Raw genomic sequence first — 119,039 nt, 5'->3', positions numbered from 1 at the left:
CACTGACATCTTAATCTCAGTTTACAAAGAGTGTCACAAATGTTTTCTACATGTTTCTTGCATTTATTTTCTGTTACATGTGGAATATTTTCTTCTGGTAATGGTGCTGACAGTAAAATACACATATCTGTCCATATGTCAAAAAGTGCAGTGTGCCCATATATTTATCTAGAGCCTGAATTTGAAATATTACCTAACCTATACTTTACACGACAGGTTTCTCTGAAACATTTTCTTGATCATCATAGGTTAGTGAAAAAATGTTGTGAGCAGTAAAGTACACAAGATTTTGTTTACCATGTCCTATCTCTTTAATCATCTTGACTTCTCAGATTTGTTGCTGGAAACCTCCAAAGCATCCTGATTCCCAGGCTGCATTATACTGCATCAGTCAAGGATAACGATTTAATATCACAGCCTGCATTTCGACAGCATTCAATCCTTAATGTTTGGTTTATATTTTTTTCCTGCAATTGCTGTTTTTGAACAATCCAGTTTCTATTTGTAATGTCTGCGTTATAACCTATATTCTAACTGAGGAGCCTCACTGTGATCAAGATCTCTTCTGCAAATTAAACCTGAGCACAGAGGAAGAAGAAATGAGATAAGGTACACAATAAAAAACAGAAGATTCCACTCACATACAAACATCAACAAACATAGTACAGAGTTGTCTCACTAGGCCAAAATTAAATGTCTCACATGAATCAGTGGAAAAGAATATTTGTTTTTCCATTTAACTTTAAAGCATATTTAAATCATTCTCTAGAAACATTTTGAAGTGGTGTGTGTGGCTGTGGGCTGCAGGCTATATAAGTGTGCACACAGCACGAGCCTGTAGTAAACTAATAGATATCATACATATTCAGTAAAAGGACTTCTTTGTTTCAAACACGTAAAAAGGGATAGTTTTGCCTCTAACTCTAGCCTGGCGTTTCAAGCATAGTAAGCTCTCTGCTCTGCTCTGTAATCTCGCGAGAACGGCCCCTCACGGTGGTGCCTGGGCGATGCGATGCTGTTGCTGTGGGTTTGATTGACAGGAAACATGTCGGTGTGGTGGGAGAGAACCGGGATGCAGCTGCTGCCTAGGGAGACAGGGAGTACCTGCATCCAGTCCGCACATCAGCACCTTTAAAACCAGCAGGCTTTTCCCCGATGCGTCTACTTATGGTGCGCTGAACAGCTTCTTCTTGTTCTTTTCTTTTTTTTTCTCCAAACATACATTTGAAAGAAGTGGAACCCAATGGATGCAGACCGCGTAGTCCCGCTTGGTATCTTCATACTGTGTTTGATTTAGCCCACAACCAGAGACACCTTGATGAAACAGCAGGAACTACGAGGACTGTTGTTGCAATGGAGTCGATTCTCTCACGGCTCAAAGCCCGTCTCTAAACCTTCAACATCTCGTTTCATGGCGTTTTGCAGGTTGCTCCGTTCCGTGGGTTTCACCACGCTCTTTTCCTGAATAATCATCAATATTTTTCCCCCTTGTTTTTGAATTAATTCATTCCTTTTTTTGTTAAGTGCAACGGAAAAATAACGTCCACTGTTCACAAAACTATGAACGAGGAGATGACAAAAAGCGAGGAGCAGCATCTTAGTTTGCAGAAAGCCTTGCAGCAGTGCGAGTTGGTGCAAAATATGATAGACATAAGCATTTCTAGTTTGGAGGGTTTACGGACCAAATGTGCCACATCCAACGACTTGACACAAAAAGAGATACGAACGCTTGAGGTAAGCACCCTTTGAGCGGAATCATCGGATTTCTGCTCTGCATCTACATCCAAATCAATACGGGGGGGTGGGGGGCTGCCGCCGTTTGTTATTTATTTCAAGGCCACTATGCATAATTTTTATGTGTCTTTTTCTACGGCAGACTGCTTTTCTGCTGCCACTGCATAAATATATAATGATTTCAGCTAAAGCCCACTGCTATCTGTTTTGTGCAGTGCAATAAATCAAGAGGCCACGGGGCTGCAGTGGGCTGTTATAGACTTGCGCATTCTGCAGGTGGCGGGGAGAGAAGGTGGCTCTTCTCCACCAGAATAATATCTGAGGCAGCCGAGGCCTATAGGCAGCCCGTGTTTACAATCCATTAGCAATATGCCAGCCTGCGCATCTGTTCTCGCAGCCAGGCCCTGCCGTTATGCAAGGCTGGCAGATTACTGAAATTGTTACAAAATATCGTTATCCGTTAATTGGCCCGTGGGGTATTCCGTAAATTGCGTTACGTAATGGTCATGTTGTGTGTTGAGATATCAGGCTGCCCTTTTTGAGACTACTTAGACCAGTCGAACAAACCCCTGTTACAGGACATAAAGATGCAATAAAGTGCGATAAGCTCACTGAAAACTCACTATAGCCTATTGAGCACTGCAGACACAGCACGGCATTTAGGGCCTGTAAGAATGTTATTGTGATGTCTCATGAGATTGAAACAAATACCATTAAGTGATAAGGTCTCCATAAACTCACCACTGAGTCTTTGTGTGCGCCATCAACAGACTTTAAGTCCTAGTGGGAAAATAATTAAGATACTATGTTAACAAAATACCAAGAAATCACTTGTGAGTGGCACATGCTTAATCTCATCCCCACAGGAATATGAAACTGTGCATAACACGTAAACATATTGCAAAGTATTGATGTCTGAGCTGTTAAACGGAGTTTGCAAGTGCTGGACAGGGGACAGGAATGTAATCCAAGTGAAGAGATAACTAAATATATAAAGTGCAAATGCTCTGCCAGCAATGAGCAGGCTACACTGTGAAGATAAATGTTCACTATGTTCCCTGCATGCTTTGCAAAGCGTTTTGGATTACTAGTTATAAGCATTATGGGGGTATTATTTTTATTTCAGCAGTAAAATTAGCCTGGCAAATTTTTGTGAATGGATTTATCAGAATGGTTTTATTGATTGTGTCACAGTTTGACCTATTTCTCCAAACTTAAGAAGGGTAGGGATATCCTTTTAATTTGCCTAAACCAAAAGTTAGGATATACCCAAGCTATGTGTTCAGTTCTTTTCAGAAAATTTTGGCATACATTATTAGCATGTTTGTAGCAACTGTGCTGCATGGCTAATACCTGTATAAAACGGACACGTTGGTTGAAGGAAAAATAATCTTCTCTCAGTAGCTGGGTTAAAGGATTGTATTTGGAGTGCGAGGAGCACCGCTTTCTCTGTCATTTTAAAATTATGCTTAACTTCAGTCTTCCACAGGTTGTTAGACAGGTTGTTACATTACAAAGACAGAGATTTCTCATATTGACACTGAATTTGAGAGACAGAGTTTTCAAAGTGCAGCTTGCTGTAAAGCATGCACAAACTTACATTCCCACCTTAAAGGGATCTTGCACATTTTTAAACATTACTGGAGCTACACACTGTTTTCATGCTGTTGCTTTGTTAGTGTAGCTTGTATCACTTGTTCTACTCACCAGGAATGCAACAAGCAACAGGGGTAGTGTAAGCCATTTCTGCATAGCATTGTAATCCAAAGTAAATTTAGGCTAAAAAAAAAGACAAGAAGGTGGTTACAATGCAGGTTCAAAACATTCATGACTTATTATTCTGTTTGAACTTTGAAGCAAACATTGGTCTGTGGAAACATTTCTTCACAATTTGATTGATTGATTGATTGATTGATTTTTTACTGAACACCTAATACCCTTTACTAGCTTCAATGGAATAAGCCAATCAGAGTTAGCATTTTGAATTTTCAGCAAAAGCTTTGAATAAAAGGAAGTCGCTATCAGTTTTTTATCATTCAAAACAAGGATGAACAGTGGAACATAGGAAATCATGGTTGCTGACTTTAGAAAGTTTTTAAACCTGAGTCATATTTAAATTGCTCAGCAGAGTTATAGGGAAATTATTATTAATTAAAGTAACATTGATAGCCTTTTCAGTCCATTAAAGCTCTGTCTGCATACATCAACTTCAGAGAAAGAATTTCTACTTCTTTAGCTCATTACACTCAACTATCAGTGGTTGTTGTCACTGCCTTGTTTGCTACAGCCAGAATGTCACACATACATCTTTGGTTAATATACAGTATGATTATGGATCAAGTTTTCCTGTTGTCCAGCAATAAAAAGTTAGTCTCGTAGATGGTTCATCAATTACTGATGGGGGTAACACATTACAAAATAATGCTTTTCTGCAATCACATGATAGTCATTACTGTTCCTAAATTCACCAATCTTGATATAGTTAACAAACAATTGTGTCACTGACTTTAATCAGGATAAGTGGATAAGTGGATAATAAAAAGTAACCAAAAGTATTTTTTCATAAGTTCTTGTACAACAGCCTTGTTGTAGGAGATAGAAGAAAAATGTAAATGTGACTTGTGGCAAATGTGTTGTACAAAGGGCAAGATGTGCCAATAAATTAGAGATCATGTGTATGTCCTCATTATTAGGACAAAAAATTGGGTTGTTATTTGGCTATGTTTTCAAAAGCTTAACATTATACTGAGACCTGTAGTACATAACTGATTTTTAAGTAAGAGCTCTGATGCCAGTTTCAATCTAGTCTTAGTTTAGGGTTGTTTTCTCTTTTTCCATTTTAAGTCATAGAACTCGATAGTGGTGATGTCTGGAAGCTCTAAATGAATCGGTTAAAGTAAGTAGTATAGTACAAATTCAGCAGTTTGACAGCCACGAGTTGTAAGTCTGTGTAGATATTTTGGTTTAGTGTTGTTGTTGTTTTTTAACAGAAATTGAATGAATTAGAAAGAAAGACTTTATCATCAGTAAGAAATTATTGCAAATAAAGGGAAACACACTTTTTGTTGTGTTATTTCAGAAAGTTAGTGAAGTGAAGTTAGTGAAGTGAGAACTGTGTGAGCTTCCTGAGATATTCTGAGAATAAATCTATTTCAGTCATATGAAACTAAGTTTGGTCTGTACATAGGCAAGAATCTTCAACAATGTTTTGATTTTCCATCACATCGTTAGAAACATAAAGCTTTAACCCTGTATACCATCACTTGTTGAGACTCATTTATTGTAGTGCAAACTATGTGAGGATGCCATTTCTCAAATACACTGATCATATATTCTTGCTTCATATTCTCAAAAATGTTGTTTTTTTATACCTTGGGACATGGTCATTATGTATAATATTAATTTATATATATATATATATATATATATATATATATATATATATATATATATATATATATATATATATATATATATATATATATATATTATTAATATAATATACATAACCCAACATATGACAATACTGACTAATAATATCAGCCAAGTAATTTTTCAGCAAGGCTCTATTTTCTACTTTTTAAAATGAAGGGTCTATAGAGATGCACGCTTGTTAGCATGCCACACAATTACATTTTGCATTTCCACTAGTAGAAATTAGGTCACTAGTGTTATCCATCAATGTTCAAATGTACCAGATGAAAAAAACATTTTAACTTGTTTGTCTGAACACGAAATGTAGCATCAGCTGTTTATTTTTTTTCCTTCAGTGGTGGAACCATGGTGTTTTTATAGAGTCAGATGATTAAATAATAAGAAGAACAGTTCAAGCACTGTAGCTTAGAAGGATAAAGACGTCATTATGCTTGAAGCAAACTGTGTCACACCAAGTGTTGACCAGGCGCAAAAGAATGAGTATTTATACCTGTTCCAAATGACCACAGAAGACTCTTTTTACCGTGTCAAACTGTATTCCCACTTAATGCTGCCAAACAAAAGGAAAAGGAGGACAGTCTGTCAGAGATGTTATTATCTTTTGAGGTGATAATTCAAACTTGTATGTCCACAGTTGCAAAAAGATGCTTGTATACATTTTTTTCCACCTGCATCTACCACATAGACTTCTGCAGTTTAAGCTCACTGTTACAGCCCGCATGTTGTGTGGGTATGTCCTGTTTGTCCCACACATTCAACTGCCACCCATTTCTCTTGAGGTGCCAGTGCACAGCTGTCTCTACTCAGGAATTAGCCTCACGACAGTATAAAAGCAGGTGTAGCACTACTCAGTCTCAGTCTAGGCCAGTTTCAGTGTTGTGGTGCGGACAGGCTAGAACTGCTAGTGAATAGCTGTGTTTCTTGGATGGCAGAGGATTGTGTGCTTTAACAGTATTTGTCAGTTTAGTGGTGTGCTTGACCTACTGGTAAGTAGCTAGCGTCATCTTTCAATAGCTTTCTTTCTTTTCTTTAAAAAAAAAAAAAAACCCCAAAAACAAAAAACTCATTAATACAACAAGAATGGCTCTATGCATATAATTTATTTTTTTATGTATATATATTTTTTCCTTAGACATAGAATGGTTGAAAATGTACTACAGTTTGCCAGTGGGCTAAATTCAGCATTACAAGTTCAGCAATTTTGCATTAAAAATAAATAAATAAAATAAAGTCTGAAATTGCACCACTCTTTCTTATGCAGTTGAATATGCTTAAATTATAGTGCTTGGCATTTATAATGCTGGAAAGTACTGGACTCTAGTTAAGGAGATTAGATAAAGCTGGTGTGGAAGTTACACTCTGCTGTAACTTCATCAAGTGTTCTAGTTCATCTGGATTAACGGTATAGCAGTTGTGAAGAGATCAGTGCAGCTCATGTCTCTAATGGGAATGGCATGATATAGGCTCATCTGATTAAAGAGCACTTCATTTTAGCAGCTATGGTGGTTTAGTTGTTTTAGCCAAAATTATATTGCTTTCGAAAAATTCTGTTTTACCACAGCTGATCATTATAGTTTAGAGGCCTCTGCTGTGCAGCTATCTGGTGCTATCATATATCAGCTAGTGTTTAAAAAAAGAAAACAAAACAAAAAACCCCGCCAGCTTTATGAAGCTTAAAGAATGTTAGTTTATGCTAATGCGAGCAGCTTGCTTCACTTCAGAAACTAATTCAGTAAAGCTGATGGTGGCTATTGTAAACCTTATGACCTTTCCAATCTGAGCCTTAGCGATGCACTGATGTCCAGGTACTGTGAAAATATAAGCAGCACTAACAGAAGATTTAAACTTGTTTAGCAATATGTGCAGAAAGCAGACAGAAGGGGGGGGGAGAGAAGTGTTAAAATCTAAGATAATTTTCCGTTTGTGGCGTGCTATTGTTAGTCCGCTAGACCAAGCAGCTTATGCTTGTGCACCTGCTGTACAGTATGTTGTCCATTCTTGTTTTTAGTTTAGTTTGCCAAATGTGCTCAGACTGCAGCTTTATGATAGTTATGTGTCTTTGTAATATTTTAAATAATAAGCCAGAAACATTAAAGAGATGTAACAAGGTGTATTGAGGGTCCTGCTTGAATGCACAAACTAAACAAAACTCTTCGTTTTGAACAATAAATCTTACACTGTAGAGTTAAATAGTTTTATAGTTTTTATTTTCTCTTACTGTTTTGTTACCTAGCTGTAACCACCAGCACCCCTCACCAAAATCAAACTGAGTATTTCTAGTGGTGATAATGCATTTGACAGCATTTGTGACAGCACAAGGTTATGAAATAGTTTAATTAGTGCTTTGGCCCTTAAACTCACTATTCCCACTATAGTGAGGGCAGCCAAAAGTTGTCACCAACACCACCTTGGGATTTTCACCCAAGGAAATGAGTAAAAACACCAGTGAGGTACACGGGTTCAATCCACTAAAGACGAGACGGGAGACGTGGTTCCACAATTCAAAACTTTCCATTTATTTTTTCTTTAAAAAGGAAAAAATAAATTTTTAAAATTCTACACATTCAACCATGCAGGGAATCGGGGTTAGGCGTGTTCAGGAATGAGGCTCACCTGCAGAGGAGAATAGTCAACATGACGGGGAGACAGACTCAAAAAATAGAAATGAACATAAGTGGATCACCTCAGGCACTTGTGAACATGCAGTCGATCGTGAAGGGAACCCGGCACCAACCACACACAACACAGCAACAAGCCCCTCCATCACCTTTAGCTCTCAGCCTGGACACAAAGGGAATGAAATCAGCAGAGTTATTAAAAATAAAAACAGAATGCCTTAACCTCTTCCACGACATGCATTTTTTATTTCTCTTTGATATTTGGGCAAATTGGGGCCCGATGAATGTAAAAACAAAGAATTACCTGATTTTATTTTATTTTATTTTTTACCTTATTTTTGTTTTTTAAGAGCAACATATGAGGATATTTGTTTAAAATTTTGATAGAACAGTAGCAGTATAACGTCTTCGTAAGTGGATATCAGGCCCATGTAGAACAAAATTGAGTATTTTTGTCTAAATAACCCAAAATGTGATGTCCAGATATGTGGACGCCAGGTCCTAGAAGGTTAAAGTAACTTTAAATAAGCAAAATGTTTTAACAACAAAACAAAAAATACACAAGTTAAATAATGCAGGATCAAATAAACATAATCCAAAGCTAACCCCACTTCAGACATGTACACACACACATTAAAATTATTAGGGCCCCAATTAAGGAGTTGCAAAGCGGTGCGCAAAGCAACGCTGAATCCAGCTGACCCAAACGATGCCAATGAACAAAACAGAGAAACAAAATAGCAGGGCATCCCGCAGAGCGGCACCAGCTTTAATATCTGAAAAATGACAAATTGCTTTTAATAAATCGGCAATTTAAATTCAAAGCCAAATGCAGAGGAAAGGGCAGCTTATATACCAGACCTGCTGAACTACTCCACCTTGACAGGAGAGGAGCACTTCCTGACCCAGTGGCAACAGATGGCACAACATCCCAGTAACTTCTACCGTGCAAGCAGTACTTTGAAATGTTGGTAGTTTTTGGACCAAAAAACTACCAACACTATATTATGCTTGCCTGGGGAGGAGTGGTAAACTTCACACCACAAGCAGGAGATGCCACAAGCAAGAGGCTTTTAAGTCCACAGCTTCTGTGGAACAGGCAGAATGTACATGCTGCATCAGTGGACCTGTACACATGCAGCCGATCAGGCAGCGGGTGGACAAAGACGCCAGGTAATGTGACCATCGGTGGACTATAAACAAGCAGGTGACAGAGCCTCCTTATATACAGCGGCACTGCCAGCAATAAATCAGCAGATTCAAAACGGGCATAATTAATCATCGAGAGCAGACTTAAATCATCCTGCTACACATGCGAGAAAGGGTAATTTCAATGCTCTGACTTGATTTTCCTGACATTGCCTAGAGTTTGTGTACATTACCTAAAAGAAGTCACGTTACATTATACTTCCAGTCCATCTGATATACTTGTTTCTAGTCTCAGATTGGACAAAATTAGGGATAAATATATCAGAGAGACAGCCCAACTTGAATGTTTTGGAGACAAAGTTAGAGGCAAGGCTGAGATGATTTTGACATGTGCAGAGGAGAGACAGCTGATATGTTGGACAAAGGATCTTGAAGATGACACTCCCAGGCAGGAGGAAAAGAGGAAGACCACAGAGAAGATTTGTGTATTATGTGAAGTCGAACACGCACAGGTTGGCGTGACAGAGGAGGATGCTAGAGATAGGAGAAGATGGAAGCAAATGATCGGGTGTGGTGGCCCTAAAGGGAGCAGTCAAAAGAAGAAGCTGGTTCAAGTCAAACCTTAATTTTAGATTAATAACGGCATATATCAGTGTTGAGTATTAATCGTATAATATCTGTTTAAAGAGATTATTTAAAAAGCAAAGTTCGGGTAAAGCTGATGGGATGTTATTAGATTAGCATGTGTTTACAACCAAAATATTGATCACAGCAGAGTATAGCCTGTACTGCATCCCAAGGGGAACAATAATTAATAAATAAATAAATAAATAATACATCTATTATTCACAGAAATTTCTCAGCCTAGGCTAAAGTGGAAATGAGTGACAGCTCGACAAACTCGCATTCAAGATTCCAACACATGGGATAATGTTTTCAATGATATGCACTTTGATCTCAGTTTTATTGATTCTGTCTGTCCTATGTGATTCTCTGGCACACCTAGGCCTGTTTGCCCCCCTTCTTTTTAAAAAAAAAATTGTGCTGGTTCATTGGTTACTTAACGCTGCTGTATGTTGTTCAAAAACAAGCTTACCAACTTATTGATATATTTTCTGACATACAGTAAACTATTAACTGATTTAGCCAGGGTACATGTGTGTTTCTCTGTAAGTGTGGACTGTTCAGTTTCTTTATCAGCCAGTGTTAGCAGCCGTGGGCAGCTGCTGTAGGGTTTTCTGCATTCAGAGGTGACTTGCTGGTCCCTCCTCCACTGGTTTCTACTTTGGTATGCACTGATGTAGGACAGAACTCTCTAATTTCTAGCAGTCATTTTGTAGGTGTACTTTTGGAATGGGGCCATCTACATGCATCATCCTTAAGTCTTCAAGCATCACGTCACCCACTGTTTCAGCTCGAAACTGCGTAGTAACAAAGATGCTTGTATGTCCCGCTTTCAGTGGTGTTAGGCTTGTGTCTCACAGCAGAGTCTGGAATGAGGGAAAATATCTCATTCCAGAGATGTTTGCATCTAAATGATTATCCTTTTCTTTATTTTGCACTTTCCTTTAACCTTCAAGCGACCAAGTAGGGTGATTTATATCCCAGAGTCTTATGTTTCTATATGTGACACTGTCATATTTTTTTTAAATCATAAAAATGTTGAATATAATGAATGTATCGATCTACTTCTTCTGCAACTTTTAGCATCTTGGGTAATGGAAAAATCACGTGTGGATCAAACAGTCACCAGCCACTTTAGTTACATCTTGCTAGTACAAGGTTGGACTCTTTTGCCCTCAGATCTGCACTAACTCTTCAGGCACAGATACAACAAGGTGGAAGAAATATTCCTCAGACATTTGGTCCATATTGACATGATAGTTTAACATCTTACTAACATCTTTCTCCTGATACGAGTGGTACCCAGTGTGGTCTTCTGCTGTTGTACCTCATCTGCTTCAATGTTCTTGTGGATTCACAGATGCTCTTCTGCCTCATTTGGGTGTTTATTAGAGTTTCTATTGCTTTGCTGTCAACGTGAAGCAGTCTGACCATTCTCCTCTGGCCTCTGTCACTTTAAGAATTTTCACCTAAAGAACTGACACACACATGATATTTCCTCTTCTTCAGATCTGTCTCTGTAAGCCCTAGAGATGATTGTGTGGGAATATCTCAGTAGAACAGCATTTTCTGAAATACTCATACCAGCCCATCTGGCATCAACATTATGGCACATTCAAGATCATTTAAATCAGCTTTCTTGCCCATTCTGATGGTCGGTTTGAATTTCAAGTATTCATGGCCATGTCTGCTTGGCTACATGCATTGTTGTCATGTAATTGGCTGAATAAATATCTGTGTTATTGATCAACTCAATGGGTGTACTTAATAAGGTGGCTGGTGAGTGCATATCACACTGGAAATCTATTTTTCAGAGGTATTACTTTTATTGTAATTTGTTTGAAATTTTCAGATATTTCATTAATCTGCAAAGGTTGAATATTTTAAATATTACACATCTAAAAAATAAGATGTTTGTTTAGGTTTTGTTTTAAACAGAAACAAGGAAGTAGCAAACGATGGACATATACCCGATATCATGACTTCACTGTAACTTCCTGATATGTAGTATTTTGGAGTCACTAGCACAGCTACATCTTAGTGATAAGATGATCCCAGTATATTATACATAACTTTAGTTTTAAGTATCTAAATGAATGTTGTTTTGTTCATTTTTTTTAATGTAAAATTGATTGAAAACCAGAAATAATATTGGAGCATTTGAACATCTGTCATATATGAAGAAAATGCATGTATTTGACAAATGCAAATGGTTTATCAAATATGTATTCCAATTTTTTTTTTTATAAGAATTATGCAACGCTTCCTTCAACTGCGCTTTTATACTGTTACATTTGAAAAAATGTATTTATATTTTTGCTGGTTTTTTTTTTTAAAAAAAGAGAGGAAAAAAGAAAAGAGAAAGCAAAAAATAAATAAATGAGTAAACCACAAAACTGTAGAGCCAGCTTTTTAAATAGTTGCCTGTATATCTTAGAGATTTGTGTGCACAGCTAAAATAAAAGTGTAGTGATCTAACTGTGATAAATCACACAACTTTCAAAATGACAGACGGAACTCACTATGGATGCAAATTTCTTGCTGTCGCTAAATAAAAATGCTTGCGTCTGACCCATGAGTGAACTTGTGTTAAATAATATTTTCAGTGTAGAGTTCCCTGCAGAGATAGGGCACTCTGTATACATGTAAATTGCTTTAATTTGGAAAAGCACTCAACTTAGCAGTGTAGTTAATAATAAGTAAGTAAATAAGGATGTTTTAAAGTGAATACTGTCACCAATGTATTGAATAAATGTTATGCTTACTTGCAAATACATAGGCTCTTCTAAAATATAAAACTGCTTCTTGATTGAGCATTTGTAAACCATTTTTAGAAAAATAGAATAGTTCAGTCAAAATTTAGCTTTTTAGCATTATTTACTGTAAGTTGGATTAATGAGACCACAGACAAGTAGCTGCATTTATTACCCCTTTTTTTTTTTTTTTTTCTTCTCCCCCCCAAGTTTGCTTGGAGCCTGCTTGGAGCCTATATACGTGGTTAGCATGTTATAGTGTTTTATGTGTGTGAATGTTTGCACAGAGCCTTTTGGCTCACTGTTTGATGACAAAATGTAGGTCACTCGGACCCAAGTGGATTGTGGTATACTGGCAGACATGGCAAATATAACACTGGCACTGCTGTTCTTTACATTGCGACAACTTCTTTGTTGGCTGTTTGGTGTTGACCACTGGTTTTGAGTGGAGTAATATGAAATCAGGAGCAAGGTGTGAATAGAGCTACCCGTTTGTCATCAGGTGCATTTGATATGTTAGGTGAACAGGGCCCGCTCCTGTAAAATTGGCTAAAAACTACACAGCTAAAAATGTAACAATTAAAAATCAACCAGTATAATATTTACTTATTTATTTATAGCTATTTTAGAATTGTGTAGATATTAAAATAAATTTATGGTGTGAGAGTGAGCTACAAAATTCACTTGGAATCAAACTGTAAATAAATTTGATAAACATCCATCCATCCATTCTCTTCCGCTTATCCTTTTCGGGGTTGCGGGGGGCTGGAGCCCATCCCAGATACCATAAGGCAAGAGGTGGGGCACACCCCGGACAGGTCGCCAGCCTGACACAGAGAGGCAGACAACCACTCACATTCACACCTATGGGCAATGTAGATTCTCCAATTAACCTAACCCCACCAATTACATATCTTTGGTCTGTGGGAGGAAGCGGGAGTACCCGGAGAAATCCCACACAAGCACAGGGAGAAAATGCAGACTTCTATTTTGATAAACAGACAATTTAAATTATACCATTAAAAAAAAAAAAAGAACTGTAGTATTATTATTATTGTTATTAGTATTATTATTTATTTATTTATTTTTGCTGTATGTTGTCTTGCAAAAATATACAATATCACATGCAAAGTTATCACAATTTATTGCAGAGCCATCGCCAATTGCTGATTTATTATTTTTGCAAATGAGATCCTCCTTCACTAACAAGCCACGTGTCTGTGAAGAATGACTTCTAACAAAGGAAAAGCTTGCATGCATCTGCCCACTTGTATGTGTGTCTTTGTATCAGCACCATTTTTCAGTTTAGAGGAGGTTTCTGATATAATCACAGCTTTCAACCAATAATCACTCAGCAGCGAGTTGAAGAGGGGTTAAATGAAGAAACGGTGTTTCATTTGCTTTGCCTGAGCTGATTAACCAGGCTGTCCTGGAATTTCTTCCTAACTGACTGATAGGATATTACCATGACTATGGTACTGGCATGACCTTATGTGACTGCTTTGATTTCTGGGATTTTTCAACAACAGGCTAAAAATATACTTGAAATCTTTTTTTCCTGCACATTTAAACATATTAGGATTCTTTAATAGGATTTAAAAACACATGATTTGTGTTTTTAAAATGTAAAGTTTGCTTTTGTTTTATAAAGCACTATACCGGGCAGGATTTTTGCAAAACTGACACAAACTGTTGACCTGTTCAGGATATACCTTGCCTTTAACCCCTTTACAGCTGAGTTACTCTTTCAGTGGTTTCGCAGTTATATTAAAACAATTTCCATTGTTTTATTTGTGCTTCAGTTTTAAAGGAATTTTATAGAAAACAAAGGAAAGAGAAACCGAGAGGTGAAACTTACTTTTTCAGCACAGAGAATTACTTTTGTATGTAGATATGTTAAAAATGTGAAAGGAGTTTGGTCAGGAGAAGCATCGTCTCACTGTTTTTGTCTTTCTTTCTCCTAGGGGAAGTTGGTAAAGTACTTCAGCCGCCAGCTGTCCTGTAAGTGCAAAGTGGCCTTAGAGGAACGCAGTGCCGAGCTGGAGGACTTTCCTCGCCTCGGCCACTGGTTCCGCATTGTCAACTTGAGGAAAGAGGTCACACAGGTAAGCCATGATACCGCGTAGTAACCATTTTTTACACTCAAAATACATCTCATGATCATTGCTTCAAAGTCAAAATTTCAGATGATATTTTTCTGATTTGTGTATTTGACAAACTGTTCCAAGAACACATTGCCTTTTTCTGCTTTCTCTCTCTTTTTTTAAAGATGTTTTGTACAGATTTGAATAAAGTTTTTATACTTACCATTTAAACATTTCACTGTCACTATCAGATTGTAGCTTTTAGCAGTTGAGGTTTCCATACTGGTGACTGAGAGCGAAATCTGACAGCTCATATCACCCTCTGGCTAAAAGCTTACTAAAGAAACTAGAGTTTCAAAGTTTTTGTGTACTAGTGGAGTCTCTATGCATCTCATACTGGGGCTTTGTGTATCACCTCAGTTCATCCACTGGCAGAAAGGAGCTATTTTAGCCCCTTTCTTTATTGCTTTAAGCAAGAGGTTTTAGCAGTATGTGTGGTGTCGGAGATGTCCATATAAACATATGCACTGTGATTGACATCGTGGAGAGTCATGAGTGGAAACAACTGATGTTGAGCTGATATAGATCAGTTGTTTCATGAGGATTTGGTTTACAGGGATTACTTGTAAGTTTGATGACCTCATTATTGAAAATTCTGATCATCCTTAATGTTGTTACACTGTATAATAAAGAAAATTATCTATCACTGTAACTTATTCCATTAAATGTATATCTAAATATGATCGTCTAGGTTTTTGAGCTAGATGTGTATTTGTGGTGGTCTTTAAGCTGCATGCATGTTGCATGTGTATATTTGATAGGAAATGAGTCCAGGTGAGGTGACCCTGGAGGGCTTGCTGGAGATGAGCGAGGAGCAGGTGTGTGAGCTGCTGCAAAAGTTTGGTGCCAGTGAAGAGGAGTGTGCCCGTCTCAACGCTTCCCTCTCCTGCCTCAGAAAGGCCCACCAGCTCGGTGAGAGTCCACTCAAAACACTCACAGATGAGCTCATACGCTCACACACATGGAAAATACTAATCTTTATATAACGTTATCACTGTTTGTGTTCACTAGAAATTAGGATATTTGTGTCTAACCAATGAAATACACTATGAAATATTTTCTGTGCACACTAAGAAAGTTCACTTACAGTACGTTCAGACTGTATGGGTGCATACTGAATATATGGTATTTTTAAAATTTTTATTTTTTTTATAGCTTTTATAACTACACCCAGATTAAATATTCTTTTTATATACTCTCCGAGCATATATTTCTGTTTTCCAGACAAAAGGAGTTGTCTGGAGAACTTGATTTATGATTTGCTTGAATTGGATGATACATCTTGGGGAGCAAATGTTCACCTTTAGTTATGTTGAATTGCTTGTTGATTGGTTTGTTAGGAACTCGTGCATTATAGAGGGCGTTAGGCACATAGAGAGGGGGTGACATACATAATAATACTTGTCCACATTCACAATAGACTGTTGATTTTACAGTAAATTCATGACTTTTCTCAGACACATAACAGATCAATAAAAACTACTTTTAATGTGCTCTCACTACACAAATTACGACATATCACTTACAGTACTGAATTGCTGACTTCTAAAATTATTGATATTGATCTATAAACCTATACTGGTGTTATTAGGTCAATCTGTTCCACCCTGGAGGTCCCACTGTTTTTAAGGTTAAGGTTATCAAGGATAGGGGCAATGCCTGAAGTGACAAACCAGAGCTTTTGTCCACAATTATTAGAGCAATGTTATTATAATCAGCATTTGCTGACTAAATGGCTCACGGCTGCAATTTACGCTTTTATTTGCAGTGTAGATTAGGACTTATTTTTTTCAAATCTCACTTTGGACTGATAATGATGAGGACATTTATCCAAAGAATGCAAATGTTGTTCACGCTGACCATAAAATTCTGATGCTTTTACTGACATTTAGGATTTATGGGGTTAAATATTAAGAGATTTTAATGAATTAATTAAATGATTGTCTTATCTTTATCTCATGTAATTTGCAATATGGTAGTTTGTAATCATTTATTCACTGAATAAAAAAAAATCTGTTACAGTTTGTTTTTTTTTGATTTGTTTTTATATTTTTTCCCATTTATATATTTGTTTTCCAAAACAGATTTTCACATTAATTTTTTTTAAATCTTTCATTCCATATTCTCAGTTGTCATCAAACGCTAGTTTTTGTCTTTTAAGTATTATAATTTGAAGGTTAACTGTCAAGCAGCAAAACCTAAGAAGGTCAGAACAGGTATTATAATACAAACATTATTAAGACAGTAAAAATATTCACCAAAGCTTTCTCAGATTGGTTGTGTTGACAAATTTCACTTGAATAACAATGGAAAGGTTTACTGTATGTTTTATTATTTTTGCCAACACCCAGTATTATTTCATTTTTAAGTATAGTTTTTATTAGTATTTCCATTGGATACAATACATTTTCACATATTGTTTTAATTTAGTTTATTTGTATTGAACTTAATATCCTGGGTAATGAGGTGTTTCATAGGGTGATGATGAAAAGCTGTTTTTGTGAATGGGAAACATATTACTTCTTAAAAGTAAACTCACTTATGAAGTGACATTCAAGCCTCAATATATTTGCTGTTGTTTCTATAGGTGGTGCTGTTTTCTTTTGTTCACTACCAACAGCTCTGCCTTTCCTCTCAGCCTCTTCTTAATTTATTCATAGCACAATGAACTAAAACACTACATATACAATACAACACCATCCCTGCTTCTATGCTACATCCAGTGTGTGAATGTGTGTGTGAATGTGTGTGTGACTGGATGTGTAAAGCGCTTTGGGTCCTTAGTCCTTAGGGACTAGTGAAGTGCTATACAAATACAGGCCATTTACCATTTTACCATTTACAACTGTTTTCAGAAAGACATGATAGATAATATGATAAGACATTCTGACTCAAAATATTTAGAATAACACTTTTTCTGAAATGTATAAACAATATGGTATTCCTGTAAATTATCAATACAGAGAGCAGTGTGTTCTTGTCATTTAGTCATGTGCAAAATTAATTTGGTAAAATGCTTATGTCTTTATTTTCTGTTCTCAGCGGGGCCAGACTGTCAAAAATGAAACAGGAAGTCAGATGTGTATCATTGCTTTGTGGTATTAACATATCATACACTGTCGGTAAATATGCAAGATTACTGCACTGATGCATTTGTTCAAAATAGCTGTTTTTAAGAACTGGTTCCCATCTAATGGTTCATCCACTTGTTCTAATTTGTTATTAGAAATGGAAGTACATATTTCTTAGCAGAGCATATTGTGAAGCCACTAGCCTCCAGCTGAGCAATAGAAAAAGGAAATCTCAAAGTCAAACCCTTGTATTAAATGTCATTTTGTGCATTACATTATTACTGGGGCCTCACATACCTTTAACGATAAATCTATGCAATTATGGTTAAAATTCTAAAGATATTTTTAAAAGAATATTTTTTCATCTCCGATTTTGGAGAGACATTTTGTAAAAATTGTAGTTGTCTCAGTAAAATAAACTGAGATTCTATTTTCCCCCCTTTTTTACTTATTTATTTATTTTAAAATCAAATATGGCTGTTGGTAACAGAATTACATGCATAGGTATGTGCTGTGATGCAACAAGTGTGTTTGGTTTGTTACACGGTTGGCCCCCAGATGGCATAAACGGACCACATTTTGTTTTCAGCCATAACTATGTCTTTTGCAATGATTCAGCTGAACCAGAAGGGGGCAGTAGAGTATCACTAAATTTAGGGTGATCGTTTTAGTAACAACCTTTAGTACACCCGTTAACATAGCATATCTGGTTCTCTTCGACTCCCACTCACACGCACGGCACACAGAGCCACACACACCCACACATACACCCACGTACCAGTAAGAACATACGCGCGCGCACACACACACACACACACACACACACACACACACACACACACACACACACACACACACACACTCTGTTTTGTAACAGATGTCCTTTCAGACAGAAGACTCTGCTGAATAATTAAGCAAATTAACTTGATGAGTAGTTTTACTTCAGTGTGCCCTAAGCAAAACTGTACTTCATTAAAAGAGCGTTTTATTAGAGGAGGTGTAACATTCAGTTGCTGTTGACATTCAGACTTTTACTGCACAGTCTGAAAATCAGGCTCTTTGTTAGGCTGCTGGTGCTCGGCTGTCCTCTCGAAATATTCATGCGCTCTGCTTGTTTTTCAGTCAGTCTGCTGCTCTTGCCCACCTTCCTGTGTGCTTCTCAAACTTCTCTTTTTCCCTCATCAGTTCGACTGGGTACCGGGAAAGATAATATCCAGAAAGGCAAACAGGCCAACCCCGTCTCATAGCAAGCAGTAATGGCTATGCTGTACCACGCTGCAAAACACATGAATTTTCCATAAAGGCTGATAAATTGTAACTTGTGTTTTCTGGCCTGTTGTTTTCTATTAGCTGGTTGCAGTGTCACATGATTCCCGAGTGTTACATTTAAAGTCCCATTACTAGATGTTGCTTCATTTTTAGGTGTCTAAATGAGTTTTTATTAGCTATGTCAGGTTTTTTTTTTGCCTTTTTCTTTTTGGTATGTTTATGCCAACTTTGATTTAAACTCTTTCTTCATTTAGGTTTAGGCACCAAAACTAGAGTTTGTGCTGTAGACCATTACATATTTTACTTGAAGACTGTCAACTCCAGTTTCAGAGCAGTGGAACCGCCTGATGGCAGAATCCATCAGGGGGTTCCACTCAGCGATGCCTCAGTCCTTCACGGTTCACACCGACAAGGCTTTAAACGTCACTGGAGACCAACTCACCTTTGTCATAACTGTCTATGACAGTTCCTTCAATCTGATTTTGAATAAATGCAAAAGTTGAGGAAGCTGGGCTGCATTCGTAGCCAGGATACATGTGGAACATTGATGATAACACAATTTAATGACGATTTCCACATAAAATGTTATAACTGGGGAACAGTGTAACCTAACAATAGTTGTGTAAAAGTACATATAAAGGCTACAAAGTACACATACTTTTGAAAGAGAGTGCATAGATCCACTGTGTAAAAAGCCATTCCTGACCTTTGTTTAGTGTCATCCATTACAAGAAGACTATTGCCAGCCGGGAGATGTTTGTCTGGCTGTAAATATCTTCTGTCCTAAAAAATAAACAATTATATTGATTATTTTTAAAAAAAAGAGGGGGCGGGGGACACACACACACAAACAAAGCTCAGCAATGTTTTTACACATTTACAACTTGAAATCTTTCTTTGAGAAATCTTTGAATGAAAACCTGCTTTTGATAAAAATCAAACGAAGCCATAACAGAAAACATCCTTAATTGAAGGTCGGCTGTCTTCTTTGTCTGGTCACACATGAAGTATTCAGTACAGCTGCTGCTCCTCTCTCTACTGAGGGTGTTGCTTTGTACCAGTAGTCCCCTTAATGTCTTAAATGGTTTGTACAAAGTTTGACTAAAACACCCTGGTGTCACTGGGATAATTATAGTGTTTCCCACTGATTTATCAGTATCTCTTCTGGCCTTTCTTTTTGTGTTTTGGAACTCTTTCACAGGAAAATTGTCTCCAACTTTTTTTTATTTGTTTTACCCAAACAAACCTAAAACTGGGAGTTCCACTAAATGATAACAAAAAACACCTCAAAGTTGATTCTGTTCATCTGGATGTAGCTTTTTTTTTTTTTCTTTTTTTTTTTGTAGGGGAAATGTTTCATCACTCATCCAAGCAACTTCTTCAGTTTGAGCTGACTGCAGGTTTTCCCAACCAACATTTTTTTCCCCACTGAAAACGCTACATCCAGATGAACAGAATCAACTTTTTTGGAGAATCCCTGGATGATTGCGCATGCATGAAGACAATTTTGGAAAAAAAAAAAAAAAACAGCTTAAAAAAATGAAACCAGGAATGTCATTGATTTAACTTTATCCGACTAATATTATTTCAACAGAGAAAATAAAATTGGTGCATAACTTTAAAATATGGTATGATAGGTTAGGACCCAAGCAAATCTTTGAGCACTGATAGATTTCCCCACCAGATGTCACATGACCAAAGTCTATTATGATGATTTAGATGATCTTTGTTTATATCGTCAACATCTTTTCCTTTGTCTTCCATATTTTATCCTTATTCTTTTCTTTGCCTCTTTCTTTTTTTTTTTTTTTTTTTTGTCCATTGCTTCCACCTCCCTCCACTTTCCCCACTGCCTCTCCCTGGCTCTCCAAAGACAAGCTCTGGCCACACAGAGCCACTAATGGACTCTCTAACAGGGGGGCAAGCTAAAGATGTGTGAATGCGCAGCAGCAACTCCACCACCACTACCACACAAAGTGGTGAGAGGCACTTTGGGCTGAGAGAAATACCTGGTTTTACACAAGCGTTCTTCATATTCTTGCTGAGAATACAAGCTGGGAGAGGGAGATGTGTCATAGCTTCAGAACACTGCCACATTTGCGCATCTGTATGTGTGTCTGTATTTTAATGGTATTGTGCAAGTACCTGTTTGTCAGAACATCTGTATAAATAGAGCACATGCAAAAGCTTAATGAGCCCCATGAGAACATTTAGCACACGAGGCAAAAAGTGGAGGATGCTCTTATGTGTTTTTTGATAGTTATATATTTCTTCTAAAAATCTGTAGGCTGTTGCAAAAATCCATATAAATATATATATTTATTCAACTGCCATGAATGAAAGCAGAAAAAAAAGAAAAAAGAAATATGTTGCTCCAGTTTGTGAGTCATCAGGAATTATGTTAAAATTGGCAGGCACGGACATTAATATACTTTACAGTCTTGCCAGCTTATATATCACATAACCAGACAAGTAGAAAACATACCAAGTGAATGTACGTTCCTCTGCAATGTAGTGTTGAAGGAAGGAAACTAATGCAAGTTAATAGAATATTTCACTACTGGCTCTTGGGATTGCAGTCCACGAGCTGCAATGAGGATGAGTCATACAATTTGAAGGCAGCCGGTCAGTCGTTTGTGCTGCAATATACACACATTATCCAGCCCACCCCTCCAGACAAGTCCACACACACACAAACTCTCGTACACATGAAGAATTTCTTTAAAAATTCGTGTCCTTGTGTTGATTAGCTATACTGCTGATCTTTGCTCAGCACGACAGGTTTCCTCTGTGCTTTTTCTCTGTAATCTTTGACATCTGAAAGGAATGTCCTCATGCCCTGTCTTCAGACAGCTTTACATGCATAAAAACACCTAATTGGCTTCAAATGCCATCAGCAAGAAAAAGAGATGAGTAAAAGCAGTGGATAGGGAGGCACAGAAGATGCGAGATAAGGAATCGGAGGTGGACAGGAAAGTGAAGAGGGTATGTATGGGGATGGGGGTGCGCACGCAATATCAGGAGAGAAAATTAGGGCGAGACATAGGTGATGACAACGGGAGGTGAAGAAGAAGTGTCTTCATGTTGCGAAGAAAAAAAGCAGACGCATCGGGAAAGGAAAGCGACCAGAAGATGCAACCCCCCCCCCAACACCTGTCTTCCTGGACACCCATAGGTGGTCCCTATTGGCTGTTAACTAATTAGCAGACTCTAACTTTGAGTCCCACTGATTACACTGCAAGAACATAAACAAACCCCCAATTCAAAAGAGTCGAGATTAAAAAGGGAGACTGCATATATTGAACACAGCCATTGCCCTTTTCACCAAATCCTGTTTACAGTGGCGGTGAGATAGACCAGCTACTGTCCCAGTGGCATTTCACTGCCATTTAGCCTAAAGAAGCAACACATTTAGAGGTAATTAGTCCAATTATGAGGCTGTTATCTGCATTTCTCAAAGCCTCGCCACGTGTTAAGCTCGCACCATTAATGGTGTTGGGGCGTGCTATTTGCATTAATCACTGCAGTTTCTCGACAGTTGATGTGGAGATGCAGGGTTATTCAGGTGAGAGCAGAGAATGGAAGATTGATGATGATGTGGCTCCAGAATTACATCTGAAGTTATGCATAAACATGGCCAACATCTGCTAATAAAAGGGGTGAAACACAGAAAGGGCTCATTAAACTAAAGGCCTGACCATAAAGAAAATTTTGCTTTTTGTTTGTTTGTTTTTCTTTAAACTCGAGAAGGTTATGGAATCTTATGGAAGAGCTTTTTGTCTTTTTATGCATTTACATACACCTTTTAGGAATTTGTTATCTACAAATAGCAATTCTGAGGCAAGACATAACGAGAAAGGGAGGAAGCAAAACTGAATACACTGAACACGAGACAAGGGACTATCAAAATAAAACTGGAAACATGAGACACAAACTGACTGAATACAAGGAATAGAGGGAGCGAGAGACATGACTGGAACACGGATGAATAAACATTCAGACAGAACTTATCCTACATGATAGACATGACAGACCAAATACAAAGAACACAGGAAGGAGACGGAGAGACATCAAAAGTGGAAATGCAAAAGGACCTAAACGATCTAATCAGAGCTTGTAAGCACAAGAAAACTAAACATAGGTCACTCAGAGTATAACTAAACTCAGAATTCACAACTTCAACCAGATTCAAACTGTCCAAATACTGAACCACTGGGTTACAGATCCAGCATCATGACAGGTACTGGGTCTGATGAGCACTGGTCGATTGGCAGTGTTCAATTAACAAAATCTGAGCTTGATTTAAAGACTTTAATCTGTAGCTTTTCATTGGAATTTTAAATATAAGATATAAAGAGTCAGAGACTGATAAAACAAAATAAACCTGACAGACGTATCAAAGCAAGGGCCAAATCAACAGTATAAGACAGTCTTAAAAAATGATAAACTGGCAACTCTACAACAGTGAAAGGCCTGAAAGACCATTGAAGACAGCTAAAGTGCATAATGACAGAATTATTCACAACGTCTAACCAAGTAAAGCACACGCTTGAAGAGGCTGGCTTGTCACCATCACAATCTACAATCAAGAGATGTCTTCATGAATGTAATTACAAATAGTTTGCTACAAGGTGCAAAGAACAAGAAGACCACCCAAGAAAAAGGTCAGATTTTATCAGAAAGCATTGAAAAAGACATGCACAGTTTTGAAAAAATAATTTGAAGGACCAAGATTGACTTGTACCAGAATGAGGGGAAGAGAGCAGCGTCTCAAGAAATGAAACAGAGCATTTAGGGGTGTCCATGGATTGCTAGGGATTTTCATCCATGTATCAAAAACAATTCTTGATTTTAAATTTGTCCAGTAAGCTCGTCCAGTTAATTTTGAGCTCATGAAAATGGGGCCATGTGTACTAGAAATTGCTATAATTCTTAAAATAAAAAAACCCTTTTTATTCTATGGTAAAACATTTTTTTGCTCACACTGAATAATCTTATCTTCATGTCATCTACTGCCACTAACAACCCGCACTTATAAGTCTATACTCTCCTTAGTATTATTACAGTGTGAAAATGTGCACCATGTAAAAACAAAAGAACCAGGAAGAGAATTATTAATTAGCTTTAGAGTTTCCAATCAAATCACATTTAAAGCTTACCCTGTTTTTTTTTTTTTTTTGCCTCAAATGAAAGAGAATATCTTATCTCATTATGACATTCAGAGCTAATGAAAGCAGAAATCAACCAGGACTGTCTCATATTATATGATGGCTTAAGAATTGGACACTGATTTATTGCTCAGATCATCATCATCAATTCATTTTCATCAATTGGGAATCAAAAGTGTCTCAAAGTATATTTTGATCATTTTACAGTTTCACACAGTTAATATAATTTTGTTTAGTAATAAAATGATAAAACACCCATAAAATAATGCAGTTTTAAGGGCACTGGAAGAAAGCCTCAGCAGAAAAACCATTGAATAGCAAAGCATTGATGTCAGCAGGTTATTGTCTTGTTGATATGCCTTTTGCCCCATGAAGTTAGGGTTATTTTAATTATTAATTACACATTATATAAAGAGCATTTTTAATATCAAAACTCTCCATGAAATGCAACTTCAAAAATGTACTGTCTAACGAGCACAAGACACACAAATTAACTTAAATCACAGATCTCAAAGGGGTTACGCTCAGTATGTGTTCTTCTTCTAATTTAGCAGCGAGCTGTTTTTGATTTGCCTCAGGCTTTTGCTTAGGTGAGATGATCTGAAACAAGAAATTCATCAGTCAGCTCCTGTTACTATTTTGCTAAAGCTGTTGCTAAGATACTAGTGTGCTTCATGGACTGACTCAGGACTTGAAGCAACAGTTTTATTAGTGTGATTCAAGTTCATTGCTTCTCATGCAGAGAAATTTCACTCGGGTATCAGCTTAATAAACACTGTCAAAAGTATTTTTTAAGTGAGGCAGGCTTATACAAGAGTATAACTGCCAAAAGGAATATTATAATTTAAATCATTGATGTTGGCGTATCCAAAAGCTACCTATTTGGTAATTGGACAGTCCGAAGGTATTAAACACCCTTCAATCAGCCCCAGTCTGCTATCTAATGTCTCTCACCCATAAGCTATAAAACCTATCGGTGGTCTTTGATTATTCATGTTGGGTCAAGCAGAATTTTTACACTTCTGAGTGGCTTGTCATGGTTTTATTTCTGCTAATAAAGAAGGGATGATTGAGGATGAGCACTCCTTTACAGCCTGTCTTTCTAAAGGATTTTGCAGCTATGAATTGTGGCTTTAGATATATGTAAGCATGATCTTCAGGCAGCCTCACTGAGGGCAGAAAGGCAGCTACAGCATGATAAGTATTCTGATCATAGTTTTGGATTTGCCATTGTTCTCGGAAACATATTCTGTGCAGGAGATGCATAACCACGTGCCAGGCAGTGCTGACAACCAATTGGTTTCTATGACAACCAAGACAATACCAGATTCCCTGATTATAATTGTCAGCCAGAGAGCAGGAGCTAATCAGGGACACTGTTTTTTTATATAATATAAAATTATTATCTATCTATCTATCTATCTATCTATCTATCTATCTATCTATCTATCTATCTATAATTTTTTTTTCTTTCATATTACTGGTTGTTTAGCCTTTACCATAGGGTAATCTCCAGTTTAATTGGTTAAAATAACTATGAATGAACCAGACCAGTAACAATCCAGGTTATTTTTTCTGTGCAGAATTTTAGTTCTTTTGATTTAAAGCACTATGCTGAGTGTCTAAATAGCAGTAGTAGTAAAACATGCAATGGCTAAAAAATATTGACCAATAAAAAGGAAAAGAGAGATCTTTAGAACTGATTCAGTCTATGCAAGGATTGTCAGAACTCTGAAACTGTGAAAAAGAAAACTATATATGTGTACACTACTATTGTGTTTATAGTATACAGACTGAGAGCGATCTGCACAAGAATTCCATTTGCCTTGACTGAGGGTTTTATGCACAAATGGCAAATAAAGAACCTAACTGAACTTTTGGTCCAAAAGTTTTCATACAAGAGGCATGGCAGCAATCATCCACTCTAACTTATTAATCAACCAAAGACCCAGACAGAGTTTTATTTCGCCACAGCAGATGTTTCTTAAAGTGTGTAACTACGTTTATGGATATAATTTCTTTCAAACATATAATTCTCAAACACACACCTTAAAGCAGATAACTCATAATCTGGAGAGGAAATGGTGTCTCACTATTTTAGAAGATCTTCATTAAGCCTGGTAAAATAGTTTGTTGCTCTATAAAAAAAGCCATGTGTAAAGTCAGAACATCTCACTATTCATCATTGATTGAAGAAAAAAGAACAACTCCAGGTTTCTCTTTAGCCAGGCTGACCAAAGGTCAGAGCACAGTTGAGCCAACCATTCCTTTAACGTTAACTAGTAATGACCTCATGAATTTTTTCACAAATAAGGTTTTAACCATAAAAAAAACTACTCGTAATCATTAAACCATCTAACTAATCATTAGCAGGGGATTTTTTTGGGGGGGAAAGTTTCAATCAGGGTTCATAGCTCATTACAATAGGGAAACGGCATTAACGGCATAGGGATTAAAGGCACAGTGATGCTGTGGTTTGAATTATATCTATCTAAAACACTCTTCACACACAAAGGTTAACTATAGAGCTCCATAGGGTTCTGTACTGGGACCTATTCTTTTTACATCATACATGCTTTCCTTTGATACCGTCATTAAGAGCCATAGCATACATTTTCACTGCTATGCAGATGACACCCAACTTTATCTATCTATGAAGCCAGATAACACACCCCAATTTATTAAACTGCAGGAATGTCTTAAAGGCATGAAGACCTGGATGACCTCTAATTTTTCTGCTTATAAATTCAGATAGAACTGAGGTTATTGTACTCACCCCTAAAAATCTTATCTAACCAGATATTAACTCTGGATTGCTGCTGGTTTACTTGCCGTTTCTTGGGTACCGGTATTTAAGAGTTGAATAGGAGGAAGAGCCTTTATCTTCCAGATCCCTTTCCTGTGGAACCAGTTCTCTGTAGGGTCTTTGGTGATGTGTTAGCAACTATTAAAAATTCTCAGATGCAGAACAAATGAAAATATTTAAAGAAAAAAAAATGACACCCTTGAAACTTGCCATATATTAGGACTCTTGTGTCTTCAGTTGTCTCTTCCCATAACTCATCATTTCTTCCAGCATCTTCTTCATAACATTATAGAAAAGCTGCTCACTACCCCCATCGCCCCCACCCTCCTCTAACTTTTGCAATTCTTCTGGGACTTTTTATTGCTGATATTTTCGTGGTTCATTTGATGTTGCCATTGTGAAAGTCTGTGCATTTGCATTGCTTATAGTTCCTTAGAGACAATGTCAGATGGAAGGAAAAAAATAATGGCACACAAAAAAGAAGAAAGTATGGGGTTGTTGACAGAAAATTTGCATTAATGGTGGCTTGACGGTCAAAAACAATTTTTTTTTTTAAACTGTGAGGTCAAGTTTGTGCACACTTAGTCATGCATGAGATGCTGCATCTGCTTCGATGTACCCAGGATCAATTGTACTTCATGTTTTGTTTTTCTAAATAGCCTTTTGGTTGTGCATTTGGTTGTGTAGATAGACGGATAGAATACTGCACACTATTTCAGTCGTTTCTCTTCCAGATCAATAAACACATTCCTTTTTTGTTTCTTTCTGAAGAACAACTTGAGGAGGATAAATTGCACAATAATGGAGGTAAAGTATTGTCATCTGAACTCAAAAACACTCATTTTGGCTGCTCACTTTCAAGTTTTTTTTCTCTGTTGATCCTTCTCTGTCATTCAGCTGAAAGTTTAGTTTTAGTAAAAGTCAGCTTGTGTTTTGACTCATGCAGCTTTGCCCTGTTCTGTTTTTGAGCACTTTTCCATTTCTCATTCTCTTCCTCCATCAAGCGATGTTTACTCTGCTCCACGCCAGCATATTTGAACACCACTGCTGCTCGTGTGCTCACATCAGATAATGGAAAAAATGTATTTTTCATTGCTCAGATTAATGCAGTTAACTTGTTGTAAATATATTCTTTGCCCTAGGACTTCATCAAATGCTTCAATTAAGACAAAAAAATGCTTATAGATATTTTAGTATTACACGCACACGAAGAACGTGCTTAGGTAGTGAGCTTAAAATGCACCATTTTATTGCAAAAGGCTCAAATTACAAAAAAATAACTTCTTCCTTTAATCTAAGTTGTGTCTTGATATACAGACAGTTTTAGTTTTGGGTTCATTTAAAAAATGTAAGTATTTTTTGTTTTGCCGAGCAATGTTGCATTTTAGTTTTTCATGGGTAGTCTTTTAGAAAGCTGTGAGAAACAGGAACAGAATTTATTATTCCATGTAAAATATAATGCACACAGTACTATGCAAAAGTCATGAGTCACCCCCCAAATTTTGTTTTTTCCAAAGAGTTTTTAGTGATTTTTAAGAATGGTCTTAAGCAATAGTTATCCAGGGTTTTTTTTTTGAAGATCTTTAAATTGGCTGTTTTTTTCACTCATTTTCAGTGAAGTTCTTGTACTTAAGTACACAAAAGTACATACAGTCATGTAAGGAAATAGGAAAAAATCCAGCAAAGCACAAGACCTGACAGAGTCATCAGTTCAGTGGCAACAGAGTCAGAATTTGAACACGTTAACTCAAATTGTTAGAGGTACAGAGCGAGTCAAGAAAGAGGTACAAGAGTGAGTGTCTACAGCCGTCTATAAACGTGTTGGAGACTCTGTCATGGTTTGGGGCTGCGTTTCAGCCAGTGGTTTATGTAATGTTTTTTGGAATTATGAATCCGGAAAGTACGGAAAGATTTTGAGCCAACATGCAGTACCTTCTGAACATGGCCTTAGAGCTGTTATATATCAGCTTTATTTTTCATCATAACAGTGATCCCAAACATACTGCCGAAGCAGTAAAAGCATACCTGGATAGAAATACACACAATGGAACATTATCAGACATGGATTGGCCTCTCCAGAGCCCAGAGCTCAACATTACTGAAGAAGTGTGAGAGCAAAAAGCAGTCACCATCCACAGAAGAGCTTTGAATGTCCTTCAAGAAGCCTGGAGAACTATTCCTGAAGACGAACTGCTTAAGAGAGTTCAGGCTGGGTTGAAGAATGAACATGAAGCTTGTTTTATTTGTACAAACTCTGTTTTTGCCTTATATCTTATGTTTTGATGTTTGTTGTTGGATGAGTCAATGAATCACTGCACCTATTCCACTTTTTCCCAGCAAAAAATAAAGAATTGAGGGACGGCTCAAGACTTTCGTACAGTACTGTAGGTGGATATTGAATTGTAGGCGGATATCTCCAAACCTGGACAAACTAAACCAAAACTATTTGCACGAGTTGAAACCACAACGTGCAACTAAAATATGTTATTTTTTTATTTTTGTAAAATTGTGAAAAATGTATTTTAGCAACATGTCACAACCAGATGTTTGTCTCTGTCTTTGTGGACTTTCAACAGGGAGCCAGACCAAACAGGACTGGTCCATTCAGTGGCCCACATCAGAATCTGGCAAAGAAAACACTCCGGTGTGCCAGCCAGAGGCCAGTCAGTGGATTCGGTTCCAGCTCTCTCAAAGCCCCAAAGTCCAGTCCAAGTACAACCAGCACATGTGCCACAGCCCACAGGCCCTGGCCCCCCCTTTGTATGCCGATCGACTCACTGTCGACAGCCCCTCTTCAGGGCTCTTCCCTCCCTTGGACTCTGGTCATCGCTCCCTGCCCCCATCACCCCGCCAGAGGCATTTTGGTCACACCCCTCCTCGGACTCATTTGGTGGTCAACACCATGACCCCACCTGGCACTCCTCCCATGCGACGAAGGAATAAGGTGAAGGCCCCAGGAACACCACCTCCGCCAAGCCGCAAACTTATCCATCTTTTGCCAGGCTTCACCGCTCTGCACCGCAGCAAATCCCATGAGTTCCAGCTGGGGAACCGCTTGGATGAAACACAGACACCAAAGTAAGTTTTGTGCTTCTCTGGATTTTTAATGGCAAATAGTGGCAGCCATTTTGGAATACTGTGTGTGTTTTTAAGTGAATACAGAGGTTATTTTACTTCTAGGCTTCAGAAGTTGGTATTTAAGTTTATCATTCCCAAACCATGGGAGAAAACAAATTTCATTTTATTAATGTATTCCAAAGTGTTTTTTTGGAATGTTTGCAAATGAGCCTCTATATGGAAGTTTTGGGCATCAGAACCAAGGATTAAATATCATTTGAAGAATTCTGTGACTAAGCAATAAACAATTAAGGGCTGATTTATGTCAAGTTAATCCACTGAATGAAAGTATTATTAAATATATAATTTTTGCCTGTGACTTTACTTTAGACACTATAGTTTACCCTAATAAAAATAAGAAAGTAGCAGAAACAACATAAAGACAATAACAAAATGTAACCATCTGTGATTAAAACACAAATAGGCAATTCCTTTATGAGCTATTATTACCACATTTATGGAATGAATTACTGTATTTTTTGGACCATAAGGCGCACTGGATTAGAAGATGCACTGTTTTCATACATAAGGCGCACCGCATTATAAGGCACATTAAGCGAAACAAAACAGTCAGATAAGTCAAATTTTACTCAACTCATTCTTCTTGCTCCCTCCACTTCCGTTGATTCATTAATTGTTGAATTCTCTCGCAGCTGCTGCAGTATATTATGACTAACCTCATGTTGTGGATGGATTATCTCACTTGTTCTCTTGACTAAAGTTTGGTCCGTTTACAGCATCCTGCCATGCGATTGCATTTGTTCCTGACCATCGGGAACCCTCACGTTAACTTTTATTGAGTGGAAAAAAGTTAACGTTCATCCTCCAGCTTCACTGTTTATGTTATGCTAACATAGCTGTGTGCTAGCGATCATGTAGCACATCATTATATACCAGCTAGTCCAACTTCAGTAACCCTACAAAAGTCACTGCTGTTTAGTTTTCTGTCTTCATTTATGTTGGACGTGATAGCAGAGCTGTACGTTTTAATTTTTTCAGAAATCTCTCAGTCAGATCATGTTTAGGTGGAAACTAGCGAACTAACTTTCTGCTAACTTCTAACTCCGTTAAATTTAATAAATTCTGTTTTCATGGATGCCTGGATGTTAAACTTAATTGTTACACCTGGTAAAGCAGCAACACTGATCATTTTATTAAAGATGAAAGAATTTAGACAGTTTTTAACTCTCAGTGATGCCGCAGTGCTCGTTTAACTTTGGGACCTGAAGCAGACTGAGTTTTGGACCCAGATTACTCTGCGAGGCTCTTGACTATGGAGCCGTAATGCTCCGACAATCCATCAAGCGGTGCAGCTTCGTAGCTTCCCAAAGTCATACTAAAACATTTTCTGACAGAATTTTAAGCGCCGTGTACCACATAAAATCGGTTCGAGGTCTGTAAGCACAGAATTAATACATAAGGCTCACTGGATTATAAGGTGCACTGTCGATTTTTTTTTTGGAGGAAATTAAAGGATTTTAAGTGCGCCTTATAGTGCAGAAAATACGGTAATTGAAACTTTTACGCAACAGTTTTCAGCACAGCATGAAAAGAAGGGACTTTACACCTAGTATACACTTGCAGCTGGTGCACACTGCATTTTGGTGTTGTTTTGGTTTGTCATGCACTTCTTGATATTTGTTACCTTCATGAAGCAATATGAGTCTATGATTGCGTTGTGTTTTATGGCCATTTCAAATATATATCAGTATAAGGACTCCGAGATACTGATCGCAAAGAAGATGCAAAGAGCCACTTTGTGATTGCTTTGCTTTGTATTGACTTCTTCTACTGCTATTTTTTGTTTCCGAGTGGCAACACCTATCATTCAGGGGAAGAGTCTAGTGTGCCCTGTGCGGCAGTTTAAATGCATATGAGGCTGTGGTGAAGTCACAGTTGGCGCATCCAAACCTATATACTAAGCTTACTAGTCAAAAACATATGGATTGCAGCTGTCTATCTTGAAAGCCTGACCAAGATCCCACATGTGTCATTATATGGCACCTGAAGTGTTTTCAGTATTTTTTGTATGTTTGTCAGACTTAAATGTTTCAGATAATCAAACAAATGTAAATATTATCCAAAGATACCATGAGTAAACACAAAATGCAGTTTCTAAATGAAGATGTTTATTTAGTAAGGGGGAAAAAAAATCCAAAATCCAAAAATCCTTTGTTTGCAAGAACTGACAATGAGTCTTTTACAGCACTGTGGAGGAATTTTGGCCCACTCATATTTGCAGAATTGCTGTAAATTATTGTATCTCTCATTTCTTCCTGAATTTCCTTTGACCCCACCATAATGTCTGGTTTTTGAGTTTCTTTTAGTCTACTTCACTTGGTCCTATTTCAGTGATTTCTTGATTGTCAGATATAGTTCACAGATACAAATGATATGGGTTTCAAAACTATATTATGCTGTTTTACAGACAGTCAAAATGCAAACAGCAGTTTTGAAGCTGTATGATGCCATAGGAGATAAAAGAATTGATAATGTTGCATATTCACAAATCTACTTAAACTGATAAAGGCAGTGTTACATCTAAGCCATTTAAAAGTATTTATTTTCACAAATGTGAAAACTTGTGATAGGGTTTTAGGGATTTAATCAGTACCAGGAGAGGAATGTTAATATTATATTTTGTTTGCAAGGCAGATGACGATGAATCAAATGCAGAATTAGGTAAGGCTTTGTTTTAATTTAGGTTTGAAGCTTCATGGCTCCTATTTCACCAAATTGTTTCAGTGTAAAAATGATCTCAGTGATAATAGTAGGGTAGCGGTGGTCAGTTAATTTCAGTTGAAGCCCTGCCTGAAGCAAACATTCAGAGATGCAGTCCTGTCCTCCCTCTGCTCTGTACAAAGTCTCAAAATGTAATTCCATCTGATCCAAGAAAGGAATGGCTTAGAAGGGAGGTTAGGACCATACCTTTCCTTTAGCAGTTTTACTGGAACTTAATCTTCCACCAGACCCCAATCAGATTAATTCCTGGGAGGACATCATTGCCTATAAAGGACCAACGGCCTGTCGGTAGAGATAAGGGGCCTTCGGGCTGAGTTCCTGACTGGCCTTCCCTATGTCTGGTGCTATGCTGATCAGATTTGGTCACAAACAGGGTCCACCACTGCTTGGTAATCAGGAACCAGAGTCTGCCTCAGGAGAGCTGCACTCATTTTGATAATACCATTAGATGACAGTGCCCCATCACTGCTACACTTGGTAAGTTAATATTTCAGAGCTGTCCTCTGCTTTTATGATGGCCATCTGGGTTATATGTGGTGTGGGCCTGGATCTAGACAGGGCTGCATCCACAATATCAGTGGGCATGGCTGTGTGTATGTGTGTATCTGCTTGGTGACGACTGGATCATAGCTCCAGTGAATAGGCTCAAACGGCATTAGAGAATTGATTACCGGTCCCAAAGCAGTGATAAACTGCAGACTGTGAATTGAGCTACTCTAATCAATGGAAAATGTATGCCTGGAAATGTTGCAACTCACTGAGACAGGGCAGATTTGCTGGCTTCTCTGATAGCTTAGTACCTCTCCTAATACATCATAATTGGATGCAGAATGGTGCTGGCAAGCATCAGGTTGGTTTTTCGTCTCTGGCACTTGTTTCTTTTATGTCTGTATGTGCAAGGAAGTAGTAGGTATCAGTTTGTTTTTCTCTTCCTTGATGCAAAGGAGACTGAAGACTGAATCATACAGTTTGATTGTTTCTTAAATGCTGCATCACGATTCATCATATGGTTTTTCACTTAAAGATTTGGAAAGATGAGAATCTTACAAATATTCCACCAGAGGGAAAAACCTTGATAAATATACGTAAAATATCACGCAAGGTTTTTTTTTGTTTGAAGCTAAATAAAAAGCTTTAAAATCTTTTTAAAAAATCTTTTTGCTATGCTCTTTCCATACTTCCCACATTGCCCCCTGTTACTAGGATTTTAATAAGTGCATAGTGCTCCTTGGGTTCTCATTTTCTTGTGCTTAATTGCCTGGCAATGTGGCCAGGACGCAATAGGCAGGGATTACCCTGTGACCCCAAGAGACATTATTCTCCCTTCATCTTAATGAGATATGGGCTAATTTCTCATTATTACTGCACAAAGACAGTGCAGCTGAATGTGCAAGACTGTCCCCCCTCCCCCCCACCATACTTTGTTGAAAGAAAACTCGAGTTTGGTTTTGACAGATATGATATGATAGATAAGGGGGATTTCAATGAGTGAAAATGTGAAGAGTTCCTCTTGCTATCTTTTTTATCTTGGATGCAATCAACTATAACCATTAACTCAGAGATAAAGATTTTAAAAAGGAGATAAAACATGGATATGAATGGAAAGTAATCATATTCGGCTTTCAGCATTTTTCCTCTCATGTTCATCTTGTGTTGTCGTCATCACAGTGTGAAAGCAAAGTTGTATTAATATCTGAGTGCTTTCAATTTCAAGATATGTTTAGTGTTATTCTTTTTTGGCACATATATCATCTAAAATCATTTAGAAATGTTTTTGCATTGTACACCTTCTCTAAAGTTGGCTTTCGAAGCATCTTGATATCCTTTCTAATGTATATTAGCCTCCATTTCCATGTTTTTAATTTTTTCACACGATAGGTTTGAGATACTGACATTTTTGCAATCATGGTTTGAAAATTGATTCCGAATGCTTTTTTTCATTGAAAAGCTCAGCAAATACTGTGGTCTGCTGGTGTGGACGCTCGTCTTCTGCTTGATAGCTTTGTCCTTCTTGGTTTAATGTGTTTGTCTGTGTGATAATGTGTTTTCCTTTCAGCTTGCAGTGAACCACAGGATGGTTTCTATCCCTCCATAGAAATAATGAGCAAATTGCCTCCTTACCGATGTGTATCTATGAATTCAAGAAACTCTCACCCTGGAATGAAACCGCTGCAAATTTTGCAAGTCATAATGCATAAGAGAGGGAAACTTTCTCCTTTTGGGGAAATTGGAGTCTTCTTTCTCACCACCTGTCAAGTGCTAGTCCAAATATATTCAGTCATTGTGTAGAAGTGATTTTGTCCTGTGTCTCTTGATGCAGATGGCTTGCTAGCTGCTCACTGCCTTTGCTTGTAGGCGTTTTCAACTGGTAATAAGGTCATTTTTGGCAGCTTAAAAAACAGAAAGCTCTAAGGATGCTAATGAGGTGTCGATTCAAAGCAGAATTATTAGAAAACCAACTCATTAACATTACAGAGAATCGTTTTGCTAAGAGGTATGGCTCAACAGTGACATAAACATTACCTTCCAAGAAGAATTAAGGATGGAAAATAAGTGTTTTGCATTTTAACAGATTCAACACTTTTGCATTCCGCAGATAGTTTTTCAGCTAATAGGCCGTTAGATCAAAAAATGTGTGCCGTTCATGGACAAACAACAATGTTGTGTCTTTAAACACGGCTGCAGGTGTTGTCTCCAAGAAGAGACCTTTGTTTTGCAAAAGGAAGCCACAAAATGAAAAAGCGTGTATCAAAAACAGGCAGATGTGTTAATATGTAAATGATATCAAGCTAAATAGAAACACGTCTTAATTAAGGTAATAATTTCATTATGCAAATAAAAGAACAGGGAGGCACTGCTCACAGACATTTAATAATTGTTCTGTGAATACAAAGAACTTCCTCCAACTACTAAAGCTTTTTTGAGAAAAAAAGCTTTTATATTATTTATTTAAAAAAACAAACAAACAAACAAGCACAAAAAAACCTCAATTAAATGCTGCATTGAAAATGTTTAAAATACATCACTAAATTCAGTTGAAACCAGTCTTTTGGCATCATGCAGTAACACTAAGATGACATTGTAGTTGCATTTAAATGAGTCTTTCCGATAAGTTGCACTTCATAAAAGCAATCAAATGGAACTCCCACACACTGTCTCGCTTACTGCTAGAGTATTAATTAAATTAGGTTTCGGTCTGTCTGACCTTCAGTCAGGTGCCCAAAGATTTTGTATCAGATCTGCAGTGAAGCAAAAACCCATGTTTCAAACTAATTTTGTCACAGTCTACGGCAGGGAGGTAACTGAGCGATCAAACTCTTTTCCAGGCACAGGTTAGAGAAAAGGACACAGATGAGGATTACTTCTTTATATTTTCACCTGTATTGCTGCTTCATTTGAATTAAAAATCAATTACTGTGGTGATTAAATACTAAAAAGTGACTTGCTCATGTTTTTCCTCTTCGAGGTTTTTTAGTAAATGACAGATTATGAGACCTAAGAGTTGAATTGAAACCAGGTTTGAATATTTTAGGACTATGTATGTTTGATTTTTTTTCAGTATTTATCATAAAATTGGGGGTGCTGAGTGGTACCAGCAGCCCAAATAGACTGTATGTTACTCCCATTTGAGAAACACTGCTTTAATGGAAAATGAAGACATAATGAAAATCTTGTATTGTTTCTTCACATCTTTGGAGACAGATGTTGAACAGATACATTTTCTTCTTTTGTATCTATGGCTACGGCTCTGTTTTATCAGTGTAATGTACAAATAGATCTTCAGGCATGAATTTAACAAGTAGAATAATCATAACAGTTAATGCATGATAAGCATGATACTTAAAAAGAAGTGACCTTTCTATTACCGTGAAAAAGTTCAGATCTACATTGACATCCTATTTAGCCCTAACACATTTTTTGCATTTGTTTCACTTTTTGCAAACAGATATCTTAGTGAGCAAACCAAAACAGTTGTTCAAGCCGAAAACAATCGCCTGAAGCAAGAAGAGTTCAAGTAGATATATTAGTTTTACAGTAAACTCTCCTGTTTACAGCTTTTTTTTTCTCTTCTATATTAATTTGTGATGACTACAAAGTAGCAAAACGTATTCCCTCTCCAATAATTAATGAGTTTATTCTTAGCATAAAAAAATATGCTGAGTCCAGGGATGGTGCCAAGTTTAGGGGAATTAGGGAAGTAATTAGTTTGAAATTTGTCGGAGTCATTCAGTGTACACTATGTACAATAGTGTACAATAAATATGCATATAGAGTAGAAGAAGACAGTGTTAATATTAATTTTTATTTGTTATACTGCTTTTTATCACCACGAGCAGATGTTTCCTTGCAAGTTTCTTGCTTTAGACATGACATAAATAAATAAATGATCAAAATACAAAATGAATTAACCTCCCAGCTAAATACATTACCAGTTTAAAAACTTTGGGACTTGTGTAAAATGTAAATAAAAACTGAACAATGCAGTGATTTGCATATCTCATAAACCCATGTTCTATGTTCAAAAAAATAGTTTGGAAGATGTAAGGTCCTAATTTAAAGGAGCACACTTGGTTAAAAGATCAGAATGATAGGGAGATGCTAACCCATTTAGTCACTTAAAAAATGTTAAAATCTATTCAAAAACACACTGGGAGCCAGTGTAAAAGGGCCAAAGTATTGTATTGTTTGCCTGTGGCTGTCAGGAGTCGAGTTGCCACATTTTGAACAAACTGTGGACAAGAGGCTATTCCAATAAGCAAAGGTGGATGAAGTGAAGTAAGCAGAGGAGAGAAACTTCTTATCCTTCACAATTTATATTAAACAGCATTTCTTTGTTTATCAAATGTGAAACTGCTGTGAAAAAGCAGCCTCACACCCTTGCAAGGATGTTTGGGAATTTTCCAGAGGGCCAAGATCTTTAAACAAGGAGTGAAGTTCAGAAGGTCTGAATAGAGTACCTCTTCTGTTTTTCATTGATTCACATTTAAAAAATGTAACAGCATCCACAATTTTACGTCAGTGAGACAGTCCAGCAAGACATTTTGAAATCGATGGAAGTAACTCATCTGTAAAAAGTTGGGTCACGGCCATATTTACGACTGTGTAGCATCCCCTGTTCTTTCAGATTATGTGAACATCTGGGATATGAAGAGACCAGTGGACTTTTGCGAAAGGAATATTATCCCATTCTTTACTGATAGAGAATTTTCACTGCTCAGTCCTGGGTCTTCTTTGCTGTATTTTTTGTTTTGTGATGTGCAAACAGTTTTAATTTGGTAAAAGGTTTGGACTGCAAGCAGACCATTTTAGCATGTGGACCCTTCGACTATTAAGCCATGCTGTTGTAATAGATGTAGTATGTGGTTTAGCATTGTCTTGCTGAAACATGCAAGACCAGTGTTGGTCAAGTTACTTGAAAAAAGTAATCAGTAACTAATTACTGATTACTTCCCCCAAAAAGTAATCCCGTTACTTTACTGATTACTTATTTTCAAAAGTAATTAATTACTTAGTTACTTAGTTACTTTTTAAAAACACGATTTACAACCTGAATAGGTGATAAAGCGATAGATCTTTCAGCCCAATTCTACTTTTTCTACATAATCCATCATATAAAATGTAATCAAATGGAAAAGTCCCTTTTTAAAACTTGTTTTATTAGTTTTAATCTTTTAACTTTATGCATCAAGCAAAAATTTAATTACATGCAACATTCTCTGACTGGAAGAAATTTGTTTAATATTTAAACCTATTTTCTGCACATTCCAGCACATAAAATAAAATATTTTTTTGTGTTAACACTCACTCTTTCAAATAGATGCAAGTAAAACACAGCAGAAAATAAATAAAGTCAAAGACTCAGCGGTCCTTTTGCTCTATTTTCACCTGTAAAGCAGGTGGGCGGAGGTTTACCTTGGTGCAGGTGTGCCGCAGCGGTCAGTGGAAGAATCCGCGAGTTTCTCTGTGACTTTCCCATTACGTCATAGCGCACTCGTTTGCACGGAAGTTTAGGGGTTTTTTTCGCTGTAAAAAGAAGTTTTCTTTCCACGCACAACGGACACTAATTTTTATGTCACTTTTTATGGAATCAAACTCAAAGTAAGGTCAGTACTTCCACGCTTTAAACGCTGCACGCTCATACTCTCTCCCGCACTCGATATATTATCCATTGTTGCTCTGTACACAGCTGTTTTCTCAAACGTCGCACTTGCTTACGTCAGTGTCATGAGACATTCTCGCAAAAAATCATGGTTTTAGTAACGCAGTAACGCAGCGTTCCTACGGGAAAGTAACGGTAATCCAATTACCGTTTTTGCAATAGTAATCCCTTACTTTACTCGTTACTTGAAAAAAGTAATCGGATTACAGTAACGCGTTACAAGTACCGCGTTACTGCCCATCTCTGTGCAAGACATACAGTATATGTTATGCAAGGCCTTCCCCTTGCTATTTGGATTAAAGGATATGTTGCTGTAAAACCTGTATATAACTTTCAGCAGTGGTGATTTTTGGAAGAGCTCCTGAGCCTATCCAGTGATTTCCATGACAGAACCGTGGCCATTTTTAATGCAGTGCAGCCTGAGGGCCCCAATGTGCTTGAGACGTATCGCTCTCTTCAAATTCAATATGTGCTAATATTTTTAATGAAATGGTAAAATGTCTCAGTTTAAACATTTAATGTATTCTGTGTTCCTTTGTGTTTAAAATATGAGTTTATGAGGTTTGTAAATCATTTCATTCTATTTTTATTGACATTGTTCTTCATGCTTTAACTTTTTTTTTTTTTTTTTTTTAGCTTTGGGGTTGTAGAAACCATAATATGCTGCCTGTCTGTCAAATAATGTGTACTTGATGTCAACACATGCAGCTTGGAAACCCATTTTTCAAGACAGAATTTTCCACAGAGAGGGTTAAAGAGCACCGCTGTATCAATACAGTGGCAATATTACTGTTTGTTTTGCTGTGATAACTGAAATGACTCCTAGTGTTGCTGGTAAATTGCCATCAAACCACTGTTAACCTTACGTGACATGATTGAATATGTGCAGCATCAAAATCAATTTTAAATTACATATCAAAAAGAGTGGCTCACCGGAGGTTTCTGAATTTTCTTTTTCAATCGGCCTCGTCGTGCACATATATCCTTGAGAGACAGACATAGATAATTAAATTTTTCGTGTTAGCATACTTAACATCTTGTCAGCTAGGTAATCATTTTTTAATGACTCCATCATTTGCCCCTTCATATACAAATCTGACTTTGAAATGTGAGAGCTGGTTTCTACTGACCTGACTGAAAACACAGACTTCCACAAACTGTAGGTGATGCTTACACACACATCTCAAGTGTTCTAATCATTATTTAATGTCTTTTACCTGGATATTCCTGTTGTCACTGTTAAATTGAGACACGTAAATCGTTACCACTATCAAATAATAATGATTTAAAGATAATATAGATTATATTTTATAGTATCTTTGCATTTATTACAAAGAGATACTGGATAAAAGGGGGAATGTGGGAAAAGACCCTTTTTTGCCTTCTGAACTGCTCAGTTCTTTGTGACAGAGATTCAACAAGTCACAGTAAACAGTTCTCAGAGATTTTCATCCATACCGGCATGTTAACATCACAGAGTTGATCGATATGTTTTTGGCTGTACATCCATGATGCCAGTCTCCTGTTACCGGTACCGGTCCGTGAATCATTTGGTACTGGGTCACGAGAGTTGAGGCTCCGGTGTGAAATTTATGGTTTTCAGGGTTTTTATAGTTATTTTGTTATCGTGTTTTATCGTTAACTCGGTTTCCCTGGGTCTTTTCCCGTGTGTTATGAATAAATCTTCTTTTTTTTGGTAGTTTTACTTTGTTGCATTAGTCCGCGACACCTTAAAGGCTGGTCCGTGAAAATATTGTCGGACATAAACGGGTCTGTGGCGCAAAAGTGGTTGGGGACCGCTGCTTTACTGGACTGACATCTAGTGACTGTAGAGGCCATTTGACTACAGTAAACTCTAAATTGTCACTATTCAAGAAATGACTCAGAGATGATTTAAGCTTTGTGATGTGGTACATTGGTTGGGTCCACTGTGGTCATAAAATGATGGAACTGGTCTATAACATTATTCCTGAAGACTCTGGCATTTAACCAGTGTTCTGTTGGCATTAAGGGTCCCAAAGTGTGCCAAGAAAACATCTCCCACAACAATACTCCACCATCAGCAGCTTGAGCAAGGCAGGATAGATACACACACAAATATTGATCCTACCATATGAATTTTGCTGCAGAAATTGAGACTCATCAATTTTTTCCCATGTGTATTGTTCAGTTTTGATTATTATGAATTGTAGCCTAGTTTCCTGCTGTCAGCTGAGCTCATGTGATATTCTACTGCTGTAGCCCATCTGCTTCCATGTGTCGTGCATTCACAGATCCTCTTCTGCAAACCTTGGTTTTACATTAAGTGGCTAGTTGATTTGCTGTCGCCTACCTATCAGCTTGAAGCAGTTTGGCCATTTCTCCCTAGTGTCTGGCATCAACAGACACATTTTTGCCCAGAGTACTGCTGCTCACTGGATGCTTTCTCTTTTTTAGACCATTCTCTGTAAACCCTAGAGATGGTTCAAGGATATCTGTCAAGGAGGAATTCTTTATACAGCCAGATCACACACATCAAGCAAAATGCAATAAAAAAGTGGTAAATATAGACAAAAAACAACACTAATAATGAGAACATAATGAGTTATTCAAGTAACATTGGAAGTTGGGACAAATGAGTTTTTGAGTCAGTTTTTGGCATACAAGTATCTGCAACAAGGTGGAAGGAAAAGGTTTTTTATTTTATTTTATAAGGGTGCCTAGGAAAGTAAATGGCCTGTATTTGTATAGCGCTTTTACTATTCCCCCCTAGGGACCCCAAAGCGCTTTACACACCCAGTCATCCACCCATTCACTCTCACATTCACACACTGGTGGAGGCAAGCTACAGTTGTAGCCACAGCTGCCCTGGGGCAGACTGACAGAAGCGAGGCTGCCATATCGCGCCATCGGCCCTTCTGGCCAACACCAGTAGGCGGTAGGCGAAGTGTCTTGCCCAAGGACACAACGACCGAGACTGTCCGAGCCAGGGCTCGAACCGGCCACGATGGCCCCCAGAAAGGCCAGAAACAATGGGCCTTCTTCAAGGTGTCAGCCTTGTACAGATGAGGAAGGTTCACATGTGCGATTTTACAATACATTGTAACTATATCTTGAAGTCTGTTTTTGTTCTTTAGGTTCAGCGACCAGTATGACAGTTGTGTGGACAAATCCCACAACCTCAGCGGCTTCTACTCAGCTACTGAGTAGCTACTCAGAGCAGCTACTCAGAGCAGCACGTCAAGCATGCCACGTTCAAAGTAACTGAAATAAACCTCTTACCCATTCTGATACTTGATTTGAAGTTCAGGAGGTCGTTGTACCTAACAAAGTTTGGTGTCGAGTGTATGGCCATGAGCTGTTATTAGAGCCCGACCTAAATTTCTGCTAAAATGTTATGTGAAGATCATTACAGTTTTGCTTGAGCTTTTTTAAAAGTCTTTTTCAGCTATTGAGTAAGTCGACTAAAGTATTTTGCTTCTACTGTATGAAATTTTCAACAGCCTTGATGCCAATGTTTGACCACTTTAATAGTGTTGTTTCAATCATTAAGGCCAGAGCAGGAATTATTTTGGGTCGAAGAGCAAATGACTTATTCTTATTTATCTCCCTTACTGTTTGTGAAATACATATAAAAAGTTTCTGAGATTCTGTAAGAGTTCTTGGGTTCCTGCTCTGACAGGGTTTCTTTTTTTTTTTTTTGAAAAGATAGTGTCTTGGGAGCATTGAGAGAGACTTGAGAGATTACAAAACACTTTAAAAAGTAGTTTCTTACTTTTTGCCAAATTATGTTGGGGTTTTTTTGTATAGGGTTCTAATTATCCATGTCTGCAAATCCTTTGGTAAACAATGAAAGTACCAGTTGAGAGGAAAATACACTTTCTTACAAAACACCTCCTGAAAGACATTAGAAACCACAAATTGTTTATATCTCACCACGTAAATGTACGTGCTCCTGGAATAGTTTTTGAGAGTTCTTTGAGGCTCGTTAATAGTTTTACTTAGAAAACATAAGTGTGCCGGATATCCAGGACCACTTAAACTTTAATTTCTATGCAGGAGTGCAACAGCAATTTCATTTTGCTTATGTAGCACCCTGTCTATCTCTCTTCCTCTCCTCACAGTTATTTTACAGCATCCCCCCCTCTCCGTCTCTCCCCCCCCCCCTCTCCATGCCCTTTCAAAGCAGAGAGGCTCTTTGGGCTGGAGTGTCAATTAATGAACCTCGTTGTCTATGTTAATGAGTAGTAACATTCGTGCGTGGAAAAGGCCAAGTGAGTTGTTCGTCTGTCACAGTCCCACTTGGCGCGTCATACTAAGATCACTCTGGAAAGTGGGTGTGTTTGTTTTTTCCAATGTCTCTTGTCTTGCCTTCGCACTGCCAGTAGAAATGGTAATATCCTATAGTTAATGCCACCTTATGAGACTTCCATAGCTTTTTGAATGTTAAGCACTTTCTTATTGAATTGGATGTTTGCTAATAAATCACATGGTGCCGGGGGTTGGCATGATTCACCCTCTGCTTCTCTCAGGGTAATTCTACCATGCAACACTCAGGGGAAGCAAATTTGCATCCTTTCCATGACTAATTTAGCTGTTTGCTTTCACTGAACTGGTGTACACACCATATATTTCGCTCCCCTTTCCTTTCCCCTTTCGTTCTCTGTTTCCTTTTCTTTCTCTCTTCACCCCTTTCATTATGGTTCCCTTTTGAACCGCTGTCAATGTGTTATTTTTCAGCCATCCATAACATGTACCAATCCTGTCACAAAATAATGTTTTATTGGGTTGAGTTCTATCTGCAGTTCAAAGGAAACTGCAGTATAGTTGTGATGATCAAGTGTTGAACATTAAAAGCTTTTTTCATTCATGAACTCCTGAAAATGTTATGAGAATTAGGAGGGGATGTGTCCAAAGTTGTCCTTTCTCACTTGTTGCACACTACCTTGGGTAACGTCAGAGATGAGATCTAGAAAGACTCTGCCTAGTGCACATGAAGATGCCACCTAGGTAAGGCATGCAGGAGAAAAGACATGTACTGCTCACTCACTCACTCACGTAACTGTTATATTCTACCCTGGCTTCTATACTGGGGATTTCACAGACTCTATTCTGGTAAACTGGTAGGACTTTTTAATGTCCAGAACAGCTAAGTTGGACATTTAAGCTCTTATTTGCGGCACCACCAGCTCTGTGAACAAATAACCCCTGCAGAGGGCTCAAATATAATCTTTCTTTCAAACTGATATTCAGGTCAGGCTCAGGTTATACAACTGAGTGAACCTCAATTGTATTACCTGAGCCAAAACATTATGATCTCCTCTGGTGTGGTTGCAATTTAATGGATTTAAAGTCAGAATGATATTCATAGAATGGAACTTCATTGACAGAAAACCTACACTCTTTATTAATTCATTTATTATTTATGAAGTCAGGCCAACATCATGTGCTATTGGAGTTTGAGATTATTTTATAATGTTGAAGTTAAGTGGCTTACATTATGGAAAGGTGCTGTGGAAAACCAGGGGTTGAAATGGCATTAAAACTTATAAATTGATGTGTTTTCTTGTACCCACATTAAAAGGAAATGACAAATTAATTAATTACATTTAAAAGAGGTCAAATATTCTTACAAATTATATTATTACATTTAAAATACTTTTACAGAAATTGTCATGCTCCAAGATCTCCGATCCTGTATTTTGAATTTTGTTTTTGGTCATGTTTTGTTCTTTTGGATTTAAGTGTCTATGTTCTGTAGTTGCTTGAGTTTAGTATTTCCTAGAGCCATGTAGTTTTATTATTGATATATATAGTTCTTGGTTTATTGTTCGATTATGATATGTTGTTTTGTTGCCATTGTTTCTTTTCCATGTCCTGTCATCATTGTCTCCATATTTGTTTGCCTTCTGTCTCTGTTTCCGTGGTTGTCCGGTTTCCCTGTCTTGTCAAATTCAGTCATCTCTAGTTCTGGTCCCTGTGTTTATTCCTTTTGGCCCCACAACATTAAGCACCATTAATATTGAGAACATAATGAGTTATTCAAATATCGCTGGATATCTTCTGTTTTTTATCCTTTTCTGTTCCCTTTATATTTGTATGGTCTCCATGTTTGTTTACCTTTTTGTCTAAGTCAGTTTTGCATGTCTTAGTGTGGGCCTCAGTGAATGTGTTACTTCCCGTTTTATTTTGATAGTCTGTTTCATGCGTGTGATGTTCAGTTTTGCTTCCCCTGTTTCATCCGTCAAATTCTATTCCTCAGAATGTGTGTTTTGTGTGTTGTGCTGTGTTCCCCAGGTGTGTCCATTCTGCCGTATCTCCTCTTGTGTATATCTCCCTCTGTTCTATCTCTGTGTGCTCCCACATGGTGCTTGTAGCCTCCATCAGGCTGTTCTGTTAGTCCGTTCTAACCCAGCTTAGTTATTTTACTTGCTTTTTGTTTGCTTCACCTTTTTTTGGTAATAGTGCTTTGACTTTTATATCTAAATTCTTTTAATGACAGTAGCAACATTATTCATCCCACTTGCAGGCATCATAATCTGTAGGACCACTATGGTTGCTGAATTGTTTTGATGGAGGAAAGTTTTAAAAATATTCCCCTCTCTGATGCTTTTTTTCTCCCCACAAATCGCACCCTGCCTTTGTCATTTACCATTAAAACAGCTGGAACGTGCCAGTGCATGAACTTTGATGTTAATATAGTGATTTTTTTTTTTGTCTTTTTTATAGCATCCGTCCCCAAATTTACGTTTTGCTCAGCTGAATTCTCTGAAATACAATGACAACAAATCTAGAATCTCAAATCTGCTTTCATGCTGAGAGTTCATATATTCATAGTTATCACCTTCTTCTAATTCAGGAGAATAATGCAAACTAAAACTACATAATAATTCACAATCTTTAATTAGGAGTATAACATGGCATAAGGTAATATTATAATCCCACAAAACCAATGTCAATTAAATGGCAACAATCCACGAGTTCAGTCATTAAAAAACGAAATCAACTAAGTTTCCAGAGCTGGTATACCTGGAAGTTGGATTAACAAAGCCAAAATATATTGCTGTGTTAATCTCTTGCTTGCTACCCAGCAAAGTGACACTTCCATTCGCAATCTTTGCCTGCTAAGCTGTGACTGGTCAGCTGATTCTCCGAATGACAGAGCCGTCATTGGGCACAACATCAGAGCTGCTACACGAACCGTAAATGTGGGTGATGGTTCAGAGGTCTGGAACCAGGCTAATCTGGTAATACAGATTGAGGCAGAAGTGCCACTTTTTATGGTTACCTGTAGTTTAATACACCTTGTGCACTGATCTGAAATGGAGGTTATACCACTGACTAGAACTGTGCTTGAACTGTCCAATATGGGATTAGACAACCAATCAGGAACAAAAGTGTATGGTATGTAGCTATGATGTAATTATATGGTCTGTTAGGAATTTTGGATTTGTCTGTTTACATGTTAAACCACAACACTCTTACTGCAGCAGCAACTCCAGTGGTACAAAAAGCGCAGCACTTTACAATTAAGGCAGAAACCTTACTGCTTTGGTAATTGAAGTGAAATTACCCCCTGTTACTGCTTTGTTTCATGGGTCGATCTGTTACAATGAAGACAATTTTATTGCTTTTACTTTACGAATACATTTTGGAGTGTTCCCTGAAACTTAAGCTCGGATCGAATCAATGCAGCTGCTCTCCACGCGATCCAATAAGAAATCCAGAATACAGCAATAACCAATAACCTCTGACCCCGGAGGATTATTGGCTCTGCATTTTCTCCGGCGAGTGACGTTCACTGTGGTGTCAAGTGTACTCCACAAGGCTATATATGTCACTGCTGTGAAATAAAATATGTATGTGTGTGGAATAAGGGTGAAGATGCTTTTCTCTGTGGACAAAACCTCATCCATGTTAATCAGGTCTTTGGCCCCTTGGCCATTAATGATAATTCAGGTGAGAGGGGATGTCACCACCAAGCTGTTAAAAGCTAGACGCCCCCACCCATCCCTTCCATCCATTCGCACGTCTATTGGCAATAATGAGTGCTCACGCCAGCCTCGCCCAGCGGCCAGAAATTGGAGTCATGATTATGAATTTATATGAGTGTTTAGGAGTGGAGGTGAGCCAAAATGCCACCGTTGCTTGTGGAAAATGGATTTGTTTAGGCTGATAGTTTTTCTGTGGCGATTTGTGAACGTGTGGGAGCTTGTTGGGGCGGATAACAGGATTGAAGTAGGCGATTAGAAGTTATCCTTAAAAGTAATTCTTTTCTAAGAAGAGGAAAAAAATCACATGTGAGAAATTACCTCATTGTACAAAGGAAAGATTTATTGCAGTTGCGCTGTGCTCAAGGCATTTAGTTAATTTTGTGGGAATCTTGTTTCGCTTTTCCTTTCATTACATGAAGTTTCCTGACATGATCATTAAAGTCTCATTTCAATCTGTTATATGGGAAGATCTAATACTAAGTTTGTTGTGCGGAAATTATGTCAAACATCACTCTGACAGAGACAAAGCAACTAGTGCAGGGTGAATTGACAGCTGCTTTCTGATTTATTAAATAGCAGAGTATGACTGCTTTAGTGCCCAACAACCATAAAGGAAGTTATTACCATCATTTATCATTCTAACCATCAAGTGAAGGCTTTCATATCAGTTTTGCTCTCTGATGTTAAAGACGAAACAGATAATATCTGCTGCAGGTCCCACATTGCCCTTGACCCCCTCTTACTTTTTAGTGTTGCTGCCCTTTACAGCTCTCTGTTTTTCAGAAATACCGCTTAACCTGCACAGCTGTTGTCCAGCTGTCGTGCATCTTGCACTGTTTCTTTCATACCTGTATTACAAAGTTTAGAGTTTGATCTATGGTTTCATTTTGTCTGAATTAAGAAAATAAATTCAGATTAAATTTAAAGCTGAAATAAATATACACAGCATGCTTACACACACACACACACAGCCCTGTTGGCGAGCAGGTAATGAGGAGGAGAATAGAACACTGTGCTGACTTCTCACAGAAAAGTTGTTGCCTTTTTGTAGGTGTCATGCAGTAGTTTTCACTATATTAAAAAAACAAAACATTTGCACTTTATTAAAGTTATTTAAAGTTCAGACCCAAGTTAGATGAAATAAAGCAGTTGACTGTAAGTTTTCTGAATGTGTGAGCAATGAAAAATATGTCAAGACAGTTCTCCCAAGATGAAAAATGAGGTGAAACTGTTATAGTAATCATTAACAGAATTAAACTCTGAAGTTCTGCGAGGAAATTATGTCTATATTTCTTCCATTACGTCTCAGGAAGCACAATGCAATGAGAGATACGCTGATCCAGCGACTGTCAGAATGGTGTAACTACAATAACCTCACCCTAAACACCAAGAAAACCAAGGAAGTGGTCATTGACTTCCGCAAAACAAGAACTGATCTCCCTCCCCTATCCATAAAAGGTGACTATGTGGAGAGGGTGTCCTCCTTTAAGTTCCTCGGCACCCACATATCCGAGGACCTATCCTGGTCCACTAACACATCAGCCCTAGTAAAGAAAGCCCAGCAGCGCCTCCATTTCTTGAGGGCTTTGAGATGTAACAGGCTGCAGACTGAACTCCTAGCTCCTTCTACCGTGCCACTATCGAGAGTGTGCTGGTGCACGCCATCCCTGTGTGGAACGCTGGTTGCACAACAGCTGACAAGAAGAGACTACCGAGGGTCATCAGAACTGCAGAGAAGGTGATCGGCTGTCCACTCCCCTCCCTGGACTTAATTGCCAGCTCAAGATGTCTCTCCAGAGCCAGGGCAATTATAAAGGACCACCTCCATCCTAACCACCACCTCTTCAACACCCTGCCCTCTGGAAAAAGGCTGAGATCCATCAGGTGCAAAACCAACAGACTAAAGAACAGCTTCTTCCCGTGGGCTGTCAGAACTCTTAATGCAAACTAAGAGTGTGTAAAGACTTCCCCAACACATCCACCCTGACACTGCTGTTTGATTGATTGATTGATTGATTGATTGATTGATTGATTGATTGATTGATTGGTAATTTATTTCAACATGTGAACAATATACAAGTACATTTAGAAAAGAAAATAAGAAAGAAAAAAAATACTGTACAAATTACATACAAAAAAAATTATTAATTTACATGTTGAAAGGGAGTGGGAAGAAGTAAACACTTATTTAATCCCACCCCTTTGCCATAAATTATCAGTTAATATTTAGTCAGCTTCCTTACTGATATAATTTGTAATAAAAACAGCGAACAGATTTCTGATATACTATATACTATAATATCACATCATGAGTTGTTTTTTGTTTTTTTTTTGTTTTTTTTTTTAAATAGAGACATTCACTTAATTTCAATATTTTCCTTTTCTTTATAGTTCGAGAAGATCATATTTTTATAACTCTTTTTGAACAGTTTTATGTTTGGACATTGCTTTAATTCCATATTCAGACTGTTCCATAGTTTCACTCCATGAACAGAAACACAAAAGCTTTTTCTTGTGGTACGTACCTTCATTGTTTTGAAGTTACAAAAACCCCTTAAATTATAACTTCCTTCTTTCAAAAAAAACATACTCTGAATATTACGTGGCAGTTCTTTATTTTTTGCTTTGAATAGAATTTGTGCTGTTGATCATCTATGTGCAATATCTCAGTCTTTCCATGTTCTGTGCAATATTTTTGGCTCGTGCAATTATTTTGGTCCCAGTCTGTTTCAATGTTTCCTACACATACACCATGTATATAGTTCCACTCACATATGTATACATATACACTGTTTTTTTAATTTTATTCTATTTATTTAATTATTTATTTATTTTCCGCCTTCGTTGTACATTGGTTTCTCTTCTTCTTACTTTAGCACCTTTGTGGTTCAGCTACCCAATTTCGCTGTGCAAGAAACTGCACAATGACAATAAAAAGCTCTAAGTCTAAGTCTCTAAGATACTGCCTGGCTGCTCTGCCACCACTGACATGTAAATGAGTATACCTTAAAAGGCTTCATAAACTGCTAACAACAAAGTGATCTAATTGCATTGCATTAATGAAAAATGTTATTAATCATAAAATTATTTACTGATGTTATTTTTCAATCAGTCATTCTGTGCATTTGGATTCTAAATTTTTTTCAGATCAACTTTTTATGTGCCAATTCACAGAAAAGGTCCTTACTATATTTTAAACAGAAACACAAAATTTGCTTACTTTGAGCAAGTACTACATGGACAATAGGAAAAAACCCTCCCTTTTAAGAAAAGACAAAGTGAGAACAGATTGGCATATAAGTGAGGGAGAAAGGGAGAAGATTGAAAGAGAGGTGATCAGTGCATCACAAGTCCATAGCATTAAAATGATATTTCAGAGCCAGACCTAGCTATAAAAAGAAATGCATATTTTAAGCTAAAGTTTAAAGGTGTCTATGCCGAAGGCTCTGCCTCCTATTGTACTTCTAACATATGATGAAAGGCACTATGAGGTCTTTAAGATATGATAGGGCATGATTGTTTAAGGCTTTACATTTGAAGGACTAGGAATTTAATAGGGAGACAATGAAGACAAAAATAAGAACTCTTCCTAGTCTTTATTACCATCACCTTAGGGTTTTTAAAACTAGACTAGGTGAAAGAAGGCAGGCTTTCACCTGCATGAGGAGAATGTGTGATTTTAATGATATTAGTGTACACTAAAATTACTCAAAGATTCTTGTAGGTCTAGTCAATTTGTTTCTGAGGTTTTCATAGCCAAATCCAACTTAAGGGTTTTAAGGCTTTAAGTTCAAACAACTCATTTGTTTCTGGCTGCATAGATAATTATAGCTGATTGTCATCTGCATAATGGCTAATAGACATGTATGCAGTTCTTTGTAAATATATTACCTCAGGGAAATATGACATACTACAACAGTGCCATGAACAATTCTAATTACATAAGATTGCAGTTTCTCTGAGTTGTGAAAATGCAGGATACACAGAAAGTATTGTAATTTCTGTTGTGTGCAAATCAAAGACGTGCTTGCAAATCAGACAGGAAATATTCCAGCAATATAAAACTGTGATTACTTTTTGAGGACAGCTTGTACACCTGTTTACATCCTACAGCTCCACAGAATAAAGTTGCATTTAATTCCTATTTATCCCAAACAATTTGGTGGCAAATGAGACACACTTAGAGAGAATTTGGATGTACAAAAGACAGGAGGACAGTTTTTGAATCCAGTCCATTAGTGGAAAACATCCAAAAGTTGAGTGCCAGGAATATTTAATCAGAATTGAATCTTGAAACTTTCAGTACATGAGAATTACTATTTGGTTTTTGTCATTCTGAGCTGTTCTATCTGTTCAATATAGGCTCTTTTGTAGAACCACAAAATGTCTCTTGAAGCAGCAAATTAATTCCAGGTGTCAGACAAGCGATGGTTGAAAAAGTAATGCTAAATTGAAGATTTAAATAATTTGTACATCACGTACTATTGCCACGTAGCTGTTTTGAGAAAAACAAACAAACTTCACAACTAGAAAACTGAAAGTCTCTCAGTTTCATCTTATTGAAAAACTTTGTCCACTGTGATCACCTATGTTCTTTGTCTCCTTTTCTCCTTCCTGTATTTTTATACTTGGTCTTCTGTTTCATTAGTTAGTGCATCCTACAAAGAGGAAAAAATTATTGTTACAGTAAGATCGAGAGGCTTTTTTCTGTGGTTATAGAGACAGAATGACACTGCTAAGACTTGGCCTTGAATCGCAAGAAAAATGGATGTTATAGAGTACTAGTGATGTTAAAAGAAAGAGATAGAAACCACTTGAAGATTCCAGAAATTAAATGGAAATGGGAAACATCAAAGATGCCAGGTTTATGGGAAATATCCTGCCCCTAGCTTAGAAAAAGGAACAGCGAGCCACTTTGAAACAGCTATATGGACAACAGTCTGGAGGCAAACTTAGAGAGGCAAGGCTGATATAGTCTGGACATGTGTAGAGGAAGGATAGTTCATATATTCATCAATGGATGCTGAATATGAAGCTACCATGCTGGAGGAAATGAGGTGGACCACAGAGAAGATTTATGGATGTAGTGAAGGAGGGTTGGTGTGACTGAGGAAGATGCATGAATAAGGTGAGATGGAGACAAATGATCCACTGTGGTGATCCCTAAAAGAACCAGCAGAAAGAAGAAAGAGGCATCATACCATGACCAGCTGTTATGCTTACAGAGATGTTAGATTATTAATGCAGACAAACTTTCGTTTTACTGGTATGGCAGCAGATAAGCTTGTATAAGGAAAAAATAATACTTTCGTGATGCTACCACATGCAGAAATAACACATTTTAACCAGAAAATATCTGCTCTGTCATTGTGTACCAAAATGCATTCCTGATGAGCTGCTGAGAAGACAATCTCACGGTCCACCTTCCTGTCAGCTTTTCTCTCTTGTCATCTGGCACCTGGCTCCTGAATTCTCTCTTCCTCCTGCTCATTTTCTGTCCTTCACACGGGCTTGCTCTTTTTACGACCCCTTGTTTCTTTCCGCCTTTTTCGCCTTGGGTGTCTTGCTGTCTCTTCAGCTTCATGTTCACGTTCCAACCCAGACCACACGCATGACCTTTCTGTCCTGAGAGCACTGTGCTTTCCCTGGCCTTTGACAGTGAAATGACACCCCCTCCCATATCTTAGCAGGAGATGCTGGCAGTTAATGTGGACATAACAAGAGGGGGATTTCAAACACTTGTGCGCTATCATCATCCAACCATTTCAACAGATATCATCAGGTAACTAGAACATAATTTGTGGTCATGCACAACTACACGCATCCGTGCACACACACAAACACACTCGTAGCTTCTTTTTGTCCTTGAAAGACATGTCTTAACATTTGTTAAGTTTAATAATAATGTCTGAAATGAGACCACATGAGTGTCTAGTGGTGTCTTCAATAGTGGTAGCACAGTTGTTGATCATCTTTGAGAGAAGGTTTTGCCACCTCACATTTGAAGCTGAGATTGTTCTTAAGGAGAGTTTTCTTTAAATTACTGTAAACACTTAATTACATAAACACATTAGTGTCTTACGTCCAGCTTCTGCTTTAATAACCAACCAATATTGTGAATTTGGAAAACAATTATCATTTAGTGTTGTTCTTTTCTAATTGTATATTAAGAACATGTCCACTTGTTCTCACTAGCATTGATTTTGGGTTATTAAAATTGAACACGGTTGTCTTGGAACTGTTGTCGTAAAACTTTTTGGGTATGCACACAGGGTACGTTCAATAACAGTGCAAGAGTTTGGATAATAATGTAGTAATGCAGTTCACTTTTGTTTTCTCTTCCACATAAGTTCAGCTAACCCGGGGATATTATTTACCACCCATCTGATCATTTCACCGCTTGATTTTTTTTTTCATTATCTCAGTTATTTTTAGTTGTTTGTTACATTCGCACAGCTTAAACTTTGTGAACTCTTGTTGATGTGAAATCCTACCTCCTCCCTTTCGAAAAAGCAAAACAAAGTCTGTGAATATCACGAAGGCTGTTTTGTTTCCCCTATACTCACTCTAAAATCAAATAAATCCCTAATATACAAAATAAGTAACACGCATACTTTAAAGTGTAACTGAAATTTGTGCATCATTATATGTCTTTTGGTGTTGAGATCATTTAAATCCTTTGTGTACGTGGTGTTTAATCACACGAATTTAAGACTTTACTGTTTTCAAAATGCATTATTATAATAGAATGTTTCCTGCGTCACACTTTGTTGTATAATAACTGTAAATCTTTGTTCCGATAAGTTTGGACATTGGCTTTGCAACATTTCTTTTAAAAAAATATCATGCCAGACTGCCTGCTTTTATTCAACACAAGCCTGACGCTGCAGACGTCTGAAAACAAGACAGCCTTCTTAGGATGACTCTAAGGGCTCACAGTAATTCTCTGTTGCAATCATTATTCTAGCCACCTTTATTTCATTTTCCACCAACTTTATTAAAGCAGCAAAGAGCAGTGGTTGCCACAGATATTATTCCACAGCTCCATTTGCATAAAAAGCAACAGGGTGTCGTATGAGTCTCGGCAGAGCTCCCTTGCATATTTCTGATGAATAAAGTGTAGGTATGCAGATGGAACCCTGCAAGTAAATTACCCCTCTAGATGGACACAAGTGTTAATTAGATAGAGCTCAAATGAATTGCAGGATCACAGCATCACTTAGATATATAATTTGTATAGTGAACAACTGCTAGCTAGTTAGGCAGATAGCTCTGCAATATTCTGCATTTTTAAAGCCCTCTTGATATGTCAGAATATAAAGGAAACGTGCCATTTGATGGATCACTGCTCTCCTGCTCTCACCTCTGTCCTTAATCAAATGGAACTTTTGCTTGAAGGTGTCACTGTAATTAGCATCTCTGCAAGTGTGGGGAATGGGACTGTGGAGGGTGTGGGTGGATGAATGCGTGTGCATGAATGTCAGATTTTTTTTCCCCATAGCTTTCATATTATGAAGAGCAAATCACATTTTTAAAACGTGTAAGCAATCAGGGAAATTTAAAGTGAATTTCATAAAAACAAAAAGTTAAAGTATGGCCAAAGTACATGTTGGATATGTTGTACTGATGAGTTTACTTTCTTTTTTACTCTGTGTACTACTACTACTACCAAATGTTACTTGATTACTTTAACTCCCTTTATAGATATGATGACAAAGTCCATTCCTTGCATAGTATAAGCAAAAAAACCCCAAAAAACCCAATTGCGTACAATTTCAGTATCATAATTTGTGATGTCTTTATTAATGTGTTAGGGAAGCTTACGATTGCGCTTTCACTCACTTCAAAAAACATGCAAATGACCTTTTAATGATCCCAGGGATGGATAATAACAGGATGTAACTGAAAAAAAAGTGTGTGAATAAGAAATTAGCAGGTAATAAACATGACACAAACGATAACTTATTCACTACAATATTTTAGGCGAATTGACTGAATGGTACTTGGGGAAAAAAAAAGCTTTGGTGTTCCTGTTTTGTCAGTACGGAGCATCTAGGAGCATTAAGAGACTCAGAAATGCTACCTGAAATGTGACACAAACACGCAGTGATTTCCATCTGTGAGTTATGCGTCACTATGTACAATTGTCGCGAAGATCAAAAGACATCTCAACTATTCACACTGTGGCTGATTTCTCTTGACAGTTGACAAGTAACCCACCTCCTCCTTCTTCTCTGTTTTGTGTATTCTTTCTTTAAGTTTCTCCTTTCTTGAACTTTTCATATGTGAGGCGTCTGAATAGATGCATTAACCACCGTAGAGTTAAATTCCTCCCCCTCCTTCTCGCCCGCCTGCCTTCACTGACAAACGTTTTCAAAATGAAAATTGGGAATCCTCTCCCTACTCTTCACATTCATTTTCACTTTTCCCTCACTGAACATCTACATCTTCGGGGAGAGGATAAAGGCATGCATGCAGGGAGATGAATGGTTTAATTTAGATTCAAATTGCATAAAGTGGGCTAATCGGAATAGCTGACAAAAGCTCTGTGACGAAGAAGTGATAACCTGCAGGCTGCTTCCTTATTGCAGGAGATGGGAGTGAAGTGCCGGGCTGGTTTACAGGTCTAATTGCATGACTCAGTGTAGGGAGTGGGAGACTGACATGGGAGGAAATATTCCTGTGGGATTTAACACTTTCCATGATAAGTCAGAACTCAGCATTCATTTTACTACTTTTACAAGTCAGTTTTTCACAGATAGCCTCTCCTCATGTCTCCTTTTCTCACCTGTCTCCTTGTGGTCTGTGTTTGTTTGGACACTTAAAATTTATTGTCTCCTATGTGCAAGTGCAACTCTTTTGTTTTGTTTTTGTTGGTTACGTTTGCTCATCAGTCTGCAACTTCAGTCTCGGTGTCACTTAAAATCCTAAATTTCAGTCTCACATCAAATTTTTAGAATTATGAATCCAATGTTGCAAAAGTAAAATTCCAGAGGATAAGTCTGGTTACAGTGTGGTTATTTATGTTTCTGCAGGGATTTATATGGATGGAGATTAGTTGTTTATTTTTACATGAGTGTTTCATTTACTTCAGCTCAAGTTCTGCAGTTCTAAAACAGGATTAACATTACTCGAGGATATAAAGAGTCACATATTTCCCTTGTTCTTTGGATGAATGAATGGATGGATACTGGAGTAAAAACAGTTACAAAAAGCAGGGACATTTATTATATAAAACATCAACCAACAGAAGCTGAAATTGCCCTGGAGTAATATACGTTTTTAAACTAACACTTCATCCTATGAGATGCATAACAGCAGACTGCAGTTTCCCTTGATTTTTTTTTAATAAATTGGCCATTAAAGATAATGCATTTTTGTATATTCTGCAACCCATACAAGGTGGATGATGAATAACATGACAGTTTATTTAAAATAGCCTAGTAAATTAAAAAAAAGACAGTTCTCGTTGCATGGAGAATACAATGAAGGGTGCTGAAACTGTCCTCAGTGATACATTGAAGAGAACTGTGGTACATAGCATCAAGGGGCTTAAGAGTATTGGCAGCAAATTAAAGTAAATTACATCTACATAGAGAAGGACTGGTGCAGTCTTTAACCCCCTGCCGATGCAGTTCTTAAGCCCTGACACGCAAACATAAATCTCATATTCATGCCATTTGGTGTTATTTACTCTTCCTTTGGATATCTTTATCTCCAAACTTCATTGTGACCGATAAATCGGCTTAAAAATCTTAGGGAAAAAAAAGTCTTTGTTGAACCTGCCTGGCACTTGTCACATTGTTAAAGTAATCCAGGGTTTGTTGTTTGTACAGCAGTGGGTACTTTGCAGTCAGGAACTGCTAATAGCTAATATGGCATTCTTTTAATGGTGCTTATTAAAAATATGAAAAAACTCTCACTAGTTAGACTCAGTACTTAAAAGAATAGTAGCACCAAAGATGTCTCTGCTTCTGCTGGCTTTAATTATAATAACAGTGGTTTCCCAAACACACCTACATGCCAGTGTTGGCATTTTCTGAATCATTGTTGTCTTTTTCTAATTTTCTGCTATTTTTTTTGATCCACCTACAAATACAAGAATGTCTACTAGACAATATTTAAATGACAGATTGGGTGGGGGGGACAGGAAAAAGAGTAATTGAAACTGGAGCAGTAATTATTACTCCAAAATTAGCAATGAGGGGACATTGTGCACTCCTTTTGGAGGGGGCACAGTGGGGTACCAGGGAGTGGGGGTGTTACTCTGCCTTCTTATGTTAGCAGGTACCTGGCATTAACATATGGCTTGCTTTACTGTACACCAATGAGGTTGTTCATATGAAAATGAAAAGTTCTCGTTCTTTCATAATATGAGATGAACTATGACGAAATTTGACTAATTCAGTAACAAACATTTGAATTTCAGTTCACTTAAATTAAGTTCAGTTTCATTTATATAGCATGGAATCACAACAGTTGTCTTAAGGCAGCTGTTATATTAAGGTAAAGACCCTACAATAATGACACATGTAGTACAATGACTTTTTTAATATAATATGACTAAACAAATAAAGTAGACCAAGAAATTCTAAAGCTGCTGTATAGTAATCCCAAAAATTGAAAGTCCATTACAGTGCTGTGCAAAATTCTTCATTTTGCTTTATATTTACTGTTTCTATGATGTGATGATGGAAATAAAACATTCGTCTGAAGATGACTTGTTACCTGTTTTACTAATACTCTTTCAGAAATCAAAGAAATGTGATGATTGGTCAATAATTGGCTAAGACAGTTGGGTCAAGTGATGGTTTCTAAGTAATGGTTTAATTACCACCACCTCAAAGACATATGGTTCGATCATACCTAAGATCAAAGAATTATTAATAGTAGGACTTCTTTGAGCAGTCTTTTAAGAATGAGGTCTAACAGACACGTTGATGGTTTGGAAGTATCAAAATATCAAAGCTAACTCAGAAAGATCAGAAGCTTAAAGGGCCTGATTTACCTCTCGGTTCTTTTGTCAGGGTTTTTGTTTATAGACTTGCTCTAGTCTTTTGGTCTTTGTCTGAATGCTTCCCTTGTGACTGTCTGCCATTTGGAATTGGATTTTCTTTGTTGTTTTGCTTCATGCACTTTGTACTTTTAGAAAGACTTTTCTACCATCATTAAAATGTGTATTTCTAGTTTATCTTCGGGTCAAATTTCTGCTATTTCTGTGACAAATATACAATATAAAATTGGTTTTCTGTTAAGTTGTCTGTTCTGTTATGACACATGAATGATTCATAGGTCAGCATTAACAAACAAGCAAACTAAATAAACTCCAAACACGTTTCTCTAAAAATGGTTAGGTAAACAGACTTGTCTAAGAGTTTGGGTGGAAAAAGTAGGCAGTGCAAAGAAAAACTATGAAATACTTTCACAAAGCTTGGACAACTATTGCTCAATACCATTTGGAGAAAGTACAAGAATTCCTGGCTCACTGAACTAAAATGTAAAGACATTTGCACAGTACAGTATATTCTTGCAAAATGGGCAAAATCTTTTCCATAGCCTGAGTAAATTTAGCCTCACATCAAAAATAGTAGAGAAATTAAAATGAGAAAAAATGGCCGATAACGTCTATCACAGCGAATGTTTGCATTTCTAATTTACAGGGAAGTAATTAACAGTCTGTGGATTATTTTCTCTAATGAAGGACGACTTTTATTTCCAATTATCCCCACAAAGTCACCTCGTGTTCTCCTGAGCTGCAATAATAACATAAGTTAGTGTATTTAGGATCCTGTAGGAATAATGGTTCATTTTATCAGCCTGACTGAGTACATTAGATAACAGGCTAATGTGATCGTTTGAAGTTCTAGAGCAGGTTAACCGTGAACCATGCTTTAATATGAGCAATGGCTCCAGACTTTCCAGTGGCTCCACTTTAGAACCCAGATATACCAGTAGCTAGAACAGTCTGTTCTACAAGTCACTTGAGATATTTATAGTTAAATTACACACTTTTCTTGTAATTAGCCCAAACTGTGTAGCTTGTCTCTTAGTTTACTCAGTTCACAGCTGTCTGTCTTTCATATTTCAGGGAATTGTGTACTTACAAGGAATACCTTATTGAAATACACAAAAGTTTTGTTAGAAAAAAATCATAATGACAGCTGACAAAGACAAATTGCTCTACAAGCTTAATTATTCAGACCTCAGCTCTGAAATGACAAGCCTCCACAGTGGAAGCAGGCTGGCAAACAGAAGTGATCATGGGAAAATTTTGGTGATTTTCACTTTGACTTGATACTCAATACTAGTCAATTAAAAAAGGATGTCTTTCAAGCACCTTACAGGTTTCTGTCTGTAACCTATATTTATTGGTTCTTCCCACCCCTTCTGCTATAGCCAAAATGGTAACCTTTATTGCATTGCATGAAGATACTTCACATCAGTTTGAACACACTTACATACTTACGTGGCAAGTGTCCATATGGAGCTGTGCAATTTTAAAAAGCAGTACCACAGTGTTTTCCAACATCCACAAATGGTTGAGTCGGAGCCAAACTTTGGAATAAAATCGCAGTAGAAAAAGTTGTTTTTCTTTTTCTTATTAGTGTCTTGTTTAATCTTTTGTGCCTCGATCCTACTTGCTCTTCTGACCCCGACAGCAGTGTGTTTTCTTCTAGCATGACAGCGATGGCTGTGCTATCATGCTATGAACATGACTCCCAGCTTTCCTGACTTTATCATTAATACTTGATCCCTTAATGATGCTGATCTGGTATTTCGGTACACCATACTTGCTGTGGCTCAAGATGTCGTCACACTCTTTGTTTGTTTATGTGATTGTGCAGAAAATACATATATTTGGTACTTTGCACTGAGTTCTGCTAAGTTAGCAGACTTGTGATGGGGAGAAAAAATATTCTCCACATTCTGGAGTACAATGAACATACAGTGAAGTTCTAAGTGTTTGTTGTTCGGTGTTATAAGTACATTATTGATATTACTCTAATGCATAATACACAATATGCAACGTAAACTAATATATATGCCTTATTTGTACTTGTCCACCTGCATTCTTGTTACGTTCAGGTGTAGGGTGTACATTATATATAGGTGTGAGAATAATAATGATGGTGACTGACAGGTACATTTTCATTTCACTTACTTAACATGCAACATTTCTTGCCACTAAACTGTATTATGTTCTCCATATGTGAATTATTCTGGTGTAGAATTCTGTTTTCTCTTGTATATGATGGTGACTGCAGTGTTTGTACCTTGGTTGTGACTACAGGAATAGCTATACCCCAAAAACTGTGCAGCCTTCCTGTCCAGCTTTGAAGTTGTGCGTTTTTGCAAAAACAAATAGTCCAGACTGTTTAATTATAGTAAATATCATTTGAACATGTTGGTTTCTTGATTAGTTTTGCTGCACTCACCTCTAATGTCTCAATTTTATATTTTTCTCTTGTCTGTTGTCCACCAGAGCCAAGAAGAAGACCAAGCCCTTGAACCTTAAGATCCACAGCAGTGTGGGCAGCTGTGAGAACCTGCCCACACAGCGCTCACCCCTCCACACTGAACGATCTCTGCGATCCTTCTTCTTCCCCTCTTTCATCCCTTCTACACCACCTGTTCATGCCGAAACACCCTCTGCAAGTAAGTGAACATCTTTTTTTTAAATATCGCACACTGATTTTTTAAAATGAAATTACATTTTTCTTAATACTTAAAACGTATCCCTTTCATAATCTACTCTACTGCTACTCTGATTATTTAGTTCTCTGGCAATGTTTCATTCCTGGGATGTTGCTCTGCGTTTAGTTGGGTCAAGTCTCAGTTGGTTCATCAGTTTTTTGTCACTATGCCTTGCCACCTGCAGAAACCACTTGCTTTAACTGCTCTTACTTAACTGCTGAAAGTAATTATTTTTGTTAAAAAATGCTTAAGTACAGCTCTGCTGGTAAATGCAACAAATAGACAATCAGGTTGTGACAATAATGACCGGAGGTTGTGTGTTGCTGCACACTGGCAGCCTTATTGGCTGATACATTAAGACATTCTGCGGAAGCCATTAGATTGAGGAGGAGATGGGGATGGGGGAAATGCAGGGAAACAAAGTAATGGAAGTCTTGTCAATGAAACGGGTGATGAATGGATAACACTCAGTGTTCGGAATCCATGCAAAACTTCACTAACTGGTATAAGGGACAAAGCTGTGCATACTTGTTGTTTGAAGCATGACATGGAATAATCACACATTTAGAAAAAGAAAAAAAGGAGGTGAAAGGTGAAATTGATATATGTCAATTTAATGGCATAGTCTCAAATGCTAATGTGTTTAGTATGACAAAACAGGTACAGATGTCCGAGGTTTGGACCAAAACTATCAGTTATTTAATAACATAAAAAGGACCAAGCTTGTAAAAATCTCTGGTTTAAGGAGGTTCATACTTGATTTCTGATAGAAAATTATTAATAAAATATTAATAAGTATATTTTACAATCATATAAGTAAAAACAGTGATGTATGAATTATTATTTCTAATTCAGATTTGTTTTTCCATTAGCTTAATAAGAGATGGAAAACCTGGTGCCTCCATTGTGAGTTATTTACAGATATTTTAAGCCAGAGATGCTGGCTTATACCCACAGATAATATATAAAAGATGCAGTGTTTCTTTCTAAGTAAGTAAGTAATTATCTCACCATGTTGAAGAGTAGGTTTGTCCTGATGATGATTCTAGTCAACTCATCATGCTACCTGAGCAACAGATCTGCTCTCACAGCACATCCTTTTAGTCAGCTGGAGAACATTAAAGTGAGCATGTTGTAAACGACTGTGAATACCCACAATAAAAGTGTCTTTTTTCACACTGTGCAAATCAAAACTTGCAATGTGAGCTTTAAGCTGGACCAGATAAGAAGTGGTGGCTTCTGTGAGGTGAGCACGGTTCGTAAAAACACAACACAAATCGATCAGAGAATGGATTTACTGTTTTATTCTCATTGAAAATACTTCTATATGTCCCCTCCCGTATGTGTCGTGGGAGTGCGAACTGAAAAACCACCAAACTGCATCGTCCAAGTTAACACGGTCTGCTCTAGGCTATAGCACAAATAAACTTCTTACGTAGATAAAGAGTTTTGGAGTTGGAGGAAGTACACGTTGCCTTTTTTTATCCTGTTGTACTAAAAAGCATTATTAGACACGGTGGGTATCACAGCTTGGTTTGGAAACCTGCCTTTATACCCGCAATCCAAAATAAGCGCTCTACTGTGGACAAGTTTGAAGGAGTCGTACAGCTTCATACACCCTTAAGGCTCTTTGGGAGGAGTCATTGAGCTTGCTCGCTCTGAAATATCACCTGTGATTTCTCACTTTAATGTGAGCTATTTCCTTGAGGCGTGCTTTGCAGTTTTCCAAAGTACAGCTGACTGTTAGAAAGACTGTTTGTGCCGGTGTCAATTACACTAAATGCTGAAGGGCAACATCCAAGTTCTGTTTTTATGTGGAACTTTATTTATTTATTTACAACTCGAGCACTAACTGCAAAAGAAAAAAAAAAGGGAGTACGTCTGTGTTAAATTAACTGTAAGCTTTTACAAAATCTACTTAATCTATTTTATCATATTGATAACCAGGTGGAAAAATGTACTTGTTTGATAAAATAACAAACACAATTTTACACAATAGCTGACACAATGACCGGCATGGCAAAATTGTGCTTAACGAAAAAAGACAGCGTGAATCATCAGATCACTATTTTCTCATTGTGTTTCATTGTAAATAACGGAGCAGAGAAAAAACAATATTTACAAAGTTGCCCAGAGGAATAGTAGTTCAGCAATCTGCTTGTGTGTGTGAACGCTTGTGTGAGCATTTGGGCAAGTATGCGACTGCCAGGTCAGCCAGGCTAAACATCCATCCCATGTCTATGTTTGGGTTTATGGTATCACAGCCATCTCATACGTCAGGGCCCTCCAGCCAGCAGTGTTATTACTTATCTTGCAAGTCGTTTGAATCAAAACATGCGGAGGAGCTACGAGACTGGCTGAGGTAACCAGGACCAAACGCTGTCTGCCAGGGATGAGTCAGTGCCCAGTTGAAGCTGAGACGTCAGCAGTTTGGCTTTCCACCTTGAGAAACTGGTTATGATTACAAATATAATTCCATTACAGTGGTGTATTTCAGCTCAGGCACTCCTTGGCACATTGTTAGGTTCTGGAGACAAGCTTCAGATAGCTTCTCATTTAATCTGCAGCTACTGGTTATTGTGTGTGTTGATCTTTATTCAATTTAAAATAATAAGTCTATTATTCTATCATATTATATCTATTAATCATCTGTCGCTTGCATTTTGACATTTCTACCATTCCTACTGGATGATTCCAATTGATGCATCACATCTAAGGGAGGATATTTGTAAGCTGAGTTTTTAATGGAGCTATTTGAGTTAAAAAGCCCCAGTAAAAATAATACCATCATGCTATGCACTTCAAATGCACCGCACATGGTAAATCCACACTTGGCTGGGAAATTAAACGACTGTCCTAAATGTGATAAAATTGATTTATCTTACATGTACACGTTGGTGTATCACATGCAGAACTGTGCAAAAATCTTCAGTCAGACCTAATTTCTTTATATTTTGCTTCCTAGGTGCTGGACTTTCCTTCTCATTTTTAGGAAGCCTTGAGCAATAGTTCTTCTGAAGGACTTTTTCTTCAGACATTGGCAGCTTTTTCATTTATTTTTGGTGTGGTCCTTGTACGTGTGCATTTTTAGAGAAACGTGTTTGAGCTTAATTTTAGGATTTGTTTTTGTTTCCTAGCAGCCTGTCACAAAAGCACATAATAAACACATACTATGCTCCAGTTTCTTCAATTGAATCAAGAAAAAATGCCAAAGATAACACAGTGTGACAGGAATAAAATAGTATTTTTGCACAAAAAAGTTGATTCCCAAAGAACTATTAGGAAAAAAACGTGGCATCTCAGTATAGCATGCGGTATGTCCTTAACAGTGTTGGTCAAGTTACTTGAAAAAAGTAATCAGTAACTAATTACTGATTACTTCCCCCAAAAAGTAATCCTGTTACTTTACTGATTACTTATTTTCAAAAGTAATTAATTACTTAGTTACTTAGTTACTTTTTAACAACACGATTTACAACCTGAATAGGTGATAAAGCGATAGATCTTTCAGCCCAATTCTACTTTTTCTACATAATCCATCATACAAAATGTAATCAAATGGAAAAGTATCTTTTTTTTAACTTGTTTTATCAGTTTTAATGTTTTAACTTTATGCATCAAGCAAAAATTAAATTATATGCAACATTCTCTGACTGGAAGAAATTTGTTTAATATTTAAACCTATTTTCTGCACATTCCAGCACATAAAATAAAATATTTTGTGTGTTTACACTCACTCTTTCAAATAGATGCAAGTAAAACACAGCAGAAAATAAATAAAGTCAAAGACTAGCGGTCCTTTTGCTCTATTTTCACCTGTAAAGCAGGAGTGGTGCAGGCGGAGGTTTACCCTGGTGCAGGTGTGCCACAGCGGTCAGTGGAAGAATCCGCGAGTTTCTCTGTGAGTTTCCCATTACGTCGTTGCGCACTCGGTGCTTGCTTGGAAGTTTAGGGGTTTTTCTTCGCTGTAAAAAGAAGTTTTCTTCCCACGCACAGCGGACACTAATGTTTTTGTCACTTTTTATGGAATCAAACTTAAAGTAAGGTCAGTACTTCCGCGCTTTAGACGCTGCACGCTCATACTCTCTCCCGCACTCAATATATGCGGGAGAGAGAGAACGTCGCACTTGCTTACGTCATTGTCATGAGACATTCTCGCAAAAAAATCACGGTTTTAGTAACGCAGTAACATAGCGTTCTTACGGGAAAGTAACGGTAATCTAATTACCGTTTTTGCAATAGTAATCCCTTACTTTACTCGTTACTTGAAAAAAGTAATCGGATTACAGTAACGCGTTACAAGATTAACGCGTTACTGCCCATCTCTGGTTCTTAACCTCCTAGGACCTGGCGTCCACATATGTGGACATCACATTTTGGGTTATTTAGACCAAAATACTCAATTTTGCTCTACAAGGGCCTGATATCCACTTACGAGGACATTATACTGCTACTGTTCTATCAAAATTTTAAATGAATATCCTCATATGTGGCTTTCATTTTTCTTAGAAACAAAAATCAGGTAAAAAAAAAAATCTGGTAATTCTTTGTTTTTACACTCATCGGGCCCCAATCAGCCCAAATATCAAAGAAAAATTTAAAATGCATGCTGTGGAAGAGTTCGGGTCTTAGGAGGTTAAAACACATTTGGAAACTGACTAAGTGGAGGATAAAGAAGAAGTAAGAGGCCTAAAAAATGATCTAGAGTAAATATACAGTATCTAAAAGTCACATAATAAAAAAAAAAGGCAAAAATCTAGCAAAGAGCGAGTATAATAGTGTGAGTCTACCACCATCGGTTGAGGCTCTGTAATGGTTTGTACCTGAATTTCAGCCAGCGGTGTTGAGATCTCATCAAAGTTTATGGGACTATAAACACAGAAAAGTACCATCATATTTTCTCCTGCCATGCAATAACATCTGGAAAGCATCTGATTGGCAGCGGCTTCGTTTTTTTTAAGCATGACAAGGATTCCAAACAGACTGCCAATACAGTAATAGCATACCTAGTCAGACAAACACACAATGGAACACTATCAGTCATGGACTGGCCTCCTCAGAGCCTGGACATCAACACTGAAGCAATGTGGGATCACCTTGACAGAGAACAGAACAAAAGGCAGCCAACATGCAAAGAATAGCTTTGTAGAAGCCTGGAGAACTAGTCCCGAAGACGACTTAAAGAAATTACAAACCGGCTTACCTAAGAGAGTTCAGGCTTTGTTGAAGAATTAAATAATGACATTCAAGCTTTTTATAATTGTGCAAACTGTTTTTGCCTTATATACTGTATTTACATTTATGTGAAACATAAAGAAATGAGGGATGGCTTGATACTGCACAGTACTCTAAGAGGAGCTATTTTGACTCATTAGAGCATGAATATGGCAGGTGAAATGTTTTTTTTTAAAGCAGTCGGGTTTTAGTAACTGAGTCAGAAAGCAATGCCAACATGGTCATTATTAGGACTCTGGAATTGGCTCACCTAAATGGAAGGCACTCATCATTTATAGTATTAATCACAGCTGTGCTTTTCATGCTATGGTATGCCAAAATGTCTGCTGTGAAAAAGCTCTATTAGCGCATAAACTCCTGTAACCTCACATTATTGCCAGGATAGCTGAACTGCCAACATAACAAACAGCTGTGAAAGTGTAATGTTGCTTCTTTGGACCCGGAGAACACAGTGTAAGTGTGATTGCTGGTTTAAAGAACTTTATTTTTTTTATCTTGTTGCAGAAAGTTTTCCTGATGGGGGAAAAAAAAAGATAAAAGTCTGCTTTATTTTTCATTTGAAGTTATATTGTGATGGGTTCTTTTGATTATCCGGTGAGGTAAATTGCTCTCTATAATGATTTGATGATGAACTATTTTATCCTGTTCTAAATTATGTCTAATTACTGAAAAGCAAGTGGCTCTTGCCAAGCAAACATTTGTGCCCAGGTTTCTGCAACTTCATTATCCACCGATGCCTGTTCAAAAAAACAGAGAAACAAAAAAAAAAGGGGAAAATTCTTGCTTCTAAAAAGTGAAACTATTTACTGACGTTTTGACACGTACACTACATATAACCAAACACCTACACGCAATACACATTAGAATGGCTATGCCAGTGAGAGTTCATTTTCTTGAGCTCTCGTTCTTGCTCCAGGTGGTATGATAAGTCATTGTTTGTCCAATCTGAAAAGTTATGATAGCCACAGAGGGACATTTTTGTATGGGCAGCTCACCTCTAGTGCCTCAGGCTGTTTTGAGTTCACACAGTTGGCTTAGATAGACTCCCTAGCTTGTGATGATGCCTTGTGTCCACTCGGAGATCCAGTACAAGCGCTGGCAACGGACCAAAACACACGCCTGCTGCAAAACTGATGTGTGTATTTGTGCGTGAGTAAGATGGAACGAGAGAGGGAGGGATGGAGAGTGTGGGAGTCTGAGAGTGTGTGCTTGTGGATATAAATGGCTTAAATGTTCATGTGCTTGGTACACAACTCACTCTTTTTAATTCTACATGTTTGCCAGTGACGTCACCCACTCTGCCTAACCTTGCATAGATGCTTTGCAGTTGCGTGTTGCGTCACAGATCTCCTAGCAACCAAATGTGGTACCACAATGGAGGTCCCTTTGAGAATTGGCAAATAGATAAGGGCTCTAAATAACCACTGAAATTAAAACAGCGTGAGGAAAACTGGCTATCTAAGAAGAACAGTTTAGTCGGTCTCAGTTCAGTATTCTAGGAAAGATACACAGCCATTAGTACATGAAACTGAAAAGACAGATGTTGACATGATGACTCAGGCTTGGAGAGTCATCACTTTGTTGCTTTGTGGCTAGTAAAACTTACTAAACCATATTTTTATTATAACAATTATAACAATTGTTCTTATTCTTGATCAAAACCACAAAATCAGAATATTTTAATAAAAAAAAAAATACAGCATTGAAAGAAGGTAGAGTAGTGCACTGCCCTTTGCCCTAATACATATTTGTTTCCCTGACTGCAATTCTTTCCCCTTTGCATGTATATGTTCTCTTTGACAGTCTGCAGACATGCAAGGTTAACTGGCAATTCTAAAATTTGCTGTAAGTGTGGATGTGTATCTGTTTTTGGCCTCTCAACCAATGCTCCCCTACTGTTTGTTGTTATTTGTTTGTTTGTTGTTTAAAACTATGTAATAACTTTTCATTTAATTGTCTTGTCCTGTACCATCAGACTACTAAGTAGAAACTGCTTTCCAGACTGTAAAAGTTTGTTAGCAGGACCTAATTTACTTTCAATCTGGCTTAAAACTTTCTCATCGAGGTCTTACCCTGAAACTCTGAAGATGGGTCCATAAACACTGGTTAGTTAGTGTCAGACTGATCCTTGCTTTATATTAGCTCAAAGGTGTTAGAAAGAAATGCCACAAGTCAGAGGAGTCTTTCTTAACACTGTGTGTACAAAAGATCCCACTGACAGCTCAGCTAATCTAAACAAAATGGTTTAATAGACAACTAGCCAGCAGGATAATGGAACAAAAACAACAGATTTTGAGAAATTGAGAAAAGCCACTAAAGTTATCTTAAGTTACAGAGTGATATGTGCACCACAGAAGCATTCCCCTAATTTACTTTGTTTATTCAGTTTTATATAAGATGGAGTGGCACGTGGTGGGGCATAACGGCTCAGTTTGCTCAGCAAATTTTTGTATTTACTCCAATAAATAGCTGTTGCTGTCAGTGTTTTCCAAAAGCAATGGGCCTTAACATGTGTCCATAGGGACATAGGGTGGAACCTGAAAGCCTTTTGTTGGCTAAGATTTGCCTAACTACTAAAACATGCTGTGCCTGTTGGTTGGGTTGCTTGTCTGCATGCTCCAAGAAGCTCGAGTTCTCCAACTGAGGAAGTCTTTACCGAGCCATAAGACCTCCAGGCATCATCTGTTCTCCCATCCCTCCTCCCTCTGCCTCACTGGCATGCTTAAACCGGCAATCTTAAAAGACTCCCACCATCTATAAGGCAGTGTTGAGATACTTGTTTCATTCAAGATAATTGCTGTTTTTCCAGCGCTGTGATTGCTATTGTCAGTTTTTCCCAGCTTTTGTGCATGTGCATATATGCTATTTGCAGTTATGTATCTGTGTGTTCTTGTTTATCAAAGATTTTAACACACACACTCCTATATATATATGTATATGTATGGGGTTTTTTTGCAAAGAAAAAAAAAGCCAGATCGGCGTGTTGCTGTTGTCATAGCAACTGTACAACCTTGCTTTTCTCCTGTTCCTCGGTTTGTTTTTTTTTGTCACATGGGAATAGAAAAGGTAAAAAAAATATCACCCCTTCCTTCATTTATGTCTTGTGCTATTCCACAAACAAATACAATACTTTGTTCAACTGCGTAATTTGTGGGGAACAATAAGAATAATAAGATGGAGTGTGCAACATGTCACTCCTATAGCACTCATGTACAATAATGCAGCACATTATGCAGCAAACACCCACACAGTTTTACAGTCCCGTTGACTTTTTCTGCTGCTCTGCCCAGTCCGTTGTATGTATACCCTCATGTCAGACCCTTATCTTGTTAAACATGCTTCACATTCTCATAGAAACTGTCTGTTCTAATGGTGTGTTCTGCTGTATTTGTTTGGTATTCCAGACGTAAGCTATTGATTATCTCTTGATTGTACTGTGCCAGTTATGTGTGCCGTTGATTGCATTCAACCACTTGATTGAAGCTTTTATCCAAACTGCCAAAGTGCTGCAATCTGTCCATTGAGCTCTTCGACCTTGATAATTCTGAAAATGATGAGAGTAGGTGTGGGTGAGATGATTTGGTAATAGCATTGACAATGAGAATGATTAGAATTTGTGTCTGATTTTTTTTTTCATGTTGTTTGTGTTCTGTGTTTTTCAATTGTCGCTTGCTTCACTTTTCTCTCCTCCACCCGCAGTACAAATCTCTTCTCTATGGGGAATAGTGTTTAGCGTTCAGTCAATCAGGTAGAGAGGCATCTCAGTCTAACGTCAAATAAACTATATTTGGCTGTAAGTAGGCTCCTAGACTTGAGCAGTCTCTTTATCTCTGCACACATGCACACACCCGCCCCATCTGTTTAACCCACGGACAAAGAGAAACGCGTATCCCTGCGACTCTGTGTAGTTAGATTTTTCTTTTTAACTTTCATAAAAATAGACACACACATACACATCCACTCTCTCTCTCACACACACACACACACGCTCAACCCCATGGCCTGACGCGTGTCATATGACAAGCAAGTGGAGGAGGGGGACGGAAGGCCTCAGCTTAATTAGGCTGAGGCCAATAAGAGAAGATGGAGGAGGACACTGTTGTCTGGCGCCTTGGGGTTTGTCAGCTCCTGGAGGCTCATCTGTCACACACACAAGCACACACAAGCAAACACTTAGAAAGAATGGACCCTAGTTTATATTTCTATGATGGTTTTGGATTTTTCAAAGTTTTGATCGTTTCGACAGGTGACTAGATGCCACCCATGTGTGACCACGTACGCAGACATGTGCTCTTTTATCCCTGTCAAATTGCTTCAACTTTGTTGTTCCTCCCCAGACTGTTAAACCGATATGGTGGCACATCCGCAGATGCTCAATTTCAGTTTTTAATTAGTTTAATTTTCTGTTTACTGATCAAGTGTTCTGTTTGTGTGTGAGTCTTTAAAACTCCACTGCATTTATTTCACCTTCATTCGTCGTGAGATAGCACGACTACTTCTAAGTGTAACAAATGCCTGTTTAGTTGTGACATTAGACCCGGACAAAAGCTGTAATGCTGAAACAAACTTTAGGTTATTACGACCTGGATCATTAGGACATTGTAACTGCAGCAGGGGAGTAGTGTTGCAGATAATGGTTCTCAGGCATGGTGCAAGTTAGTACGCTTAATGGTATAGCAAGTCCTTATGGAGCAATACAAGAGCAGCTGATATATTTGATATATAACAGTACAGTCAAGCAACCTCATGTTGTCGTATGAAAGAAGCCAGACAAGTGATAGCAGCCACACAACGACCTCATGCTGCACATGCCACCTGTCGATTCCACCCAGCAGCAGGGGTCAGTAAAGCTGTTTACCTTGTTAAAGAGATGAAGGTGTGTACCCAACCACCTGTAGTTCATTGCTGAGGCTCATGTCATGTTTATTCCATGTATTTCTTAACATAAAAAACAAAAATGAATATAAGAGTCAAGCTTTTCCACTGATTTTTGTGTAATTAAAGATTTTGTTGAATTTGAAGCAGCAGCAACAGGGCATCTGCCTTTAAAATGATCAGCTTCTGAACAGTAAAAGGGGGGGCTGTTATCATGAGACAGTTCCTGTGGATTTCATGCTAATGTAGTTAATCTGTATCTAACATATACCTAATTTTATCACAATCAAATGTGAAACTGCACCAGCTCGTCGAGGGCAAAGCGTATTCAAAACAGAATATTCTGTCATGTCTTAAGCTTATGCTTTTACTTGACTGCCTTCATTGTGTTCTCTTGACATAAATGCGCATTACCTGCTCTTGTAGGAGTCCCAGGATCATAGAAGATTTTTGTTAAAGAAAATCATCGCTGTTAAAACCACACACAAACCTCTCTGGCCCCACCACTGACAAGCCCAATCATCTGCCAGTTGCCAACAAAGGGGACCAGAAGCAGATGATGTCAGTTCCCTTTATATTGAGTTATCAGGTTGATTGAGTGTAATTGAGCAATGCATCGGAGTGTGGAGAGAAGACACCAAGCCCCTGGAGAGAGTGGAGGAGGAGTGGAGGAAGGGTGTTTCAGGAACCAGGAAATGCTCAAGGCACCAGGGCCATGACATTAGCACTGTCGACAGCTGCTGATTACTTGCTGCCTTGTAATGAATTAATAGAACTGACTGTGCCTTTCAACGGATGAAAAAAATAAGATTCCTTATCTTTCTTACTTGCAGTTATTAAAACTTCAAACACCAGTCGCTCGTGCTGAAAAAGTGTTACTAAAAGTATATTAAGCCATTTAGAAACTTGTGTGATAAACGCCTTGTTCAAGTAACAAAAATCTAAGAAAATTGTTATTGTACTTAAAGAAAACCTAGTAATTTAGTAAATATAAATCATTATAAAAATAACAATATAAAACTTTCTTCTTCTTTTTACTTTAATTTGCTTCAATGCTAATGACTATGGTATCAGGCTTATGCCAATATGTTTAAACCCTTACTAGATTTGAATGGATAAGGACAGAGTTTTGTAAAACTCCATGTGGATGCCTTAACGTTAGAAATTTAATTGCCACCACGTTGGTTTTATTTAAGCCAAAAGTAACCGTATTTGACTGAGATGGTGTAGGGCTATGTTATCCGCTAATGCTAGCAAGTGTTATTAGCAAGACTGAATGAACTTAGCTATATAGTAGATACCCAAATCTTTATGAAACTATAAATACTATGTGAATTTTGGTAGTCAGTTGAGCATAAAAAGTTGAGCATTGTAACTATAAATAGTATAAAAGATGGAAGTGCTTTGAAACTCGCATTCTTCGTGCTCTGGTGGCACAAGCATTTGCAGTTGTGCAAAAGTTTCTGGGAGTCATTTTTAATAAAACTTTCATGAAGTCAAAAAGGTGGATTATCTAGGGCATTCTCATTGACTAAGCACTGAGTGTGTGTCAAAGCAATATATTGCTTTGGTTTTACAATACCAAGATGGAAACAACAACAATGCTCAGCTGGAAGCTTCATAACAGGACTTTCTTAACTAATGGGAAATATCATGATACTATTAGGAAACATTGTATCTAAATATATATTTTATAGGCAGCCTAAGATTGTAGAATAGAAAATCAGTGGCTTATGTAAAAAATGACATATATTTTTGGGATTTGGTGTACACCTGTCAGATTGACAAAACAATTACTCTCTTCCCATCATGTTGTTTGAAATATTTAATTTTGGGGTGTAAAAGATGAAAATATGATTATTTTTAGTAGTATACATATCAGTTAAAAATTATACTGCAACCAACCAAGCTTATTTCCTTCCATTCAGCCTATTTGATTTAACTGTCTTTTGTATTACACAGGAAAGAGAGTAATCATGAATACATGCATAAAACTCTAACTCAAAAAATATATGTATTTTACATTTGTGTAAAATATTATTTAATCATTATTAAAGATGGGAGTGTGTTTTGGTGTATACTACAATCTCAAAATACTGCATATATACAGTTGTGGTGTTTTCATGAAACAAATTTATTCTCCCAATGTGGGACATGTACATTTGTGACACGTTATGACAGAATTCTGTTTATAATTGCTGAATTATTAGAGCCAAGTGTGAAAATAATATTGAAAATTAGAAATAATTATTAGGAATGCATCTTTCTATCTGCAGCCTGCTCCTTATTGTCTGCTTTAGACTGCTCTAGCTAGCATTCCTATCATAACATACATAACATCTTTAATTAAAAAAAATAGACTCTTCTGAGAAATATGTAAGTGTTATAATGGTTTTTTGATATTTTTTCCTCTTTAGTTTTTTGGCAAAAGTGTAACTGAAAATTACCCGTGGACTTGTAGTAGTGTAGTTTCTGCAGAAATTGAAATAACACACAAAAATGAGCTTTTATTATGGGTTTTTCCACCATGACCCTTGACTATGTCAGCATTTTTCAGCATTGCTCTTTTCTTACTGAATTATTGCAGCCAGCACGTCTTTAGAGTGTGATATCATCTCAATGCATATCTACCACATCCAGCTGCCTTCACAGGCAATTCAGTGTTGGATGCTGTTTTCACCTGGTATTAAGAGGTGGCTTATGAATGAATCGGGTTGCTCAGTTATTGAAAGCACTAATGGACCATGTGAAAGGTTTTTGTGGTAAAAATCTTTTTTAAGCCAGAGTTCTTTATAATAGATTACAGATAACACTAAAGTAGCTTGGTTATCAAGGGATATCTACAGCAAACAATTCAAACAGGTGGTACTGATTCAGCTTATTCTGTTTTCATCCCAAAAGGTTGCAACGGGCATTAGAGAGACGTTTTTTTTATTATGTATTACATTGTGTAGTCTCGCTCGTTTCATACAATACTTATTATTTATACCTATTCATATACTCATCTGTTTATTTACTGTACCTGCCTACATAGATACCAATCTAGCTTGAAGTGGGAATCACCAGAGACTCCACAATATGGTTTTATCATTAATGCACAATAAAATATTATTGCAGTTTAAAATTGTTTGCAATATACTAAGTATTGAAATAACATATATTGCAATTTATTGCTTTTTCAATTGGAAATTGTATCTCCAAAAGCAGACTTTGTCAGTACCTGTTTTATCAGTCTGTCAAACAGACCAACTGAATAAAACGTGTCATAAATTTGGCATGCACCTGACAAACTAAAGTGTTGGCATTAGTCTAGTCTAATTTCACTGAATGCAGACATGTGGAAGCACTGCTGGAGGATGTCGAGGAGCATTCAGATGCCTGTGAAGCTAAGGAGGAACTGTATCAGCAATGGTTTGTGATCAATGAAGCATTATTGCTGCTTCTCAGTCTGAGAAGGATTATAAAACCAAGCAATCTGAAGTCCACCATTGTACAAGAGATTATTCACACATGGAAAACATTCAAGACAGTTAAAAATCTCAGCACAGATGTTAAGATTGTTACAGGGGGGGATCAGTTATGGTTGTGATTCTACTGGTTTATTTTTAATCATCAGTATGTTTTAATCTATTACAACAATTTCAAGTTTGCGGTAATACTATTTCATGTGGTTACAGCTGTTATATACTTAGTACAGTCGGCCATCAATTAAAAGGAGCTAAGAGTGTTGGATATGGAGCGCATGCCTTGGCCACAAACCTTTGTTTTCCATAAACAACGGGAAAAAGTAATATGCTAAAATATAACACAAAGTGCATAAGAGCAATGCGCTGATCATTACAATCTGCTTGCTATTCCCTGGGGATATCTATCCATCTCCTGGACCGCTTAAGAATAAGTTATTGGAGAAGAGGGAGCACAAATGGAGCGGCCGGCGTATAACCTGGCTCAATTGTGTGGTGTTGACTTGATTAACTTAACTTGAGGATGGAGAATTTCCAGTGAAAAGCAGCCACTCAGAAATAAGGAGGTCAGCATGGTGTCAAACAGTGTTCAAATGCCAATTGCAAACTCCAGTGAATTTGAAGATGATGTTAAAACATCATTGTTCAACTTTTTCTGGTTTCAGAAGTCAAGATTCAAAACCAGCTCCAGGCGTCAGTAAACCGTGGACTGTTAATACTGCTAGTAGAAAAATTTTCCAAAGTTATTTGCGGCTCTAAAGCTAAGCCGCAGGATCTTTCAGGAAGAATCTGAATATAACTAGCATAAAGTGTAAAAGTGGGGAAGTTTATCATCCCCAGCCCCTATTTGGACTTCATATGTTTATATGAAACCTGGATTAATGAAAATAGCGCCAGTGCTGCAATAAATGTGCCTGGTTACAACAGCTACAGGAGAGAGAAAGGAGTTGCAAGGCCAAGCCCGATTTCTTTAATTTAAAAAAAAGGAGAAGGCAACTCAAAGTAAAATTGGGATCAGTTCAATAAAATGACAGGATGATATTGTCATGAAAAAAAAAAAAAACTTTAAAATTCAAATAAATGGAAACTTAATACATAGTTTGGGCAAAAGTAATGCAGTTTATTAACCTCTATTTCAGTAGCCACGATTGTTCAGGGATTTTCAGTCACTGATATCAGTATGCGCTCAGATCAAACAGTGGAGCCAGACTTTAAATTTGGGTATTTTTCAGGATTAGAGGTTCTCAAAACTATTAAATTATTGCAACGTTCCAGAGTTGGTGATGTTTTTTGGTATAGGCACAATAATGACGAAGGATCTGAGAGACATCAGTTGGAAATCAGTTGTTGTTACACCCATACACAAAGATGGTGTCCCATCAGCATTCTGCCTGTTTTTAAATTGTCTGTAAAACTGGTAGAACAATCAGATTATCACTTATTTACACAGCTGTTCTTCTGCTTTGAATCCAGGTTTTCCAGCTAATCATCCACTGATACAATAAGGTTTTCCTTTTTTATGGAAAAAGTGAGGTCCTTATTAGACTAAGGAGGTTTTGTAGAAAATAGTTTTCATTTAATACTCACTGCATATTGCTTGAGCTGATTTAAAGTTTGCTTTGGTGTCCTTGGCTATTGTTATCATATGATGGTGGTGTGGGAGATTTGACTTTGTAAATGCGATGTGTCATATCCATCGTCTTTGTCTCGTCCCTGTTAAAGCACGGATGATGCTTTCTTGGCTTTCTCCAATCTATAATATTGTTTTACCAACTTCATCTGGCACATTGTCACCTCTGCTAACCTTAATAGAAAAAAGTTAACAGTGCCATCCGGTGGACTTTAATTGATTTTATTAATCTATGGTGTAGTGGTTTAAATACTATATTTATCCTAACAAGCAAACGCCCCCCAGGAAGAGACAAATTTATTTGAGATTGTGTCATTAAGAGCATCCATTGTAAAACTCTGTTAAATCAAACATGCATCACTACCTGCTGTGATAACCCCTTGTGAGTAAGGGAGCAGCCAAGAGTAGCATTCTGTAGCATTTGTACTAACAAATTGTATTTGCAATTTATATAATAAGATATGGATTTTTTTGTGTCAGTATATCGATAAGATATTGCCATGCAAAATATCATGACGCTATGCTCTATTGATTTTTTCCCTCTGCCTCTACTACCTACCTACCTACTCTATCTTGATAACAAGGACAGCATTTCATTAAACCTGACTCTCTACAGCTAATTAAAGCTGACACCAAAATATCAGTTTGTTTGCTACAAAAACAGTCCATTCCTTGAAATGCCATACATGCTAAATGTGATACACAATACCAGACATTTAGTCAATTCTGAAAGACATACTGACAGACTTAAAAAAGTCAAAAACCATGCCTCTGCCCTCTCCTTTCCACTCTATCTCTAGACACTCTCTCAGTGCCTCGCTGGTCCCCACAGATTCCCCGAAGAGATCTGGGAAACTCAATAAAACACAGGTAGGCCTAAAGGAAAATATGTGGGTGAGTGTGGATGAGGTTCCCTCTGTGCATATGCTCACATCTGCGATAGAGTGGCAGTCCAATTATAAAGGGCTTCTTGTGTAACTTACTCAGTTTTCTTTCTCTCTCTCACCCTGCTTGACTCCAAGCAGGGTGCTTATAATCTAAAAAGTAAAACAATAGCTACAGTATTAGTTGGAGGATTTTAGCAACCTCGAGATCGTGGGTGTTTTTCCTGTTGAAAGTCTGTGAGGTGGAAAGAGGAGCGCTAAGCATCTTTATACGGAGCCAAACTGAGCACAAATGTAACGTATATAGCTGTTATTTGAAGATTAAGGTGATTAATGGTTTTAAGAAATACCATTATTCCATCCAGCAGCCTCCTTGATGTCAGTTTGCAGTTTTCAGTGTGTGTAAGTGTGCCCTTGATCATATTGTTGGCATGTTATGATAAATGTATTTAGGAAAGTAGTGAATAACCCACTATTTTAGAGCCTCTCCTGTGCTGAAAGATTTTTTTTTTTTTTTTTTTAGCAGAATCGGCTCTTAATTTCATATTATCACTCATAGTTGACAGCCTACTAAAGAAATCAGTCAGGTGGAGTTGGTTGGAGTAAGTTGTGCCTCTCAGTTGATGAAAAAGATTGGCATAATAAAGAGATTTTGATTCTGTCAGACTACATTAGTCACCTGCCATTAGCCAGCCACACTGCTGGCCTGGCATCAGCCAATAGTCACATATGTGCTCAGACCACTTAGTGTGTGAAGGGAATTGGTTGTTGGTACCAAAGTACATTGTGGATTTGTTTATTGTAGAAGAGACTGTGTTGGACTCCTCAGCAGCAACACAGGCCTGTGAACCCTCAAACTGATTGTTATATTGATGTAAAAACCATACAGCCTATTCGTTCGCACAGTGTTACTGGAAGATGAAAATGAAATGGCCACAAATTAAATCAGGAGGTGAGGGAGATTAGGAAGGTAAACACTTTCAGAGGAGTAGCTTCTTCAGGCATCTATTATCCTTGCAGAAAGGTTAGGCAGGGAATGAGATATGTTTGCCAAAAGCCTTCTGTCAGAATGAGAGAACGTTATGAAAGGCAAAAGGTCAGAACCCGTGTTCCTCTCATTGTAATCCTCAGCTCCTTCATGCCATATTGATGTGCAACAAGTGAAAAATCGATGCCCTTTTTCGGAATCTCACTTTCTCTTCTTTTGCTTGTAGGTTTTCCACGAAATACTGGATGTCCCAGACATGCATAGTATGTGGAAAAGGAATGTTGTTTGGACTGAAATGTAAAAACTGCAAGTAGGTATCAGTACTGGTCAGTGCTGAGTACCCATTGTTGTCAGTGTCCACATTAGTAATTAATATCTAATCCCACACATTCGCTTATATTCCTGTCATTACTTTGTTTAATTAGTGTGCCATCCCGCTTGTTTTTCAATTATATCTCTTTGTCTCGTTTGATTGTTTTTTCGACATGACACACATCAGTGACCCCTTTTGTTTTCAGCTTACTTGAATAAATTTCCAATTTGCATCTGTCTCTTTTTCCACCCACTTTGCATAGGTGTTATTGCTGTGTAATAAACACCACATAACAACGAAACACACACTAATCAAGTTTCTCTGTTTCGTGCGTACTCAGGCTGAAGTGCCACAACAAATGCACCAAAGAAGCCCCACCTTGCCATTTACTGATCATTCAGCGAGGCGGACGGGAATCCCTCAAAGGTATTTTTTGATGTAATTTCCAATGTTGATATTATGTTTATACAAAATTGACGGACTTTCACATTTTATTGATGATTGATCAAAAACCACTGATCAATGGCCATGAGTACCATTTAAAGAGAGTTGTCAGCATTGTAAGATGGCAAAAGCGTTCCAGGGAGGAACGCTGGTTTGAGCGTGGAGTCAAGGAGGCCATTTATGTGAAAAGGGAAAGACCATCTCTGAATCCAGGAGGGGGTCTAAGGGTACATCTTTTGCCATCTTACAATGCTGTGATTGCAGCCATTCCCCAACTCTCTGTGAATGGTACTCATGGCCATTGATCAATGAGCTTTGATCAGTAGTTGTTGATCAATGGCCATGAGAATTTGCATATTAATGATCAAGGAACTGACTTTACAGCCCATTGTTCATTCAGTGGGCTGGTTTCAGTCATTGTGCAAATGTACTATTATAAGGTTGGGGAAACCTGCAGTCAGCTGAGACTGAAGAAGTCACTTGGATGAGTGACGAAACATTTGTCCCACTGAAAACGTCCAGATGAACAGAATCAACCTTTTGGGATTTACTTATCTGGATGATTGAGCATGCATCAAGACGTTATTTTACACTTGTTGACTATTAGTTGTTATTTTATTATGTTTAACAGATAATTAAGCAATAAATAAATGGTTAACAAGACTTCTAAAACCATTGTGTGAGAGTACGGGAGGCCTAACTATTAGCCAGCTCGGCCAGGATTAATGCCTTTGTCAAGCCTTGTGAAGCTATCCAGCTCTCGCTTGTTTTAGGCAACCCAAAGGCATGGCTCTACAGCTCTCGTGATTAACTAAATTTGGACATATCTGATTCCATTCAGCAAATTAAGTTATATTTTTTTTCAGCTTTCATCTGTAAAAGTGAAACTGCTTCTGCAGGTATAGGCTATCTCCTGATTAATTAAGCCATATAGGCTTGACAAATGTGCGTCACAAGCTGTTTATACTGACACAGACAGCACTGAAGAAATTCCTATTATCTGCAATGAGAATTAAGATTCTTTTTTTCTTTTGTCCTCTCTCTGCCTTCCCCCTTTCCTTCTTCTCAAAATAAGATCATCAAGGAACAACTCAAGGTAAAGAGCACTAATTAGATGTCTTCTCTGCCTTCGTAAGAGAAAATGACAGTTTATTAATGACATAGTTTGCTTAAGGGAATTTGCTTTAAGAGTGTGTGCGTGTGATAAAAGATGGATGGTGTTAAAGGAGAGGCAGTTTGTTCATTTTTTTCACATTAAAAGCTGTGTCTGATAAAGAATTTGTCTAATTTTCCTAAAGCTGTTAGGCAATTATTGTTTAATGTCAATCTCCCGTAGTGCTTCATTGTTCCTTTATGCTTTTTTCCTTTCTGCAGTAGCTCGTCTGGTACGGACTGAATCAGTGCCATGTGACATCAACAACCCGCTCAGGTACACAGACCTGCACATCAGTCAGACGCTCCCCAAAACCAACAAAATCAACAAGGTAAGGGTAAAAAATAAACCGTGTATTACAATCTGCGTATTTCTTGTCCTACATATCGCTTTCATTTATTTTTGGGAGCTTTGTGAGTCATTGTGTATTTGGAATCAGGAAACCATACGAAAATATCTTCAGCAATATTGATGTTTACACAGATGGATTTGTTTTCCTACACTGGATATTTTACAGCCAGCACATCTATCAAATTCAGCTCAGTTCCAGAGAAAAAAGTTTATCACTAAATTCCCATGGTGGTAACACCATGCTGGAAAGACTGTGAAACAAACACGCTTGTTAGGAAATAATGGGCAGGTGTGAACATGTGAGTAAGCCACAGCTTTTATGTGTGCCTTTGTCTAACAGTTTGAGGTTTTCAGAAACCGGAGTGTGTTCGTTTTGTCAACGCACATATGTTTTGTGTTTCTCATAGATTTACTTTTCCAAAACTCAAATCTTGGTTATAAACTTTGAAATATTATTAAGTAAAGTAAAATGGTAGTATCACTAAATTCTGTTAATTTCTTCAGATGTGCTAAATGTAATTTAAAGTTTAAAGTATAATTAGGAACAATTATCTTGTGGAGTGATTATAATTAAAAAATAACCATTTAACCCCTGGATTTTATTTCATGTTCATATCATAATTACTTAAAGAATTAGAAACTAAATTCATTTAGTTTTCTTGTGTTTGTATGTTTCTTTCAAATTGCAAATTCAAACTGTGGTTCTATCATAGTTTCAATTAATGACGTTAGGTATCAAAATATATGGCAGTGCACAATCTGCTGTGCACCAGTCGAGCTGCACATACCACATTGATACAATCTTTACTTTTTAATATAATTTTTCAGAGTTAATCTTTTTCTGTAGGAGATGATGATATCCTGCTAAAATCTAACCTGCATTTGATTGATTGTTATATTGCTTATACAATAGACTTTGATAATTTGTTACAAACTACAGATGCTCTGATTTCTTTTTCTTTTTGTTTTTACAAAGTATTCCCTAACTCTTCAGGTTGCTTTACCACCTTCCAGGCAGCCATTGATTTCTCTCTATCCAGTGCGCTTTCAAAATCAAGTAGCAGAAACTATATAAATTTGCTTGAGGAACATAATCCATCATATTGAAAAGCCTAATTTTTGTCTGGTGTATTCTCTTTGGCTAACAGTTTGAAATCTCTACGTGTTGGTGCATTTCAAGGGCACCTGAGATTTAACAGTTGGCTGCTGAGCAAAAAAATATTGTCTATTTTTTATCAATATCAGGTACTTCTTTTTTTTTTTTTTTACTTGTTTTCTGGATTAAATTTCCAAATTGTTTAATTTATAAATTGATTTTAAGTCTGTAAAGTCAGGAGGAACTTCACTGAAAATGAAGTGAATTGAATTATTTGTGATGGGATGGGATGACTAGACTTCAGTATGAAATGATTATATTAAGTAACTATTTGAATTTAAACTAGATGGAGTCTAGTCAGAGGCTGTCATCTAGATCTGAAATGATTTTTGCAAAATCTTCGGCTGAATAACTGATCTGACGTAAAGAAAATGAGATGAGAAGATGAGAAACATTTTACAGAAAAGTAAAGTTGACTACATTGCTCATTGTGATGGATTACATCTGTCAGGCAAGTTCCAAGTCTCTGATGTTCACTTTGTACTGAAATGAATAAAAAGTTCTGCCTTGAAGGTAGAAAATCAGTCTAGAGGCTCCAAGTTAGATGGAGAGAGAGTTCAACAATAAAGCAGAGTGAGAGCATTTTATAATTAACAAACTGAGGGCCAGATTTGGTAACTGCGTCAGTATAAAACTCTCTTTTAGTGATTTTAAAAGCTACAGTTGGTGTTTATTAAATATGTGCAGTGTCAATTGTGCAACTGAAAGGTGTGGACAGCCTTTGCAGATTGCAACATTGTACATTGCAGTTTTGGGGATTCAGGTCACATTTCTGGAGAGAAACTCACAATAAAAACAGTTTCTGTATGTGTTGTATTTCTCCGCATCACACACACTTATAGCCACGTGTTGTTTTAGATCTTCATGGGATCTATTGCATGTCTAAAATTAATGCCAAACAACAGTTAATGGGGCTGAAAGGGACTTACGTGTGTTACATGAATGTCTAATCTCACAAAATTTTAAGTTGGCTGTGTAGAGAAAACAAAAACGATGCATGAAACAGCAACTTCTTTAATATGCACCCAAGTCACGCACACACAAACACACACACATTTCAAATTTTTTAAGTAGAAGAGTTTGCGGTAAGGCAGCGATGCACGTGATAAATCGTCTGCTTCACCTGAGTTGTCAGATTTACCCAGCGATGACACTCATACTGTCCCTGGGAACTTCTAACCACAGAGTTTGCCAAAACATATTGATCCCTCTTCAACTGCCTCTTGTTTATCTTAATTGCCATGCTGTTTCCAGAGAGAAACACATGTGTGCAACCTGCACTCACACTATATTATTTTGGTTAGTACATTACTCTTTCCCTCATCGGCTCTGCTCATTTTTGTTCCATTAATTTTTGCTGCTCTTGGTAGATTACATTGGTCATTACCTCAACTGTGGTTTAAATGAGCTCATTGTTCGTAGAGCAACCACAGAGCTATCGTCTCTCATGGGGGCATTTTTAGCGATTGCAGCCTCACGCTAATTTGCCCCCACTTAGTAAATTTGACTCTATAAATTCACCTTAAAATTACAAATACTTAAGTCTGAATAAAGCCTATGCTTATCTTTTTTTGTTCTGTCTCTTCTCAGGATCACATCCCAGTCCCATACCAACCGGACTCCAGCAGTAACCCCTCATCCACCACTTCCTCCACCCCTTCCTCCCCAGCTCCTCCTTTGCCCAGCAGTGCCACGCCACCCTCCCCTCTGCACCCCTCCCCACAGTCAGCAAGGCAACAGAAACAGTTCAACTTAACAGGTATTTTATTTAATACGCATATAATTCCTATTCCCCTCTAAAAGTTTGGTGCATAGGAACATGCCCACAATAACAATGCTAAAAGAAGGTATGTTGGCTCTTTTAGCTTAGCATTTGGCAATGCAAGAATTATGCTAATGACTGAAGTGAATGTCAGAGCTGAAGCAAAATGAAGTAATTGCAACTGTGAGCTAATTTCTTTTTCTCATAGAAGCATTTTCCTTTGCTAAAAGTAAATAAAATGCCAAAGAAGGGATTGAGAACCGAACCTTGAGTTGAATTTATGAACTCAGATAAATAGATATTGCGACATAGATTTGTTCAAACTAATTTGACTTTGAATACTAAACGAACAAATTGCCATGTGAACTTGGACAGTCTACCCAACTTTTATCACACTCTAGCTCTTCTTGTTGCCTTCCACAGCCTCCAGTTATTTCAAATACAAGCAACAGTTCATATTCCCCGGTAAGTGCCTCAAAATTGATTATTTCCCCTTCCTATAATGCATTGCATCCAGCCAAGGATGAGTAAGGAGAGCCCTTTTGATGTTGTTGGTGGTTTTCATCCCCTCACCTTGGCCTGCTTGAAAAATCTCTACACCCACTCATGCTGTCTCATTTGGGCTTCCTAATGATTTGTCAATATCCAGACGCTTTGCTCTTGCCCACACTGGTACCATACAGTCTTTGCTCATTTGGCAGGTTATTATAGCTGAGACAAGCTGGAGTGGTGTTAGGCAAAGAGTGAAATCTGAAGAGACAGATTTTTGGAAATGCATAATCATAGTGCTCAGCAAGCCGCAGCATGTTCTGATTATTGTTGCCACACATGCTCTTTACGTCAGCTACCTTTATAAACTATGTAACAACACGTCAACTTCTTACTGTTCACCATCAATCAAAAAAATCTATACATGGATGTAATGTCTTAGTCATCTCAAATTTACTGCTCTCTCTTATTCTGAAAAGACTACAAAAATGTAGTAATATGTGGTCTTCATACAACGGTTCACTTTGGTGGGGTTGAGTATATATTTGCAGAGATTCTGCTGGCATGGGATACACAAAATTTGACATTATATCAAATGGATCACTGATATCATTATATGAGGGCCTCTGATTCCCAACACTGGACAGTTTAGAGCTTTCAGCCCTGTTGGCTAGCAGGTCTTTGGAGCAAATCCATAACAACATCAGTGCAGACTCCACGCAGAAAATAAAAACATGTCCCTCGCTGTGAGGAAATGGTGCCAGGTTATAATGCACCATGCTACAAAGAGAACAGTTTCTGTGGCTCACTCTTTGTGTTTTTGCATTTAAAAAAATGTCAAAGTGTGCCAATACAGACAACAAGTCTAGCAGTGAATCCTCTGATGTCTTTCAGAGGTGGATACAACAGCACAGTTGACCTGTCTTGCATGTTGAAGATCAATGTTTGCAAAAAATAGTTGGGAGAATCCAACCTGTTCGCATCTCCACCAATATAACACGCTATGCAAACTATTTTCTATGTGCTTCATACAGCAGAATATGGTGTTATCGCCACTATTAGAATGTCAGGAATTTTAGTTGTAGAGCTATCTTCGAAGCATTTAAGTGAAAACAGCAGATGAGTTGAAAAATAAATGCTGGATATAACTTTAGATACAGCATTTGATACAAGAGCCCATATAAGCCATTCTGATGCTCTCACATCAAGATATTCTCTTTTCACATGCATAAATCTTCACTCGCACATATTTCCATTTCCCTTTCATATTTATAAATTGTCACTTACATACACACATTCTCCTTTTACATATTGTATGTGTAGATTCTGCTTGTAGCTACTTTCAATCTCCTTTCTCATGCATATATTTTGACTCATAATTACATATATATATATATATATATATTTCTCATTTCAATACATACATAGTTTTACCTCTTACGTATGAGTCCCATGCTTATACATTCTTTGTTCTCAGATACATACATTCAAGTTAACACATACAGGTTTCTGACAGGAATTAAGTAGCAACTGAAATTACATTCATGTATTAAAATGTACTGAGCAGATAGGTGCTACATATTCCCAGAGAATCTCATGGTTCAAGAAATACAGACGCTATCAATACATTAGGGCCCTATGCTTAGATGAATTCATTTTCTAGTGACTTCTGAAAACCAGACAAAGATCCAGATCTTAGTTGCAGCTTGATTTTTCATTATTCAAAGATTGTCATCAATTTTATGGTAATTTAAAGTTGTGATAGGAATATATGTTTGGGGATTTATCTTTTTAATTCTGTAAGCTCAAACCTCATTTTACAGCCATGTTTCGGGGAGAAGTTTGCATGTTCTCCTCACGTTTATTTGGGTTCCCTCCAGGTACTCTGACTTCCTCCCACAGTGCAAAGATATGCAGTTAGTTAGGTTTTGCTATTCTAAATTGCCTATAGGAACAAGAGTGTGAATGGTTGTCTGTATCTCTGTGTTAGCCCTGCAACAGACTGGCGATCTGTGCAGGGTGTATCCGCCTCTTCTCTGTGGTTGCTGGGATAGGTCACAGCCCCCTCATGGCCCTAATAAGTATAAGTTGAAGAGAATGGATGGGTGGAATGGATTTTGCAACCAAAAAACATTGAAATTCATGTAACACTGTAGTTTTTTTTTGTTTGTTTTTTTTAGTATGAATTTAGTAAACTGACTAAACTACCAGTTATTTCAACAGGTGATACTTTTTAGAATAGGATGACTAAAACTAAAATTAAATTTAATAAAGGGGAATCTGTGATCTGGTTGATTTTTAAGGGGTGCAAAAGAAGCAACGTAAAAGCAGCACGCGAGAGAAAGCAAGCACGAAAAATGTACAAATCTAGAAAAGAATTTTGCAGATGCAGTTGCAGTGAAACACTTTAACCCTCAAACAACCAAGCTGCAACTAAAACTGATGAAGTGGAGCCATTTATGACTTCATTTTGTTTTATACACAAATGTATTTTTTGTTGCTCTTTTTGTGTTTATCATAAGTATACTGCTTCCTCCAAAAATATTCTAATGCCTTTGATTATGGTTTTCAGTATCATGAAGTATCTGCCTAAAGGCTTTTGCAGCAGTAAAATAGTCATCAAACAAATCAAACATCGCAATTAAATCTACACCATTAATGTGGGGAAAAATAATTTTATTTCTGTAGTCATGTGTTAACATTAAATACATGCAAATTTCCTACAAATTTATGGTGAAAAATACTGCAATGAAGTTTAATAATGCATCTTAAAAAATTATCCTTGATTTTAAAAATCAAACTGTCAAAGCAATTTTATTTAATGGAGTCTGACAGTGTGAACCTGAGCTAGTTTGAGATGTGAGTGCCAGAGTTAAAACTACTGAAGTTGTACATCCAAATAATGACATCGAAGGCTGGAAAATAGAAGGGCAGATTTCCACTGAGCATACTAGCTGCTCGCTAAAAGAACCTGCTTTGTAAGTGCTGCTGTATTTGGGTGAGATACAGCTTTGATGGTTCAAGGCAGAAGTGATATTGATAGTAATATCACAGTAGTGATATTTGAGTGAATAACTCTCACACTCAAGTGATGAGGAGTAACCACAATCTGGAGTACAGTCTGGTAGGAAGGCAGCTGTTGAACTGGTGAAACTGTCTGAAGATGGATATGAGTGTCAATCTTCTGCACATGCCCCACTGAACCTCTGTTGTCCTTATAGTCAGTAGCCTGGATATAATAAAATGTAAGTGTAAATGTTAAAAAATGTCTTTACTGCTGTTTTGTTTATCACAGTATTGCTTATTTAGCTATAGTTAGACAACATGTAATTTTCATTAGCTGATCACATAGTTTTTTTTCTTATTGTAGGAGGACAAACATATGCCTGCAAAAAAATACATCTTATATATGAAGAACCTAAAATAAAATAAGTCAGCTTTGCTTAGGCCAATGTAGCAACCATCACCTAGAGTAAAAAAATAACTCAACGCGATAACCGATCTACACTCAGCTCATCTTTTAATCTGTAAATTCTTATTGGATGACCTGCATGCCATTTCCACTGTATTCCTTGTTACTTGTGTTTGGAGTCACCAGTTACCACAGGTGTATAAAATTGAGCACCTAGTCATACAATCTTCCTTTGCAAACAGAAGAATGGGTCTAATTAAGATTGTGTTGAATTTGAGCAAGAAGTCAGTTCATGAAATTTCTTCCATTTGGAACTATAAGTGGTATTATTGCAAAGCATTTAGGAACTGTAGGAACCTAGCTAAGAAGTGATAGATCACGTAAAGTTACATTCCAATCTCGCCAAGCTCTGCTGACTAAATATGCATTTGCATGACTAGGCAATTCCTGTCGGTGTCATATGTAGGTGGTCCAGTGCTTTTAAGCATCTAGTGTATTCTTTTGTTAGACACAAATAAATTACACTTTTTCGTCCACATATCCTTTATAGAATTAAATGCATATGAAATTAATGTGCATGAGAACTACATATGAGGAAAAATATAAAAATGTATGAATAAAAATGTATGAATATGTGCATTGAAATATATAAGTAAAAGGTGTGAATGTGAGAATTAAAAAAAATCGTTATAAAAATGACAGTGCGAGTATGTAAAAGGAGAATGTGTATATGTGAGAGTTTCAGAATGTGTGTTGCCTTTCATAATTTGTCACAATTCACTGCATATCATTATAGACAGCTTTTACACACAAAGAAAAAATTCTGTGTAAACATTTAGAATCTATAAAGTCATAAGTTTTTTTAGGTGCTCTTTGAACAGAATGGCAGTCAGTCTCTTTGTTGACATAATGAACGTCATCATTTCATTGTGTGAATAAGTATTGTAGGCGCCAAGTGTGTTTGAAAATTTCCATGTACTCACAGGCACCCTGGAAGTCTTCAAATCCTGTTTAATGGGAGAGGTTAATGGGAGTTAATTTATAATTTGGCATCAGATTTCACCTACTCATAGCAATGCCACAGGATTAGCCCTATGGTAGATGACATCATGCTTTAATTATTTTTTCCAAAGTACAGTAGGAAGAGTTACCTTGTGTCATCAAGTAGGATATTACACCATGATTCAATTCAATTCAGTTTTATTTATATAGCGCCAAATCACAACAACAGTCGGAATAATGGTATTCCTTCTTCCATTATGATAGTTAGCAATGATAGCTGAAAACAGAAGGCTTACAATGATGATAGCATTGCTGCTACTGCATTTTACTGGGAAAGAAAAACTATTTTGCCTTGTGTAATAGTATCACAGTTTTGACACAGCTGGTATTTCGGTCACCACTGTGGCTCTGTGGTAGCTGGTGTTCCCTAGCTTTTCTATTACATGATAAGCAGCACCACCAATGTTAAAAATGACTTTTAATGAATGCAGTTTTGTTTCAATTCGTTAATTTGATGTGTTGTAACTCGAATGCTTCCAGATGTTGCTCCCGAGGCTCCTCCTAGCCGAGCTCCGCAGGTCATTCTGCATCCCGTTCTTTCTGAACCAGGGTAAGTAAAATCAATGACAGAAATAGTTCAGTAGAACCACATGAATATATTTAAAGAAAGAAAGTACTACCAATCATCTTTTCTCTCTGTCAGTCTGCCTTTTCCTCATCTGCATGCTTTCTCTCCTTCTCCTCCTCCCCTCTTCCCCCTTTCTCTCTGTGGTAGTTGGTCAGAGGCCAAGTCGAACTTATTGGAGCACAGATATTTGGGTGGCAATTTCAATGCGAGGGACGACATGATGATTACTCAGAGACTAATGTTAGCATGGCCTTTAGTTCACGCTACACTTGGGATGCCAAGTGGATTTTCACTAGCTCTTTGAGGAAGCCAGTGGTCATAGGAAGACAACCGGAAGAGAAGGATTAGTGATGAGATGCCTCTCGACCCAGATGTTAATTAAATCAGATCTCAATATATAACATGAAACGGGGCAAGAATCTATAGGAAGATGATCAGTTGTGATGAAATACAGGTCATGCTGAAAGACTGGAGTAGATTAATCAAGAACAAATAATTTTATTTAAAAAAAAATCAACATGGTAGTAAGACTGGGAAAAAAAATCTAAAGTATGACTTTTACACTGAGGTACGGGGCTGTACATGTACAAGCTGTCTTTGATGTCGTCATGCCTCATTTATATAGCAGCTGCCAGATTTGAGATTAAAAAACAGGAAGGCGACGTCTGGAAATAATAGGAATCATACAAAAATAATGGCATGCATACATAACAATAGACTCCATGTGTGGGATAGTTTAGCATTTAGCATTGCATTCATTACCATAATCATTATAATGTGAGGCAAAATATTGTTTTCTGTATCTTGAAACCACATTCAGGCGTTGAGCTGTAAAGCTTCACTGTCAGTTTTTCACAAGGTGCTCCAAATGCATGCATATGAGTTTTGTTTTGTTGTTATACTGGTCTCTGTGTACACTCCGGGGCTGATTGTGAATGAGTTGCAGCTGGCAAATTTTGTCATCTCACTGAGGACAAAATATTCATTATTATTGAGACTAGTAGACTGAATTTATTCACAGCCAAACGGGTATACAGGAAAGGAAGATGTGTACAGCCCACAATGAAAAGCCAACTATTTTGTTATTAGGCTTTTAACAATTAACAACACCCATGTGACTGTGACAGCTAAGAACTAAAAGACTTGATATTAGTTTGTTTGTCAATAAGAAAAACGGGGTTTTAACATTTATTGAAATCAGAGCAGCAGGAGACTGTATATAAAACACTAATTAAATGACAAAGAAAAGCCCCTTGTACTCTCTCTTGGGGAAATAGATAAGAGTCATTACCTGTTCCACCAATATTAACCATTCAAGGTTTGAGACATTGTATTTTATTTTTGCTTTTCATAGAAATATGTTCATAACTTCTACCAGAGCCAGCTTGTAGGAAGTTATGAAAAGGCATGAACTACAGTAAATTAAGAAAACAAAATGTATAACTACTACTGAGAAATGCTAGCTGACTCATAAGGCTGCACACTCTGACCTGAATGCCCCCCAAAAAATTCTCCATTAGTTTCAGTCAATAAATGCATCATAATTCACCTTGGATTCTTAACATATAATATATCTGTATTTATTCTTGATTTGGGCATTCACATACAGCTAAATATTTAGGAATCATGAATCTCTTGAGAAAAGAGCAAGAGAAAACTCATTTAAAAACCCATATCTTTGGCACCTTTTCTCCATTTTTCCCCTTTCTCTTTCCCGTTCATCGTTCCCTGCCTTTTTGACAAATGGGAATGCATAAGCGTGGTTATAAAACCCACATTCTTCTGATTTAATTAATGTTATCGCCCCTCCTGTCCCTTCTTTGTATGTTCTTACAGTGGCAGCTGGCAGATTTCTTTGCCCTTAATAGCTTCATCTCAGGGTTAATGAGGGCCTGTTTTAGACCCGAACGCCCTGCAGGATTCCCTCATTAGAGCAGAGATCGAACCGGTGGTAGCAGCCCTTGGCGCCACAGGAATCACATTATTTTATATGCTGCCTCACCTATGGTCTTTTCAGTCAAGGGTTGCTCTGCGAACAAGTGTTAATATACCATAGAATGTGGGGAGTTATACACTGATGTTACACAGACGATTATGTGGACAGTGGGGGTTGAGTGGAATAAGGGAAACGGGTTCATTTATGTCATGTGAGTGGCTGTAGGTGACAATGTACACGCCTGGGTCAGAAAGTAATAAGGGCACAGGGTGCAAATGCACTTAAAAACTCATAAAATGAATGTGAAAATAAAAATTAGGGTCAGAAAAAGGCTGCCACTAATGAGAAGACCTCTCTCTTACATTTCCCCCTGTTCACATTGTAGTTATTTATCTATTAAATGGTCTCAGTATCATTGTGTTTTTGCCACCTGAGACATTGCAGATGATTCACAGCATAAAAGCCTGTGGTTCAGTAATTCTTTTCATTGTAATGTGTGCAAAAAAAATAATAGCTTTTTTAGGTGAAAAAAGACACATTGCCAAGAAAAATTGTGCTAAAGAATGAAAAAAAAAATACAAAAATAAAATGTAACTCCTGAAAAACACACTGACAAAAGGAAACACGATTAATAATAAAGTAAACACTGGAGATAGACTAGTTGTGAGAGGTAAAAAATAAATAAATCTGTATCTAGTATTTAGAAATATCAGAAAAGAAATATTGGTTTTTAAAGTTTAAAATAAGACAAATCTAATAACAAAATAGCTATTCACAAAGACCAGCTCATCTCATAGTCATTGAAATGGCCTCTATAAAAGACCTTATGTGTTATAATGGGATTCTGAATCTACAGCATGTCTCTTCTTTGGTGTCTAGGTAAAAGCACAATAGAAAGGTTACCGGCTCAGAAAATAAGGTGGCATGCAGCTTTTAAATTGCAGGTCTCAGAGCTGCCTGCAGATATTTATTTCATTGTTTAAAAGTGCACAAAAAGTATCACTAAAACCAAATATTTCAGACCTTCAGAGCTTCATTGGTGCTTAATGATTCTGGGTTCAGACCTTTTTAAAAATATTCATGTGCCATTCTCATGCTAAGTACCGAGATCGGTTGAACACTGGCCAAAATCACTGGTTCTGATATGCACATTTGCCTGTACAAAATCTCTCAGGAACACGAGACTGATTTATTGCTGTTATTCTGTAGGAAGTTGAATCGACTGACAGGAAAGTAACAAATTTTGTAAAAGGAAAAAAAATGTTGTGAAAGTGGTACAAAGAAGTACAAACAAAACACAACAGCAGTGAACCCTGGACAGGCATTTTAATCGATGGAGAGGGCTCCAGCACCCAAAAGGCATCACAAATGACATTCAGTCATTTATACTTTAATAGCAACTTTAAAAACAAAAAGCAAAAAAAAGAAAATTCCTACTTTTTAGTCAGAGACAACCAGGTGTTGTAAAACAGAGCGCAATTCAGTCTTTGTGACAGACACACAGGGGAAAGGGTGTCAAGAGAAGTTATCTATTGCCAATTAGAATATATGAGGTGCAGGTGCAATCAGTTCATCTGGGTATAGAGACAAAAAACTGCAACAGCAGTTCTTGTTGTAGTTTTTGTGGTAATCTTTGATTCTTTTTTTGTGTTTACTTTTCTGCTTCCTCAATAGTTGGAAACTATTGTGAGAACTTGAACATTTGTCATGACTTAATATGACACAGGAGTTAGTATATTGCCATCCACAGACGGTATTCAGACATATTCATTATCTGTTTGTGAAATGATTTAGAGGTTATAGTGGTGACGCATCATATGGAATGACACACATCAGTGCACACACAATAGTCGTCCAGATAAAGATCAGCCTGTCTGATCATGTGTAGAGGCTACATTACTGATATCTACCGCAAAACCATCTCTGCTCCCAGCACGCATGAAAACTATTTAATGTAATAACTATTTGAAACATACAAATATCACAGCAATACTAACTCAGTTCAGTTCAGTTTTATTTATATGGCACCAAATCTCAAAGCGCTTTAGATGGAAATACTTTGGTTTCAGATGCACATACATATAGATGGCTTTAGAACATGCTTATACTAATACTAATACTACACAATCAAGGTATACACTCAATAAAGAATTTAAAACCTGCAAAGATATTTTTCCTCACGAATATATTTCTTCTCTTCCTCCTTTTTATTTTAGCAATGAGGGCAACCCTTTGCTTCAAATCGAAGTTGAACCTACATCAGACGTGAGTATGACCTTTGTTGTGCTTTCAGCGTGTGCGGATCTAGTTCTGTTCAGTCCTTGCATTGCTGATAGTACTGACAATTATGTCAGTAATATCAGTGTGTAATTGCTGGTGAATGCGAATGAAGACTAAATACCACTCTCACCAACACTTGTCACAGTCATTTGCGTTGTTCTCTCATTTAGCATAATTTGTCTCAGCTCTGTGAGGAGCCTTTAGGTAAGTTATGCGTCAAAAGCAACAAGAAGGAAAAGACATCTCCGCCGCTCGTCATTGCTATTTCTATAACAATGATATAATTTGAGAAAATGTGATGCAGATTGCGTTGAATGATATTCCAGCAGGCGCCTTGGAGTAGGTCATTTTCTCTCTTGCGGTGCATTATATTTAAAATCAAATCAGAGTAAATCAACCACTTTTCCCTGTGGTTGTTTTCCCTTTTTTTATCAGTCTATTTTTTATTGGTAACAGTCTAAACAGTCAGTATTTCAAGTGCAAACAGCCACAGAAAAATCATTATATATAGAGGCAACACAGACATACAGTATTTCTATACAAGAATGTACATATACAATCCTATTTATAAGTAAAATAGTACTCAATACATTCACTTATAAGCTAAAATATATCACATCATATGCTATACTCATTGTAAAATATATATTGTTACAAGGAAAGATGATTTATTTATGTATTTATGTATATATAAAATGAAAAATTGACATTACCATCTGATGAAAACTGTTCATCCTGGGAATACAGAGCTTTTGCTACATCTAAATCTTGGTGGGTTGGAGAAGCTTTTTGCCGATAATTATGCTTCTCTTAAATGGCATTTGTATAAATAAAATAATAAAACATCCATCTGCTATCTTGCTGGAATGATTTAACACTACCTTTTTGTGTATAATGGCATTTTGATTCCATACATGTGTAAGAAATTCAAGCTACCCACAGTTCAATTTTGCTTTATCACAGAATGAGGAAGGTAATGACGAGGACTCTGGTGATGAGTTTGAGGAGATGAACTTGTCGCTCCTGTCGGCTCGAAACTTCCCACGTAAGGCCAGTCAGACCAGTATCTTCCTGCAGGAATGGGACATCCCCTTTGAGCAACTAGAGATTGGGGAGATGATTGGTAAGGGTCGCTTTGGAAAGGTTTTCCATGGACGATGGCATGGCGAGGTCGCCATTCGCTTAATTGACATTGAGCGTGATAATGAAGACCAGCTGAAGGCCTTCAAACGTGAGGTGATGGCCTACCGAAACACTCGCCATGAAAATGTGGTGCTCTTTATGGGGGCCTGCATGAGCCCACCACATCTGGCCATCATTACCAGGTAAGGATAAAGATCTAAGTTTGAATTAAGGTGTCCCTGATAAAGCTCTACACCTCTGACAGACATTGATCACACTTAAGTACTTTGCTATATTGTGTGATTGTCCTTTCTACCGGCTCACAAGCTGAGCTTCACTACAAAAAGCAGCTAATGAACACTTGAATGTAGCTACCTGTCAAGGTCTAGGAGAGAAACATGAACAAATGCACTGAGGATTTTATATTTTGTTTTCTTACGTGGCAGCAAAAAAAAAAAAAGGGATACAAGCAAACAGTTTACCAGCAACAGATTACTTAATTTAGAAACTAAATAAAAAATGACTTGAATTTCAGAATTTACAAGAAAGTAATCTGAGTACCTTAAAGAATTAACTTGTAAACACGTCATGTCTTATAGTTTAATGTCCAGAAATAATATTGAATAATAAGGAAACTACAATATTTGCATGGCCTAAAAGGTCAGTTAAAGTGCCACTTTAAAATAATACAAGTTGAGTTTGAAGAACTTTTTAAAACAACATCTATTGTTCTTTATAATTGCAGTCATAATGGTGTCCATCAATAGCCCTATATTAGAATATGTTATAGTACACAATGGTTCATTTGAGCTTTTTAAGCAGGCTGCAAAAATAATATACAGATGGCAATGAAAAGAATGCTGACCATAAAAACAAATGAAAGTACAGTGCAATTATAAAAAGCAATATAATGAGACTCCATAAATGGATCATCGCAGATAAAATGCAGCAATGTTCATATGGGTTATCTGTAGGGAAAAAAATTATATAACTCTAACCAGCGTAACTGTCTGTCCGTCCGTCCGTCCGTCCGTCCGTCCATCCATCCATCCATCCATCCATCCGTTCATCATTTTCACAGCTCTAAAATGTGTAGTTTGGTCTGCTTCTGAACTTGAGAGAATGACCATTTTATGGCTTTGACAGTCAGTACTGGTCACCTAGCATTCATTCTAGATCAGCCACAGACCTTCCCTCCTTTAGAAATATGAGTTTAGAGTGTCTGACAATGGGATGTCGAGAGGTTATGATTAGAGCAGGCTGCTGCTGTTGCTGAATAGATGAACCAACCACTCACCATAGCAATAGTGCATTTGTCTTCACTACAGTGCAACAGCAGATAATATGAGGTTAGAGTGGACTTGAAGATTTCTCTCTCTTTAATTATTTCATGTATTAGTGTTTACATTTAGGCAGATTTAAGTACTGTAAGTGTTTTGCCACTTATAACAATTAAGAGAAAGGTTGTTTTCTTGTTAAAGAACATCACGAGGAGTACTCTCATTTAATTAATTAGCAGAGCTAATGACGTTCAGAAGGAAATTATTAGCAGTCCTATTGTCATCTACATAGGCTGTGAACAACAAGGAAGTCTTGCAATTTTTATACATTGTCTCTGCATATATTTGTTTTGAAGGGACTGTCCATCTCTTACTAAGTGTACAACTTTAAATATGCTTTAGGAAGCAAAGTTACATGCACAAATGCACTAATCCCTTCCATCATATTTACTGTTTTAAATGACCAGTTGTATGATTTCTGAGATATTGCATCTGATGCCAGTTGAAATTGCTGTATGCATGGGGGAGCTAACAGGTGAGCTGGCTGCTTCTCAGAAATCCCCGCTGGTGATTGCTGAAAATAATAGCGAATGTCAGTGCAACAGGTGGCTTTGTTATCCACTAATACTCTGCTTCTCACACCACAAGGATAAAAAAAGTTACTACAAAATAGTCTTCATATTACTCATGTAGATCAAAGTGCAAAACGAAGCACACTGGTTTATTAAAGATTTCAGGCTGCATTAATAGGAACATAAATATTGATTGAAACGTTTTCCTTTAACTGTTTCCTTTATGTTGGTTGATTATGTTGGGCATAGAGGATACAGTGATATTACTGCTGGATTTTATTCATGTAAATTGCATAATTCATTTTGAAGCACAAAGGTGATTTTCAGAATGTTAAGGTGGACTCATTAGTTTTCCATCATCTTGTCTTCCATTAAATACACCCTTTCTTCTTAGACTAGATTATCCATATCATATTTGCCGTAGGTATAAAAGTAACTGTCATAAGATATTCAATATGCATAAAAAATTCAACTGGCTTTAGATTTAACCAGCCAGCATTTGTTAGTTTAATAAAAGACGTGTAAAGAGAGGTTTTAAATATAAAAAATGAGGCTGTCATGAGATTGTTTCAGGAATGAATATGTATGAGCTGGTAGCTTTGGGTCCTTTGTTGGTCACCTGCATGGCACAGTCGGGGTTGAGGGCTTCAAGTGTGAGGCAGGGGGTGTTTGTTGAGCTGCCTATTAAAATGCCATTTTGATGGCACCCCTCCAGAAATATCACACTGTCTAGCTGAAATACAGTCTAGCTCCATTCTGGCTTACAGTGAACTTCCCTTTTAATTCATAGGATGGCATTTTATCCTATGATCCAGTGTCTCAAACTCCAGTAATGCATTCACACTCGTGAACTTCTGGACAAGTATTTTTTCTTTTTATGTAACACTGAACATTTAAAAGATGAGGATTAGATGAAGTGGAGAGAGGTGAAAATTTAACCATTTTGTGGACTGTGTCAGTATTGGTCTCAATTCTTATATATTTGTTTTTTTTACGGATGACAAAGAGACTCATTCAAGCCTGCGGTTAAGTTTACATCACATTGTACAGACTATAAACATGTCAGGCGCTTGTTGATACTTTGATGATTAATTACAGCAGCACAGCATAGTGTGTGTTCACAGTCTAGGCACCCAGCTCACCACTCATCAATATGTAAGTAAAATTGGGGGTTTGTAATTAACTATTCCCCTGAGTTTACAGGTGGATACTGGGGCAGTGGAGGGGTTTAAATAGTAGGCTGCAAGGCTGGGTAGTGGACATTGACATGTAAGAGGGACACATTGGAGATTTTTTGTAGCTTAACTAGACCACCAAAATGGGAGAGCATGTTTGGTATATGAAATGAGGACAGAAAGGCACAATATGTGTGTAAAACAGTGCAGCTCGAGTTTCCTGCTTCTTCTGCTTCTTTGCTCCATTTCATTTAAAATATGATTCCAAAACAATTTTGAGTTCTCTGTTAGAAGCAATATATAAGTATCAGTCCATTTACCATATTCACTTATCTTGTATGAATTTTTTTCTTTTATTCTTAGGAGAGCAGTACAGGAGTCCTTTATTTTAACTTCTTTGTATACGAGGTTTTAGCCCTGCACTTATCAGTTGCTTTCTACAAGCTTCATGAATCACTTCTCTTTGCAACTTTGATGTACAAAGCATGATTGAAACATATTGGAATGACAGGAAACCAGTGACAAACTAAGCTGAAAATACTCATTTAAAAGTTTCGAAAGGAATTATTTTAGATTGACTTATAACATCTAAATAATGTAGAGATTTTATCAAATTCGTATACCTATTGGCATTGTTGAGTAGTAAACCCTGAATTTTACTGTCTTTTCCAGCTTTTGTAAAGGCAGGACACTTTATTCTGTGGTGCGAGATGCCAAAGTTGTCCTGGATGTTAACAAGACACGACAGATTGCGCAAGAGATGGTCAAGGTAAAATAACTCTGCACTGATTTCTCCAAAACACTTCAGCAGAATGCCACGTATTGCAAGGTGTCCCACCCTCCCTCCCTCTTTCTGTCCTCAGGGGATGGGCTACCTCCACGCAAAGGGGATCTTACACAAAGACATGAAGTCCAAGAATGTGTTTTATGACAATGGCAAAGTCGTCATCACTGACTTTGGGCTCTTCACCATATCTGGAGTTCTGCAGGCTGGCAGGTAATTATGTTCAATACACTTATGGGACAGGAACGCTTTCGTTAGCATTTGCAATACATGAATTAGTCTTGGAGAGAAACTGAAAGTTCTGACACGTGTAGTGCAGAGACAACAAAACCTTTGGTCCATGCAGTGGATACGCTGCACATTTGTGTGATGAAAATGTCATCTTGTTATGTATTTAAACCCTACTTTTTTATTATTACTGCATACATTTTTTTAACACTGTTCAATTATAATGAATGGTGTTGCTTCCTTTTCTGTTTTTGAAAACCTCTGTTGCAACATGTCTAATTTGCATAACGGTTGTCGTTAAGATTACATTCATGCGCAAATAATTGAAAACTGTTTTTTTTTCTATAAGTAATTACAGTTCCCATAAAAGCTTCACACTTGTCCCCTCAAGAACTCAAACAGTGTTAAACAGAAATGTCCAAGATATAAAGAAAACATGAGTAACCAGGTCAAGGAGGAGCAAATAAATTCAAAAATGGCTGGATAAATTTGCCCTTACAAACAGTACAGCAGAACTATTTGTTCTGTGAATCATCAGCAATAGTTAAAATGCTCAAAATTATTTCCCATGCCAATGAAAAAATATATATGTATGACACCCAACATCTAGACCAAAATCGAAACAACTAGTAGCTCAGTGTTTCAACATCTGTAAGAAACAATTGCATTGTAACTAGATATTGACAATGTACAACACATACTACTACACATACTATACTACAGCAATGGTGAGCCAGGACATCAGATTCAGGGGGAGATATCATCATTACCACCCTCCAAAATTAGGTACAGAGCCCCTGGAAGAACTGGTGGGTTGGAGGTGTTAATGGAGCTGACCTAAAAGAGAAGATCATGGCTAAGCTGGAAACCTGGAGTCTGACTACATGACTACATGAAGTACCCTCTGAAAGTCTACTAAGAGATGTGAATGCAGCATTATAGACAATCCCTACTGCGACCATCACTAAAACCAACTAGTTGATATATCCCAACAGTGGTCCTTTAGATGCTTTGCTATAAGCTCAAGGTAGTAAAGGGAAGTTAGCAAAATTATTAAAACTATAGTAAAAGTGTGATGAAGAAAGTGCAACAACCTGCTCATACCTGAGGCCTTAGAAACGCCCAACCAAAGACTGACCTCTGCACATCTTCAGGGATAGAAGCCGGAAGAATAAACTAGCTGTTCTCCATTGAACCATCCAAGGTGTACTCTCAGTGGTGGAGGACAATAGGAGAGCAACCCCACCAAGGCTGAACATAGAGCAATACTGGAAGAGCATATGGGAGAATATTGCAACACAACAATGCTCAGTGGCTTGCAAATCTAAGAGAAGGTCACAGCAACTTCCTTGAACAGGACCCAGTAACCATGAGAGTGGCAGATATAAAAGAAACAACTTCAAGTGTGAAGCTGGATAGTACCGGGACCTGATAAGATTCACACCTACTGACTAAAGAAACTAACTGTGGTCCATGAACATCTGGCCGCTGCTAATGGATGAGACCCACCTGGAATGGCTAACTGAAAACCAGTCCTGATAGTCAAGGATCCCCAGAAGGGCCTAGTTCCATCCAACTACTAGCCGATAATCTGCATTAGTGCCTTGTCAGGCATCATAGTGGCTGAGATGAACAAGCACATGGCTCAGTTCATCAGTTTGGCCTGGAAAGGAATCAGCATTGCACCAACTACTGGTAGGCAGATCAGTCATTTGAGACTGTAAGACCAGACTGACCAACCTCTGGACTGCCTGGATTGACTACAAGAATGCCTATGACTCGGTGTCTCACACATGGATCCTGGAATGCTTAGAACCAATCAACAGGACCCTAAGAACCTTCAACAGGAATTCAGTGGGGGATGTGGCGAAAAACACTGGAGGTAAACCTTAAGCTAGTTGCATAAGTGTGTTTATATTTTGTCACCATTGTTGTTCTGCACAGATTTAAAAAACGTCAGATAAATCATTAACTAGGATACTGACTACAGCATAGAGCAAATGTCAGCCTTCTCCTCTATATCGATGACATCAAGCTCTATACCACCGATTGAAGTTGAATGCTTGGGCATGAATTGAGCTGCGGTTTGGGAAAGGCCTTGAAGGGAACTGGCGGCGGCTCCAGGGCCTGGCAGATCCCCATGTACTAAATAGAAGTGAAGAAGTTAAAGGATTGAAAAGGGGAGGGAGGGTGAGGCACGTAAACGAGAATGAACAGCTTGTAGAACTGAGGGAACCTATATAGATGAGAACTGGAAGGAGCATGTTTGGAGGCGTGTTCCTGCTCCTGAAATTGCAATACTTTATCTACAGTTGAACTGGAGAAGTGTAGTTGGATGGTAACAAAAAGAGGAAACGCAATCAGAATGGAGGCGATTGCACTACCAGAAGGGAACATTGCAGACACTGAAGACAGCTACAAGTACCTGGGAATCCCACAAGCAAATGGGAGTCATGAAGAGTCTGCTAGGAAAGCCGCAATTACCAAATATCTCCCATGAGTAAGGCAAGTCCTGAGGAGTTAGCTGAATGGGAAGAACAAGATTTGGGCAATCAGCAGTGCCAGTGATCAGATACCCTGCTAGCCAAAGCAGCTGATAGAAGCCACTGACATCAAGACAAGAAAACTCCAAGGAAGTTGTCCCCTCAACTCTGAGACTAAGGCTAAGCAGAAAGAAGAAGGCCAAGGACCAGAGAAAGTCTTAGGGCCACTATCCGTGATGAAACAACATAGATCTATGATTTAATCAGAAAGATGGCCACACCTGATTATGTGCCTAGTGAATACCTCACTAGATAAATAAAGGCTGGAGTCTACCACACCAGGCAAGACCACCAGGCTGGAATATTATACAAGAACATCTGTGACAAGTCCCAAAATCATGGGATATGCCCCCTAGGGTAGTTAAGAATGTCTGAGCTAAAATCTTGTGGGACTTCCAGATACAGACGGACAAACAGGTGATACTAACCAACTGGACATAGTAGATAGATATTGCTATACCAAATGATTACTATACCAGGATGAAGGAACATAAAATCAACAAGAAGCTTGAGAAATACCACAGAGAGGAGCTAGAGGAAATGAGGAGGGTAAAATCAACAGTGGTATTCGTGGTACTCAGAACACCCAAAGCAGTGGCCTCCAAACTGGGCAAGTGGCTCACACAGGTATCAGGAATGACATCTGAGATCTCTGTCCAGAAGAGCACAGTCCTAGGAACAGCAATGCTGCAAAGGACCCTCATGTTGCCAGGCCTCTGAAAGAGGTAGTTAGTGAAAAAAAAAAAGTTTTAAATTTATGAAAAATTATTCTGTTCTAACAAAACTTATGTGTAGAGCATATTTGATCACAGCAGAGTTTATGCAGAAGTTTATGCAAAACTTCCCAGTCCACCTCGTACAGTGTACGAAAGCATTTTATTCATATTGATTTTTGCATGTTCATCTCTCATAAATCTGCAATTCATCATGACACTAGAGCCAAGTGTTAATGAGTTTTGTATAGCATAAACACTGGAAGCTTACTGCGAGATCATTATCATTAAAACAGATATGGTGTTCAAAACTACAACGATGTACTTGCACTTGTAGTAATTGCACTAGTTGAAAGGGATAAGCCATTTTTAATCTGTGGTTACATTTAGTGTTTTTAAAAGCAGACCAAATGCCAATATATTAACAGCAACAACATCAACATTTTCTGTTTGAAAAAAATAAGTTATTTTGGCATCTCATTTGAAGCAAAATGATGTTATTATGACATCTGCATTATAAATATGAAGCTACGATCTGTAGCTGCTTAGTTTGGCATAAACTGGAGAAAGCTGGTCATTCCCAAAGTTAACAAAACCCCCCAAATACCTATAATCTTGTTTTATAGAAGGTAATTGGAGCTTTTTTGTGATGAAAGATCTTCATGGACACTGCAGCCAGTCACTAGCTACAATACATAACATCCCTTTTAAAAGCAAAGTAATTTTACACTGTTTGTGTGCAGACTAAAGAGGCCAGATTCAGTTCATTTCTGAGCTTTAGATATGCTGAAATTCTTCATATCTAGAATGCACACTGGTGAAAAGAAGTAAGATTATTTCCCTGTCACTTGTTTTGAAGCACTGATTTTATTAAATTGTCACCCTCACAGCTGGCTGATCTGTTTGGACAATTATGATAAATACTAGCCAGAGCACTTTATGTAGTTTTGACCACTGTGACTATGAATAATGATCAAATTTCACCCACTAGCATTCTAACAACATCTGCTGACATTTGGATATATTGCCATTATCAGCGTAACATAAGTGTGCCATCTTAGCATGAGTAACGCACACACTAATCATAACAAGTTTCACGAATTCAAGTGACACCAATAAGGTAAGAGCTGTGCGTATTTTGGTTGTGTTGTTAAAACATAAGAACTGTACATTGAGAGTAAGACAATGACAAGTCTTTGTTTATCTCCTTTTCTTGTTTTTATATTGTAGCGTTGCAATTCAGTGGATTTTAAATCCACAATCCGATGCGCTTCAAAACTTTAACACAGATTGTGATCAAGACTTAATTTCCTGCAGTGTGACTTGCAAAAACTTTGAAAACTGTCATTTACACATCACCAATTTATTTCAAAGATAAAACCACTGTAACAGTTCAACCGAAAAGTAAAAGATGATGTTTATAAAATAGAATGGCAATTACACCAACTTACCAGTAATGCAACAGCAACAATAACGCTCATAGCTATATGAAAGAGTAATTGAAAAGCATTACAGATTCATCTTATTGGTGGTTTTTGTATCTACAGTGTACTATAATGAAAATGAATCAGTGTAATAGCTTGGCAGCATGATACAGTAGATCAATAAGCCCTGACAAGTCTCCATCTGCACATTTTCACTCTCTACAGCCGCAGAGAAGATAAACTGAGGATCCCCAACGGCTGGTTGTGCCACCTAGCCCCTGAAATCATCCAGCAGCTCTCTCCAGAAACAGAAGAGGACAAGCTTCCTTTCTCCAAGCAGTCAGATGTCTTTGCTTTTGGGTGAGAGTCCTCTTACCAGATGCCCCCTAGTTTGTTTGTCCAGACGGCATCCGAGCCTGGAGGATTATAGCAGACTGTTGACAAAGAGGGTTTACAAACTCCAAATATGTGTGTGAACTTAATAAATACTCTGCACCACATGAGGCAACTCTCATTAACACTTTTAAGATCTCATTATAGATAGAGATTTTTTACTGCTGTACAAAGACTAGTGTACAAAGACATGTTTAATATAGTGATCTGATATAATAAATGACATTTTTTATGCTATTTCCAGTCTTTATACATCCATTTCATAAGCATTTACTGAAAATGGGATTAACAGTGTTAAAACCTAATTATGTAAAATTGTGATTTTGGCATAGACTCCACTTGGCATTGCTCACCTGATTAATAAACACTTAATCTATGTGATTTGACTGAAATACTGAGTGATTGGATCTATATTTATGATAAAGATGGGCTAGGGTAATGCACAAATAAGCAATAGCAGCTGAAAGACAGCAGAACACTGGGAAAACTAATTGGAGTATAAAATGCACACTGATTAGCGACTGGTGCACCCGTGTGTGTTAAAATCTTATTTGAGCAAATAATGCGAACCAAGAGGGGTTGCCTTTGCAAATGTGCAAAAGTGATTGAATAATTGCAGGTTGAATAATTGCAATAGTGATGGTGTGAAACTAAAGAAGTCGTCTAAGCAGGAGGACTGAATAGAAGAGAAACTAAACAAGTTTTGTGACTGAAGGTGTGCTCAGACGCATGATGCATTTTTCCATGCGCTCCTTTTGGTCAAAAACATCTCACTGATTTTTTCCATTATTACATACAGATTTCCTGTCTGAGTGTCACTCGGGTTTCTCAAACCAAGGTGTCCTCCAGCTCCTCCTCTGAAGCCCAATTTTAAATTCATCCTAACTTGATTAAAAAAGCCCCCCTGGCTCCTGTTCTTTCTCCAGTGACATTACTGCTTCATTTGAGGGGGTGGACCCTGCTCTGTTGACTCCTAACACAATTGCCTTCTCAGATGGTTCCCCATATGGAGGTCTCATCACTATATTATTCTAAAGGGAAGAAGAGTGCAACACTGGTGCACCATGTCCAGCTGCTCTGTTAGCATTTGTGTTACCTAGAGGTGACCCTCATGGCTTTTTTGCATATTCATCACCAATCAGCCATCATCTTTTTCCCCTTACTCCTGGCAAAGAGCTATTTTTATTCTACTCAAACTCGACACGCAGGAGCAGAATGAAAACACCTTATTTGCACAGGGAAGGTAGCAAATGCAAATTTTCCATGAGTAGTAATTAAAAATGTGCTGTTTTTTTAGCTTAATTGTTTTTCAAAAATTTTAACTGACAAAAAGTCATCCACAAAATCATGCTTTTGCACGTATGCATGATCTACAGCTGCTTATTCATCTGTAAAAATAAAGTTTGTCAGTTTATAGTTGTGCTTGCTCTTGCCTGGATAAGAATCCTTCATAGGTGTTTTTTTGAAGACACTGTTATTCTTATGACCAGATAGTTTAAAACACTGATCCACTTTGCTTCTTTGTCTTCTCAGCACCATCTGGTACGAGTTACACGCACGTGAATGGCCTTACAAGAGTCAACCAGCAGAGGTGATCATATGGCAGATCGGCAGTGGGATGAAACCCAATCTTGCACAAACTGGCATGGGGAAGGAGATATTAGTAAGAACTTCTTTTTTTTTCTTTTTAACTTTTCACTATTTATGAATCACCTTTTCCTTCAAAATCAGCTGCTTTATAATTTTCGTGTTTAAGCACTCATTGAAAGATTTCCTTGCCTGATAAAGACAGGAAGGTCATTTTCACACATGCGGTACATCATCTGTCAGAGCTTTATGTAAAAGTGTAGATGTCTTTACTCCTCTGGCTCCCAGTTGCAAAGTTTATGTAATGCGTGATTGATCCCATGAGAGCAAGTAGCTGTCTAGTGTAATTGTCTCCCCATGAAGCACCCCTGCCTTAGCCAAATTGACTATTTTCAGAGAATGCATTTGGTGTGAAAATTCTCCTGCTGTGTGCTATTGTAAACCAAAATGTTTAAATTAGTAAAAAGATTAAGTAGTGTGAAAATTTTCAAAACATTCTTGAATTTAAATATTACGTTTTTGTCACTTTTTCTGTTGTTGTTAAGTAAATGAACTTGTGATTTTGCAGATTAAGTAAACTCCAAGTATAACTTCATTTTATTGTACCATTTCTGCTATCTGTCTGCTAGTCTGCACTTGTCTCTTAATAATAGATTTTCCTGAGTAGATGTTCTGTTGTAACGGAGCAAAGTATGTTTTCAGTTCATTTGCATAATTGTGTTTTTTAGTTCTTCCTGTTAGAATAGTGATGCTGTGGTAGCATGAATGGAGTGAGCTGTTGGGTTAATTGCGGTCCCCATGTTAGCACAGTCAGTAATGTACAGAGTGATACTCAGCTCAGTGCTAAAATGAAGACCTGTGAAGTGAACTGCTGTGCTGATGCTTGTCAAGCATGAGTCATCGCTTACCATTAAAGTTTCATGCCAGTCAAAGGACTAATGCATCTTTTTAAATATTTTATTAGGAAGTTAATTAGTTAACATTACTTTTGTCTACCTAAAGCAGTGAAATTGTAATATTACATTGTTTTAGTGTAAAAAACTAAATAGATAAAAAAAGAAAAAGAAAGAAAATAAAGACACACACACATATGTGTGTATGTGTATATATATGTGTATATATTTGTATGTGTATATATATATATTAGGGGTGCAACGATACACAAAATTCACGGTTCGGTTCGATACTTTGCTGTCACGGTTCGATATTTTTTCGATACAAAAAAAAATGTTCATGCCTTTTTATTAATTTGTCATTTATTAAATTTTCACGGCACATTCTGCACCACATCTCTGTGCGTTCATCATTTGTTTGAAGCCAGCTCACCTCCTGCAACCACTTTTCCGAGAATACACGCTTCTTTTGTGGTTCGGACTCCTTCTGACATTTCTTTGGAGGTGGAGGAACATCACAGTAATTGCTTAAAGGAGCTTCTTCGACATCTTTAAGAGTTCTAAACAAATGTCTGTCCTCCTCCAGAAAATCTTATGTACGCAAACACGCGTTGCAACTTCTTATCTTGTGCGCGTTTTTATTTTGACAGCGAATGCGCACCTGCGGACCACTTATGTGCAGCCCTGGTTATTTAGCTCGTCATATTGCAGCCACAGAAATTCTTTTGTCCATGAAACCATAAAGCTGCACTTTCTTTTTGCCTTATAGTCTGATTTGTCATAACTTTTCCGTTTTGTCACTTCTTCACCCTGACCTGTCTTATTTGGCTCAGCAGAACTAAAATATATATCCTGCTGCTTTTACACACGCACTCACACAACGCTCAGCGATTCTCTGCGCGATCAACCTCTCACATGTTTAAGCTGAGATTTCACTTGTCATGTTTGCATAGTAAGCTAACGATTGATAAGACGATGTCAGAGGAATTGGTGCGCAAATTATCATCACTCACCAATCAGTACTGTCGCTCTCTATACACAGTTCACGCGATTGCAAAGTGAAAGCAAAAAACAAGCGCAAATTCAAACGCGATTTCAGTATGTCACATATTGACAGTGGCCGATGCCAATGACATAATTACCCAGCTACATTTCCGAAAGAATGCAAAAGCATTGACATATATTTTTCCTTCCTACGATAGGCCGACGAGCAGAGCAGCCCGACTGGAAAAATCGCTAGCCCCGGGACGTCGGGCTAGCGATTTTGCGAGCCCTGTATCTGATTGAGGAATCACTCATCTTTGGAAAAGAGAGTTTATTATGGAGAAATGTCTCTTTCCAAAATAAAAGCTATACTATACGCTTCTTCTGGGCTATATTCTCAGCAGCATATTAAACATATCAGGTCCCCATAAGGAGAATCATGTGCTGTCTAAATGACTCGGTAAAGTTTGTAGCATGCGTGCTTGTTTTTGTCTGCTTCCACTTGTCTTTGCACTAGGATGATGTCGGTGTAAATGTGCAGTCATATTCGTTGTGTTTCCACTAGTGCTGTCAGCGTAAATCTGGAATGACGTTAACGTCACAACACGGCAAATCTCCGTTAACGAGCTACCGCGGATCGCCTCATGAGTGGGGCTGGAAGACGTCAACACATTAACGAGCTAACTGCGCTAACACACTAGTTCCCACCAATTGAGCATTGCTGGCACATCCAACATACTGTTTTACTTTTGTCCATGACACGCTTACCTTCAGGGTCATACGTCACATGAAAACCAAAATAGTTCCAAACGCCAGATCTGAATGAGGGTGGGGGAGGTTCAATTTGCCATGTTGCAACTAGCCTAGCTTCTGTCTCGCTAGCTTGCCCTGCGCTCAGTGAGCCTAGGCTGCACTGTCGAGCGCAGATCCACTGAGCGCTCAACACAGACAGCATCGTCAGAAGGAAAGTTGATAAAATAAATTAAAAATGTTGTATTGTTCGATACATATGCGTACCGAACCGAAAGCACTGTATCGAACGGTTCAATATCGATACGAGTATCGTTGCACCCCTAATATATACACACACACACACACACACACACACACACATATATATATTTCTGCCATGAGGTTAAATTTTTATTGACTTGAGTATATTAATGTTGACTTCCATGACATTCTGACTCTCAGGGCATGTTATATGTTGGGCTCGAGAAGAGCTTATGACTTTGTAAATACTTAAATTAAACGGTAATTAAATACCACATGTAGCATAAACACTTGACTTTCAAGTTCATCAACTTGAAAAATTAAAGGCAATCATTTGCTTTAATTTGTCTGAGTTCAGTCATCTTATTTGGGTTTACAGTAATGTGAGAAAGGCGACCGGAGACAGTGTCCTGATTCTCCTCACATTGTAATGAGTTTATGTGTAGAAACTGCTCAAGCAATCGCAGGTTGGATTCACCTGAAGTAGATTTTCACATGACACCAACAAAAGGTATTTGAAGAATGCTTTTAATTGAAATTGAAAAATCTCTGTAAAGATGACAGTGCGCTAATATTTTAAGGGTGTCACGTCAGATTTCACAGTCAGGTTGTAAACACTGTCCGTCTTTGTTTGAAGATTTTATTTGGCTTTGTCTTTGCATTCGTCTTGATAGTCCCTTATGTGGTTGTAAAGTTTGTCAAATGCCATTTGAACAAAAATATTTCTTTACAGATTGCACACTTAGGTTGTGTAGCCCAGCTTAAGGAACAAATTTCAATCTTCTTGGTTTAGCTCATATGCCAGCCAGCCTTGTTTGCATGTATGAAATGTAAGTCAAAACCATTGCTGGGTCTGCTTGTGTTACAGTTCACTATCAGATAATCAGGCCAAATTACACCAACTAGCTTCATGAGGTTTTTAGACAACCTGGACACACCTGTTTCTTTCATCACATAAGCATCTGAAAAAGATCAAATAATTAGGTTTTTTTTCTGTGTCTTTGCTTTCCAGGATATTCTGCTCCTCTGCTGGGCGTACAAGCCAGAGGAGCGACCCAGCTTCTCCAAGCTGGTAGATTTACTGGAAAAGTTGCCAAAAAGGAACCGCCGCCTTTCCCACCCAGGGCACTTCTGGAAGTCAGCTGAGTATGTCAAATAAGTTAGGGACATAAAACGGCAAACAATCAGCAAGTATAAAAAAGCAGCCGCCATAACTCCACATAAATAACCCACCTCCTTAAAGAATGCACTGAATCCAAAAGCCAGCCCAGTGATGAAAACTGCCCGTGCTGTGTGTATTTTCATGGAATGTTGGCATGTGTGTGTACAGATACGTTGACTGTCCAGTTTCTCAAAGCAGTCGGGACTCATATTTTCTTTGGTTTGATTCACACCATACTGGATATATTTCCTTTATCTTTTTGTCTTTTACTATTGACTTGTTCCCCGTCATTATATTTATTTCTTGGCTGTATCTTGCTTGTAATTTCAAACAGATCACGTCATCCTGGACTTAAAAAAAAGTTTTGAACAAATGTTGTTTTTTTGTGGGTTTTTTTCCATGTTTTATTCTCGTTTGGTTCGAATGAGTGTAAACGTTGTACATCACATATTGTATATATTCATTACATTATGTTGCCATTCCTTATGTCTGTCAAATGTGTAGACCATTTTGTCAGCGTTACCTCATTGTCTCATGTGTGGATGTCCAGGTTTCATCTTTGTCTCAAATGTTTTGTCTAACTGAAAATGCCCTTTTATTTACACCGTACCATTTGAATGTGAAGAAGCCAGCATCCCTGTTTGTGTGGGGATGTATTGGCCCAGTTCTTTGATGGGAGACTGTTCTCTGATCAGCCTGTGCTTTGAATATTGCCTGTGAACATAAGCTAGATGTTTGAACAATAACAGCCTTTGGGAAAAAAAAGAAAAAGAAAAAAAAAGAGCCACCGGTCAGACCAGGAATCCCCTACTTGACGATGTTCTGTGAAATTGCTGACACTTGAAATGTAGTTTTCGTCAGCTGAACTAATTACCTTTCGGTAGTGCTATCACTGAGCCCCCCCAACCCCCCCCAAAAAAAACATTCCCCAGTTCCCATAAATCACTGTATATTATTTTTCTTTAAATAGATAATGGCAGATAACAGTATAATATAGATCGAAAGCTTGTTACAGTGTAGTCGGTACAGTAATTTTAAGTTATTTTAAAGTTGTAGACCCTAATCACAAAGTTTTACAAGTTACACATTAGTTTTCTCAATATGTGTATCCAATGGAAATGATTTAAAAAGCTTAAAATCCCCATCTCTGCACTGAAGTGACTGTTGGACATGGATTGAGGAAAAATGTGGCTTCTGAAAAGCAAAATAAAATTTAAAAAAGGTTACAGAGTTTCTTAAAAGCAGTGTTGCAGTCACTTTGAAACTGAACGCTTCAAATAAATTCTTCCTAATCTTGAATATTTATTGAAATCCCTCCCTCTGCACTGTTCTCGGATGGCAGGTTTTAAGATCTGCTCTTCCAAGCCGAATAAATAATCTTGCAATCAGCTGTGTGTTCAAAATGCATTTTACAGGCAGCTTGAATGCATTCATATCTGAGAAGAGATGGATACAAATGATACGTTCTTGTAAGATGTAGGTAATTAAAGCCGGACTTTGCAACTGTTGTTGAGGAGTTACGAGATAATGCTAAAGCTACTTCTTCCAGTATTGCATAAATTGGTAAATCTGCTTTTTGCTAATGTCAGCCACCGTAAGTTATGGTTGCACCACTCTTTGCATTGCTAAAAAAAATGATCATTTGTAAGATTTTAGTTAATTCTCAGCTCATATACAGAGTCAGTGTGGATTTTTTTAAGCTACCTGCTCCTTATGAATATAACAGAAATATGGCATTCCTTGTGAATGCAAGCAGATAAAATGTAATGCTAAATAATTTATACAGCAGGTGGCATACACCTTCCTCTCTGATGGTGACTTAAAAATCTTTGTTTGCCCTTAGATGTTGTTTTAAATATACCTGCCATCAGATGCTATAAAAGTTCTAAAGGATAAGAAAAACTGGAGCAGTAGAAAATGAATATATGTCTTTATTTGCTGTGATAATTGGCAAGATTTGATAGTGTTAACTTCTTTGCCAGGTTTATTGTTTAATTAGACATAACAGCTTTTCCATCTGCGTCTATGATGATGGCTTTGAATGGGTTATTTTTTGACAACAACACTGGTATAAAGTTGACTGTGGAGCACATTTAAAAATAATCTGAAACTTGCAATCATGTAACTTAAATCTGGCTGAATTTTCCCTTTAACATATCAGGAAAAAAATAAATAAAACATATCAGGATGCTGAAGACCACCCCTGGCCATTTTTCTACTTCATACTGTATATCAAAATATATTTTAAATGTATGTTATAGAGAACTAGCTAAGTCATATCACCATGAAATTGGAAGCTGTGGCATAATTTGAGCTGTACACTGCTTGATTCTGTCTAGCCACGTTGAATAGATGGAGACAATCCAGTCATGTTAAATAGCCATTTTCACCTCATTATATACACATCTGCCAGTGTTGGAAAATGCATACAAACAATCTGCTGCTGTTTTTGGGAGTCTGTCTGTCTATTTTGGAATTGCTCAGATTCAAATATTGTAAGTGGATCATTTATATTTGTACTGTTTACAACTTTAAAGTGCATGAGATGGACTATCAAAGATTGATTCTTGTTAAGAAAAAAAAAATCCTTCAATACTATATATAAAAAGTATGTGAGCATTTTTCTGATGACCTGTTGTCCATTGAGCAGTTTGATCTCAAATTTTACATCAGGCTTTGCAAAACTTTTCAACGGCTTTGTTCGAGAGAATGATTGTTGCAGCATATTTATAGATTACATAAATGATTATACTAGAATTAAAATTTAAAAAGTTACGACCTGTGCACATGCTAAAGTTGACAACAAACCGACTGGACAACAATCAAAGATATAACATTAGTGCCAAGTGTACATAACAGATTGTAGACAATGTTTTATCGTCACTTGCCGTGATAATAATATTCCTTGTGAACTTTTTGAACTTTTTCTTTTGAATGTATAAATTGTGTTGTGTTTTTTGTTGCCTTTGTTATCTGTTCATTTTAATTTATTTCCTTCATTTTCCTTCTAATTGCATAAGCATTGATGCTGTGTTGTTTCTTTTCCTTGATTCCGTCCCTGTAATGTAGATGATAGCTCCAAAAAGCTTGTATTTAATGATGCCTTATGGTCCATGGCTTAGTGATGAGTAGATTTTGATCACAAGCTCTTTTATTTGCACTCATCCTTTAAAAAGTGTATGACAATAAAAAGATGTTTTCATTTTGGACGTTTTCTCTTTCTTTTATGACATCTTTTATCTTAGTCGACCCTTATCCATATTTTATGTTGGTTCAATTTTTTAACACATCTTCACAAACAAATGCACTTCCTAAAATTCAGTCTTATATAGTAAAAGTAAAATGTAGATTTCGATGATCTGCTCTCAATTTCTAATAAACTGTCATAATAAGATTGAAATATCTATTTTATATAATTTGCAGGCTTATAAGATGGCTGTTAGTCACATAGAACAGTAGCTTTAGTCAATGTGCTGTTTCTATGGTGGAAAAATAATACAGAGATGAAGATAAAATATCAATGAACCATCGCAACTCTTAACATCCTGTTTTTATTGTAAGATGCTGTGCAGTGAGATAGTGCCAAAGCACGCAGCCACTCTGCAGGTGCTCACAAGCTAAATGAATTCTCTAGTTGTTGAATATTCCCAGCTGTCCATCCTTTGGAAAAAAAAATAACTGAAGCAATCTGCAGCACACAATTGGAGTGAAAAGCAATTTAAAGCGATATTCTTTCAAGAAAATCTTGTAAGAATAGGCTAAAACCAACTTCACATCCACAACAAGATCTATTAAATGAGCCATTATTTTAAGAGGTTAAAGACATCAGTTGAAATCTACAGGTTTATTTCTACTTTTTCTACCAGTGAACTGTTTCCATGACACCCATAAACTAAGTTTAGCTGGGTCTGTCATGTGGAAATGCCTCAGCCTGCATGCAGTAAGATAACAACACAATCCATTGCCCTTTTTAGAAAATCAAAAATAAATGGGTAATTCATTAAAAGTCCTGGTTCGATCCCCCAGCTCTCTCTGTCCTGGTCGTTGTGTCCTTGGGCAAGACACTTCAACTACCGCCTACTGGTGTTGGCCAGAGGGGCTGATGGCGCGATATGGCAGCCTCGCGTCTGTCAGTCTGCCCCAGGGCAGCCTTGGCTACAGCTGTGGTTTGCCTGCACCAGTGAGTGAATGAATAGTGGAATTGTAAAGCGCTATATAAATGCAATCCATCATTAAATAATGTACAACCCCAACTCTAAATGAGCTCGGATAAGTAAAAATAAAAGGAAACTGCAGTGATTTGCAAATTTCATAAACTCCAATTTAAATTTCATGGCAGCAGCACATCTCAAAAAAGCTGTGATTTGGTCATGTTTACCATCCCCTAACAGCCATAAACATCTGTGAACGGACTAATTGTTGGAATTTTGGGTGAGGAATGCTGTCCTATATGTCTTAGGATTCAAGCTATTCAGCAGTCCTAGGTCTTTTTTTTGTATTTGTGTTTCATAATGCACCAAATGTTTTCAGTTAGTGAAATGTGTGGACAGCAGGCAGGCACTAACACACACCAATACTATCAGAGACGCAGACTTTTGAACTGAGTGCTGATAATAAGTCAGATGATCCCTCTCCTCTGCAGTCCAGACGATGCAGTGTCTATGCGTACCAAAACTAATTTCCAATTTGGATTTGTCTGACCACAGAACAATTTTCCTCTTAGCTGCGGTCCATTTTAAACAAGCATATATGGCCCAGAGAAGATACCAGTGTTGCTGGATGATGTTCACATATGGCTTCTTCTGTGCATGATGAAGCTGAACATTTACAGGTGCCATGTCGAACTGTGTTCACAAACAGTGTTTTCTGGAAGTGTTCCTGAGCCCATGCAATGATTTTCATGACAGGCTTAATGCCTGTTTTTAATGCAGTGCCACTGAGGAACTGAAACTCAAGAGCATCTGGTATTAATTTGTCTCTTATCCCATGTACACATAGATTTATCCCGATCCTCAGAATCTTTCGGTGACATTATGTACTGTAGGTTATAATTTACAGTCATTGCAAGTTTATGTTGAGGAACAGTTTTCTGAAATTGTTCCAGAATTTGTAATGCAGTTTGGGGTTGTTGTTTTTTTGTTTTTTGTTTTTTTTTTTGCAGATAGGTGAACTTCTGCCTGTTTTTACATCTGAGAAACCTTTCTTCTCGAAGATGGCACATCATTCTGTTGCCAATTAACCTTATTAGTTGCAAAGTGTTGCTACAGCTGTTTCTTTTTTAGTACCACTTACCTTTCCAGTGTTTTGTTCTCCTATCCTGACTTTTTTGAGATGTAGGGTTGACATTAAATTTAAATTGAGCTAATATTTTTCTTAAATTGGTGCATTTTCTCAGCTGAAATATTTGATGTTTTCTATAATCTACTGTGAATGAAATATGAGGGTTTTTTGGGAAAGGACAGCAGACTGTATCAGTTTGTCCTTGTCTTGAAGTCTTTTGTCCCCTAAAATGAAAAGAAACCATTTATTTCAAAGGCTGTAGGAAGGCAATGATGAAAGATCCCCATGGGCACTAACATCTGACTTCAACCATTCTTGATGAAGATATCAAGATAATAATCATATAACAAAGGTCGTTGATTTCAATGAACATTTATCGTAACTTTTCACAACTCTAAACTTATATACATAAGTATCTGTGGTACTTTTTTGTGTACCTTGGTTGGAAGCTTATTCATAGCACATTTTAGACAAACATAAGGAAACCAAGGATATTGAATATATCAACTTTATATACGCCAGAATTACTTTGAACATGTATCGTGGCATTCATGTCAGTGAAGCTGTTCCAATAGTACAAAAATTCTTTCATTTATTTCCAGTCTTTCGTGCACAAACTGGCATACTGATGATAGTGTGTGCATGTGTGTGCAAGTATCTGTGTCATACAGTGTCAGACCTGTGACTCACTGGTTGAATAGGCAGAATGAGTTAGTGAGGGCATGGAGCAGAAAAATGAAATGATAGATAGGTGGACAACCAGCCCTCCTCCTCTACATCCAACATTAAAGTCCAGCCTCAGTCACCGAAGTGTAAAAAATCCACATCACCCAATCTCAGGAAGGCCTGAAGCCCACCAGAGCATGAATGTTTGGTTTCTGTCGACATTCTTAAAAGTGTTAAAACCTGATAAGGTTCGGTGCATTTCTTGTTATAGTATACGGACATAAGAAGCAAAAATAAAAACATCAGGGATTCACAAGGTCATTAAATTAAATATGTTCCTTTGCTGTGATTATTGTGGATAATCCACTTAATGGCTATCATGATAAAATCCTAATTAAAAAAAGAAACAAAGAAACAATGATAACACAGCTCATTAACAAAACCTAAAGGAACAATGGATTTGCAGGCTTAACAGCTTTCTAAAGTGATACGCAAGTTCTTGTAAATACTAAGTTGCAATTCTTTCTGTGCTCAACATTTCATAAATAAGGTTTGAAAAAGTTATTGTCAAGACTGTATAAAAGCAAGTGGATGCTTTTATATTAAAATAATAATTTTAATTTAATTCAATTAGGAAAATATTCATTATTATTGGGGAAAAAAATCACATTCCTGTTATAAATGTAAAGTTATTTCCTTTAAAATAAAATGTTTTTCTGATGTTTGAATTGGGTTGATACCTTTGATCATGTCTTCGTAATATTTTGTCCATCATCTTCATTTTTTATTTATTCCATTTTGAGATCGTTGTACTTTCAGAGCTAATATAGGACATAGGAAAATATACTGTAAGAGCAACACGGCTGCAGGTAATAAAACTAAAAAATGCTTTCCATATACTGAATATTAATGGTCCTCATGGCAGCACAAAACAGGAACCATGCACTATAATAAAGGGAATGGAAAATTATACACTATATTCTCAGCAGAATTTCAATGAAGTTTAATTGCAGAGTGATTTAGAGGGTGTAACCAAAGATGTATTATGAGAATTGAATGTGTTTCAAAATGACACAAAAATCACTGCAAAGGTAGCTGCTCTTTTGGTGTATAAGCTAAAACAATTTTTCTCCCTAAATGATTGGCTATCATAGAAGGATACAGAAAAACTGTGGTCTGGGTTAATGCAGAAGAAATCCAAAGTTATTTGCAAAATGTGTTTATTTATATTTAGCCCCAAGAACAATTTCTCCATAACCTCAACCAACGTGCCATTCTTGGCTAAACATAGTCACATATGGTATACGATCCACCCCAAACTCTTCCCATTCAATCGTTAAAAATAGGGGTAAAAAAGTAAAAATGTTGCCACTGAAATGGATCCAACCACCAGTTGCGTTGCACCTAAACGTGCAAACATAGTTGCGTCAAAGCCTATTTGTCATGTAATGTTCTTCTTGGCACTTCATTGGCTTAATGAGGCTAATTATGCCAACTCTGTGCTCACCTTTGGAAATATAATATATATACAGCATAAATATTTTGAAAATAGCACATTTAGATTAGCTCTGTCACACAGCCTCCAAGGACTGCAGGGCTCTCTTTATTCATTTAAAGACACCCACATGGTTTATTATGCTGGAGATGTATTTCATTAGATCAGGGGTTTGGAAGACAAACAGAAAGAGAGAGCAGAAGAGCTACAAAGTGTGCCATACAATGAGGATGTCCTAAATGTTTAGCTTGCCTGAGCCAAAAGTCGTGCCAGTCGTGCCAGTCGTGCCAGTTAGTCATTAAGCTTTGAAGCTTAACCCCCCCCCCCCCCCCCCCCCCCCCCCCCCCAAGACAAAATAGACTGGCAACACCTGTGTGTAAGCACTAAATCCCATGCAAAAGTGGGACTCATTCAGTAGGGAAATAAACTTAAAACTTCTATCATAAATATTCCCGTCAAATGAGGTGAAAATGTCTAAATAATTGCAACCAGCAGGGTAGTCTGTGTGACATGTTTGGGGAAGAAGTTTTTGGTGGTCAAACTGTGGTAATTTCACATCATGCTCAAGAGCCTGAGAGTGGTTCACTGCCTGACATCCACTTGGCAAACCCACACTGGTTGAACTGTAGATCCCAAAAATAAATCTTACATAATCCAAAGGATGGAGGATGTGACCCTGTCTTCCCCTCCAGCAGGCCCTATGCTGGCCCATCTGGCTGATAATGTGTAACAACAGTGCTTCTCACAAAGATCCATTGTCACTTTCATGGACACAAAGTTTATCTGCACAACATATAGAAATAGCCGCTTTAAATCTGCTACAAGTCTGAAGGCACAAACCTTCACATCTTGACAGTGCATCAAGATCTGAAGACTTACACCAATTCTGAAAAGTGTCAGTATGTGACAACTTGAAAGAGACTGTTTGGAATACAGTTCTAGGATGTGTTTAATTTGATTTCCATGTGTTCTGCATTGTTAGATGACAGCAGTTAGACATCTAACAGTGTGGACTCCTGTGATGCTGTGTGTTAAGACGGAGAATTTAATCTTGTTTTTGTTTTCCTTCCCCTTCCTGCTCCAGGCTGTAATGGAGACATCGATGGGACAGTGTCTTTGTGTGAAGCTCGTCCTCAGCTCTGCTCACATCTGCTCCACCGCCTGCCTGCCTGCCCTGCCACCCACCTACCCACCCTCTCTTGTCCCACCTTGCTTCCACAACCCCCACCTTTCCTGCTCCTTCTTCTTGCTCCAGCTCTTACACGTTCCCCCTCATGCCTGAATGGACCCTTTAGCGGTCAGTATTGGCCCACTTTCCCAGAGTGGGTGACAAAACACACCGCAGACTTTCAAACAGAGAGGCCTTTCTCCGCTCTATGCCTGAAGCCCTTCCCTAAAACACCCTGTGTCTTTCTGTTGAACACTTTCAACAATCCATACACCACCATTCATGCTACGTTGCAACTCATTTTCAGCTGCAAGTATGTTCTCCAGTATCATGACTGTGCAACATATCCTTCTTAGCTTTTTAAGCTTTGCTCTTGGGGGACATTTTCACGGCAGCTCGCTACAAAATTGTTAACTGCAACATTTCATTTTGCAAGTTGTTTTTGGTTGTTGTTGTTGTTGTTTGTTTTGTTTTGATATTTCTGACACTTTAAACTGATTTGTAAATCATTTTTGAAGGCCCTAATCCTACCCAAATTATGTATAATTTCCACTTCACCACTTGATTTTTCATTTTTTTCTGGATTTCTGTGCTAAACCAGCAATAGTCCCACACTTAAGCTAACAAACTTGGCCTCTAGAAATACCAATAACATGTTTCAAACTTGCCACAAAGAATGCATTTCTATAAAACATACTGAGAACGATGAAATAGAACGTCTGCAGCAAATGAATAACTCAGATGTAATATGACACAAAGCTTTAGTCAGTGTTTAAAGAAAAAAAATCGCTGTTTTGTTTTAATTTAAGGGCAAAATGTCTTAAAAAAAACACTGTAAGGTCTGCTCTTATTTAACCCCATGCTGTCACTGCTAAAATACAGACGTAAATGCTTGCCTTTGGCATCACAACTGCAATATAAATTATAGAACAAAACCCACCATCAACCCCAGCCATGCGGCACTTGCAGATTATGCCAGTACATACATGTAGCACTACTACAAAATGTAGTGCTTCATACACTTGACATTGCCTGTACGCAGGCTTCAAGAAAGGCAGTGATCATGTTTCATAAGTTTCCATATGTAAAATTTCTAAGAGGGTTGATGTGATTCTTAACATCAAACGTCTGAACATTCTGCACACAACTTGTGGCCACTAAGCAGCTGTATCTGTGCAGTTGGGAGGTCAAGTGCCTTTTTCAAGGACATCTCAGCAGCAGGGGTTAGGAAAGCAAAAAGGTGACTCTTTTTTGTCACTCATATTGTCCCAGTTGATTTCGGGCATTTCTATCTGAATCCAAATGTGAGAATTTTACCAGAAATCATCACATCAGACAGTTTCTGTTTCTCTTCTTGCACAGAGAAATTATAGATTGAAAGAAAGCTTTGCATTTCCAAATCTAATCCAAGATTTTCAAATTTACCAGGCAAGTTTGAACAAGTCACTGCTTTTGAAAAAAAAAAATGGAGAGGTGCAGTGCTGGTGGAGGGAATCAAACCTTCCAATGAGAGCATCTCAGTTTAATTGATTCCATTACATGGTCTACTAACTTAGAAATCGACACACCCATTTGTCTGGAGTGACAAATTAATCTCTTCCAAGTAAGTGAAGAAGAATGGAATGAATTCCAAAAACTCCATACCCACGAGACGAATGTTAAAACACCTCTGCTGATATTCACATCCAGTGAAATGAATGTGAGTCTTTGCTTTTCTCTGACAGATTTGCTTCTACAATATTCGAATCTGTGAGTGATGTTTTTTGAAGCTGTGTACATGCTATGTGAGCAAATTACAGAGACAAAAAAATGTGCTATTTGGACAGAATATTTACGTTTGTGTTTATGAAAGACAAGACAATATTTGAAACTTTCCCCACACATGCAGGTGTCTAATGACCTCACAGCTATGCAATGAAAGCAATGGACATAAATAATCATCAGTGACAGTTTTGTGTTTTGTATTTATTTAGCAGTCAGAGTCAACTTTTGTCTTTGAGTACACCTGTAACATTTACATAGAACTGATGGATGGTGTCTCTTTTTTTTCATAGTGCAGAAAATTGGAGACATATCCTCAAAGGATGATGTTTTGCTAATTAAGATGGAGCTTTCAG

At 37.5% G+C, this 119,039-nt stretch overlaps 1 protein-coding gene across 3 annotated transcripts; it reads left to right on the top strand.

The window, feature by feature from the left end:
* Nucleotides 1–1,012: 1,012 nt before the first annotated feature.
* On the top strand, nt 1,013–118,233 carry ksr2 (kinase suppressor of ras 2). 3 transcript variants are annotated; one of them, XM_035913410.2, is made up of 22 exons: nt 1,013–1,734; nt 14,278–14,418; nt 15,219–15,369; nt 27,543–27,578; nt 29,348–29,849; nt 60,247–60,419; nt 76,463–76,532; nt 77,761–77,844; nt 78,188–78,273; nt 79,367–79,387; nt 79,666–79,775; nt 82,542–82,710; nt 83,137–83,178; nt 88,157–88,226; nt 92,397–92,445; nt 93,424–93,785; nt 97,282–97,378; nt 97,473–97,606; nt 102,527–102,661; nt 104,228–104,357; nt 108,164–108,297; nt 116,839–118,233. In XM_035913410.2, the coding sequence occupies exons 1-22, from the start codon at nt 1,561–1,563 to the stop codon at nt 116,843–116,845; spliced, it is 2,877 nt and encodes a 958-aa protein (XP_035769303.1). In that variant the 5' UTR covers nt 1,013–1,560; the 3' UTR covers nt 116,846–118,233. The 3 variants fall into 3 exon arrangements, with proteins under 3 accessions (XP_035769303.1, XP_006803928.1, XP_006803927.1); XM_006803865.3 differs by lacking the exon at nt 116,839–118,233 and having other exon boundaries at nt 79,669–79,775; nt 108,164–109,369; XM_006803864.3 differs by lacking the exon at nt 116,839–118,233 and having other exon boundaries at nt 108,164–109,369.
* The last annotated feature ends 806 nt before the right edge of the window (nt 118,234–119,039 follow it).

This window comes from Neolamprologus brichardi, chromosome 12 (assembly GCF_056152115.1).
Source record: "Neolamprologus brichardi isolate AB-2024 chromosome 12, ASM5615211v1, whole genome shotgun sequence".
NCBI classification, from domain to species: domain Eukaryota; kingdom Metazoa; phylum Chordata; class Actinopteri; order Cichliformes; family Cichlidae; genus Neolamprologus; species Neolamprologus brichardi.
Note: the sequence above shows the minus strand (reverse complement) of the source record. Positions and strands in the feature narration are given on the sequence as shown.

Bases quoted from the DNA above. Each gene is read 5' to 3' on its own strand.
- ksr2 (XM_006803864.3), top strand. From the start codon at position 1,561: ATGAACGAGGAGATGACAAAAAGCGAGGAGCAGCATCTTAGTTTGCAG. The intron at 88,227-92,396 runs GTAAGTAAAATC...TTTTTATTTTAG, and splicing joins CCCGTTCTTTCTGAACCAGG to CAATGAGGGCAACCCTTTGC. The intron at 92,446-93,423 runs GTGAGTATGACC...GCTTTATCACAG, and splicing joins AAGTTGAACCTACATCAGAC to AATGAGGAAGGTAATGACGA.